The sequence below is a fragment of the Corvus moneduloides genome, chromosome 10 (genome assembly GCF_009650955.1).
Source record: "Corvus moneduloides isolate bCorMon1 chromosome 10, bCorMon1.pri, whole genome shotgun sequence".
Classification (NCBI taxonomy): Eukaryota; Metazoa; Chordata; class Aves; order Passeriformes; family Corvidae; genus Corvus; species Corvus moneduloides.
In genome coordinates this window covers 9,003,678-9,145,477 of record NC_045485.1, presented here as the reverse complement: position 1 = coordinate 9,145,477, position 141,800 = coordinate 9,003,678, and the positions used below count along the sequence as shown (strand labels likewise).

Here is a 141,800-nt window from a genome sequence, read left to right as displayed (position 1 = left end):
GGAGAAAGAGGAGAAAGTCCCTCCTCATACTCTTGCCTTAAGTTTGCCTCCTTGGGAGTGGTGTGAGAGATGGAGGGATGATGAGGCATCCAAAGCCTCCCAGTCCTTCTAACACTGTGTCCCTTGTGCCCTTGTGTCGCTGTGCTGGGAGCTGGGATTGTCCCTGGTGGGTGTGGTGCTGCCTGGTCAGAGGCTGCAGACACAGGAGGGCTGTCATCAGCCTCCAACTGGATCTGCCACACTCATAGGAGTGCCCGGTTTGGGAGCCCGGGCCATAAATGCTCATCCCTGATCCTTTCTCAGCTGCCCCCTCCTCCTAGCAAGGCAGCAGTGACTGTGGGAGCAATTCACTCACAGGTGTTGGGGGGGCACCTGAGCCATCCTGTCCCCTTGTTGCTTTTTGAACCTGAAGCTTTATGAGTGGATATTTGGAGTGGAAGTGTGGTTTGTGGTTTTGCTTTTGCTTTACCAGAATTGGCTTTAAATGCTCCAGGGATTCACAATTAAAACAACAGAAAAAGGAGATTATATTAAAGGAAACTCCCAGGATAACACAAAAGCGGTAATTCTGAGTGTGCAGTGAGTACAAAGGGAACGTGTTTTGGCTATTCCAGTGGCTGGAAGTTTTATTTCCAGTCTGGCAGCAGAACTAAGCAAGCAGATCTTGGTTGTGTTCCTGTCCCTCCCTTATTTGTTGGCTGTGTTAGTTAGAAGCATCCTCTCAGGATGACCACATGTGCTAGGAACAGCACCAAGAGCAGCTTCCTTTGGATGCACTGGTCTGGAAGCTGGAAATGGTCACTGGGGTGGGTGCACATAACTGGGATGAATAAATGGGTGTTATGAAACCTTGTGCTTAGATGAAATGCATCATTTCATGGCACTGATACTCCACTTCCCTAGGAGTTTCCTTGTCCACTGGGCATAGTGGGTGTTGTGTGACCTACGTGGCCTCCTGCCAGTCCAGCCAGCTCTTCGAGCTGCTGCTGCACTCTCCAGAAGCAAGTTGTTGGAAGGTGACTTATCAGGCTGGTTCTGCCACCACCAGAAGTGTCTTGGTGGAGCAGATGTACAGTGACACTCCCTGGGCTTCACTGAGGGTCCTACTGGGTCGCCACTGGCCTTGGTGGGGTGGTTTGGCCACCAGCTGGTTTCACTTGCAGGTTCAGTGGTTTCACACTGAGGAAGGCACTGGGCTCCTGGCTCTGCAGTCCAGCTCCCCAAAATCTACAAACCCAACCTAAGACAGGCTATGAGGGTTTCCAGGCAGTCTGTGTGAGCTGGGTCCCCAGAGGAAGGGGTAGGATGAGAGCAGAGTTTCCCTGAGAATTTAACTGTGGTTTTCTCATCTTGTTTTAATTCAGAGCTACTGGGCTTTGTGGAGAGAACAGCTGATTGCAGAAATGCCTCATGCTGATGTTTACCAGATATTCTTTTTAGATGGGAAAGTCATTCAGTGTCATGAGAAATTTCACAAGTGTTAGCTTTTTTTGCAAGTTGGAGTGAAACCAGATTTCAGGACACTTAGATTTCTCACAAACTTGGAAGTTTGGCCACCCTTAGGTGCAGCTCTCTGACACCCACTTGAGCTGCTCAGCCACCTCATCCTGCAGCACATGGCACAAGGTGTTAAAGCAGTTGAGACCAGACAGGTACCATGGGAATCCAAGCCTTCTGGTAGGGAAGAGCAAATCTTTTACTTCTTATAGCTGCTTTAATTCAGCAATTGCCTCAGTGGAGACTTCTGTTTTCCAGTCTCATTGTTCAGCTCTGGTAATAACCACTGTTGTGTTTACAAGTTCTAAGCGATGACAGGCCAGAAGCCTCCCCAGCATTTAATTCTTCCTGTGTCAGTGTGCTGGCTTTGCTTGCCTTCATCAGCACCAAGAGCTTTCTCTCTCTTGCTCTGCTTGCCATGAAACTCAGCTGTGAACAACCCTGACCTTGTACCATCCCTGTGCCTCCCCACACAGGGGATCCCTCAGTCTGTGCTTCGAGGCATCTCTTGTTCAAAGAGGTTCATTTGATTTGTAGTTTGCTGGCATCAGTAAGGCAGGTGCTGTGACATGGGCATCCTGAAGCACCCTCATGCTCCATCCGTGTTGTGTTTGGTTCCTAGGTTTAGTTTGGAAAAAGGGAATTGCTGCCAAGGCATCAATGGGAGCAGGAGGTAGGACCAGGAGGTGTGTGGGTGTCAGAGGTGCAGTAACTTGGCAGGCAGGCTCAGGTGGACAGGTTGCCAGGAGCAGGGTGGGGGCAGGAGGACATACCAGGGGCTGGAGTTGGTCCCTCTCCATGCAGCAGGGCAGGCTGGCCTTGAGGAACAGCTCCTGCCACTTGTCATTGTCCCCAGGTACTGTTGGCACAGCCTGCCTCTGCTGAATCTGCCGGGGGGAGTGCAGCACACACAAACCCAGCAGCAGCCAGTGTGACCCGAGAGGCAGCACTCACAGCACTGGGAGCTCCTGGGATTCAGGTTTCAGAGTGGGAGCTGCCAGGCCAGGGGCTGAGGTCAGGCCGGCAGCCCCTTGCAGTACCAGCCAGCCTGCCAGCACAAGCTGGGTCACTTCAGCTCACGGGGGATGGAGAAAGCTGTGTCCCGGAGACAACCTTAAGCCTTTAGCCAAAAAACAACAGGGAGGAGAGGAAGGAAGGAAAACCCATAAAACACTTTCTTCTAATGTCTTGCAGATTCACAGCCCTTGCCCCACTTATCTGGCTGCTGGGTTTTATTTTCAGCTGTTTGATTCGTGAGAGCATGTTTTGGAGCCTTTTGAAGCGTGGGGACCACTTCCATCCCCCTGGTGACTCAAGCCATCCATGGTGAGCCGGCAAGGTGGTGCTTCCATGGCTGTGATCCCCAGGGAGGGTGGGGGCTGCTGCATCCCTGGGCTGCCACAGCTCTGGCCTGGCAAGGTGCCCCTGGGACTTGCTGCAGCTGGATTGCACACAATTTAGCAAAAGCAGAGCAGGATGGGATTTTTTTCCAGGTCTAATTGGAGCTTTTCTTGATTCCGGTGTAGCTGTGAGATTTGAGGGACTCCTGTGTTTTCTGTGTTCTGCTGTGCTTTTATGGCAGGAGCAATGACAAGCTTCAGACCAGGCTCGTCATCAGAATCTGTGTTTGAGTTGTTTGTGAGGGAAGCTGTGTTGACAATGAAAATACTTTGCAAGTTGAATGCAAAGGTTGAATGGAGATCTCTTCCCTCCACACCCACCATGGAGATCCTGGGCCTCTGAGAGGTGGGTGAAGATGGCAGTGCTGGCCACCTAGGGACTTGTCTGCATTTCTCAGTTGTTCTTCTGGGTAGGATTGATTTGTTTGCAAGGGAATCTATCATGGTTTTGATTCAACACACGGTTACTGCTTGGAGGGTGATTATTTGAGAGCATTTCTCCTATCTGTGTCTGTTTTGTGCTCTGTCTTGCTTGACCTACACCTAGCAATGCACGTTGGCAGCCTCAGCCAGTCCATCCATTATCATTAATGCTCCAGCATGTGGTTTTACTTTATGGAGGATTGCACAGGGTTGCTGATAGTAATGGGAAAGGAGACGTTTTGGGCATGCAGCAGCCCCTTTTAACATCAATATTTTGGATGCTTTTTGGAAGCAGTTGCCCGTTGTATGTTCTAAAAGCTATTTGCCTGTAATCTTAAATTGTGATAATAATAATAATAACCTTGCTGATGCAAAGATTGTGTGGGAGAAACATTGAAAATTTACTACAAAGCTTTTCCAAGCTTGAAGTGAATTTTTCTTTTCTTTTTTTTCCTTTTCATGATTGAAAGCCATTTCTCACAGCGGTGGCTGGCAGTTCCAGCTGCGCCGTGTCAGAGTGGAGCACAGGATCAGGTTCTGGAGGCAGCATCGCTCAGTGCAGCATCCTTTTCAAAACATGTAGGAGGCAGCACAGCAATTTCCCCAGAAATGTGGGAAATGAAGCCCTGGATGCAATTGCCCTTTGGTCCACCAAGGTGTCAGAGGAGCAACCGCGTCCCCTCTCAGCCCAGGTGTGCCCAGGCCCTGCACACCTGCAGCTCACAGAGCTCGGTTCTGAGCATGGCCTTTCCCCAGCATGGAGACTGCACAGCCACTCCTGTTGCTGGGAAGGATGCAATGCACCAGCCTGCTCCGAAGAGACAGGACGAAAACCGGTGACCTCCGCGGGGCTGCGGAGGGCTCGGGTGCATAGCTGCAGTTTAATGCCGTGGAAGCCATCGGGCCCGTGGGGTGAGGGCAGGAGCTGGGAGCCGGCGGGATGAGGAGCGAGCCCCCGGCTCCAGCCGCCCCTGGGACGCGGAGCCGCCGCACAAAATTAATGAGATTGTCACAGGCGCAGCCGCCCGGTCACGGCTGAGGAGCCGCTCTCGTCCCCAGCCCCTCTCCCGGGGCTTCCAGCCTCTCCAGAAAATTACCCCGTGGAGTGTCATTTCTCATGCTTATTCTTAGCCTAATCGTGTGTAGTTGGTTTGGGTTTTGGAAGTTGGATGAAAGTCAATTCATTTGAGTTTAAAAATTCAGTCAATCAGATGTGGTTGGCTGAGTTGTTTTTTCTTTCACCTCACGCTTCACAGACAGTTTGGTGGTCGGCAATGTGAGCATTAGGGCTGAAGTGATCTAAACCTCTCCACTGGATAGGAAAATACTATTATTCTCGTTTTATTCAGACGGAAATGAAAAAACAGGGATTTTGTACAGCTTGCCTAACATCACAGGGAGACTCCCTTTAATAAAAACCAGATCTCTCATCTCCTAATCGTACAGATTAAATGTAACAACATCCTTCTTCCTTAATCCTTCTTTCATACACTTCAAAACTTTGCACTAACAGTTTGTTTTTGTTGGGCATAGCCTTGATAAGTGACTTCTTTGAATAATAGCCAATTCACAGATATTGTTCAGCAGTAATGAGCTGGCTTAATAGAAATTCAACAGCGTGCCAAGGCTTTACACCTGAACAGGCATCCAGAGGTTGGAACCCTATCTGATATTTAAAAAAAAAAAAAACAACCCAAAACATTATTGTTTAGAAAGAAAGATGAGAACAAGTAGGAAGAGGATGAATGCTGAGGTATGGCATACATACAAACTGCAGTGATCTCAGGTACTCAGGCTGGATTCTCTGTTTTCTTATGCTGCACCATCACTCCCTGTTTCAGTTTTTAGAATTCCTCTTTGTCAGGGATGTGCTGAAATAATGATGATGCCTTTAACTGGAGATGCTGGCTGCTGAGAATGGCTCTGTGGAGGCTGGTCAGTGGTGGGTGGAAGGGAGGGAAGCCTTAGCACCTGTAGGAGGAGAAGGGGCTTTTGGATGACAGTGAAGACATCGTTCTTCTTGCTTGGAGGAGTGATGAGCTATTCAGTGCATCTTCCCTTCCTTCCATCTGAAGTAGGAGTTGAGAGGCCAGCTAGAATAAAGTTAAGGCACTTCTTGGTGAATCTGGGCATTCACAGACAACGGGATATCTTGGAGGGATGTGCATAGTGGGGACAGAAATAATTAATGAGTGTTTATATTAATTGAACTACTATTGTCCTTTTTTCCCTCCCCTGTCTTTGGAGGCGCTTACTACTACAGGGTGCTGGAAGATCCTGGGGATAGGACGGTCCTACTTTGCATTGATTGTGCTTGGAAATGAAGTTCTTAACAGCATTCAGTTTCCACTGCGCTTCACTTCCAGTGAAGGTGCACAGTTCCACTTGTGTGCTGTGCAGTGCCCTGGGTTCCAGGGGGTAGATCCTAAGGTATCTTTGCTGGGCTCATCTCCCGTGGGTTTAGGTCACTCAGCCAGTGGTTGGTGCTACCTTTCAGAAGTCACACACCTGCAGTAGGTTTGCCTCATCCTTCAGGTGCTCTGGTGCTGAGGAAGCCCCACATCCACCTGTCGGTTCCCTTCTCAGTGTGCAGGTGGGGAGTGCTCATTCCCAGGCTCCTGTCAGTGACAGAAAACAGATGCTGGTCTGGCAGTGCTGGGCCTTGGAAATACCAAGGCTGCCCCTGCTCATGTGTTGCCCTGCAGAGTTATGTACTGCTGGTTCTGCAAAGCATGACTGAAATTGATTTTGTTTGTTGCTTGCAATAATTTTCTCCTGGGGTCATAGATTAGGCAGTTTTGGTTTGCTCTTTTCCCAGTTTGGTTTTAATTAGTATTTGACCTCCTCACTGCTGGTTCTCTTCTGCACTTGCTGAATTGTAGTCATTTTGCTCTAGGCTGTTTTCTGAGAAAAACTAGGACATACTCAGTGCCTTTGGTAGATGTTATGCCTGGAAGGTGTCCCAGTGCTGTAAGAAGTGCTCCTGACTGAGTAATGCAAGCCAAGAACTAAAAACTTATGATAGTGTTCCAGTTAAAACATGGGAGTACCTCATACCATTTCAGTGTGGCTTAGCCTGTGTCATCACGGTACCAAAAGAAAGGTGAGTCCAGAGTACTGCTGCTCTCAGGAGATCGTGGGTTGTGTAAACAATCACTCAAATTAGGAGCTGTCAGTGATAGCCTGAAGCCACGCTTTCTCTCTTACCCACGCCCACTGCTGGTCTAGCTGGTAGTCAGGCCATCCCTCCTCCGTAGGACTTAGGAGCCAAGGACATCGCTGCAGGTTGTGTTTAGTCAGAGACGAGGCATTGCTGTGTTTTTCTAACGGGTGCAGTTTTAGCTCTAATGTTCTGCTCGGCTTTGTGTGTCCGTGTTTGCTTAAATCTCTTCCCAGAGTGTTTCCCAGGGTGATAAGATCTCAGTGGCACAATCTCAGCAACAACAACCGAATTTAGCCCGTCACCTTTCAGAAGCCTCTGCTGTCAGCAGCAGCAGCCAGCAGCTGCTGCCGGCGGGGCGGAGGAGCTCCCGGGAGAGCAGTGGGATCTGCCCCGGAATGGGCCATCCGTGTAGGCAGGCAGCTCACAGCGAGTCATGGAAATGTGAAATGAGATATCAGTGTAAATCCTCTGGGATATAATCTGCGTTATGCAGAAGGTAAACAAATACTGTTTCTCTTAGCCCATGTTCAGAGAGTGTGAGGTCAATACCGCTAAATCAAATTTTATGGGATATTCAGCAACTTGGGCCAAAGGGAAACGTGTAGAGAACCTTGGGTGGAGATACCTGGTTTAACTGGGATTTGGTATAGGTGACTTCTTTGCCTAAATCAGCCAAGCCCCAATGTTCTTTTGTCAGTGTGACTTCTCTTGGCAAAAACTGAGTCTTTTCCTATGTTTGTGATGTTCTGCATTTCAAGGGGCTGTGACTTGCTGGTGACGTTGCTCTGGGATGGGTGAATACTGGAATTTTAGTGTCTAGTGCTGAACAGTGATAAACTTGGTATTTTGTCAGCATGACTTCCTTTTTATTGTATTTGTGCATTAAATCTAACCTACAAACAATGGAGAGCCTCACACTGTGCTGTGGAAATGCTTCTATTCTCTGTCTTGTGCTCTTTTAAACACTTGGTAGATTGCTTTTATAGGCATAAAACCCCCCCCTATAAATTGATGCATATCCCAACTTTATAACACTTGCATATGAATTAGCTTTATTTTCCAACTGAAGAAAGGATTTCAGAGCCCACAAACATGGTCAGAATCATCTTGATCCAGTTTACTCCTTAGTTTTGCTTGGCCAGGCAGATGTTTTCTGTGTGTTCAGCAGAAGAGGGGTCAAACCCTGTATCTGAGCCTCCTATTTCTGGCAAAACCCTGATGTTTTTAATCCTTTTTGAAAAAGACTCTTCTGAGAACTTATTTTGATTTATTAACCTGGTTGTTTGAACACAGAGAAACAATCTGGAGCTGTGACCTTGATTCAGGAAAGTGTGTGCTCAAGTATTTCTGCTCTGAATCCCTTCAGGCTCAGTACAAAGTGTGGGAAGGACCCTGATGGGCACAGCAAGGCTCTTCAGAGACACAGGGGAGCCAGTGCCTCTCCTCTGAGGGGTTTCAGTATGGTTGGCTCTTCTGGTCTGTGTGAGGTAGTGGGACCTGCACCATGCAGTCCCTCAGAGAGGTCTGATGGAGGGCTCTGCTGGGATCTACAGCCTCTCCACAGCTGAGGAATCCAGTGCCACATGGGGCTCTCTGCTCTGGAGCAATGTTGACACAGGCTGAGCTGGCCTGGAGACCATGACAGGACACATAAGCACTGCCCACTGGCAGGGCTGCTGTCTTATTGAGAACAGCTGGGTTTTGGGGATGTCACCCCATGCAGCTGCAATAAATAATCTCTCTCTCTCTCTCTCCAAGGAAGAGAAATCTCCGCTTCCTACGTGCATTGGGAATGTGTGGTGACACAGCATGAGTACAGCTCCTGTTCCCCATTTGGCCCATGGCAGTATTCACAGTGTCCCCAGCATGGGCACTGCCCAGACACATCCCAGAGGTGGACACCATCCCCCCCAGCCTTGCAGGGAGCATGTGCACCCCTGGTGAGTGCCAGGATGAATAATGCTTTTCCCATTTTCCATGGAGCCCCACAGCCCAAGTGACGAGGCAGCACTCATCTGGTTGTGAGACCTCCCTTCCTGTTACTCACAGAGTTCCTGATTAATTCACACATTTCTGGCCAACGATTTTCCAGCGTGACTGCCTCAAAGAAGGCACCTCTGACAAAAATGGCTGCGTTTCAAGGGGTGAGAGGGAGTCCCTGCTGCCAGAGTCAAACATGCAATTGCTGGCCTACATTTTCTTTATAATTGCAAACTCCATAAGCCTATCACTGTGATTGGAGCTAGGTATTCTTTTTAATCCCATGGAGCTCATCTGAGAGTGCTGCAAACAGCCTGGACTGGCCCAGGATCAGCAGCAGAGGATTCCCAGCCTGAGGTGGAGCTGTTCCTACGGGGTGCATGGCAGTGCCACTGCTGCTGACAGAGCCAGGTCTGTACTGGGTGTCTGGGGAGGTGTCTGCTGGATGTGATCACTGCTTCTCCTGCAGCATGGGCGTTGGGAAAGGGAACTGATGGAAACAGCAACAGAATCCAGCAAACAGCCTTGCACAGGACAAGCTTGTCCATTTTGTAAGAGATGGCAGCAGTTCAGGGCCAGCACCACCAACGCCCACCTCGGAGCGCTGCTCTCCATGCTGACGATGACCAGATGTTCAGTCACATCTGACTCACCTCTGCTTCACCAGTGCAGGCTTTTCCTGTGCTGCGGGCCAAACCCAGAGCTCACGCCTGTGATGGAGGGCCTCTGTGGGACACGGGGGCTTTGAGATGTTTTCAAAGCCCCGAGGTTGCTTGTATAAATACTGGAAAGCTGTTATCAAGCAGCTTGCACTGTGTTTTGAATGCTGTTCACTTCTGGGCTTTGAAAATGTGTCAGAGGTAGACGTTGGTAAAAACCCAGCAATGTGAGTGACACTGGAGTGAAACCTGGGGGTGGGGAAGGAGAGAATTCAAACAACTTAGCTCACACTACTTGTCTTACATCTTGAATACATTCTTCTCCCTCTCTTTTCCAGAGAAGTCTCAGTGGGCATCACTGTGTTTCACTCAGTAGCCAATGGTTTTATATGCTGACTTAAGGAAAATTAAATTTTGGCCCTTTGTGCTCTTTCCCAAAGCACACGCTTTAACTGTATTTTTAATTTTGGGATCATTTGCCATAGTTTTTAATTATCAGTATTGGCCAATCCTCATGTGGCTTTGTTAGCTTAAGAAAGCCCTCTTCTTCAGGAAAACTGTCTCCTAGACAAGTTCCATGGGTCTGTGGTTGAAGTCCTGAGAGGCAGCAGGTCTTGTGGGCTGTCCATATCATTACTAACTGAGAATAGCAGGGCTGCCTGTCAGTGGCACAGGGACATTTGCCACCTTTGGCTCCCAGTGACAATGAGTTATTACTCAGGTGAGTGTTTTTGAAAATGCTTTTCTACCCAGCAATGCTCTGGCAGGTGAAGTGGCTCTGAAGTGGGGGTCACACCCAGGTTTGGATCCATCCCTGTTACAGTCTGGTCTGTCTAATGGCCAGGACAGAGAGAACCTCAGCTGGATGGAGGCTCAAAAGGTCTGGGATGGACACTGCATTTCATGCCTCGGTTGCCCTGTAGTCAGCATACAGCAGCACAGCACAATTGACTTGGGCTCAGAGCTTGTCAGGGAAATTTCTCTTTTAATCTATAAATGTAGGGCATCTGTCATATTTATTCTGTTTTCACAAATCCCGTGGTGCCTATTGTGGCCTCTTTGGAGATGGCTTGGTGTCCCTCTGACAATTGCTCAATGTGCAGGTGTCTCTTGGACATCTGCACTGAAAACCCAGGATGTTTTAGTACAAAATTTCAATGCCTAAATTTCCCCTAAATCACATACTCATCCAGAAAATCCTTATATATTTCAACTTTATTCTACTTCCTCCCCTGGCCACTCCATTTTCTTCTTTTGTCCCTATCTTAACAAGGCTCAATGGAGTCAGGGAAGGCTTGTCTGTAAGTGTGCCTGAATTATTTTTCACCCCTCTTTTAGATACTGCATATGCACTCCACAACATTACCATAAATTACTTCCTTTCCTATTAAGATCCAACTGAGACAACTTTGGGGGGCTTTTTTGAACCTCCATCTGTTTTCTAGAATTGCAGCCTGCATAGCTACAGCTCATTTCCAACATGGGACAGCCACATCCAGGAGCTTGAACTGTGAAGTGATGAGCAGAACCCTCAGGTGCTCCAGCTGTTTCTCCTTGTAGATGAAGATCGGCACAATGAAGCTGGCTGGTGTCTCCAGGTAAGCTAAGGAATAGGTTTTAGCAGGTCAATAAGTAACTGTCTGTTAGACAAACTTGGGGTGGAGATCTTCGTGGTGAAGAATGAATCATGAACGTGTGGACTACCTGGTGTTCTTGTTTAAGAAAACAAACAATTTGTTGCCAATCTGGACAAACAGTGACTTTTTGATCAGGACTTGTTCTAAGCCAATGATGACAGCATGTGTCATCTGGGGTTGTTATAGGAGGTTCTACATTCAACTGATCTCTGTTAATAGTCTGCCTACTCATCTGCTAGGAACAGACATGATAGTAAATGCTTTGTGCCATTTCCCCCAGTGTTTCACACAGCAGTGCCTGCACTGATGGCTTGCATGGTGTGTCCCCAGTTCAAACCATAGAAGCAATGTGTTGCTATTGACAGAGGTGCCAGCAAGATTAAAAGGCTGGCTGTTGCTCTCCTGGCAAGCTCCTTTGGGTCCCTTGGTCTCTGTACAGCCCCACCACGACAGGCCAGTGATGCCTCTCAGACACAAAGGGCTGTGCAGGACAGGGGGACCCAAGGGGACCAGAACTGTGGCCTCTGCCACCTTCATTGGCAACACCCAGCCTGTGCCCTGAGTCACACAGGGCAGAGCAAAGCCAACCTCACTAGCACTGGGGGCCACTCCTATTCTCAGGCAGCGATTCCGTGTGGACCAAGACACCCACATTGGGCAAGACCAAAGCTTGCAGACAGCACAAGGAACATGAGTTTCCATGCACTTTTTCTGTAGATTGACCACTGTTCTTTTGGGATGGATAAAGCTGTGTTGTAGGTCTGGCCCAGCCTTGTACCTGCTCCTAGCAGAGTGGAGTGGAGCCATCAGTACCTGTTTGGTTTCCACTGACTTCTGAATTTACCTGTGTCCTATGGAGAAGGAGCCCTTCGTGCACCTCCAAAGCTGATCATGGTAGGGTGAGGCACTGGTTTTGCTCTTTACTCCCAGGCAAAGTTTCTGCATGTGGGCAGAAGGAAGGCAGGTTTGGGGAGTGCCCAGCCCTCCTCTGGCCCGTGTGTTAGGATGCACTGCTCCTGCAGCCCTGTTACAGGGTGGTGTCACACACAGCTCTCCATCTCTGTCTGCCTGTCTATCCTAAGAAGGTTCCCTCTCTTAGTACTAACTGCAAAACTAGGAAACATTGGGGTTTTACAGCTTGGCAGGCATGGAAGCTGGGGCTTGACTGCTGTGCCATGAGGGGACAGCATGTCCTCCCTTTCACTGTTTAAAATAGGTGGATTTGAACACTGTAATAGATTAGGCACTGTGGGTGTTTAAACTTTCAGGATGATTGATCACCTCTCAGAGAGAGGCAGATGGTATGGTGATGAGTTCCAGATCCTTTCAATTGAGCATCTCCAGGGAAAGTGTTGTGGACCAGGCTGGGGGAAGGCTGCTCTCAATTTAATTAAAAAAACCCCCAAAAAACAAAAAAAACAACTATGTAGGATTTCAAATTAAATCCTCTTGGCTCATAAACAATAACTCTAAAAATTGACTCGGTTTAAAATTAACTCCCTGAGCCACTCTAGTATGTAAGCCAGGTGAAAGGGCCTTGGTACACAGCCCCATAAAGGCTTTGGGAAGGAAGCCTTGGTGTGGGCTGGACTTTGTGCTGTGGTCTCACCCCAGGGCTGCTGCATGGCCCCTGAAGGGAGCCCAGGTCTCCTCCCAGCCACAGGGCCTTGCTCTGGGCTATAGAGTGATGTAAAGTTTCTCTGTAAGCCAGCTGGCAGCAGTGCCTGGGTAAAAGCCCATGCTGTGTCACTCTTCGTTGAAGTGCTCTCCCAGCTCTGTGCCTGTTTGGGCTGTCTGGCTTGACTTCTGCAATTAGTGAAAGGTTATTGTAGGTTTAAAATGTTGCCTGCTTTGGCAGTATCTCCAGTCCCTTAAGGCAAGGATGCCTGTTTATCGTTATAACACTGTCTAAGCACAACACAGAGAAGTCCCTGTAGGAAAGAGTATTTCAGTGAAGTAGATTTTTTTTGTAAAAAAAGAAAAGACATTTTGGCTGGCCTCTCAAACTTAAATGCCATTGGAAACTAATACTAAGTTTATTTTTTTTCTCCATAAATCACGTCTCAGGGCTTTTGTTATTCTGCTCTCATCCTGCTGTATCTTCCCAGCACTGATAAGGAGCACTTAGCTGCTGCCCCAGATGCCCAGGGGATGAGCAGAGCTCCTGGGGCTGCTGGCAGGATTCCCAGGGCCTGAGTGAGCTCCTGCTGCCAGGTGATCCATGGCCATCCCTGCTGTGCCAGCAGCCCGGGGTGTGGGACTGCTTTGCCAGGTGCTGGTGGCTCCACCTCTGCCAGCACCTTCCGTAGCTGTGCTGCCCAGGCCTGCTTGCAAACCCAGTGTGCCAGCACCGTGTGGGGCTGGGAAAAGGGATGGGAAGTCACCAAATGGCATTCCAGCAGCTCCTGTGGCTGGCCACCCAGCCTGCTCATGGCACCTGGGGCGCCTGCCTCTGCTGGGTGGTCTGCCGGGAGCCACTGCATCCCAGACCTTTGGGAACAGCTCCTCTGGGACTCAGTGCTTTTAAGACTAAACACCCAGCCACCAGATAAGTATCTCCAAAAGGAAGAATTTCCATTGTGAGATGGCCTTGCATATGAAATAAAATAAGCAAATGCCCTGAAATCTATTTTGGGCTGGTCTTCAGAGGAACTGGATTATCCAGCTCGGTAAGACAATCTCTGCAGCCCTCAGCATGAAGCTAGGGGTGGCTGGGAAGCGAGAGCCTGTCTGTCAGGCTGTTTCAAGGGTTTGAGTCCTTATGCATTTTTATAAGTCAGAGCAACACCATATATATGTATAAAATATATGTGGTTTTTGTGTTTTTCCCTCCAGCACACATCTTTGAAGCTTTCCTGACACTCCACTATGGCTGTGCAGAGGAGGAGCCAGCCCAGCCTTCCTGTGTGCCTTTTCTTCACACACTTTGATGTGAAGATGCTAAATGACAGGAGAATTCAGTCCTCCTCCCACTTGTGCCCAGCTGGGTGCAGGCAGCAATCCTGCTGCTTGGAGAGAGGAATCCTGCTGTGGTGGGCCCCAAAGCATTTGCTCATTTCTGATCAAGCCAGGCAACTCTGGATCACTGTGATAATGTGGGATTAATACAGAGGACTTTCTCCAGCTTGCTAGTGGTTCTGATCCATCCCTACTGTTAGCAGCAGGGCAATCGCAGGTGAAAGGGAAATATCTGTGCAAGGGAACGCCTGCCTGCACAGTCTGTGCACTGCTTGCTGCCAGCAGGAGCTACTGAAGCTTTCCCAGTGATCTGGCACACGATGAACTGGAAGAATTTCTGACTTCACTCCTGACCCCCCCAGCCCTCCCCCTCCCCAATCCAGCATGCATAATTTAGCAAGAATAATGAGCCAGCTCATCATATCTGCTATGATACAGCAGCTGATGAAGTGGCCCATCTCTGCTAACGGCGCATCCTGCGCAAGCCGTGTGTTGAATGTCTTGGCTTTTACTGAGAGCTCAGAAACTTCTGAGTACATTTATTTCAGTTTTCTCCTTGCATTTGATGTGAATTTCATGCTAATGAATTTCAACTCTCTTGATGTTCCTGTAAATATTCCAATTTTCACATTTTTGTCAGTAAAGGAGCAGATCGGGTCCCTAAAATTTCACAGGAGTTATGGTTTCAAAGCAATTGTTTGTAAGCACATTACTCAAGGAAGACTATTAACAGAATATTCATGGTACAGGTTTATCCTTCAGAAGGAAATAAATAAATAAATAATATTTATTTTATAATAATAAAATAAATATCTCTGTGTGCTTTATCTGCTGTAGTTTCCCTTTTGGGCTCTGTAACTACTATATGAGGTTATAGTATTATATAAAATTCATCTTTTTCAGAGGAAGAGATTAAATAGCTGCCTAAATTCTGAACTGCACTTGTTTCTTTTTCCTGCCTTGTTAAATGGCAACTGTGGGAATGATCTTTTTTGAGGATGAGGTTTTAATAGGAGTGTTTATTACACCAATGTTTTTCTAAATGCATGAAGTGGAACTTACACTTAAATTATCATTTGATTAAAAGTGGGATTATGTGAGCTCACAGAAATGACCTTTCTGTGAGGATAATTTCTTTCTCAGCTCTCTGAAGGGAAGCTGGGAGGAACCCTCCTGCAGTTAGCAGAGTCACAGTGTTATTGTAAACCTCCTATCATTTTGAAAGGGTCTTGGGGCAATATTTATTGGAAATACAGTGCTGATACGTGCTTGTGAAGTTACAGTGCACCCATTGCCCTTCCTTTGGCTGGGATGCAAAAATACCTTTAGACTTTTTTTTTTTTTTTTTTTTTTTGGGTAAAGGTGAGTCTGAATATTGTGATTTTTAAAGACTTTTTATAGGAGTTTAAAGAATTTTAAACGCCTCCACCAGCACTCTGCTGGGTGGGAGTTCCCTGTAGCCTTCTTCTTGACAAAGTCCCACCACTCCACTGCTTTCCCTGTGCTGTTTTAGGAACCTGCACTCCTTTTGCCCCTTCAGGCATGTGGTTTACCAATGCTGTGCTGCAGTGGGACAGGATGCTGTGGAGCCTGCTGAGCCACTTGAACAAGAAACAGCTGCTCTGCCTTCTTTGGCCTCTCTGGTCTCAGAGGTAAGTTGTTTGTCTCCAGGCTCTGTTTAGATGCCATCTTCAGAGCTTCTTCCCTCCCTGAGAAGACCCTGTAGATAGATGCAGGTCTCTGGCATTTCCCCATCCAGCAATACACAGGTGCCTCATGTGCCCCAGGTTACCGAAGCAGAGCTTCATTGCTTCGTGCTGGGAGTTGTGGGGTCCTTTGCCACTGTGCACACTGTGCCTGAAACCCCATCAGGTACCTGTGTCCTGCACATGGTTAATCATCCAGGGGACCAGCTGGCATTTCACAGGCAGCTGGGAGTGTGTACCCTTGCAGCTTGTCATCCACAGCTTGCTGGCTTGTGCTAGGGATGGAGCTCGTGGCAAGCACAGACAGCTCTCTGGAAAGATATTGGCAGGTTATACCCTTTGAGAACTGTGATTATGCCATGGGCTTTGTAATAAGTCAAATTTGATAAAAATATTATTTTTTATTATGGTTATGATTGGAGAACTAAACAAAATATTTTTGGAGTAGTTATGTCAGTGTTAAGCTGCTTTCCCATGTTAATACCCCATAAAACCCCCCCCACAACATATTCTTTGTTCAGAACCATACATAGGCTGTTGCACAACATCCTTGCTTACTACAGATGAGCTGTATTTTCTATGATTTTTTACTCTCTGTGGCTGAAGCATGAGCATGCATGAGCTGGGGCTGAGCAGGAACCAGCCTGGTGACTGCAGGAGGCTGGAACAGCAGCAGGGTGGCTGGGGAGGGGTGTGCTGGCTCTGCTCGTGGTCACTCCTCTGGGCACACGTCAGGAGCTGTGCCTGGCAAAAGGAGCTGGTCTTGGCAAAGGTGCTCCTGCACACCCACAGCAGTTGATGGTTGCAGTGGGAATCACTGGCAAGCACATGATTTCCAATGTCAAAATGACAGCTGGTGGCTTAGGGCATCAGGGAGAGCACAGCAGGGAGGGGATGTCTCTGTGCCCTTGCCAGCTGACCGCCAGTTCTTTGTGATGCCCTTTGGTGTGTCCTGGGGCTCTCAGGGTTAGCTGGCAGGAGCTGCCGTTCTCTCCCTGCTGCAGTGGTTGTTCTGGGGGCTTGCTGTGTCATGCTTTCCCCCTCCTCCTCCCTGTAGGACACAGCCCCCTTCCAGTCCTGAGCAGCAGCACTCAGGGAAATGAGAGACTGGCAAGCTGCCATTCAGTGGGGTTATGATGCTGATGTCAACCTAATTGTCCTGATGCTTCAGGGCCAATGATTTCCAGATTTACACCGGAGTATCCCTTGAATTCAATCATGTGCATGGAGCTGCTTTTGCAGGCAGGCAGCAGGCTGTGCTCAGAGTAAGTCTGTGTGGAGCTCCCTAAGTCTGTTATTGAAATTATTTCCCCATTCAGCATAAAAGCACTGAAGTGCTGTGAGCACACTCGGGCATCAAAGGCAGCCCTAGGACCTCACGCAGGCTGTGACCTTGGATGCCACTGGCAGTTTTGCTCCCCTATAAATGCCATAAAGATTGAGGGGCACGGACAGAGTGCAGGAGGATACCAAAATGACCTGCCGTCCCCTTCATGGTGAAGCCTGACACAGGCAGCAGGGCCTTGCTGTGCTTGCAGGAGAACACAGCCATGACACAGGGCTGGGTCTCTCCCTGGGTCCCTCCCCTTGCTCGCTGCTGGGCTGCTTGCCTGCAGGTTTTGAGCACCCTTCAAGCTGGACAAAGCTGCTCTCCCTGCTCCAGAGCTCCCGGTTTGTCTTTGCCGGCTGCTGCTGGCCATGCCAAGCACGGGCAGAGCCCAGGCAGTGCAGATGGAAAGTCCGACAGGGAGTGAACACGTGCTCTGTGCTTCCCTTCCCATTCCCGAGCCACTGCGGTGCAGCTGCCAGCGCAGGACAGCAGCCAGAGAGAGCCTGTGGCTCGGGAGAGGCTGAGCCGAGTTTCCACGGGAGGGTCCAGCAGGCTCTCCTCCAGCTCCAGGCTCCACAGAGGCTCCTCAGCTCTCACTTCCCTTCCCAGGGTGTTGCTCAGGCACAGTCTCAACCCCACAGCCAGAAATGCAGTTCATGTGCTCTGCATATCTTGTTTCTTCCCACCGACCTTCCGAGGACTGGAATCGGCAGCAGCAGAAGGCTCCCAGTGTTTCTCCTGCACGGAGGGCTGTGTGCTCCTCCCCCGGGTGCCATGGGCAGCTGCAAGACAGCCACTTCCAAAACTATCTCCGGGGAGATTTGCAGTGGTGATGGCTCCTCTCAACCCCCTCATCCAGCTGTCGTCCCTGTGATGTGCTGCTTTCCTTCTCATCTCTGTATCCCTAACTTCTCTTCCCAAGCCCCATCTCTCTCCATGCCCCACCAGGGTGGCTCTCTGCAGTGGCACAGGACACGCTGGAACTGAAGCAGATACAGAGACACTGAAGGCTGCTGAGACCACCCTTCCATCATGTCAAAGCATTGCTCCACATCTGGATAAATTTCTGCCAGGTTTTCACTGAGTCAAAATGAGGATTTTCCCTTTTCCTTCCTATTCCTGACACAAACATTTCCACTAAAATCTTCTGGAAAAACTCAGCCTCAGTGAAACACCTAACTTGAGGGGAAAAAAAATCTCAAGATTATTGATTTCAATTGTGCAGCTTCTATAGACACCTGGAAAGGGAAGGTTTGGAGGCAGAAAGCAGGAGGCAGCTGTGGCTGCAGCTACCTGGGAGGCCTGAGAGCAGGGAGGGAGTAGCTGGCCAGGGCCACCAACCAGAGCATGCTGCCTGCATGCCAGCTTGGCTGCAGCTTCATCAGGAATTAAAGTAGAACACTATTGAGTTTCCCTTTCCAACTCCTGCTTTTCAGGGGCACGCACAAGTAAGTGTTTCGCATATAGCATAGAGCTTGTAGTGCCTTTTGAACGATTTCTTTAATACCAGGCCTGACTTGAAGTAGGTCAACTGAAAAATGAGTAAACTACACTTGCAAAAATGCATTAGGAGCTGCAGTGTGCATAAATCTAACTGCCAGTTAGCAGAGGTCATAACAAATTAGAACTTAAAGTTTTAGATAGAAAAGTTTTCCGGGCTGTGGTCGGTGAAGCAGCCTCTGCCTATGGGCTCTTTGCCTGCCCCAGAGCTGCTCCTCCACCTCACTTGGACAGCTCTGAGAGCAGCTCACAACAAAGCTTTGTGTGTCAGACCTCCCCATCCTTTCTGCTTTTAAGGTTAGATTATTCCATAAAACCTCATTTCTTGGTGCGCTCCTTATAAAAAGGATTAATGTAGCTACCTCTAGCAAGGGACGGGGAGTGCAGACACTCTTGTGAAAGCCAGAACCTGCAGCTTACGTCAATATGGTATTTGGGCACCACCAGATTTTTGAAGTTGGAAGCCTTTGAAATCCTTCCAGCCTTGGTCACTGAAAAGCCAAACTCTCAAGCTTTCAAATCTTGCTCTTTTTCTTTATAATGGGGGTGGGAAGGTATTCGGAGGAAATACAGTTTCAGCAATGAAAATATAAGCAATTCCTTACTTTCCTTTTAGAGGAAAAAGACAAAACACCCCAAGACCCCAACCTTTCAAATCTATAATCTGAATATACCCAGCCAGAAATGCCAGCAAATCTGTTTCCTTAAGGGTGTTCTTTAGTCTCCAATTAACATTTTAAATACCAAGTCTCCAAGAAAAGAAAAGTAGTTTAATATAAATATGTTGGGTGAGTTGAAATGACAAAGACTTTGAAATATGCATTTAAAAAAATAATTAGTGTTTTCTTGTTCTCAGGCTTGTAGTTTCTGGCCAAGCACCTTCAGACTGAAGAAAATCAATTCTTTTTCCTCCTCTCCCTCTCCTCCCACTTAATTTGAACATTATTCTCTTTCCCCAGTGTGGTTCTTGTTCTGCTGTCTGCCAGGCATGCCTCCTCCTCCAAACACAGACAAAACCTGCAATGGATTTAAAAATAAATGCTTGTTATGCCCTGGCGCCCATGCTCATCCTGTTCTCAGATTCCTCTGGAGGGCAAGAAGCACTTGATTTTCTTTAAAAGTTATTCAAGAAAATGCCTTTACTAAGTGCCTGCCTCTAAACTCCTTTCCAGGTGCTTCTTTTCCTGACAGTATGCACTCTGGGATTCCTAGGCAGGGAAGGTCCTGCAGCATGTGCTGCTGACACCCGTGAGATAAGCAAGTTTAAAAGCACGGCGTGTCAGGGCTTGTCTGTGTTGTGCCTGTGCCACTAAGCACAGTCACTGGGAAGTCCTGAGTGTGGCCAAGGGCAGTTGGGGAGGAAGGTTTTTAATTGCTGCCCAAGTCCATGTTATATTACTTTCACCAGAGGTAAGGGTATGTAAGCCTGGAAAACTTCTGTTTAACTCTGTTGCTGCTGGAGCTTCTTCATGCTTTCACGGTGGCAAAATTCACCCTGGTACCCCAGCCGGGAATGTGAAACACCCACCTTGCTTTGTAACATCCTCTTGTACAGCAGATCCTGCACAATTGCGTGGTACTGACCTATATCTTTAATTCTCCACAAAATCATTGAAGAGAAAGCTGTAATAATTCTGCTTCAGGTTAAATTTTAAATTCGGGGAGGGAATTACAGTTGTAGAGAGCCAGCAGTGTAATTTTAAATCTTTATAAAAGAATATTTTGATATCTGCTCATGTTCTCATGCCAAAACTTGTATTTTGGGGCATAATTGTATGAACTACTGAGGCAAAGAAGGAAGAGGTAAGACTGTGTCATGAGGCGGAAGTACCTCTGCATCCTCAACAACTCAAGTAGAAGCCAAGGCCTGACTGGCACTCCATTTCTCAAACTCCACAAATTTCCAGTGGGACTGGAGCAGATGCACACAAAGATGGGCATGAGCCTAGGGCTGCATTCCAAATCGTGCTGCCACTGGGTTTTCATCCTTGCTTGCTTTTGGGGTTTTCAACCTTGTTAATGGAAAGAGTACTGAGGGTTATGGGTGTGTAGGATCCTGGGAAGAAATAATCCCCCTGCCCAGGAGCTCTGCTGAGGCCTGAGCTGCAGGAGGTGGCTTTGGCCAATTTATGGAGAGAGGAAAATGAATGGGAATATTCTCTGACTTGCCAAGGCTTTGCCACAGGAATCCTTCGCGGGTCTGGAGCTGTTTGGCAGAGCACAGAGAGCCTTCAATCCGTGCACATATCGCAGCAGATGGCTGTGTCTGTGCATTCAAGGCATCTTTCAAAATCATTGCTGTGATGTGACTTTAAACTGATGCTTTTCCTGCTCCCGTTTTTTGGCAGGGTGGGTCCTGCCTGTGTAACAGGAGAGGATTGTCCTGGGAAAGAGCAAGATAATGGGAATGGAAAAGCATCTTTGTTTGAACACAGCAAAATACCTGTCTGGAAAGATAAGAGATTCTGCTGCAATCAGCATGGTCAGGCCTGTGTATAACTAACCTGTCAAGCACAGGACTACAGTCTTCGGGTTTAATTTTGGTTTTAGCATTTCGGAGCCTGTCCCCTGTCTCACTGCCTGGCCCTGCTCCGGGCAGCATGGGCTGGCCTGGATAGCTCGCTTGGGAAAATAATGAATCTTTCCTCTAAACAGGCACAAGGCAGGGTGGTGCAATGCTGATCACAGTTTGGGTAAGTACTAGTCTCTGTTTGCCTATTTTTCTTAGCAACCACCACTTGTAACTCATTCACCACTTCAAAGAGAGAGCAGAGATAGGCATAAAACCCTTGGGAACACCTTTCTTTTTTGCTGTGTGCAAGTTGCTAATTGCTATTATATGTTTAGTCACTTGGACTGTACATAATCAGTAATCAGAGCCATGCAAAATCAGGTTGATAAATACATTATTAGAAGCAAAATACATCCAATATTTGAGTACGTGTTCTTTGGGTATGTGTTCTTTATTTGCACAGGTTATTTCAACAGCAATTTATCCTCTTCTGTTACTCAGCATAACCGTAGCAGCAGAGGATGAAGTAATGATTGTTAATGATGGGTATATTACTGTCCAAGCTGGTGAATCCCACAGTTTTTGTTGCCTATTAAAATTTATCTGTTGAATATTCCTCCACGGGGGACTGACAGAGAACTGGCCCTTCAAATCCAGGTTACCAACAATCTTGTGCCTGAGCAGAGAGTAAGCTCTACTTAAGATCTAACTTCTTCCATATGTCACTTCCAGATGATCTAAAGAGAAGTGCTTATAGATGCCTGAGCTGAGGAGAACAGCAAGGGAAAGGGCATTACATGCGTCCCTCTCGTCAGGAAGTTTTGTCACACTGCCAAACCCCCAGAACACTGGAGTTTCGAAGCCCAGTTTCTTTTGCCCTCTAAATCAGCCCAGTGTGCCGTGCAGAAAAGCAGTCTGAGGGGCAGTGTCCTTGACAGAGCGACTACAGCTCACTTATTTTTAATTGAAAATAATGAACCAAATGTTCTGCATATGAGAGGAAACCCAAAACGCTGCTGCTGCTGCAGGGCCAGACCTGCCACTGGTGGAGTGGGACCCCATGTTGCTTGGGACACTGTTCTCCCCTGGAGCTGCTTGCTGTCCCCCTCCCTCCCGGCACATTTTCCTTGGGCTGCAGTAGGGCTGGGCATTTATGTTCCAAACCTTTGCCAACCCCATCCTGCACTGCTTCACTGCTGACCCTAATCCCAGCAGCGGGTGACTCAGCCCTTCTGTGGGGCTGCTCCTTCTGCCCCCTTCCCTCTTCCTGCCTGACCTCCTGGGCACTCACATGTGCTTCACTGGTGCATTTTGGTTTGTGTGCTTCTTTGGAGTCAGAAGAAGAGTAAGCAGAAAAATAGCTGCTGTAAGAAGTTACCTGACTTGTTCTTTTCTGTGTGGCTTGGCTGCTGTCCCAGCTCGCCAGAGCAGGCTCAGCAGTGCCCCAGCCTCCCAAGCTCTGGCATCTGGTTGGAGAGAGGTTTGCCTGTGGTAATGTGCTCAATGGCTCTCAGTCTAAGGGCTGAAAAATGCAAAACACCCTGGAAAAACTGCAGGCCTTGGGTACTTAACTCTTTGGTGGTCATGTAACAAGCAGCTAATAACTGTGGAAACTTGAATGTTTCTTTTTTTATTGCTGATTTGAGAGAGAAGTCAAATCTGACTTCCCAGCCTAGAAAATCAGTGTCGATGACTTTTCTTCTCTGCATAAGATACTACCATTTACTTCCCTCTTTTTGCTCCATTTCAGGTTTAATATCCTAGAATTTATTGATTTACAATTTGATACATTAGAGAGTTACCAGTTTTCAGATCCTAGCAAGGATTAATCTGTGAAGACACTGCCCCACAGACACACTTTCAGGGAGAATTGCTGTGTTAACTTGCAGAGTCACGTGTTGTATATCAGCACCATTTGCAGTGAGACTTACCTCAGGTGACAGCATCTCCTGCCTGCAATATGAAAGACATCCACAGACTTGTGTCACTAAGTAAAGGAGACAGAAAAGCTGAAAAGTGCCCTAACCTCTCTACTGCTAATGTCTGGCAACAAGCTAGGGGATGGGCTGGGGGGAACAGGCTGCCCAGGCTTGAGGCAGCATTCCTACCCTGTGCATCCCTGGGCAGAGGTAGAGGGGGCACCTGGTGCAGGGAGGTTGTGCCAGGACTACAAACCTTGGGAGAACTTCCAGGTCCAGTTAGCAATATGAATTCTGGTGCATAATTTTTATGCCCCTGAAGGTATAGGGGGCATAATAACATGTGTTAGAAAAGCACGTTAGAAGTTCCAACAAATGTACAGGGTGTGCATTCCATGAACACCTTAGCTGTTGTCTGTGTGGAAATGCACAAGCTCCTCTGTGAACTTCAGCTGATCTTTGGTCCTTCCTCTAGCAATCCAGTACATTGTTTAATTTTTTTGGACAGTACCCACATCACTGACAGACACTTCATAAATACAACTAAATCCATCCTGGCAGGCTTCATCTCTAATTTTACAATGTGGTTTTCTGTGTCAGATGACTACACTTTATCCTAACTGTTTTAAAAACAGCACCAAGCATGGTTTATTCTCCTATCAGTCATACATTGTGCATTCAAAATAACCAACTCTGCTGTACAGTGCACCTGAAGCAGCAGGTGAGGTGCTTTAATCCAAGATTCCCATTATGAAGATGGTGCAATCAATCCATCTGACTTCTTAGTACCTCTGTGTGGGTTTTTTCCCCTCTGTGACTGGAAGTGACTCATTGCAACTTCCCTGAATGGCTCTGGAGAAGCAGCCTGCTTATCTATGATGCTTGTCCCGCTTCTGTTCCCCTCAGAGGGTGAGTGATGGGCCTGTACCTGCATAGCTTATCCTAAATCTGGCTGTAGGGACAGGCAATGGTGTGGACCTGCTGTGCCCTCCCAGGAGATTGGCCTGGGCCAGCCTTGGCACTGAGGAGCTGTTGGAAGAGATGCTGCATTTGTGGTTGGTCTCTTGGTGCTCAGAGAGTCAAAGGTTTTACTGGGTCTTTTTTACTGTGTTCTCCTTTGCTCCCCAGGAATGCTCTCCTTTGGCAAGCAGAATTGTTCAGAAACAGCTGGAGCTGCTGGTTGAGAAGAAAACCCTATCAGCAATTGATTTGAATGGGAATAACAGACAGTTGTTGATGGGAGGTCAAGGCTGTGGTACGTCATGTCTAACAGTTGTTTATCTTCTATAGTTCTTTCAGAATGTTTCCTCACTGTTGTTTTGGGTTTTTTTAATGGAAAATCTGGGGGTGGTTCTTTCCTTTCTGCTTGTAATCTCACAGTTTAGTTAAACCCACAAAAATGCTGAGAGAAATTGCTTAATCCCACAGAAGTCTGTCATCATCTCTCAGCTTGATATAAATTTTTGTTTGATTTTTGAGGAAACGGTTGTTTAGAGTGTTTCTCAGGCCGTGACAGAAGATGGTATCTGTATGTGTTATGGAAAGTTATTTAATAAGTACAACTGACATATTGCGAAACTGATGCTCTGCACGTTCAGCTTTTAGGCACAGGTTAAGGAAATGTCCTAGAGAGTCTGGCTCAGCAGGCTCCATGTGCTGTCTTGGGCTAGCACAGGTTTCAGCACACATCACTCCTAGGAGTCCATGTCTGTGAGGCTCTTGCTTTCTGCTCTGTTATGCCTTTATATATCAAAGGTCCTGCTCTCAGTGCAAAGATCAGCTTCCAGACTTTATGGCATTGGTGCAGCCTGCTCCACAGGGGATACTCACTCTGTTCTGCCTTTTTACTTCTCCTAAAATCACCTTTTTCAAAGTGCAGATTGTGTTCTGAGTGGTTGCAGGTTTAGCAATTACCTGTCTATGCACTTGGCAGGACAATATCCGTAGCAGAACAAAACAGGTTTATAGGTGTATAAAGGCCCTGACTTACCAGAGGAGTTGTTGGTAAGAATGCTTTTTTTTTGGCCAAAATGTCCATGATTCAGCATCCATCACTGATCTCTGGAAGTCATCATCATACCTGTCAAACAAATTTTTTTCCAACTCACAAGCAAAAGTTTTTTCCCAAAGTTTTTTTCCATTCAGGTTTTTTTCCTAAACTGCTGTTGTGTACAGAGCCTTTTAATTAGATCTTTCTTACAAGTATGCTAATTTATTAAAAGGACATTATCCTTTTAATATGGAATAAGCACCATATCCCTTTGCCTGAGCCTTCCATCCTTCCAAAAGACCTGCTTTTAACTGTGGCAGGTATTTGAGTTCAAGTCATCACCTAATCTAGAAAAATGAGGTGATCTTGTCCATAGCACTTACATCCTTATGCTTGTACTTCAGACTCACAGCTGACACTGAACTGAACTTGCTATTGAGTTCTCTATCTAGCAGCCTGAAAACATCTGGTCTCTTGTGACCAAACTGAATAAGAAGCAAAACTCAGGGTTTCGTGTTTTTGTTTTGGGGCTTTTTGTTGGTTGGTTGGGAGGGTGGGGTTTTTTTGTTTACAAGTTTTAGTAGAAATTCTGAGAAACTTCTGTAACTTTCATGTTCTGAATGTGGTCATGGACCCTCCTTGGTATAGCAAAACACCCCTGTGCTTGTGTAACAGGTTTCCCGTGCTTTTTCCCAGCTGAAGCTCTGATGACAGTAAGGCAGTGTGGTGTGGAGTACTAGGCTGGAAAGCCACCTCCTGACTGGAAAGCCTGTGTGTCTTGGTGGCAGAGGCTGTACAGAACATTGATCTGGCTGGGAGGTTGCCCTCACTATTTCCTGAGATAAATATGTGGTTTTAGTAAAACACAGTGTTTCTTTTTTTTTAAGAAAGAAAGATCCAACACTTGATTTGGAGGAGCAGGGCAATTCAATTCTCTGTCAAGGAAATCAGGAGGAGACACTTCCTCTGGGAAATGTTGATGAAATGCTGATACTTGTCTGCTTTTACAACAGTGGCTGCGGGCCAGCGCTGTGGCTAAACCTCAGTGGCTGAGCAGTGTCCTATGAGGGATTCACTGCCACTGGGGCAGTGAATCCCTCATAGGACACTGCAGGGAGGAGCAGGGGGCCTCTGAACAAATTCTACAGCTGCTCATCTCAGCAGGTACATGTGGCTGATTCCCCACAAAGGGAGGTTTAAGCCAAGAATGTTCTGAGCTCCCACACTTCAAGGGAGGTTGCAAAACCATGACCTTTTATGTTCTGCTTTAGGACAAAGCCAACCAGAGTTTCAAATGGGAAAACCCAGGGATTCTCGAACCATCACCCGTGGCCCACCTTAAGGTGTTGTAAGTCAGGCTTAATAGCACAGATACACAGTGGCCCTAGAGACAGCCAAAATATTTTACAAGGATTGCAACAGAAATGGCCAGGGCAGATTGTTCTTCTGTCATCAGCTCTGCCTCAAACAAAGCACTGCGATTTTAAATGAAGAGAAAACACGTGGGTTTGGAAGATAGGACATTTCAATATGTTGGCTAGGGACAGCAGCACAGCTCTGACTCCTCCTCTGCAGAGTGTTCCCACCTTGCAGAGCATTGCAGCAATAAGCTGTATTTAATCACCACCTCTGCCCCCATGAACATGGCCTTGCCTGGGGCTGCCAGCTCGCTGCAGTCCCTGGCCGAGGTGGAAGGGATTTCCCCTGCACTGTGGGGCTACATGGCTGGGCAATAGGGGCATGGGACAAGTGACAAGCCAATGCTAAACCATGGGTTGGAAGAGTGTAAGAACCAGAATATCACTGACTTGCTTGGAAAGGTGTGGGATCAAGCAATGGCATCCCAGCTTGTTCTCTGTGTGACAGGGCTGCTGCTGGACAGTAGGTAAAGACTGAGCTTTTCTGCCCAGTGCTAAAAGCAGAAAATGACTCTTCATTGTTTCCCTGTAGTTGTTCTGAGCTGTTGTTGTGTTGGCTGTGAGTGTTGTGAGGTTTCACTGGGGACTTTGCAGCACTGATGTATTCCAAAACAACCTCAAAGGTGTTTGCAACAGCTCAGAGGAGCTGCGTTACAGTATACTGTTGGGTTATTTTGCCTTAGTAGTAATTCTACACCTGGGTCATAAAAGACAAGAAACTTGATCCAGTGGGTGAAAAGAAGACCCCCACCATCACCCCACTCATATTCCACTTGGAGGGATGAATAGAAATGGAGTTTTGCACAGCAAATGAAGTAAGTTCCCACATGGAGGGTTAACATCAAGTTGAAGCCCTACTGATTTCTCTTGAAAATTCCTTAGGAAGACCAGTTGCAGACAGCTCTTAAAATTAACTTCACTTACAGCATCTTATAAAATCATGTGATAGATGAGGAACGTGTCCCTTTTGCCTGTATCATTCTGCCCTACTTCAGCTCCTTTCTCTTGCAAAGTCTGTCTTTTGCAGTATGTCTTAGCTTTATCTAAGGGCTCCTTCTCAAATCTCCATTGTTTCCACCTAGTTATGTGTGGAGAAAATATTATTCAACACAGCCTGAAAAATGAGAATAACAAATGACTCATCTGAATGGTTTCTGACCATTTGGGTTTTGGTTTTGGTTTGGGTTTCTTGAATTGAGTTAAAGTAGTCCCAGCTTGTGCAAACTCTTGTGAAAAAAATGCAGTCAGCATTAAATGTCACAGTCAGCAAACATCACTACAAGGCTGGTGGTGGTGATGGTAAAATCCTGGCAGAAGCCAACCCCGACTTACCATTGGTGTTTGTTCAGCAGGTGCTGCTGCCTGCCCTGTGCAGTTAGAATTAACTCCCCTGTGCCTTCCCAGTGGTGTCTGTCTCATGCCAGGTGTAAAGCCAGGAAGCTGTGGAGCAAAAGCTAAGGCAATAGGTTCTTCTGGGGACTCTGGTGTCAGGGGCTGAGAGGCTGAGAATGAAACACAAGATGAATCCACTGAATCATCTGCCCTGGGAACTCTGTGCACAGTCACTGGCTTCTGGAAATTGTTACAGCTGTTAATTTCCCAGGACAATCCCTTGGCGCATTTCCTGTGCCATGACAGGAAGCATTTGCAGTAAATTTAGGCAGGAGATTAATTGCCTGTACTTCAAATCAGCAGGACCAGAGGTGTGACCAGGATGACCAGTGCATGGGCACCAGGGTCTGGGCACATGGGCAGCACGGCAGGGATGGGGATCATTCCCGATGGACACTGGTCCCTGTGGCACCCTCGCAGCTTCCTGGCAAGCTGCGTTTACCTGGTGTTGAGAAGGGAGCAACTCTACCCCACACTCCCCTCCTGACACTAGATAAAGAACTGAAACTTCTGGCAGCAGTTTTTGATGGGCTCCAGCTGCACCTCTGAGGGTGAGTGTTTGTCTTCAGGGCCCGAGCAACGGACTTCAGACTGGGCTCACCCAAAGCTGTGCTCCTGGTAAGAGAACATGGATAAACTCCAAGGCTTTGTGCACCAAGGAGGTTGTTAGCAGCAAGGAAATGAAGGGAAAACTAAACCTCATGTTTTCAGAACAGATGAAAAATCCCTCTGTGATCCCAGATCCAGGGTTGGCTGTACCCTCACACTGAATAGGAGGAAGGAGGAATAATTTCCTCAGGTCTCTTTTTGTGCCTGTTAAATAATTAATATCACCCTAGCTTAAGTTTGAGCACTGGAAAACCCTGGGTTGCATTTAGGCCAAAGAAAACATACTTTTGCTATTAAAAGCATGCTCTCATTTTATCTCATCAGCCTATGAATTTCTTGCAGACCACACTAACATTTACAAAAGGGAGTTTCTCTCTTCTCTCTTTTCCTTACATGCAACTATTTACTTGGCCAAAGATAAGGGAAAGTTTCTGGAGAACACCTGATCTCACTGGAGAGTGATGTCCCTTTCTGGGTATGGAGTGTAAAAAACTTCTTTTTGCTTATTGCAGCTTGTGACATCCTCTGGAACAGCAACACCCCCGAGACAGCACCAAGGGATCACCTGGGGGGCTGCAGGTTCCTCCACCAGACTGGCTGGGGGTTATCTGGACCTGGTGCTGGGCATCCCCAGCAAAGTGTTTGAGCTGACAATAGGCAAGACAGATGCCACTGTGGGGAGGAGAGAACCACCCTGTTATGAGGGGACAGGAAGGAAATCTACAGCTACCACCAATAACACAAGGGCAGCAATAAGGAAATGACTTGGTGAATCAAGCCTTTCAAACTGAGGTGCTCTGAATTAGATACATAGTGCAGCAACTTGATTTGGAATGAGTGACAGTCCTGGTTCTCATTAGACTTTCTGTGTGGGACTGGCCCTTGCCATCCAAATCTGAAAGCTGGAGACTGGCCAGAGCAGTGGGGTGAGGCAGGTGGAGGCAGCTGAGCCAGCCCGGCAGCCAGGCAGGAGAAGGAGAGGAAGGGCCTTCAGAGTACAGGACAGAAACCTGAAGCCTCTCCACGAGGAGCAGCACCTTAGCCTGTGCACAAGAGTGATGCTGCCTCTCCACAGGGACCTTGGGGGATGGATGTAGTGGGGAGAGAGGGAAGAGGCTGGAGCAAGAGCTAGTAATGCACTACAAAGGGGATTGGGCTGTGGAAACAAACTGTTATGATTAGATTTTACTTGGTTTGAAGAAAATATTCCCATTCCATTCCCATTTCTGGTAACAGCTGGGCCATCTGCAGGTTCTGCAGCAGGTTGTATTTACCAGCATCCTGTCGCCTGTCTACTCTCACCTGTGTTTATGGCAGAAGAAGAGAGCAATGCTAAGGAGAGACACAACTTTTAAAAGACATGTGTCTCCAGGTCTCTTACTCCCAGACCTCTGATGGGAATATTTTCTATGTTTTTCAGGTGAACAGCTGTTGCAGATAGCCCTTGATACCCTAGCTGCTAATTTAGCAAGCAAAATCGAGCTGCTCACTCCCCTTAGCCCCAGGAAAGTTGTCACAGAAGGCTCTCAGCATGTTGCTGGTGCTGGGAAGAAGCTATCCTTCTTTTGATTGTTGTTTTCTCCTGCAGTATTTCAGCTGGGAACATCCTTGACCTGCTATCCTAAACAAAGAGGTCCTGTGGTTTTCCAGCGCACTGATGAAAAGCAAAATCTGCATGGCATCCCTAGGGGGACTGGGGAAGCTGCAGCAGCAGCCCGAGCAGGTAAACCCAGATTTTCCCACTTACATAGAACACGGAACTAATTACAGGAAAGGGCAAGGCAGGAGTGAGGAGCCTGCTGTGCTGCTGCACCCCAGCAAGGCTCCCCAGGCAGGAGCCCGGTGTCATCTCGGGTCTGCTCCCCACTGGGGTCCTCACAGCTTACTGGTGACCAGCTGGGACAGGCTCAGGGCCCACTGCTGTGGCATCCTGCCCGTGCTGCCCCGGGACTGAGGGCAGATCCAGTGTGGCACAGGGTTATTGCAGGGCTGAAGAGAGCTCTCCATGGCTCGTGCTGCCTGCTGCACCCGCTGCTGTCAAGGACAAATAAAGAGAGGTGGTTCTTGTCCCTCAAACAGCCAACCTTTATAATTTTAGGGGGTTTTACCTGACTAATGGAGCTTTTCCTACCTTTATTCCCACAAGGTCAAACCATTTGTTTTCACAAGGTATGCTAATGTAATCTATTTTTTCTTCTTCCTCAGCCATCTCTTAAAAAAAATTCTTAGATGTTTGTTTGGGAAAGTGTTGTTAGATATATTTTTATGTGACATATTTATGCAAACTGTCACTAATCAGAATTCAGATCAGTGATACTGCACTACAGCAATAACTGATAGGTTGTAATGTTTATAAACGTTGCTTTGAGATTTAAATTTACGAGACAAGCATAGGAAATAGATCTTATCACAATACAGTGTAACCAAATAGAGTCCCAATAAAGAGGAATAAAGAAAACAAATTTTATATCTGGGCATTTGCATTCTCCCAGATGCTGGGTACCATCTGCGAGGATGTTTTAGCTCTAAAGTAAGCTGCAGTTTATAACACTTAGAAACCCAGTGATTTCTTCCCCGCTTCTCTGCCCACACTTTTGCAAGGGAAGGATACACATGGTAGTAACTTGGGGTGAAAGTTTTCTGGGGAGGACTTTGGTGGGAGAGGAGGTTTGTATCTTCTAGAGCATTCATATTTTGGATACTGCTAACTGTAGTTATTGTTTTGAAGAGATCCAGATATGTGTGACATGTATGCATGTGCAGTTCACATGTACTAATTACTCGATGTTTCCGTTCCAACCTTATTGCTCCATGCTTGTTACATCAAAAGGATATCTAGATTTCCTATAATTCAAGATTTTACTGGAAAAAAGGGATGGTATTTACTGAAATATTGAGAAGCCTTATCTAGCTTTGGTTTTGTTCTGAATCCCAGGGATTCCACACAAAGATGAGATTTATTAGAGGCTCGAATGCTCAGTTGTGTGCACTATTTCCATTGGATTGGGAGCAGATTCAAAACTGGAGAACTGGACATTCACATGGCCCAAGAACTGAAAGGTACAACTAGCACTGGGTTATTTTTTTTCCCTTCTGAATTATGCTGACAGCAGCCGTAACATTAAGGCTGAAAAGTTTATTCACTATATAAAGGCGATATTTTCCCTTCTTATCCCAGCTTTCCTTGGCTTTCATTGCTTGGCAGTATCCCCTTAACCACTAACACCCGGAGGCGTGGTATTAAACTGGGATAAGAAATGAACATGCAGAAGAATATTGGAGATTTAAGTGGGTATGGTTCTAAGAAAACCAGTGGAAAATATGTTTACTCCAAGCATCTGTAGCACCTAATTGAAGCAGTGATATTTTCTGTAAGAGCACAGGGAATGCTTTCTGCTTTCTCTTTGGCTTTGAATTTCACTTTGAATTGATGTGACAAATCCGTGGAATTATTTTCTCACAGCTGCAATGGAAACTTTCTGCCAGTAGACAAGGATGTGTTAATTGGGGTGAAAAAGCTTGCATTCAGTTCATCTTTGGTGCTTTCTGGAGTCTTTGTTTAGGAACTGTTGCTTCCTCCTAATTTATTGAAACCCAGTACACAGTAAACACTATTACTTTTGAACTATTAATGTTGCTGTAAATTTGAATGGTAGAAAAGGGTGGCAGATTGTGATCAAAAGGGAGCTGATCTACAGCTGTGTGTGAAATAATTGCCAATACTAAATGTGACAGAGACTGAAACCCATATTAATGTGCCCATAAAGGATGATGTAGTGCTCCTGAGCCCTCAGTATTGGCACTGCCAAATGAATTCCCATGAATCTAATTTAGGAGAACATAAAAGAACCCATATCACCTTTAGGGCATCTGCAAGTGCTGATAGTTGGGACTTTGCTGTTCATTCATATTGCTTTCCTCAGGCAAAGGCTGAGCCCCCTCCAGTGGGCTTGCCAGGACTGGTGAAGGAGGGCAGCCCTGCCAGGATGGGGGACCAGCCACCAGTGGTGGTTCCTGGCTGAGAGAAGGCTCCTGGCATGGTGGTCTCGCCCTGGGAGAGGCAGTGGGGTATGGGAAGGCTGTCGGAGAACTGCACACCACTCCCTGAGCACACCTCCATGGCACTGTGCAGGTACTGGAGTTGTAATTAAATACAGCTACGCCCTGATCAGCGGTTTCAGCTCATTATGGTCTGTCAGTGGTCTCATGGTCCTCTAGTGCCATTCCAAAACAAAGAAAAGGCACAAAGAACACATGGGCAGTGTTTTCTTCCCTGCATCCTGCTTTTTTGAGACAGTGGGGTCCTACAGCAGCCATCTGTTCTAAAAGCTACAGACTTAAGCAGCCAAATCTTTTTGACTGTATCAATCTGTATTTGTACTGGTCGTTACTGTTCCCAGGCACACACCACGAAAGGCAGGCAAGCATTAGGAACAGCAAGCCCCTGATGCACTCACTCTGCCCAGGGAGCCACAGCAGTCCCCAACAGGGCAGGGACTGTTCCAGCCTCGGCCCTTGGGGCAGCTGTGTGGCCAGGAGGGCTCAGCCACTGCTCAGGCATCCCCCAGCATTTCAGCCTTTTGCTCCATTCTCTTGCCCCCTGAGGAAACCTCACCCCTGCCAGGGCTGTCCAGGGCCCTGCTGACAGCCTGGTGCTTCACGTGGACTTGCCGTGGTCACCAGGCAGGCCCAGGCCTGGACAGCTGCCCATGAGCCACTGGTGACTGCCCCAGCCACGTGCCAAAGGAGGGAAAATGCATTCCCACTCCTCACTCATCTGTCCAGCCCTCTGTTTCCTCGCCTTTTATCACATATGCTGAAATAGCAGCTGTTTCAAAAATGTACTTTCAAATTTTTTTCCAAAATATAGATTAACATTTCTCAGAGACCTTTGAAGACATAAATTCAACCAGATATATTTTAAAGTTCTTTTTAATCAGCATCAGAGCCCTCGTCTGAGCCATATCGAGGAGCAGAGGAACAAACTGGAGCTGAGGAAGTGGGATGGGGTGGGTGATGCACCGAACAGCCTCACCAGCAAGTCATACCAGTGGAGGCAAGGCCATACAGGGAGACTCACTGGGCATTGTAGTGCACATGGCCATGGCAAGCACAACAGAGCATGATAGTGCCATCAGGGTGCATGGAAAATATAGGTTTTCTCATTTAACCAACTGCAGAATTTTGCAGTCATGTTTTGGAGATCAACAATGAACAGAAGAGGCTACTGATGCAACTGATTCAGAGGCAGGGACCTCATCTTGCAAAAGGGTTATTGACAGTGCTGACTGAAAACAACAGGACAGTGTTTGGGCTGCACAAGCAGGGCCAGCAAGGGGCTAGGAGTAGAGGTAGTTTCATGAATGTATCTGTGGGGAAAATGGACAGAGTAGAAACGGCCCTTCTGCTGCAGGCAGAGCAGTGCCAGGCAGTGCTTGGCTTTCACAAGCCTCTGCAGAACAGCAGAAATTTAATACCCCCCTCATTACAGGGACCACTGTCCAAATGTTTCCTTGGGGAACAGTTGAAAGGGAAGCTAATGTCCCTTCCTGGACAAAGCTTTGCTCCTCTTGGCCAGCTGTCAGCCTGACTGGTGGACATGATCTTGGATGTGGAGCTCCATGCCCAGGAGGAGGCTGCTCCACCACAGGCTCACAGCACTTAACACAGCAGGAAGAGCTTTAGGGTTTGCTCAGCCTGGCAGAGCTGCACGTTGTGATGAGAGGGGGTGGGCTGGCTCCCCTCACCCTCCCTCCCTGCCAGTGTCACTCCAAAGCCTTTTGTGGTGGGGTAGCTTTTGGCCAAATGAGAGCAGGGTCCGACCCACACTGAGTGGCCAAGTGGTTGCCACAGGGCTGCTTGTGAGGGTGCAGCCCACAGCAGGGTGGGAGCAGGACTTCCTGCTCATCTGAACACTCATTCTCTCACTTTTCATAAAGAAGAGCAGGGCTTTTTTCCAGGATTAGTCTCTGGGCACTGGCATGGCTCCTTAAGACACCAGGAGCAGAGCAGGCTGGGGGAAGACCTGTGGTACCTGACACAAAGCAAAGCCAGAGGTGACAAGGAAGTTCAGTCTTCACCTTCAGCTTCCCATGCATTCAAAACTGAGCTGGATTCCCTTCTCCATCTTAAAGGCTCTTGTAGCCCTGCCTGACTCCAAGAAGAGCCTTGACTGTGCCACTCTTTTCTACCTCTCAACCCTGTTGGTTTTTTTTCTCAGCAAGATTATTCTGAGTGCAAACTGATGGGCTGAAAAGGGCAGAGCTCTTGCCCAGCTCCCACCTACACCTGCAGAGGAGACCTGTGCCTGCCACCTGTGTCACCACACAGCTGGATGCTGGGGAGCTCCTGCTGGGTGACAGCTCTTTTGCGGGACAAGCCGGCCTTTCACAGCTCCACAAATACCCAAACACTGACAGGGATTTCTGAATTTTTACCATTGCAAGTACTGTCAACCTTTGTTGATACCTCTTGCCTGGGCTGTGAGGGAAGTGCACAGTGTTAGGCACTAAAATAGAAAATATTTATTTAAAGAAGTCAAACGTTCTAATTTCTTCTCTCTTCTGGTGAGTGTAAATTAATGGCAGTTCAGCGCTCTGCTGAAATAAGTGGAGTGGGATTGTGGGAGAGCTCTTTTTAGTCAAAAATATAAATATACACCACTTTAATTGTCACCCACTCCTTTGCTTCTTAATGTGAACAAGGCTTCAGCAGGCTCCAAACAGCATTGACACCCACTCTCACTCTGCCCTAGAGCAGCCCCAGCCAGGGACCTCCAGCCTGTCCACAGGCAGGTTTTAAAGCAACTACATGATCACTGTTCAAGGAGTCAAACAGCTCCTCCTGTGCCTATGACTGTAGCCTGGAAAAAGGGCTCCACACTTTCAAAAGTGGCAAATTAGCAAAGGAAATGTAGGAGCCCCCTGCTCTGCTCATTTCCCACAAGATATTACTGGGTGCTAACAACCTCCCCAGCTCCTGCACAGCAGCAGCCGTCACACGCTGTAATGGAAGGTGGTCAGGTTTTCAGTTCTTTTTTCCCCAAATCCATGGTTGTTTGTTTTTAGAAGGGGAAGAAGGGCTGCCCTGTATTTGAGAGTATTTCAGAATCCCCTGCAGTGGCCTAATCCTGCTGCCACTGGTATGTGACGGGGAAGCCATCATAGCTCTGCTTCTTTACATCACTTCACATTGATACGCCGATTTACCTTGAGTTTTTTGCAGTTTACTGTCAGGGAAATAGAATAATACTCCTTTACTTCACCTTTGTATTCGAGTATAACCATCCTTAGCCATGTGTGAAGAGCTGCATCCTGGAGCTGTAATTGCTGGGACACACCACAATGCAGAATAGTAACTCGAAGCTAATGAGCTCTATGCGTTCAGTCAGGATCAGACCTGCCATCCTCCTTCCCAATGAAATTACTGCTGCCCTGCTCATGCTGCTTTTCCAAGTGTATGCTAAGGTTTGCAATCAATTTGAGCAAGTCTCACTTTTGATTCCAGTTGTCTTCTGAGTTATCCAAGAAAGGCAAATCCAGGACAGCAAAGCAGACATGAATCTGCAGGGCTCTCTTTAATTTGCAGTTTATCTGCAATTTAAGGGAGTAAACACAGCCATTCTGAAGATGCATAAATACAGCTTGGAGAGCCATTGAAATATAGGTCAGGGTTTCAGCTTTGCCTGGGGATTTCAATACATGGCTCGGGGAGACTCTGTGCTGCTCCAGGAGCCGGGTGGAGGACACTTCTGAACCAGTGTAGTGAAACCAGGTAGGCTTCTGCATAATCAACAGCAGCTCCACGGCAGACTGGTAAACAGGTCCCGTAGGCCATCGCTGAGCTGGAATTGCTAAGTGCTGAATCTCACTGGTCAGTCCTGGCAAAGGCCTTTGGCTCTCCAGCGGCTTCAGTCTTCAACTGTGCTCCGAGGAGCACCCCCAGCATCTGCCAGCAGTAACCAAATTGCCTTCCAGGTGCTTCGAGGGAGTGATAGAGCTGTCAACCTGATAGTTGTTAACAAAATACATAATTTGGGGGGGAAAAAAAAGGACTTGCATTGATACACATCCATTTGCTTTGCAATCCAAGTATATGACTGCTGCAGAACAGGAATCTATTCCGTATTTGAGACCCAGTCTGTATTTGTGTTTTAAGTTAGCTTTCCAAGCAAAACATGTGAAAAGAGAACATTTAAACAGGAAGGGTTCATGGATTTTTTTTTTTCCCCTCATGAATTTCTGTAAGTCTTGTTGCTGCTAATTACTGGAGATCTCAGCGCAAGAGCTTTTCTTTCTAGCAAACCAGCTTCTCATGTTTCCTGCCCTTCAGTTAATCAGTTATAATCTCCTCTCTGTTTGTTTATTTAACTTCCAAAAAGCTAATTGACTGTTTGTGACATGAGTCTGCCTGAGACTGGGAAAGCAGAGTTTGCCTGTGTGCACCCACAGCGTGGACAGTGGGTGGGCTCTGGCAGTGCCCACCACTTCCACAGCAGCCTCTGGATGTTCCAGGAGCTGGGGACTGGCTCTGTCCTGCTGTGCCTGCCCGTGTGCCTCCCAGGGAGGCTGTTTTCCCGGAGGAGGGTGGCTGGTGGGGCTGGCCAGCAACCTGGCAGCCATGCAGGTCGGGCACGGGCAGCTGCCAGGGCTGGTGCCTTGCAGCCGTGCCCAAGCAAGGCAGAATCCCACCTGGAGAGAGTGCGTTAGCATCAAGTAAGGCATCAAGGGATGTGGATGCGGAGCCACTGCAAGCCTGATCCTCTGGTTCCTCTGGTGGGGCTAGAAAAGCAGATTTGAAAATAAAACGTTGAGAATTTCTATAGCAACCTTTGTGTCTCTGTTAACTGAAGGAAGATGTTTGTGGTGAGAGAGGTGGGCCTGTGTCCTCTCTAATTCCACTGTCCCTACATCCCCTCCCTGGCACAGACATGCCCTTTGGAAAGGCTAGGCACCCACTGCTCACTGTGAACATGTAGCACAGGAGAGCAGCTGCACCCACAGCTCCTTACTCCCCGTGCCCTGGAGTCAGACTTCACAAGATGCAAACCAGCTCTTCTGGGTGTCAGGGCTTCTCTGCAGTGAGTGTTGTTCTCCTCACCCACCCACTCCTGTGCTTTCCGCCCAAGCACCAGGGGTGTGCCGCCGACAGCAGCTGCCCCTGCACGCAGCCTGTCCCGGGGCTTGGTGTTCCCAGTGCTCTGTTGGATCCTCTGAGCAAGATTAGGAGATGGCTCTTCTCAAAATCTGTTGAAATCAAAATAGTTGATTGTAACTGATGGGTTTTTGACCATGTTTTTTTTGCCTTCACCATGATGCAAGAGTAACTAAGCAGTGCTGATTTTAATGTTTTTTTTTCTTTTCATCCTTTAAAATGGGTCCCTAAATCACATCAGACTCTGGCCCCTTCTAGCTCTCTGTGACTTCACATGGCTACAGGCTCAAAGGATATGGCCAGTGGAGAAATCTTCCTGCCTAAGGGGAAGTTCTGAAAGGATGGGTCTGCTATGAGGTGTATTAGTCATGCTCATGTATGCACATTATCACTACAAAAGAGAATTGGTTTTTTGGCAGCTGTGCTCCTGGGATTGTGTTTCAGCATGGGATGAACAGGCTGTAGTGCAAAGACCCTTCAGAAGGTCCCACATGAGTTCCTGGTGTGACAAAACTACCCTTTAACCTCGAGCCATGAGGTGTTGGCGCTCTGTTTCTAAACTGACTTGAGGCATTACGCACAGTTCTATAAAAATGCAAAATGGGGCTGCTGTATTACCTCCTGTAGCTCAAGAGGTTTGGAGCAATTCGTTCATCATTTCCTACCTAAAAAGCACTCCCCTGAAGCTGTGGCTGCTGCATCTCCTTTTGCAGCAGGCTCTTTATTTTTGTGCTTATAACATTGCAGTTTATTTCCGTGGCAACAACTATAATGTGATAATTTGCATCCATAATAACTTCACTGTTACTAGAAAAGGTAAAACGGTGGCAATCTTTTTGAAAAAAATGATCTGGCTCCAACTGAAATTGCAAACTATAAAAAAATACTAAAAATTAAGTTGATTCCTAGGGCATTAAATCATGGCATATTGAGCTGAGCACATGATTTTTCTCGTCTCGCTGCTGTAGTGAGGGGCGAGCCTGCATAAGCCGGCTGGAGAGCTGAGACTGCAGATGAGGGAACACACAAACACTCTCATTTGTGTTTTACTTAAGCTTTGACAATATTGTTCTCTGTTTTCCCTTCCTCAAGGACTGCACTCACTCCTTTTCCCTACTGTTTTTCTTGGCTCTGCTGAGTGATGTACAAATTGTTTCTACTTTCCAGGTTAGTTTGTGACATCCTTCTCTTGTGTGTGCATGTGGGTAATGACAATGCTGCCCTGCTCATCAGGAAATGAGTAGGCTGCCTGACTCCGGCCTCAGAGGAGGTGCATCGAGGCCAGTGGAATTGCTATGGCTCAGCACCAGCCCTGAACCAGGATTTGCCCCAGCGCTGCCAGTTGTTCAGTGGTTTTGCACATGTTTTATCTTTCACCTGTGTCCAAAATCTCAGTGCTGTCCTCCACTGAGAAGCTTAGAATGTAACATGGACTGTTCTGGGATGAACACATTGAGGAACTAAGGCCAAAATGCATTTCTTTTAGTTCAAAACCAGACACAGGGTGTCTTTCCTAGTTCTGTCTCCTGTGGGTTTTGCTTGCTTTAAATTCGCTTAGAACATAGTAATTTTTTTTTAAATTTTCTTGCACATACACATACACACACTCATGTTTAAATAAAAGAGAATCCTGCTTGTATGATGAGACACACCAACTGTCTTGATTCAAACAATCCTCTGTTTTGATGAGTTGATTAAATCTATTTTAGCTGAACACTGGGGTTGGAACTAGATGGTCTTTAGGTCCCTTCCAACCCAGGCCACTCTGGGTTGGAAGGGGCCATAATTCTAGGCTTTCCTGAAAAGCTTTCCTCCATAAATTAGAAGTAAGATAGCTGGCACTAATAAAACAGAGCAGGCTATCAGAGACCTCAGTTTGGCTGGTGTAGAAATGTCAGATAATATGATTTTCCATGAATTACTGACTGTGTAACCAGGTTGAGAAAGTTAAAATTCTCTGAGAAAGGTAAGGTCCATGTGAGCCATTTGAGCCCACACATGGTCATGAGCACTTTATCCTTGCTTGAAGCAGCTGGGTGAGCAAGTATCACTTTTCTTCATTGTGTGTGATGTGGGTTGAGATAGAATTACAAAACTAACCTCCTTGCCTGCTGCTTTGTCTCATCGCGTTTTCATAGGCCAAGAAGAACAAAAACCCCACATCCAATAACGCAAGTGTGGGCTTGCCTCAGCCCTGTGTTCCCTTGCCAAAGGAGGGTGAGAGGGCTCTTCCCAACGCATGAATGGTCCTAGGACATCCATGACCTACGTGTCAGCTGGCCTGGGCCTGCCTTTTCTTCCTGTGTATTGCTCCTGCCCATGGTGCTCACCTACACCAGAACATGGATTTGGCAAGTAAAGCTTGTGGCTATGGATAGATGATCTGCAATCTGATAATGCCTGGTCTTAATTAGAATACAGTTCTGAAGAATTGGCTCTCTTAAATGTCCTGCTTTTCCTGTTGCATGATATTGCAGGTTCTTAACAGCTACTGGAGTCGCCACATGCCATGTGCTCCTTGTTGCTGTGTTTATTTTTTTGCTTAACATTCACAGTATTATCAATATTGATTCTCAAGATGGTTGGTTTGTTGTTTCTAGAGAGACATGCAGATTGAGCCACTTTCCATTTAATATTAACTGAAATTCACTGGAACATTATCATCTGCGTGGCAACCAGAAGACCATCTGTGCCTAACATCAATAGCCTACAGTGAAAGAGCCTGCTTTTGACAGGATAAATACATACTGTGAAAATCCTTATCAGGTCTGAATGAGAGCTAGGTGGGACAAGCCACCCTCTCCCTAAAACCAGGTGCAGGTCACATCCAATTTCAGCTGTGAGTAATGAACAGCATGATTCACTCCACAGCCAGTCTCATAAAACTCCACTCCTTATTCCCAGAGATAAATAGGAGTGATATTTTCATAGACAAGTGTTATTGTTGGTAAGCCCTTTCTAGGTCAGTTCAAACCAACACACATAACCCCTCCTGGCTGACTCCCAGCTTCGTGCAAGCTGGCAGATCCACTGCAGTGGTGATTCGGAGGGGACATGCCAGACAAGCCACACTGACAGAATTGGGAACTGGGTACAAAACTGCACCTAAGCCAAATACCAAAATTCAGGAGTGCTGAACTTTACTCTTTGAGGGAAAGAGTGACAAATATCTGCCAGGGAAGAAGCCTGGTCATCTGCTGAAAGATGACATCAGTGCAAGCTCCCTGTTTGGGGTTTTGCTCCCCCTTAAGGTAATGGTGCTCTTCTGCTTACAAGAAATCAGCACAGTATTAATTTCACTGTGTCTTAATTATTCCTTTTCTGATTTCCTACATGTATGGCTGCTTTACTGCTTTAATGCAGTATTTTCCATTAAGCAGTTCTATGCAGCACAACAAAAATAAACACTCAGAGCAATGTGCGTAAGATTAAACTATTAAACTCACTCAAAGTATACAGTTCATAAATTAAAAGTGCTTATGCTCATACTTTATTATTGATTGTTGAGTTGATACAAGTAGAAGAACTTACCCTTAGGAAACAAAACTCATGGTTCTTTAAGCTTTTCTTTGTCAGGAAGCCAAAAAGACAACATTACATGGAAATGTCACCATTTGTTCTTGTCAAATGTAGTTTATTCAATTAGATATTTCATAACTCTACTGAGTTATACAAAGGAGGTTAATATTTTTTATCGTTTTTCTTCATGCTGTGCCTCTAATACACACAGAGATAAGTTAGCCTAGTAAAATACACAGCGTATTTTGGTAATGTGTTTACTGGATTCCAGTAAAAGACTATGAGAAATTATTCAGGATTTTTGCTTCTTCAACTGAAATTTTCTTTCTTCTCTCTCTTTTTTTTTTTTTCCTTTTTCTTTTTGTTTATTTTTCATTGTTTGGGGAGGGGGCATAATAATCTTGCACATTTTTGTTTCCTGAAAATGCTTCAAAAAAGAAATTCCTAGAAGCAGATTTGGGGTTTTCCCCCCTGAGTTTAGAAAGAAGGAAGCAGATTTGGGATTTTTTTTTTCCCTGAGTTAAGAAAGAAAGACTTTCTGGAGAACAAGGTCTTTAGATACACTCATGTTTTCAAAAATTTATTTGTCTGTGGTTGTGTGTGTATCTGACATCTTGCAGGATGAGAAATACAAGAGGAGTCTAAGTTTACAGTAACTTACCATTTGAGACTGTCTTATAGAGGGTTCAGATCGGTTCTGGTTTTATGGATATGATTTAAACCAGCAAAAATATATTCATTTTTCCTTGTGGAGTTAGTTTTCAGCCCAATTGGTGGCTGGAACTCCACTCAGCTCCAGAGGTCAAATAAATATCACCACTGATGTAAGGAAGAGAGATGGGAGCATGCAGCCAGTGTCAGGGCAAGGAGAGGCCTAGAGTGACATCCATTTTAGGTTCACTTACCCAGTGACAGAACTGCAGCCAAAGCAGTTGGATAAAGCTCTGGGCACAGTCCGAAGTTCTGCTGAAATGGGACAGGGCTACCATGCCTTGCCAGAGATGTAAAGAAAAGGAGAAGCAAGGCTGTTTAGCTGACTTTGGGCTGAGAACTACATGTGTGGCCCATGGCTGCTTCTTAAAAGTACCTGCAAGCACTTTCACTATGTGAATCTACAGGAGATGACTGGATTTCTTGAAAGAACCAACACCCTTCCTGGAAAAATTGCAACAGTTCAGAAAAGGTGAAAGTTGAGTACTGCCACCCTCTTCCTCTTGTGTAATTTGATTAGCTCATCCTCTGAGACAGCAGGAGCTGCCCTCCCCAATGTGCCAGGTTTAGGCCTTTTTCTAAGTCTTGCGTTGTATTGGGAACTGCTATCATATTTGAACTCAATTGAGGACATGAAACCAACTGCAATTTGGCAAGCCACACAGACTGGAGCTAATTTTTGTTCTCTGTTAATTTACCTGCCTGTGGCTCTTTGTGCTGCCCAGGATATAATCACAGCTTGCTCTGGAGATGCTAAACGTGTTTGTCTGGAGCTGGGCTGATGCTGACTGATGGGCAGCAGCAGTGTCATTGGGCTGGTCACTCCTGCTCACAGCAGGCACAGCTGCTGGGCTGTGACATGGACAAACCCCAGGGCCAAGGCTTGCCTTGGCTGCTGCATCCCTGAGTCTGAGAGGAGCCTTGGAGGAGTCTTCACAGCAGGTACAGCCTTGGCTGCCCTGACTGGTAAGGAGCTAGCAGGGCTGACGTGCAGAAACCCTTCCATCAGCTTCCAGGCCAAACAAGGGAGCAGAAGTGCTGGAAATGATGGTGTGCTGTGGCACACACTTTGTGGAGCAGCCTCTGGGAGGGACACTGCAAACTGTGATGACTGAGAGTGGCCTGGAAGCTAAATCCCATGTAACTAAGGGTGTCGATTCATGAAACGCTTAATCCGATTTAAATGCAAGCTGCTTCTAGCAGAGGTGGCCTCCTCACATCCCACATGTGCATTCCCACCCTCTCCCTTCTCTTGCCTCTGGGCATCCCTGAGCTGTAGGTTGACTCGGACCCTGTTTGTTCACCCAGTAAAAAGCAGATGACGTTCACTGTAGGCTCAGTTTGTGTCAGGCCATAACTATGCATACAAGGATCTGACCTAGCAGGCCCCATCTGGTAGGGCTGAAGGAGAAATGCTGCTCTGTTTGGTAGCCTTCACTTAGACTGGATTGAGTAAAAAGAAACTGGAGTGCACAGAAGCCAATTTGGATAATACTCAGGGCTGAACTGGATCCAGCAGCTCAGGAGACTAAAAATCAGAAAACCATTCAAAGCTCCTCTTACCTACTTCATGTAGGAAGCACACACAACCTGGAGCCTTGCACCAAGCTCCAGTAAGCAGAACTGCAAACTGAGGAGCCTTCTTTTGGAAATATCACTTGGAAGAAACCAGCCAGCCAAAGGTGGTTTGATGGGGCTTGCTGATACATTTATACAGGTGAACAGTCTGGAGGCCAGGAAGGAGCTCTAGTTTCCAGATAAACATCCTCTCTCGCATTCACTTTACTACTGATCACAGCTCTCTTCCATTTCTTTTACTATTCCTTGCTCCTGTTTCGGGACAGGGATAGCAACGGTTGGAGAGAGGCTGGGGTTCGGTGCTCGCACAGTGCTGTGAGGGAACACAATCCAAACTAAGCATCCTTTCATCACTGCTCTTCTTATGCCCTCATTTTAAACACAGCTTTTCCATTCCAGGTGTAAACACTTTCCAGGTTTATCACCTCTGGTTTCTGGAAATGGGCATTTGTTTTGGGAAACAAGTGGAAGAGCAGGATTCTGGCAGGGTAAATTCCCAGTTTCCAGCAATCTGTTGCACAGGGCCTCGCTTCCAGAGCACAAGACTGCTTCTCTGTTGTGAGAAGCTTGTGGTGATGGCTTCTTCCAGTCTTGTCTGATGAGTGTGCTTGCAGAGTGGTAACAAAAGGTGTTACAAAACTTCTGGGAGGAGCAGCAGATCAGGGAATTTTGGGAAGACATAGGTGGGAGCTGAAAGTGAGAGACAGGAGAACACATCTCAGTTTAACCTGTGATGCGAAAACCAAAATGAAACAAAAAGCCCCAAACCAACCAATGCCCCCTCCCCCCACCAACCCTCAAAGAAATCAGGACATAAAAGTGTGGATAAAAGCAGGAAAAAACATGGTAGTTCTTCCAGCTTCTGCTTCCCTGTCTTGCTCACTGTGTTCTCCCTGTGTTCGGTGTTGGTCTATTGCTGCTCTGTGCTCTCCCCTGCAGTGCTGCCGTGAGTCCCACGTGCTCCTCCTCAGTGGCTCACAGAGTGGTGCTCCAGGGGATGTTCTCTGAGACACAGCTGCAGATCACCCAGGTGGGTGCCCACCTCAGGCAGGTGGGCTGGGAGCCCCTTGCATTTCCAGAAGCGTCCTGCCTACCAGCCCAGCACCAGGCACCCGAAGTGATGTGGACATGGCTTGTGTGTGACATTAGAGGGGCTTCCCCATGCCAGGATGTTGTGGGTGAAAGTCAGATGATGAAGAGAGGTTTGGGACTCTCTCACTGACCTGATAACACACCTCCCCACAAAAGCCTGTGGGCTCTACAAGAGCTCCTCTGTTGCAGCTCAGGACACGCATCCTGGCTCTGCCCCTGCCCACAGTGGCACAGCTCCATCCCGGGCTGCAAATGAGGCAGTTCCCAGCCTCCCAGGGGGACAGTGAGGGGAACAAGTAACTGGCACAGAGCACAAGTCCTGGCAGACCTGGAGAGAGATGAACAGGTACTGAGCAGTGCTGGACTCCAGACTCGGCAAACTTAACAGTCGAAGCCATTATCACACCAAGTAAATACATAAAAATAGATTACTGTAGGTGGCTTTACACAGTAATGTCCTGCATGTACCATCTCTGAAGTCTTTAGTGAGTTCCTTCTCCAGTAAAATCTGATCTTTTTTATTATTATTTTTAATTCTGTACCATTCCAGAAATGTCATCCTATTTCCCGCTGTCATACAAAGTGCCCGAGGCTGTGATTGAAAAATCTTATGAAAAGACTCATATTCTGTTTCTAATCTGATGTGTTTCTCTCTTTAGAGTGCCTGCTAGTTTCTTTTTGCCTGCATGACATTTCTATTTTGATCTAACCTCTTCTTTCCCTCTGCCTGTTGCAGTGCCTCTGTCTCCATGGCCCATTTCTCCTTCACAAGTTGTTAATGTGAAAAAACTACACTGCCCCATACCTGGGCAGGTCAGCTTCGAGCACTCCTGAATCACAGCTTCAGCTCATGTTTACGGTGGCTAACAATGAAAAGTGTTTTTTACACTGAGGATAATGGTGTATTTGCACTGTAAGATAAACCTTAGATGTAAAAATCATTATTTATTTAACAAGCACATCAAAGAATACCACTGGAGAAGGGAATTTCAAAGTTTCCCAGAATAATCAGATTTCTGCTATTATGTGAGGTATTTTTTTTCTCCTGACTCAATAATAATGAGTAATAAAAGTGTAGTTCTCAGAAGTCATTTAAAGCATTACCAGACTGAGAAGAAAAAAAAAAGGAATCATTTCCTTAGAAGCTAGAAATCTAGTAAACGACAGGACTGCAGAGCTAATGAGAGAAAGAAAGGTCTGACTTGGAGCAGACTGCAGCACTTCTGAAACCTGAGAAAGATTTTCTCCTAGGAAGGAGGAGAAATACCATTGGGAAAGCTCGCTGCTTAATTTCCTACAGTACTTTCCTTAATTAAATGCATATTTAAATAAGCAGGAGCTCAGCAGTGGAAGTATCCTATAGCATCATTGTGCATTGTGCTCCATGGCACAGAAGCACCACTGAGGGCACCCTGTCCCCAGCATTGCATATTCTAGGTAGAGAGTGCCACAGAAAAGACATCCTTTGTGGATCTCCCCTTACAGATTTGTCTGAACAACTTTCTAAAGCCTCTGATGACTGACTGTGAAACAAGGCCCCAGTTGATTAAGAAACCGAATGGCTTGGCGGAAGAATGAGGTCCTCAGTTTAAATTCAGGCTAGTTTCCGTTTTCTTAGTCCTTTCCATGGCTCACAGGGAAATTCCTCACAGATTTTTAACCCTTTGCTCTGCCTGGCTGAGCCCTGGGAAGATGTGGGTCACCATGAGCTTTCTTTGTTGGCAGCACCTTGATGCTGGGCTGACCCTGCGCACCTGGAGCCCCAGAGTGGCAGGAAAAGGGTTACCAGGCAGGGCTCGTGGGAGAGCTGGGTCCCCATGACCAGGAAGGAGGAACTAAGGGAAAAAGGAGGCACCCAGCAGGTGAAGAAAGGCTCACACAAGAGATACTTTTTTCCATTTTTCTCATAGTACTTTAAAGTACTATCAAATGCAAAGGTCTATATTCCTTTGTCCTAAATACTGTATTAAAAAAAAAAAAAAATCTGTTTCAAGTGGTTCAAAGTATACAACTGAAAGCTTTTCAGAAATAATAATCTGCACGTGTGTTCCAGCCCTGGACAGTGATGGATCTGCTGCAGAGAGTCCTTCCGACAAAGAAAGGGGCTCCTTCTTGTGAAATGTGCAACACAGCAGGAATGAAAAGCTTGAAAGAATATTTATCTATGTATGTGACAGACCGTGTCAGTTTAGTTTTAAAATCAATATAGGCATTGTGATGATTTCTAATAGCAGGAAGCAAGACTCTTACATCCCTTGTCATGAGAGCTGGTGAAGCCAGGACAGGGAACATAAGGGGGAGATTAGTTCAGGACAGGAGAGAAAGGCCAATTTCAGAGTATAGATCCCACTGGATGGATTTTTACTGTGTCAGGAGAAGTAAAAAGGAGGCTTATCCTCAATGAAATACAGTACTTTTGAGAGAATAATATTAACAACAATAGTATATAGAGCTGATCATAAGGAAATTTTTTCTGGACCAGCTCCAAGAAACAAAGTCTGGACCAAAAAAAAGCCCTGCAATAACATGTGTAATAAATATAATACCTTCTTGAACCTAGAAAGAGAAGTAGGAAGGCTGTAAAGAGCAGTATTGTGCATGACTTTTGTGGTATTTTTGTGGAAAACTGACTAACAAGCACATGATGTGCAGCTTGGTAGAGTGGGGGGAAAGTGCTGGGACAGAAACCTGAGTTTTCAGAGAAATTATTCTCACTGACATTAAAGCAAACTCAGTTCACATATTTGTAGGAGAAAAACTCATCTGCCAAATTTCTAATGAAGAGGTAGCCATGATCAAGCCATGAAAAAAAAGAGGCATGGCAAACGTTTTAAAAAATGGCAACATACTGAGGAAAGTCTATATGGAATATGCTGGCTCCAACTGCAATATTGAAACAGCTGTTGAATTTCAGTCAGAAAAAGCATAAAATATTGAGCACTGGTAACACAAGCTCCAATGCTGAAACACTTGTGTGACAAGCAGAAGAGAAACTCATTAGGCAGCTGAAAATGTCACAGAACTAATTGTTTCATTTTGCTAGCTACCCTCTGTTGCATGCACATCAAAAACTACTCGTAAAGATGAGGAATATTCAACTTTTTTAGGAGCAGAAGTAGACTTTGTGACATCTGAGCACCTCCATGCTCCAAATTCTTTCGGTCTGGCACCACAGTAAAGAAATGTCACTTATCCTATTTTACAGACAGGGAGGTAGATGAAAGCAAATGAAGTGATTTTCTAAAGGTTGCCCTGAGAGTTTGTTCACTGGTCAGGGACTGAACCCCAGCCCCCAAAGAAATAGCTAAATCTTTGACCACTGGATTTTTTTTTTTCCTGAGTTGTGAAATGGGTCATTGTTAATAATCCAGAATGGTTTGTTTTCTCCTTTGACAGATTTAAGGGTTTTCAGTGCCACCTCCTTGTTCTCTTGTACTTTATACAGAGCATGCTCTGCATATTTGGTTGAAAGCCAAGTGTGCCTCAGTTCCCCACCTGCTCATTTTATGTTGCAACTTATCTCCCATCCCACCTCTGCATTGTCTCTTATAAGTGTATCTCTAATCTCAAGCAGTGTTTAGCAAACCCAGATACCAGTGTCACAAGGGGTGACTGCAACAGTAGTGCCCCTCATGGTCTCCATAGTGCATCTCTGGAAAACTTGAGCAGCCCTCGGAACAGATCACTGGGTGTTTGAGATTATTTTCAAGAACCTTTGCTAAGTATTCACCAGGAATAGGGAGACAGTTGTTAACACTCCAGAAATACCAAGTGAAGGTTTGAATGCCAATCCAGAAAAGGAGTTGAAAATATAGTAGATGATTTATCAAGAGCATATTGGAGAAGTGTGAATAGAGATGATGCTGTCATGATGTATCTTAAAGTACCTGATATTCAAATGGCTGCTTAGAGATTTCCAGCTAGACACAGCAGAATTCATGATAATTGCCAGCATTAAGGGGGTCTATGTTAAATGGGCACCAAAAGGAAAAATGTGAAGAGCCTGAGGACAAGGAGATTTGTTGAGGACAATGGAATTTGGCTGATTTGGTTTGTGGAGTTTTTTGGTTTGTATTGTTGTTTTTGTTTTGTTGGAGTTGTTTTGTTTTGTTTTTTTAGTTTTGATTTTGGATTTTTAAAAACATTCTGACAGAGATTATTATAAAATATTAAGAAGAAAATGGCATTTATCACCATCCCACTTGCTAGCAGTGGCAGTTCTCCCACTCTCTAGATCCAGAAAGGATGGAGAGAGGACTGAGGTCTGGGGATGGAGCACTGAGAGCAGGGCAGTGAGTGTGGTGGGGACTGAAGGAAGAGCATCTGCTGCTTTTGTTTCCGCCGCTTCATCTCTGTTGGTGTCAGAGGCAGCTGAGACGTAGCCAGACATACCAAGGGAATGACTTGGTCCAAATAATAGGAATTGGTAATAAAATATAAGGGATACTTGGCAAGAGGGTTGTACAAGAGAAGAAATGTTTTAGCCTGAGGTGTGAGGTGTGAATTGCTGAATGCAGCATGTTTAGGAAAGATGGATGCAAAATCAAAGCAGCTGCTGGCACTGCTTGAGTGATCCATGAGCTCGGTTTTGTCTACGTTGCTCAGAATTGGCTTTTGGCTTCTGCTGCTCTATTACTGCACTGTTTTGACAGTAACTTAATATAAGTAGGAGTCAGCTGCTCTGAGAGATGTGTGTGTCCCACCTGGGAGTGCAGTCCAAGTCCAGCTGGTAAGTAGCTGGCCATGTGTGTGCACAGATGCCACTTTTGTGCACACAATTGCCATGCCATTGCCAAGAGACGTGTGTGCAAACAGGAAACTTGAAAATCAAGTCTTGAAGGTATGAGGGTTATTACCGGAGATGTAATGTACCTTGACTCTGTTTAATAATAGCATCTTAGAATGAGGCAATCCTAATGATCACAAAAAGAGACCAGCAAGGTTTCGTGCATCTTGAATACAGTGTATGGATACCTGAGGCTCTGACTCTCCGCCTTTGATGCTTGGTAATTATTTCTTTCTATGCAAACTGGGTTCTAAATGCTGCTGAACTGGAATTCAGTCGTCCTGTGTTGCTCTGCAAGTGTGAACAGACCACTCCCCTGAAAGATGAGGGAGCACTCTGGTGTTTGGTGGCTGCCTGACACTGGTTCTACACATGTGTGAAAGACTGAGGTCAGACTTGCTGTATTTGACTGGAACACTCAGGTTTAGTAAAAATGTCTTTGTTTTGCTTCTGAAAGGAAATAATATCCAGTAGGCAGTTCTCTGCTCTTGATGACAGTGAACACGCAGTACAAATGATGTAATATTAGATTGCTCAACACTCAACATGGAAAAAAAGCTCATAAAAATTGGGTATGTGAAGATTTATTGAGAGAAACCATGGCAAGCTACCAGGAACTCTTCTGTGACAGAAATAGCCACCCTAAGAAAGCAAAGTCCAGAGCACCTCTGAGGTCAGGGCTGGCCAGACATGACCCTGAGAAATGGTTTCTCCAGAAGCACAGGGAATCTGAAGTGACTTAGAAGAAATGGATGGATGTGAGAGGCTGGTGCTCTGAGCTCTCTCAGAGCTACTTTAGGCCTAATACCCAGCCTTTCTCTTACAAGGGACTAAACCCAGCAGTTTGATAGGTGCCATTTATTTAACACAAATGATTGTTCAGCCTGAACAAACACCAGTCACAAGGGGCAGTCATAAAGGCACCAGGTAAGAACACTACCTTTAGTCCAGTGTATGAAACAAGTGGGAAATTCCTTAGAAAAGCTGAATTTGCTTTATGCAGCTCATTGCCATCTGGATTACCTTCCTGGACCTTCCTGATTGCCAAAAATAGCTTCCTCTGATGCCACAGGGCATGAGAATGATAATGTAAGGCCAGTGCAACATAAGGTGTCTGACTCCTGTTGCTTCTCACACCATGTGCCTCTCACCCCTCCAGGCACAGTTAGAAGAATCCTCTATGAGGGGACTTACCTGCAGTTATTCAAACCTGGGCAGATGTTTTACATGGCCCTCCATGACCTCTGAACCACAGAGTGCACCAAATGAACTGTAGATATTGGCTGCTTCATGGCATTGTTACTCAGAGGAGGCACATCCACATTCTACTGCAAAAATACAGCTCTCAGTGTCAACTATCCAGGAACTCCTGAAGGTAGAAACCCTAATCCATGTATTTATGATCTTTGAGTAAGTGACTCTGGAGATAAGCTGGAACGAGACATCATTTCGGCGGTGACCCTTTCTCCTCGAGCACTGACATCTTTCCTGAGTGCCGTCATCTCAAGGGAGGGCACTGGGGCTACCACATCAATCATTTCTCAAGTGTTGTCAAGCCTGATGGGGCAAGAGCAAGCCTGAGCCAAGGATGCTGCTGCCTGTGTGGGACCTTTCTGACTGAACAGCTTATCCACTGGGCCCAAATGGTGCAACTGGGAAACAAAGCAGCAAAATCCTAGTTGACAAAAGTGGATGGAGGCAAGCCAGGACTAGAACAAAACAAAAGCTGCAAGTAAAATATAGATCATCTCAGCCCAGTTAAAAAAAAAAAAAAAGAATTCTTGTGTGGCCAGGGTAGTCCATGCAGTGATGAGCACAGAGAAGGCTTGAGGACTTGGACCTTGATTTATGCCCCTCTTATGACACTGAAACACAGTGGGGAAGGCAGAGCTATCTATCCAGCACAACAACAAAAATAGAAAAAGTCATGTTTGTTTTTCTTTTAGAAGGAGATTATATGGGACAGCTTCTGGTTCACCGTGTCCTGTCTTGGTTAAGGGATAGCTTTAATCTCTGGTCTGCTGGGCTATGTGTGTTTGAGGTGAAAAGGTGCTGACCCAGGGAAGACCCTGAGAGAGAGACTTCGGTGCAGAGCTGAGGTTTTCTAAGACTGGTCCATGACCCCACCAACTTACATGTGGTTTCAGAATGCAGACAGCACACACAGCTTGGAGACTGGAACACACCCCAGAACTGTTATGATTGCTGTGGAAATGACAGTTGCTCTCTGTGGAGCCACAGCAAGATGGATCACTGTGGCAACATCCTCTGTTCAGGAAGGGACACTCCTGGTACTTGGGCACCAGCCAGAGGTTCAGATGTGGGAGGGAAATGTGCTCCACCGGAGCTGTTCAGCCCCACACAATGTCTTCACGGTGCCTAATTACTTCCAGAGGGAACCACTGGCTGGTGCAACTGTCCAGCCTCCCAATTTCTGGCTTGGTGAAAGGTGACCAGCCTGGGACAGACTGAACATCTTCCCTCGCTTTCCTCATGGTGTTAGGATTCATGGATGGGACCGTCTGCTGAAGCCTCAGAAAGAGAAGAAGATTGTGCTGGTGCAGCCAGGAAGGGGACCAGCAGAGACAACCTTGTGTGTGGCAGGAGCTGGCCTTGGTCATCTGGCCAGAGTTGGACCTGGCACCAAAAGGGACATAAATGAAGTGGGTGGGAAGTTGTGGAGGATAACCACAGGACAAGAGCATGGGCTGCATCTGTCCACAACGCCCACACACCATGGGAATGGCACTGCTGAGGCCTGGGAAACACTTCAGCATCCTGTGTGTCCCCCGCTTCCTTTGTTTTTCCCTTGTGGTATCATTCCCTGCAAGCACTGACCTGAGCAGATGTAATGTATTTAAGCTTCAGTCTAACTGTTTGTACTAAAAAAATGTCTTTTATGATTAAAGGTGCTTGTTCTGTTATTGGTAGTTACAAAAAATTTTCCTGAACCCTACTGTTTCTCTATTTTTTAAGAGTGTCTGTCTCCCATAGTGCTGCTGAGTTTTACCTTTTAATTACAAACAAACAAAAAACCCAATCCCCAAACAAAATTGATGTCATATGTTTTTATATATTCACCATGTATTGTAATATATTAAACCTTTCTTATAGACTGACTGATAGTGGATAGTGGTACTTTAGTCCTAAACACAGTCCTAAAGAGTTAGATTTGACCTCATCTTTTTTTTTTGTTACACACATACCATTCTTCCGAAGCAGACTGCTCTTGTTCCTCAGAAAATTGAGACATTAATTCACAAATTAGTGTGGCACTATTAAAATAAACCCCACCCTCTTCTGAAAGAATGAGTTTGAATTGTGAACCATTCAGTCTACTTCTGCCTTCAGAAAATGAAATGTCACTTAAGAAATTATTAGCCTGAACTCCAGCTTGGAGAAGGGGACAGGGGAAAGGACCTTTCCCATCATGTCTCAAATTAATTCTTTAAGCTTCGAACCAGTTAATCCTGTCTTTACTGTTGTTGCAGCACAAACTGACTCAATGGGATGTCTGGACTGAACCATAGGCAAGAATCTCTCCTCTCAAACATCCTCTCGGATTCCTGGAAGAAGCTCATGCTGGAATTCAGAAGGGAGTGGGCAAACCCAAGACACTGAGGCATCAAACACACCAGAGCTGGTGAGTGGAGAAATAAATTGGTGAAAATAGAAAAAGAGTGCTTATCAATATGATGGTAGGTGCTTTATACATATAAAACTTATATACATATATATATCTAAAAATATATTAAAAACCTTGCTTTAACCAGAGTTGAGTTTTTAATTGCCAAGGCCTAGAGAGCTAGAGAGGTCACAAAAAACATGACAGAAGGCACAGAAGATGAAGATCATTAGCATGATCAGAATTTAAGAGCAGGCAGGAAAATAAAGAGACCAGAAATATCTTGCTAATAAATAACAGGGTATTCAAAGTAAGACCTGAAGTATGTTAATTAGTGGAAAGGCAAAACACCTTTACTTTTAGCCAAAGACTGCCTGATCTGCCATTTCACACATTATTTTAGCAAAACTACCAAAGCAAGATTTCCTGTGTGTCATGTCAGCCTGCAAATTCAAGCTGCCTTTGTTTTGGGAAGAAGGCAGGCTGTGAGATGCTGAGGTTTGGCTGAGGTGTCAGGTCTGGCTGCCCTGTGAGGAGGGAGGATTGTGGGAACAGAAAGCTGGAAGTCCTGTGCTTGGGGCAAGCCCTGGTGCACAAAGCGCAGCCCGGTTGGGTCAGGCAGGAGCAAGGGACATTTGCATTGTGCCCCGGCTGCTGCTGGGTTTCCTTCCTGCCTGAGGGGCCAGTGATTACAGGCTGCAGCTGCTAATTATTTCAGAGGGTGGTTTGAACCTTTGGGGAATCAAAGCCATAGCACTTCTCTTCTGGACTCTTTGTCCTTTAGGGGTTTACTGCTGGCTGAGCAGGCCCATAGCTTGCTTTCTCCAACAGGCTCAGCAGCAGCCTGCTTCATCCAAGCAGGTTGAAATCAAAACCCTGAACCTTGTTCATCTCTACAGGCCTCTGAGAGAGAATAGTAATCAAAATTGATTTAATATTCTTGGGCTGAGTACTGAATTTCTCTTCAGAACTAATCCTCAGAGGATCCAATACACTTGCTAGCCCCAAAAGTCACTTGAGTGGGTGGATAAAACACAACAAAACCACCCCAAACCAAAAACCTGAATTCTTAATCTGTAAATCTCTGGAGAGAATTTTAGCTTTTTATTGTTTCCCTATCAATAAAATGCAGGAAATAGTACTAAATGCTTCACCTGTACAACTTCCCATTATTTATCATATCAAATGTCCCTTCTTCCAAGCCTTTTGGTTTACTCTTGCAAATAGATTATGCAAGCATGTCCTACAGTTCAGCATATGGAACAGAACAGATCCAAACTCTGTTCAATCAAATGCAAAGTGCCTTCATGTGCTGCTGCTTCAGAGTGTGAGCTCTCGGAGAAGGCAATGCTCTGAATTGTATTATGAGCTGAGAGTATGAAAACACCCAGGTAGTCTTGGAAAAATGGATAATCAGTAAGTATTCACTGGAGTTGGCAGGCAAGCACATTTTGCAAATGCTTGTTTCATAAATATTTATTTTAAAAATTGAATTTTGGGAGTTTTCAGACAAAAGAAGCCATAAAGAGTGAATAGAAACTTCAAGATTAAAATTATTGTGCATGTGATTTATTTTTTTTTGCTTTACATTCCTTATAAACTCTTTTATTCTTTTTCAGTTTGAAAGAACTGAAGAAACTAACATCTACAAAAACCTGTCTCAGGCAAAACGTGGAGTCAGCGCCAGGTATGCAGAAGAATGAGTCAGTAATAAAGAAACCTACAGCTTATGACCAAAATGCCTCGAGCTGTTTGCATTAAGTTCTCTTGAATAAACTATGTGCTGCATATTTCCTGAAGAGCATGACCAAAAACGCACTGAGACCGTGGATCTCCAAGTAGGTTATGGCTAAAAGCCTGACTAATGTTTGATGTGTCTTTTTGGTTCATATCCGAAAGGATATTTGTTTGTTTTTACTCATTTCTTACTCATGAAAAAAACCAACAACAACCCATTGAACTTAAGTGGGGTTTACAATACAGGATTCATTTTTCATTTGTTAGAGAGCATTTCCTCTAGGCTGTAGACAAATTGTTTCCCGGCACAGAAAAATCTGTATTGATGTGGTCAAGATTTAAAATTTAGTAATGTACTTCCTCTACTGGGGATGTTCTGAATTTTTTCAGTGCTGTGATTCATTCTGGTTCTGGAACTAAACTCAACTTACTTATGTTGAATGGCAAAAGAACAACAAAAACTTTCCAAAATTTGAAAATACCACTGAAAAAGAATAAAAGTACAATTGTCTTCAGCCATTATGGGCTGCCCTAATTTGAATCACATGGGAAAATGCTTTGTAATGGCTTTCTTCTTTCACTCTTCATTGGCACCAAACCATACCAAACCAAACCAAACCCTTTTCTTTGTTCTTTTCCTTTATGCATTGCTTTTCCATCTGGTTTTAGAAGAAGCTGGTCCTTTGGGTTAGCAAAGATTTTGAAGTACTAGAGATCTTGGGTCATTTCCACAGATTTCCTGAACAGCCATGGACTGACCACTTTACCTCCATTACTGTTCTGTAAAATGGGAATATTCCACTTTACCTTAGAAGGTTTTTGCTAGAAAATCTATTTATTGCTGTAAGATGTCCAGCTACCACAGGAGTATTCAAGGCATATATACAGTTTGTATTTTCCCTTACAAGTGTGTGCTGTGTAGAGTTTAAGCTAATAAGTCCCAATGATGATTCATGATGAGGAATTCACTCTTAAGAAGAACAAATTTGAATAGATTTAAATACATACATGTGAAAGAAATATGTGCAGCCTCCCAGCACTCTTTGAAATATAAATGTGAGAATTCCTTTAGGTATAGTGCTGGAAGCCTTCACGTCAGACGATATGGGCAGGTGCCAGGCAGAAGGAGCCAGACTGATATGTGCAGCTTTCTGCTGGAAGACCCCAAAGACTGCAACCCCCTATCACTCCCAGCCGTGGGGCAGGTAGTGGGATGAGCTCCATTAATGCCTCCTTCATTACTTACTTAAATTAGTTACTACTTAAACCCAAGTAGAAGGTTTATTCCTGTGCGTTCTGGACATACAGTCTTTTGTCTGCTTTTCTATACCAGCTTCTTCGTGTTTGATATTCATTTTATTCCCCTCCTTAGAGTATTATTTACAACTGAATAGCAGAATGTTATAGGCTGAGCTGACAGGGCACTAAATATAGCAATAGCAGGGCACTTCCCCACTCTAATCATCTGCTTCTGCTTTTATGTAGATAGTAAATGATGGGCCACAGAGGGAATTGCCATTTGTCTCTAGGAGATACATGTCAAAGGAGTTTAAGCGCTACATCCTGCCCACATGAGGGAAATTAATTTAGGCTTGATGCAGCAGTGCTGGCTTTTCCTAGCACTGAGGAGTTGCAGATGAGATCTTTAGTCCTTCAGCTGAGTGCCATAGAGACCATGTTTTTGAATAGGGTATTTACAATGGCAAATGGCACCATTTCTAGCCTGAAGTAACAGGCAAATTCAGCCAAAAAACGGTGCCATTCATTCAGATCATCCCCCTCGTTGACCCCGTTGCCCACATACGTCTGTCTGGGCCTTGGGAAGCAGCCATTCCTTGGCCGGGGCTCAGCTCTGCCCCACCAGGACCCGGGCCAGCCTCAGGGCTGCCATTTGCTTTGTTTGTGCGTTGGGCTCATTCCTCTGACTTGCCTTCCCTGAGCCAGCTGACTTGCCTGTGCTTTTTCCCCTCTGCCAAGTCTGCTTTGCTGCCTTCTTTCAGGTCTGGAGCTGTTCTGCTGCCTGCTCTTTTAACAGCTGTCCAAGTGCGCAGGAATAGTCAAACCAACGCTAAAGCTTCGCCAGCTCTGCTCACTTGGGTCCTACAACTTAAACGCAGTGTGTGAAAGTTTAAGCAGCAGCTTCGTTGATGGGACTTAGCCCTAAATCCACACAAATCCAAGGTAATCTGGAAGCAGCTCACTGCTGCTTTAATATCAGGCTGAGACGGCTTCAGCTGAGATGGGGGCTGAAAGAGCTGGGAGCTGTGTGCGTGCCTTGACAGAGAAAGTTTGTGATCTAAAGGTTTAAAAATCTGCATAATGAAAACTTCCAGAAAGTTTAGTGCAGCAGTTCTGCTTTTTCCCATGCAGAGCTACAGGGCACAGGTTAAGGCTCAGCTCCAAGAAGAGTGAGGTATTGCAATGCAAAGGAGGAGAGGAGATGCTGAGTACAAGGACATCAGTTAAACTTTCTGCCCAGCCTAAGGGTTCTTCATGTATTTTATCCACTGGCTGACTAATGTAAAATACAAAAGTATTCTGCCTGGCAAGCTAGGAGCAGAACTGCAGTCTCCACCCTCCCAAAGGATGACTTAAATATGAAGCTATGATGCCATGTTCTTCCTTTCCTTCTGCCTGCTCAAATGCATTTTTAATTCTTTAATGCAAAGTAGGAAGGCACCAAAATGAAGATCTCTCTCTTGCTCCAGAAAAGCCTCAGATAGGGTGGACAGAGACTTCTCCTGGGAACACCAGCAACTCTTCTCCTGCCTTCAGTGGAATTAAAATCACTCTTCCTGTGTTCTGAGTGACCACCTAACCCTGAGGTAGGGGAAGAATGGGGTGCTACCTCCTCCTGAGCTGTGTGTTGGAGCACAGCACCAGCTATGCTGGTGTTTTGTATTTAGGCGGTCTCAGCAGTGACCAGTCATCCAGTGAGCTAAACCACCAGCCTGATTGTACAGGAGTGTGGGCAAGAGCAAAAGCACAGACTTAGTCACCCAAGGGATATGAGCTCTTCATGGTCCACTCCTGGATTTAAACATTCTTTGTGAAGTCACCATTCAGTAAGAATTGTTGTATATACTCATGAATGTACAAAATACAGATGATTATAGTAGTCTATAAAACCCAAAACCACACTGTTTACTTCAGTAATTATTTACTTATTACAGGCCAAGCATTTCAGAGTTGCTCCTCCTGAGGTGCTAAGGTCACCTGCTGTGGTGATTCTGTTCTAAGCCTGCTGTGTCCCAAGTCACCAATACTTCCCAGTGAAAACACTTCAGATGAACACAATAAAAGCCAATAAAAAATGGAAGAATTGTTGATTGGAAATGTTTCCTATTTCTGCCACCAATGAAGGCAGTCTGCTTGCTTGCAGGGTGAAACAGAGTACAAACTTTTTAATCCTCAGTCCCAAATTCACCTAAAAGATTTAGGGCCAAATATTCCTCTTACTTGCACCAGTGTAAATTTAGGGAAATTTCATCCAATTTAATGCACTGCCAGGTGGTGGATTTTGCCTCAGATCTCATTATTTTTGGGTTTTTATTTATATTCAGCCACTGTGTGTATACACAGACACAAAGCAGTAATTTTTGCCAGCAATAAGAGAGTGGAGTTTGCTATATAAATCGGTATTTCTCAGTCAATATGTTGCAACCCCTGAAGGGGTTATAAAAACCATCTGGGGGCTTGTAAAGAACTGAAAATTTTATAACAATCTAAAGCAAAGAAAATGTCATTTCTTCTACTCTCCATAGCACAGCACCATTCTCTTGGCAACCCGTCAAAACCATACATGAAACAATAAATTCTTTAGGCTTATCACTTTTACCATATTTTTTTTTACTTTAGCTTTATAAAACATGGATGAGAACTGGGAAGTTTCTTTTTTGTATTTTGTTTTTTGTTTTGTTTTTTGGTTTTTTTCCCCTTTTATATAGGATTTCCTATCTGAACTGCTTGAGATATGTTACTTTCAAATTTTTGGCCTCAAGAGGCAGTACATTTCTTTAAGGGCCTCTGCCTTGGTCTTCTCCTAACCTGCTTGTTAAAACTACAGCCTATTTTGTCAAGCTTAGGCTTGTTTGTGTTGGAGCCAGTTTTTCTATTTCACTGTGACTTTTTGCCTGTCAGCTTCCTCTTTCAGCCTAAATCATACAGGGAAACATCAACATTTCCCTTTGTGGGAAGAGATGTTTTGCATCAAGTGGAAAAAATGGATGAGATTTCCTGTATCCTCACTAGCAATGTGGTGTACGGTTTGAAATCTGCCCTTTCTAAGGTGAGATACCATCTGAAGAACCTCTCTGCTTTTAAATATAGCCTCACAGCACATGCAACTTGTCAGTGAATTTTGCTTTCATGAACGCATCTTTCATCTCTGTGCATAGGTACTTATCTATGAAATTAATTCTAGTAGCAACCGTGTCCCACTAAAGGAATCAGAGAATAAATTCAGAAAAAAAGGCTCATTGCTTTTTTTGTTTTTCCCCTGCCAGGGTGAGATGTCTCACACCAGCACTGGGCAAGCAGCAGAGCTGGTGAGGCTCTGAGACCCTGAGCAGGGTAGGGAGAAAAGGAGAGGATGGTAGTGCTCCCCTTTTGGCAGCTGTTTGGTTGGGCGGGCAAATCTCAGGCAGCTTCACCTCAAACTCCTCTTGACTTCAGCTATTTCTGCCTGATTTCCACAAATTTTTGTTGATGCAAAGTACTTAGTAGGTGTGGTACCTCAATCTTTCCAAAAACCCTGACTAGTTAACTGTTTAGTGGGCACAAATTTGATCACATAAACCATTTGCTAAGGAGAAGGAACAATGACTTCTTGCCTGGGTGGGAGGTGGTTGCCCACAACCAGGAACTGAATGGGCCATGGGCTCTGTGGCAATAAATAAGGGGAGGAACTGCACTTTTGGCTTTTACTCTTTAGCTCCAGTTTCACTGGACTGGAACTGTGCTGTCCAAACTGGGTGGAATCAAAACTTGGACAATTTCGTGTAATTTGCTTGGAGCACAGCTTCTTTATCCCTGTCCCATTTCTACTGGAGACAGACTACAAAGTCTGCACGTGCAGAGGCTGGATTCAGATCCAAGCTGAGGGTATTTGGGGGCTTGGCTGTTGGCTTAGGTCTTCAGGCTGTCAGACTACAACCAGGATTCCTGCTCCAAGATTTGAGTTCAGCTAGCTACTCAGGGTCTAGCTCTTCTGCTGCCTTTCCATAAGCCAGATTGTACCAAAATGCTCCCTAAAAATCATTCAATGGTATTTTCCTATGTGGTTTTCATGATACTAAGCAGTTGGGCAGATGTGACATGGTCTACCCAGCTTTCTGCCTTCATCCCTGAGAGAAAATGGATACCCAAGGGTTGTCTCTGCTAATATGAAACATGCAAAAGGTGGCTGTTAGGTTTTTTGTGGTTTTTTTTTGGTTTCTTAATTAATCTCTATTCTCAATTCAGAAATGGATCTGTGTAGAAATGATGTTATGAAGCATTTTGTGAAAAGAAGCTAAATTTTAATTAAAATTTAAAAATCGAACTAGCTAGTAAATAGCCTAAGAAATGTCCACCTCAGCTGGCACTGCCCATGAAGAAACCATTCCTGGACAGCCCAGCCTCCTGGCACCAGCACTTTATCTTGGCATAATTCCCCCTGCCCTGGCTGAGGCTGAGCTCCTTGCCTCCATGCACTGCCTTGCTGTGCCACCTCTCTCATCCTTCTTTCCATCATTTTGGTTTTGTCCAGGCACAGTGCCCCTGTACTGAGAGAGCCATCTTGATGGTGACACAAGGCTCTCCACCCTAAAGACCAACAGCAGCTGCCACCACTGCTGCTCTGGCTCATGCCAGGAGATGGGTTGTTTTGATTTTTTATCCAGAGAAGTCCAAACTCCTGAGGGAAGAAATGTGGTTTATTGCATACTCATCCTGTTTCTTCAAAGCTGAACTGTGCCATGCATGAAAAATTTTTTGGAGACCGGGAGCAGAAATGATGACTTAACAAGGCAGTGCTGTCCACTGCCGCACCAACACACTGCCGGTTTTTCTGAAGTCGTCAGCACTACTGTTTTTGTATGAAGAGTGGAAATTCCTTCTTGTGCTTTGTCAGTCAAAGATTCCAGGGCTGTCAGTCAGTGTTAAGGTTAACGCGTGTTTTCCCAGTCTACACTTCTGTCCTTGCCACACCGCTGTGCCTGTGCTGTTATGCTGCAGCAGCAATAACTTCCCTCCCTCAGATCCCTCCCGTTGTTTGTGCAGATTAAAACTCCAGTCCCATACAAGGGACGGAGGTCCTGGGTTGAGGCATTTCCTCATCCCTTAGTGCGGACATGGGTGCAGTGGGGAGCACACGGGGAGGCCTGGATGCTGCGGGGACGTGTCCCTTAGCCGAAATCCCCCAACCTCCCACCACGCCACTGCCAGGAAGGGACCGCATGGCATTGGCCTCGGGGGTCTCTGTCCCCTCACCACCCCCTGGGTCTCCTGCCGTCCTGCCGGGCCGAGCGTCGCCCCGTGGGCACCTCCACCGCTGCCTCGCCTTCTCCTTCTCCCCGACACGGCTGGTGAGCCTCCCGCTGAGCCAGTGGGGCTGGGGAGGATGCCCGGGGCATCCCCGGGTCTGGGCGATGGGGGTCCGGGGTCACGGCCCGCCCAACACTCGGAGCTCAGGCCGAGCCCGTCCCCGGGGCTCGCCCCCCGCCCGGCTCCCAGCCACGGGCAGCGCTGCCCTGGGCGGGCCCGCGGCGCTCGGCGAGGGGCGGGCGGGCGGGCGGGGCGGCCGCGGGCCCTATAAAGGCCGGGCGGCGCCACCGCGCTCCGGCCGAGCGGCGTGGGGCGGAGGCGGCCGTGCGGTGCCGGCGGAGAGCGGCGGGGGAGGTGAGCGGGGCCGCGCTGGCGCCCGGCGGGAGGGAGGGGACCGGGGCACCGGGCGGGGGAACCGGGGGCCCCAAAGTTTGGCTGCTGACAAGCCGGAGGCCGCGGGGGTCTCTCGGGCGGCTCCTCGCCGTGCGCTGCCTGTTACCTGCTCTCACAAGTTTCCCGGTGCCGGGTGCGTGGGCGCTGTGCCGGGAGCGGGGCTTCTGGCGCGCTGAGTTCCTTCTGCGTGTTGGCTTTTTGAAAGCAGGGAGGGTTTTTCCCCCAAAAGAAACGGGTTTTAAGGCTGGCAGCCCGCGGGTCGCAGCATCGGCGGTGCGTCCCGGGCGGCGCGGGAGACGCTTCGCTCCCGGGTGCGGAAGAGGTGGCACTTCCCGAGCATCGGCTGCGCCGGGAGAGCTTGGAAACTGGAAGTTGCTCGCTTCATTCGTGTCTCTTGTGTGCTTTAAGAGAGAGCTTGCTGGTTTCGTGCTAAATAAAAGTAATAAATCATGATTCAGTTAGTAACTGAAATTTTCTTGGCATGTTGAATGATAGAGTAACGGGGGAGAAACAATTACAATCATTGCCGGTTGGGGAGGAAGGGGTGATATTCTGATACTGTAACAGCGTTTGGATAGTGCTGGTGGTATCATGTTGTGTGCTGAAGCAGAGAACTGGTTCGCCAAAACTCTGACCTCGGCTCACTTTGGAATGATATGGGAGCTGCTTCATGTATCGAGTTCTGGGAATATTCGGAAATGCAGAGTATGCCTCAGGAGAGAATCTTTTGTCTCTTGGTGAAAATGGTGTTCGATATTTTGGCTCAGTGCCGTGCAGTGTAGGAGGATCTTAACAGAAAAATACCTTTGGAGAAACCATTGTACTAACAAATAGGTGTTAAAATGTCAAATTTCCCATAAAACTAGGGAATATCTATTTGTGGATTAGAGGCCTCAGTGTGATTTATTTCTCTCCTCCTTTCTCATGCCTACATATGATTCTGAACATGGTTTGGCTTTTGTGGTTGTAATCGCATTCTTGGGCAACTTCCTGAAAGAGAAACCTGGTAGACAGATTTTTTTTTTTTTTCTCACCACACTGAAAAATGACCTCTTCCTTCACTTTCTCTTGTGTGAGCATTTAGTAGTGTCTTGTCCCCAGCTTGCCACAGGAATTCATTAGAAACCTGATTTTTTAGGGACTATTCACAAAATAGTACATAGGTGTAAGCAGCTGTGCTGCCGTGTAGCTTCGGAAAACAGGAGAAGCTGCAGACATCCTTGAGGAAAGTGAAAAGCAGCTGCATGCCTGCTGAGTGCTCAGATGAGTCTTTGAAGCGTGAGGTGAAGACCAATGCAAATAAAAAAGCAGAATGATTAAGTAAATTAATTCAACTGCATGTAAGATGTACTAGGTTGGAGTTCTAGCGTTTTGTGGGGTGTGATTAAACTCATGAGAATAGCAGCTGTTTGGCACAGGAGCAAACTTCAAGTGATGAATGCTAGTCCACAGCTTTTTACAATTACAGATAAGTTGTATGTCAGGCAACCTATAAGCAAATTTTGTCAGTGCTCTTGAGATGCTGAAAAGCAGCTTCTCTGGTCATTGCTGTTTTATGTGCTCCCCAGCTATGAGGATGACAGAAGAACTCAGCTTTGATTGGTGAAATGGCCATCACTATAGACACACATATATTTATATCTATATATAGCTCTATGTATCTCATGTGGGAGGCAATAGAAACTCATGTCAGAACAAAAAAGGGAAAACAGAAACCTGCAATGCATTTTGTCTCAAGGTGTATACAGAAGTGTTGAAGCTTCTGTTTGGTGTTGTCATTGACAACCAGGAGAATAGCATGTCTTAGTGGCATGTGGAGACTTTTAGTCTGGGTCTCTAAATCACACAGGCAGAAATGTGTTCCTGTCCTAGAGCTTGCCAGCATACTGTTAGGCAGAAAACTGTCAAGCAGGAGCACCAGGTATTTTTAGACTAGACTGAAGTGTGTGTATGTGTGTGTGTAAAAATATGAAAAATAACCACCTCACCTTACTGCTAGGATTTACAATGGAGGTGCACAGATATTGCATGCATCCACAGCAAGGGATCTGTTCAGAGGGAGCTCTGGCTAGAGATTTGTGTTGCTGCTCTGGTAGTGGGCACAGCATCTACCTGGTTCATGCACCTGGTTGTGGCTTTTAATTCTTGATAGGCAGCCACTGTGCTCATTCTTGAAAAAGCTGAGGCTCGGTGGAAGGTTTTTCTTGGAAGCTGGGGTTAGGGTTGTCTGGGCTGCTTGAATTGCTTAATCACAAGCATGCATGAAAGAGCATGCTTTTGTAATACTAATTAGGGGGGAATTCATTCTAATCATCAAAACATTTCCAGTAACTTGGTATGTTAACTGAATTCTGCAATTCTCTAGGGTCAAAGGTTTTATACATGAGAAGACAGGGAAAAGATGGAGTAATCATCGCTAATCTGTAAAGTGTTGCTAGATACAGTCATCTTTACGTGCCTCTGGGCATCTACCTGTGACATAGCTAACAAATTACGTTTTACAGCAAAGTGCTGGCCTGTAAGAACCATGTAATTCAGTGGACCTATACTAGCCATAAAACTCTTTTGAATAAGCAGAGTGATATAAAGAATTGCCTCTTCTTGGCTTTGAAGAGCAGGTAGTGGGAGCATGGGAGTAGTCAATCACCTACATGTGAATTTAAAGATTTAGTGTAAATTTAAAGATTCAGTGTAAGTTGGGGAACTATGAAAATATAAGAATGTTTTTATTATTATTAAAGTAGATAGCTTCTTTGTGTAAAAATGAGAAAGCTGAATATGTGCAACTATGTACATGTTCAAGTGTGTCTCCTCTGTGATGATTAAAGTGGCGGGAGGAGAGCAAAAAGAGGTCGTAGCATTCTACAGCTGTAGCTACACAAATGTTTAAGGTGGCATGCTATAGGGAAAAAAAGCTGTCCTGTGTTCTGCTTGTTCCTGTCTCCCTTTAGGGATAGGCTTTAGTTCGTACTTATGTGAATACTTCTTCAAGCAGAGCTGAGGTCTCTGCTGAAGTGAGAGCCAGTAATCGTGGACAGGAAAAGGATGGGGCAATTTTAGTGGCAATGCTAGCCATAGGTTCTTGAGCTGTTTGTCATGGCCTTGAGATACACTTAAGTGCTAACTGAAATGCTTTCTAAATCTGTTAGCACCTCTCCTCAAGCAGTGTCTATGGAAAAACATGCATTTTGGCAGCTGCTGTATCTTTTCTGTAGTCTGGTGTTCACCTTTAATGGCCAGAAGGATGTTTTTTCCCTTATTTTTGGGCTGAAATCAGAAGGTGCCTTGTGCTGGGGTCCAATAATTATGCCACAAAGCAGTTTAAGTATGAAAGCATATTCATCTTGTGGAATTATCTCCCTTGGTGAAAATGTCAGTTTTGCTGACCATGCTCAGCCGTGTGACATAAAGTGTGGGCTTCAGGCAGTCTCCTGTTGTCATCCTGGGCTTTAGAAATTTCAGCAGCCTGAAATTCTCTTTAGTATTATGGGACCATGAAAGCAATTATGGAAGGCATCAAGACTGATTGCCAGTGAGTTCTGAATGGAAGAAGCCTGTTTAAGGCCGTGTATATGTAGTGGCCTTCGCATGCAGGTAGGTTGGTTTGTGAGAAACATGAGTTGCCAAGAGACTGTAAGCTACAGTCTTCAATACCACTGGAGTCTCCAGAAGCACTAGTGAGAAATGCTGCTACATTCTAGCTCTTAGTTTGGCTGATGTACAGGCGATACGAATTTATGTTCATCAGCTATGTGGCTTTGACCAAGCCTTGATTTTTACTTAAATGCTTTCTGTATTATTTAACAACTTGCACTTTAAGCTTCTGTTCCTGTAGAAGGGCATGTTGTGGTATTTAGTGATGTTTCTCACTGCTTCTGAGATGGCTCTATCATCTGGTGTGAACTGTAAGCTTCTGCTGGCCAAAGGCTGAGCAGCATTTGAGGTTTTTTGTTTTAATAGGAGAGAGGCAGTTTCCCATTAGCTCTGACAGGTTACAGGTACAAAACCAAGAGGAGAACTGAACATAACTAACTTTTCCTCTTCCATTCTGTTATCCTATAACTTTATATCCCTAAGCAATCTGAGAAATGCTACGTAGAAGTTGGTGTATTATCTGTTAGCTATATGTCTCCATCTTGCTATACACCCTCCTCTTCCAGAAAGAGTAGTTCATGTGGCTGTCTCAGCAGTTAAACAAGCTGAGGCCTCCAGCTGCTCTGGCAGCTCAGTTGAAGAGGCTGCTTTCCCAGCTAATTGCCTACTTCCTCTGCAGAGGTTCGTCATCTGCATTACAGAAATAGTGATGGACTCTGTGGAGGCTTCTCAGCCAACACGGCTCACAACTCAGCCTACAAACTCTCAAGCTGAACTGAATCAGACAGTTTAATATATCAGGTCATGACCTGCTCTTGGAGAATTCTTGTGCGTAGTTCATACTCAGTTGTCCCATTTTTTACTATGGAAATTTAAGTCTTGTCTTCCCAGAAACCTGTAGTAAAGCCAGTGGGATCAGTCACAGTGAGGTCAGTTTAACAAAAAGTGTGTTTTCTTAAGTACAGGTCTTTAAATAGCTGGTTAATAGCTCTTATTAACTGGTTAATGTAAGGTTCTTGCAGATGACTGAGGAGGTGTCTGCCTGAGCATATGGACGGGGTTCCCAGCACAAGACTTCATTTCTGCATCCTTACAGAATCTGTGACTTCTGATGCTTTTGTGGTTGGCTACTTCTGCTTCTGGAGCTTTGAGGGGAAAAGATGAATATAAGTGTATGCTTGCTGTATGAGTGTTCTTATCCTTTTTGGGTAACCTTCAAGCTAGGGCTGGAATGGCTGAGAAAAGGCCACTGAAAACTAGTATCTCATGTTCCTATGAGTTTAGGTCTGTTTCAGAAATGCTGTCCTGTATACAGAAAATCAATATACTTTTTTCATCTTAAATGTTAATAACTTGGCTACATTACACTTTAAGGGTTATAGATTTGTTATCTGGTTTTTCGGATAAGAAGGTTTCTAAATTAGCTTGCAAATAGGAAGTGGTTGATTGCTAATGTTGTACAGTGTGATTAATAAATAAATAAATGGCTTGTCACCTAATATTCTGCATATCTCTAACCACAAGTACAGTAAATGGTTAGAACAGTGTTCCTGATCTCTCCAAGTATTTTGTCACTTGGTAGCATTCCCTACTTATAAATGCTTAAAGTATCAGGTCTTGGCTATCAATGAGTTTGTGTAAGTACATGTTTTTTATGAAAGTTCTCGTTACAAACAGAGAATACTGGAATTCCAGTTTATTTTTATGGTGAAATGACTGTATTGACTGTATCCATGTAACTTTAGAGAACTGCCTATACTGTTACTGCCACAATCTTTCCTCTTGTAGGAGGAGGGTTAAGTAAAAACTTAGTAATATATTGAATTACTTGAATTATTTTAAGTGAGGTTTCTTAAAGTCCTCTTGGGAGACTGTCTCCCCATCTTCTGTTACCAGTTGGGCATCTCTAAACCCAGCATGCATTGGCTTTGGTTAGATGTTGTGTGTCTGATAGATCCTGCCACCTCTCTTAGCTTCCCAGGAGTAATAAAAATGTAAATAATGTAAAAATATTATGGCTCCATAGAAAACCTAATTTTGGGGCTGTAAGCCCCAACTGAACCATAGAGTGTGGAGTGATGGGCATTGGGCTTTGGAGCATTGTTTAGTAGGAAATACAAGTACCCCTTTTGTAGAGTAACCTAAACCTAAAAGGTGTAGAATCTGAAGGCAGTCATCTCTTTTCTACTTTGCAGCAACAGTGGCTGTCAAAGCACTGCTGAAATTTTCACTATTGACTTGAGGACTCCATTCTATACCTTTAGTTTTCTTTATTTCTTATACAGATATTTTTTTCTTTGCTTGACAGTTCTTTAAGTCCAAGTGTTACAGATATTGGTCTCTTAACCTTTCTGAAGAAGGATGTATACTGGAAAGTTCTTGGCATTCAATCTTCTGCAAGTACAGCTTTCCACACAGTTCCCAAGTGGCCATGGAGCCATCTCCACAAGTCTGTTTCTACTCTCCCAGCCTAATAGGTGCAAGAAGCAGCGCATGGGTCACTGGCCAGCAGATTAAAATTTACTGGAAAAGGAGATCCAGATTTGTTTGCGCTGCAGGGATGTAGTGGTGTGAGAGTCTTGCTGTCAGATGGCACCAAGATACCTGCAACAAGTGAAAATGAGTAAGGGTACTGGGTTTCCCTTTAGTATTTTTTAAGGAAGAAAAGATGGTAAAATCCTAAAGCACAGGGGAACTTAGGGTGAAGGTGGTAGTGAGGTGCCTGATAAGACACAAGCCATTGTTAGTCCAGCACCTTTTGGACTATTTACTTCATAAATCTGTACTTACACAGCCCATTCCAAGGAGTTAATACCCTGTACCTTATTAATGGGAGCTTGCAGTGCTGTAGGCTTGCGTTTGGCTCCTAATGAGCCTGTGGTTGCATAGTGAGCATTGTTAATATGCAGTAAATGTGGGAGCTGTGGTTCCGTGAGGCCTTTCTTCCACAAAAAAAACTGTAAGTGGGAGCTTGAGTTTAGGTAAATGCTATGATTGTTGAAGCCCTGTTCCCTCTACTGGGGTGAATCCAGACAAGGAGCCTCCCCACCATGTTGTGAAACACTGCTGTGCTCCCTCTTTTGGGGAAACTGGTTCTGCAGCATTAGTCTTGGTGAGCTGATTGTCCCATGCGTGTTTCTTCATTATGTTAAAATAACCACATTGCATAAAGAGCTTAAGATCAACCAAAGCACTTCTTTAATAAAGGGATACCAGTAAATTAAAAACATAGTTCTCTTTAATCTTCCTGATACTGTAAGACTTGATAATAAATCTTGGAGAATTCTGTGGAAACTCTACTTTAAATACAGGAATAAATAATACCTAGAAACTTAAGCAATAGTAGTTGAGCTTACAGTAACAAGAGAACACATAAAATTTGAAAATGGTGATAGAATTGTGCAGTACCAGAATAGTCTCCACAAGCCCCCTGCCCTGTCAGCTCTATTTGCTTCATGAAGCAGAGCTAAAGTTGGCTTTTTAAATCACGTAGAGGGATGGAAGTAAAAGCAAATGATACATAAATGCCTATCTTATGTTCTTGAAACTCTGAATAGTGCCTGTGTAGTTGTTGTACGGTCACAGCTCAGTGGTGAAGTAAAAAACTCTGGTCAGCTTTGCATGATGTGAAATTGATCTTTGAACTACCATGAGTCACCACCAATGCTGTAGAAGACAGATACTGGTGAGAAAAATCAGTCTGGTTTGTGAACTGCAGACCCTGGTCATGAGACTGCAGACAGTTTGAAATGGAGCTTGTCTCTCTGCACTTCATGCTTACCAGAAACTCCCAAAAAGAGGTGGTGGTCAGGACTCTGCTTAAAGAAGCACTAAACTCTAACTTCTGGCTCATGTGGGAGCAGTGCTTGGACAAAGGGATGTGTGTGGGACCAGCTGGTTTTACAAGCTGGTGCTCTGCAGGGAAATTCCCACTTGGCAGGGGAGGCTTGTTGGACACAGCTGAACAGGCTTTCCAGAATGCACAAAAAACCTGAGAGAAATATGAATAGCAGAGAAAGGATTAAGGTTGGGAGAGGAAATCTCCAGAACCAGTACCATGCTTTTTGGACTCATGTGCAATGGTGACTGTAGTACCTGAAGCCAGACTGATATCTTAACGTACAAAATTATTTCTTTAAAAAACCCATTACTTCCAGCTTATCTCTGTGTACAAGTTATGTTTATATCTTGTTGACAGTAACTTACTCCTCTTCAGAGCAATGTGAGTACTGAGCTGTTTAAAAGCTAGCAATCATCCTTTCTTGGTAATGCTCTGCATATACTAAACTTTCCAGGTATTGAGTAATAATGGAGTTGTTAGGTTAAAAGGGAGAGCCAACATTCAGGACATACCAGGAAATGTGGAGGAAGATGAAACATTTCACAGATCTGTCATTTCAGAAAACTCAGAACTTCAGCAGGCTGAACTCGCGTTCAGGATGAGGAATGGATACTGACGCTGAAGGCTTTGGTATGGAAGAGGCTTAGGCAAAAGGGGAGTTGGAACACCTGTGAGGTGGGGAGAAGCCTACCAAGAGGCTGGAGTGTTTTACCATGCTTCCAAGTGGGCATCAGCTGAAAAACAAGACCCACCATATGACCTTCCCACTGTAACCAGAGTGGTCTCATGTCTTGGGAGAAACAATTGCTGTGTGTTCATCCAGCTCCTTTAATGACTGTTAACAAGTTTGGTTGAGTATTTATTCAGTCCTGCTGGAGAGAGTTGGTTAAATGCCTGAAGTGAAGCTGCTTTCTTTCAGCTCATATGTCAATTGAAATAAGACTTTTAAATTAGTCCCCCAGATGACAGTGGCTGGAAATGTCAACATCTCAAACTTGGAGATCTCCCTGAATGTTTGTTCCAGGCTGACTTTCTCTGGGCACATGGGCTGCCCAGTGCCTTCCCGTGGGCTCAGGGGATCTGAGGTTTTTGGGCTTAATACAATGACACCAGCAATGCTGTGAGACTGCTCTTCAGTTTTGGTCCCTTTAGCTGTGCTTGCTGCTGGTTATGGCTATTCACAGAAGTGCGGTCTGGTGTCTAAACTTCCTTATGCTTGATATGTCTTTAAAGAAACTACAGAATCAATCTTGCAACTGCAAGAAGGAGCCTTTTGGACTATACATTATTGCTGTTGAAGTCAGGCTTCAAAATAAACATTTGGAGGTGTCTCATAGGGAGTGCTGTCATTACAGATATCTAAAAATCTATGGACAGTTCATTATTTCACCCTCAATCCACTGGAAAGTGTTCTTCAGCCTCTCTGGGAAAGGCCTTTTCTCCAACTTAGATATTAAATATGCATATTTTTTCAGATCATGTTTTTGCCTCTGATCTTGAACCAAACTAATTTCTCTTCTTCTTGGGAAGACTGCAGCAGCTTCGTGTGGCTCTCTGAAAGTGAGGTCCTTCCTAAGCTGTTTTTTTCCTGTAGGAAGATCTTCATTATTAGCAGTTTTTTGTGCCTGGAGCTGAAGATGTAACTTCTCCCTGCTCTGCAAATGCTTTTCTAGACATAGATTAAACAGTCCATATTAATACAGCTTTGCTTTTGTAATAGGCATTCTATAAATGCAGACTGAAAGCATTCATGTCCTCTTTGTTAATATAACTACTTCCATAATAATTTCATCCAAAAAATTTAAACTAGGTACTATGGGGATGATCTGAATAGCTGAGCCTAGTGAGAGTTGAATATGCTGCCCAGTATGTCTGAGAGTTAGTGTTTGCAACACCAGCTTGAAGCTGAGGTCATCCCAAGATTGGTAGCCTGAAGACTTTTCATCATCTGTCATGAAACAACACAGAACCATTGGTGTAGATAGGACATGCTGCTGTTTTCTTCCTCTGCCTTCCCCAGAGCTCTGTGCCTGACTGGAATAGTTGTCTAAAAATTCTCTTGTGGCTCAGGCTAGGCTCTGCAATTAGATAGAGGTATAACTGGTACTTCAGTGTGATGTACAGGAATTGGTGTGCTGCTGTTCAGTGAGGCAGGGGGAGTTGAGTTCTCGGTGTGCTTGCTGTGGAAATGGCATCTCTCATACAGCTGAATGTGTGACACTGATCTGTTTTGCCCAGAAATTCTAGCATTAGGGTTAAGAACTGGGTTTGCATAAGAAATTGCAATGCATGATAACACTGGCTACATTTCTTTGACTTACTGACAGTATTTCCATTGCGTGTTAAGAAGTTTAAATTGTGGATGTTGTCCTTCCTGTAACTGCTCAGTCTAAGAAGTGGGCAGCCTACCCTTGAAGAGGGACATTTTTATTTGCTCCAACATCTTTCAAAAGCCCACATTTATGTAAATGAATTTGCCTATACACCTTCCTTCTTCTCAGTGAACTTTGTAAAAAATATAATGGTCATAGGCAAAGAATTGCCTGGCTTGTATTTTTGTTTCGTTTTCTGAAGCATTAGATTCAGATTTAACTATCACTAAGGTTTTAGCTTCAGTGTTATGAAAGCTTGTTGAAAGCTTGTTGATATTCTGTATAGCAGGTCAGCTGTTTTCCATCCTACACATCATATATCCTTTGGATTTCTTCCCTCAGCACTGTATTTAAGCTGTTTCTTTCAGGATATGCAAATACACTTCTTGTTACTGAACCAAAGTTGAATATAGTGAAATCCATGATGGAAATGTTAATTATAGGGATGCTACTTCTGCTCAAAGATCCCGTTATCTCCTCAGTTACCTGGTTAAATTACGCAGTGGCCATAGCAGGACCAGGCCAAGAAGTGACTGCTCTGTAATTTGTGATAAAAAGTGCTTTTACTCTTTTTCCGTGCTCAGAGCACTGTACGACTTTGTTTCACTTATTGAATAGGTATCTGCTAGAGATTGTGCTCCAAAACAGAGAACAACCCACCTTAATGGTGTGTCAGGAGGGAGAGGTTAGGCAAATGTGGAGAATTCTGGGGAGACAAGATGTGGGATGTAATTGGTTGAAACAAAAAAAGAAAACCCACCAAAATTCTGCAGCAGTGGCCTTGGGAGCATAATTGGGTTGTTTTGACAAGGCTTCACATGTCATGGGGAAAATGCCAGGCTGTCACCCTGAGTCTGGCAGGGACTGTCACCAGTGAAGTAGAAAACTTGGAGGCTTGCAATATATTCTGGGAAAGGCAAGAAGAGAAGTGTCTGACTTCCTTTAGGCTTGTGCAGATGAAGTGCATAAATGACAATGAAACATTGTTTTAGTTGATTTCAAAGTCTCCTGTCTCTGCCCTCATAGTCTTGCCATGCTTCTTGCTGTATAATGTGTCAAGGGTAGATTGCACTCAAAATACCAGAGTTTCCTTTGGTTTACTGTCAGGATCAGGTGGAGCTGCCTTGGTCAAGAGCAGGGTTTTCAAATTGCAGCTCAAACTGTGCTCTGTGATTGTTATCTGGCATGGTCCCTGTCCCTCACTGCATGAGACAGGCTGTATTGCACTAACATGAACCGTTGCTTGGTTCTAAGTGCAAATAGTAAGACTCCGTAATAGTTTTACGGCCTTGAAGTTTCTTTTTGCTGAGATACTAGGTCAAGGTATAAGTCTGCTTAATATCAGGATTAAGAATTTGTTTAAATTACCCCTTAGGTTTCCAGGTTAGGGAGAAGAGATGGTCACCAAACCAAAGAAAACCCTTAGCCCTAAATCTAGCTTTTCTTGGAGTGGTAAGCCACATTTGCCTCCTGCAAGGCAGCATTGCTATCAGTGTGGAGCTGCTGCCTGTGAGAGAGGGAATCCTTGCCCTTAAAAACAAAACTAGATGGTTCAGGTGGTTTGTGTTAGTATCGAAGAACACTGAAGAATATTCCGTAACAATTTAAATTTTTTTTTTTAAATGCAAGTTTACTTTTCCTGTCAGGCTGTTGGCTCTCCCCCATAACATCTTCCTGCTGTAGCTGGTGGTGAGGGGTGCAAGACAAACCTAGGAGTGACTTGTGTGACCTGCCTCAGGGGGTCGGGTGGTGCTTGGGTTTTCTTCCTGCAAGGCTCAGCTGCAGCTAGCTCAATCCGTTTTAAATTTTGGGCTAAGCTTGAGTAGTTGCAGTTGATGGCTGGTATGAAGCTCCTTTGGAAGGAATTGTACTTAAGTGACTTCAGAATTGCTTGGGGGATTAGTAGGTTGATGGAAAAGACTTAATTATTGGGTGGGCTGTTACCCCGCTTTGTAGGACAGCGTTTTCACTTTTTCTTGCCTAACTTAAATCAGTCCAGCAAGTTCCTCTGGTCAGAAGTATACTAAAGTTGGGTTCTGGGGAGAAAGATGTCTAAACTCCTGCATTATTGCATGTTTAGCATTTGGTTTATTCTGTGCTGCAGTGACAAACTTTGACAAAGCCAATTCTGTCCCCTCAAATGATGTAGAAGAAAGTGGAAATGCTGTATTTGTCGCTTTCAAGTGTTTTAGCACAGTTAAAGTACATGCTATTAAAAGATGATTAAACAAATCTGTACAAACACCAGCTGGTTTTCTGATAGTCAAGTGCTCCAGCATGGTTTGAACTCACAGTGTAGGTAGGCTGGCGATGGCACAGCTCCTTGGGCTGTGTGGGAGGAGGGTGGGAATGACAAGGCTGTGGCTCTGCTGGGCCCCAGCACCCTGGGGTGCTGCACCTAGAAGAGCAGTGTGCCATGCTGCACAGGGGGCTCCGGGGGAGCAGAGACCTGTTTTTGTATTTGTTATGCAAATAACACTTCATTCAGTTGCACACCTTCTGCAGTCTTTCTTCTGAAGTCAGCTCGGTGAGGAAACAGGCTCCTGGCTGGTCTGGAAGTGGAAGTCAGTTCTGTTAACTGTGCAAATGAAATGTCTTTAAAATATTGTGAACAGGGAATGTAATTTAATGAAATTGGAGATTATTGCATGTTTCTCTAAGTGTCTCTTCGCCCTAACAAAAAAAGGGGTTGAGTGCAGTTTCCTGAGGAGGAAATACAGCCTAGTAGTTACAGTGCTCAGTTGTTGACATTTGGGCTTGGTTCTCTATGATCAGTTGCTGGGAGGTCCTGAACAAAATGTTGCTGCTTCTGCTTCTTGTGCTTCAGTTCTTAGGAGCTCATGGGTAATGATACTGAACTCTGTCAGGTGTTAGACCTGCAGATGAAGATAGGCCCATTTTGAATGTTAACTTCATTGTGTATTCATTAGGTGCTCTATTTTCTTAAATGGAAAAGTACAGGTTGAAATCCGAATTTAACGTTTGCATTTTAAAATCTAAAATTTTCCTCTACATTCCTGTTATTGAGAATGTCAATTATGCAGCTAACTCTTTATTGTTCTAGGCAGGTGTAAATTCCCACAACAGAAGGTCTGTTTGCATTATGTATATATGCTTCTGTTCGCTGCAGAAAATTATCTATGAGGTGTACTGTGCATCACATTGTAGTGGGTGAGGACCATACCACAACACTTCTCAGCACTCAATTCTTCTAAAGGGCAATCTAAATAGAATGCCAAGGCTCCTTCAAACTGAAACATAAAACTGTCTGAACTTGGGTGTGGTGGGAGGTAGTCTCCTAACTTGGTGGCTTTTGTCCTTTATCTAGGCACTGATATGTAGCTATGTCATGATTATCACTGCATCTGGAAATCCCTAGACTTAAAATCCTGGTAGTGGTAAGTAAAATGAGGTGTGAATCCCATTGCCAGAGCTCTGTGAATGGTGTGTGGCATGTGTGCAAGACTTGCCTGCTCTTCAGGTAAATAAGAATTTAGGTTAAAAATGCTGTACTTGTGACAGCTGACTTAACTTTCCTCTCTGTTTTCTTACAGGTATCTCCAACCAGGAATCATGAATTGGCACTTTTCACTCCTCTTTGTTCTTGGGACTTTAATGTCTGTATGTTCCCAGTTCAGTTTTTACCCTCTGGAGGAGCTAAGCTCTGATGTTGGAATCCAGGTCTTCAATCAAATAGTGAAAGCTAAGCCTCAGGACAATGTTGTTGTTTCTCCTCATGGGATTTCGTCTGTCCTGGGGGTGTTGCAGCTGGGAGCTGATGGCAAGACAAAGAAGCAGCTGACTACTATGATGAGATACAGTGTAAATGGTCAGTGATCCTAAGGTGGTTTTGGGTGTGTTTTGTCAGACTCTTCATGATGTATGAGATGGCTTTCAAAGTGTGGTAGATTGCATCATGCACCAATTAGCTCTGTTTACCAAAGCACAAAATGGATGTGCTTCAAGTTAAATGGCAATTTGAGCATGGACATGTATATATACCTAAACTGGCTTGTAAGCAGCTTGGTTAATGACCTCAGGGCCCTGTCTAGAACTGCCAAATTGGTATTCCAGAACGGGGTGGATGATGGTCCACTGCTAGCTTTGAGCAGGAAGGTGGCGGTATCTATTTCAGGCTGTACTGAACAACCTTTAATGTGCTGTTCCTTAGATAAGAGTGAGAGGATATTTCTTGGCACCTCACTGAAAGCAGTGCAAACTAACCATACAGTCGATACTTTCACTTTACTCTTCAGTTTTGTTTGTGTTTCTGCTGTCAAAATCCATGTATGTGTAGTTCTTGTAGTGCCCTCTTCTAGAAACAGCCATTTCTGCTTTCCTGTGCCTGACACTGCATGCATCTGTGTTCATATTCTTCTGCCAGTGTCTGCCCCTTGAGAGGGAGTAGGCTGAAGATTCTTCCTGCTTTAATTTGCATGCTATTTTTGTGAGTGTTTGCCAGCAAGACTTAACATCTTAGTGCCAGCATTCTGCCTTACTTCCAAGAATAGAAAACCCTCCAGGAGGTAAGTGCACATTTAAATCTTCAGCAGTAGTGTCATATAACATGTTGTCCTGTCTTCATTTGCTTTGCTGTTTTGGTCCTGAGTTTAAAGTACAACAAAATGATTTGACACCTTAACATCTAAATGATGTAGATTGGAATCTCTTCATGGGATAATCAGCTCTAGGAGCATTTGAATGCTCAAAATCTAAGTACTTGCAAAAATGTTAAAGCATTGTATCAACTGGTTTTATTTGGCCTGCAGACTTCCTAATCCTAACTGTGAGACACAGAGGTTCTCAAACACTTTAAAAAGTAGCCACTACCTGGTTAGAGACTTTTTATGGGATGCTACCTATGTCCTTGCACAGGTTTCCCCTGCTCTTGTTCATGACTGTGTTACAGTCCTTTGGCAACTGCAGCAACTGCTTCTTCGGGAAGGTAATAGTTGAAAAGTATTTAATTTGTCTTTAGCTGTCTTTTAATGCAATTTAGCAGCTGGAAGCAAAGAGGAGAGCCAGCATCATGAGACCAGCCAGCTCTCCCCGGACCACCAGAAAGTGCTCCGTGGACCACCAGTGGTCCACAGAATACAGTTTGAGAACCTCTGTTATGGTATGTTCTCCAAAAGAATTTGCCCGTAATATTGGAGAGTGAACATGTAGAAATTCATACTAATGGTGCTGTTAAAGCATTCATGATACATGAAACAGCAAAGCCATCTGAGGCTTTTTCTTACCTGCAGCTAAGAGAGTAACACTGAACTAATTTATTCCCTTCATATCTCTTGTTTGTCTACATAAGAAAGTAGTCAGGAAATGTTTCTCCCTAAATTGAATTGGGAAACAGAGGGAACCCATTAATAACAGCAGTAAAAACAGCCACCCAAGGATGCTGTTCAATACAGTGGTTGAACATGAAGTTGCCTGCCTGGCATTAACTTCCTTGTGTAGACAAGCACTCCCTGATAAGCCATAACATGGGAGAACTGGGTATGGTGAGCATAGCAGTTCTTCTGTGCTGCCATATGCTTTCCCTCACACACAGTGAAGGAGCTAGCAAGCACTTTGTACAATCTGCTTTCAGGTCCTAAGGATCTTGACTAAGCGCTGGAACCAACTACTTTCCCTTTTCTTTTTTAGAGGCAAGCTCATGTGTTAAGGGATTAAGTCCTGCTTGTAACTGTTTTAGGCCAGGACTTAGTCTTTGAGAAAACTAAGACTCAACTTGAAGTTTATTATAGAAATCTTGACAGCTTCCTTTATTCTCCAGTAAATGGAAAGGAAGTAAAGAAAACAATTTTTGCCTTACATTCTGAGGCTCAAGACCATTTGGTATGCAAATCCTGCTGAGCTCTCTGGGTGAGCAGGCTGACCCTTTGACTTTCTTTGTCACTGTCACAGAACTGACAAGTGACCTGGCTTACATGATATGAAATATTTTTGGAACAGTTTGTTCTGTGGAAGAGCATGATTTGTAGCTCTACACTAATATTTGAACCTCAGTGTAATCCCAAGCACTGTCTGTAACATTCTGAGCAGACAGCTAGAGGTGCAGTGGGCATCACAGTGGAAGTTCATGTTTTTGCTGGGAATCAGTAGCGTTCTGCAAATGAGACGTCAGAAATGGGTATTTTGGAAGTCCTTTCAGAATGCTTGCTTTGGTCTTTCTTTCCTAGTCCAGACTTGATGTCTGACCTTTCATGTCATTAATAGTTGCATATAAAGTTACTGTTGATTTATCATGTTATTCTAAATTAAACTTGCTGTTTTTTCCAACTAGGAGTTGGTAAAGCCTTAAAGAAGATAAACAGGCTCATAGTCTCAAAAAAGAATAAAGACATTGTAACAATTGCTAATGCAGTGTTTGCAAAGAGTGGCTTTAAAATGGAAGTGCCTTTTGTTACAAGGAACAAAGAGGTGTTTCAGTGCAGTGTCAAGAGTGTGGACTTCGAGGACCCAAATGCAGCATGTGATTCCATCAACCAGTGGGTGAAAAATGAAACAAGGGGTGAGTATTGGTGAGTGCCGTTGTGGTGTCTGAGACCTCCAATTCAGATGGAAATACTGGAGAAAGATGGGGAGGTAGAGAAAGCTCTGTCCTATGGCTTAGAACTGTCTTTTAGCTGGCATTAGTGTGATGTTTTAGAGCTGGTGTGTCAGGAACCAGCAGTCTTGTTGCCCCAGAAGATATGCCTGTCTGGTAGCCTGGAGGGATGTGTGTCCATCTGTCCATGGGATCAGGGGAGCTTTTACTCTTCTTTGCATTCATATAATTGGTGAGAAATCCAAGCAGAGTTCTCTTAGGTCCATGCTTTATCAAGTACAGAAGATGCTTTCAGGCAAATCAGATGTTCCACTCAGCAAATCAGACTTATGAGAAGCTGTAGGGCAGTTTAGCTTTTGCTCTGACTGCCCTAAACTGTCCTAAGATATGACCCTGTTCTTAGGACTCGCAGTTGGTGGAGGATTCTTAACTAACCCTGCCTTGACAGAACTCCTCATGCTTCAAGCCTCTTGAACCAGTTGTCAAGCTTACATACGCTAAAGCCAGAGATCGTGTTTTGCAGCATGTTCCCAGTCCAGGTGAACTACCTGTTTGGTACCTTTTGGAGCTAAAGCAAGTCCCTCCTGGATGTGAGGAGTGTGTTAATGATGTTGGATGTGGTATTTGTGAAATGAGGCTGTCAAATTCTTTCTCTATCACATCACCAGTTTTGCATAGTAATGTTGCAAGCAGTGTGTGAATGGGGAGGTGTTTCAGCTGAAACTATTCCAAGTAGTCTTGGATCTGCTGACATGCTGGAAAGGGTAGAGCCTTGTTAGTTGTTAAAACATCAGACTGTCAGCAAGATATGTTTGATTTCTAGTTATCCCAAACAAAGGATACCATTGACTTTATGAATTTTAAATATACTGCCCCATGAGGAGCTGGCACACTCACAGATCAAAGGGTCTAAAGTAATACGTGTGTCAGGTTGTTCAAGAACAGTTGTCCAGTGTTATGACAGCAAATGCTCAAGAATTCCTTTATTTCTTCTAGGTATGATTGATCAGATTGTAGCTCCAGATGATATTGAAGGCAGTTTGACCAGACTGGTTCTAGTGAATGCTGTGTATTTCAAGGGCTTATGGAAATCACGATTTCGACCTGAAAATACAAAGAAACGCCCATTTTATGGAGCTGATGGGAAGACCTACCAAGTTCCTATGCTGTCTCAGTTGTCCATCTTCCGCTGTGGTAAGCTCAGTGACTCCCACTACCACCAACAATGGGTGTAGAATTTGCTCTTTTCTTCAAAGTGAAACAAGAGCTTGCTGTCTGTGTGGTGTTTAATGGTGTTGCTTCTTGTAGCTGGTATAGAGGGATTGTGTTAGAGAAGTGTCTCCTGCTGCTGAGGCATGGGCAAGGTACTTAATAGTTGCCTTAAGGTTGAACACTGTCAAGTATTGCCTTATCCTTTGCCTTCAAAAAGGAAAGTCTGAAGTACCCAAATTGAGAAGTTTGCATGTTAGTTAAGCTTTGGTGTAAGAAAGAAAAGTACATGTTTATAAGGGGTGAGAATAAAGGAAAGCTGCTAACAGGCAGAGTGGTGGAGGTTTACCTGATGGTGAGCTGTATATAAAAGAGATTGGAGTAGAATCAATTTATATTTCGCTGCAGATAGAGAAATGGGACTTGCACAGTCCCCAGTCCTGTGGGAGCCAGAGGAATGCAAGGTTAGAATGTTGGCTGTATCTCCCGAGGTGTGAAACTGCTCTTCAGATTGAGTCACAAGTGAAAAGAAGTTCAGCAGGTTCTGCCAGACTTCCATCAGAGACTCTCAGAGCTGACACCAGCAGCTTGATGTGACTGACAATGTACTTCAGAGCTCCAGTTTGCAGCCTTATGGGGATTTGAGTGGTCAAAGTAAGATGGATGCTCTGATAAAAACTTGTCTTGCATCCTTCTAAGAAGTGCTGCCTGGAACTTACTTCCATGTGTACTAAATACAGTCTGAGACATAGGCCTGAGAATACAGCTTGCTATAAATCAAAAAAAAAGACCCATTGTACCTTTAAATGCTTAGTTTTACTGTCAGCAGTGCTCAACTAATATTAGTAGATTTATGTTAAAGTAAACAGCTGTGACTCTGTCCCAAAGCTGTATATTAGAGCAGATGTAATGTAATACTTCAAGTAACTGCTGAAAGTGTGAGCAGGGGGAGGTAGGGAAGCCTACTGCTGTATATACTAATAGTGGAGTTTCAAAGAAGTTCATAACTTAAGGTGGGATTTAGCAAGAGTATTATATTGAAGGCTTTTGACTTCTGATGCTGGTTAAAATATCCATTCTGTTGGCCTATGTTTAAGCTAGAAAAGCTATAAAGGCTAGAAAGGAAAAAAAGAAATATTGCTGAGTTAGGTCTCATCTGAGTTTGTGTATCTCTGGATTTCCTAACACAGGGCTTCTATTTTATTCATGCTTGCAAAGGGATCTTTAAAAGTTTAAATTTCTTAAGTATCTTCCATCCCGTCAGCTGACTGAAGCTGAACTCCCCTCCTGTTTAGTTTGCCTCAGTAATGACAGCAGCATGTAGCAAATCAGGAAAGCAGCACGTACCTGTTGGACAGTTGGCCTTGTGTGACTGTCCTGAAGCTGACTTACACAACCAGTGTTAGGTCTGTGGGCTCTAGCCTGAGAACCAGTGCCATAATAAAAGGAATAGTGAAACTGCCAGCTTTGACATGATCCCTGCACAATAGAGGTGCAATACTGCCAGTTTTGTAGCAATATGAGTTTAGGGCAGGTTTCATGACCCTGGCAACAAGATTAAATTTGTAATGAAGCTGTTGATTTTCAGCTTGGGCTGACAAGTACAGATTTAGATGAGAAAAGGGGAGAGACAATAAGATCTTGCTGCTATCCTAAAACTTTGCCTGAAATCCTGTCTGTAGCCAAACTGACAAATTTTAACTTGAAACTACTATAAAAAGCCTTTGCTTCCCAGGCACATGCCAGAAATCCCACATTAAGCAAAGGGAACTTGGAGGAGAGGGCTGCTCAAAGACAATCTTGCTGTAACTTGGATGCATTGCTATCTCCCTCTAGCTCATCTAATTGGCCTCTTGCACTGCCTCGAAGTGGCTGCTTTCCACTATCTTGAAAGACATCAGATTACTTCCTAATCAGATCCTTATTAAGCAAGAAAATTGAGCAAATGCAACAGACTACTTCGGAAAGGAACCAGGAGCTCTTGCAATAACTCTTGGAGGAAAAAGCTTGTCTGCAAGATCTCTTCAGTTTGGAAAGAGTCTGCTGCTATTCCTTGCTTTTTTAATTCTCAGTTCACAGTTGGTTCTGGTACAGCTGAGATCTGAAGCAGAGATCCAGCTAATTCACAGACCTGATCACTTCTAATGTAGCTGGCTTGCAGCTCTGGGCTGCTGAGATTTATCTGGGAAAACAAGTATGTATGTCAAATGAGTATTTGCTCCATGGTGTCTGTGCTTTATGTCAGACTAGCATCTGTACAAAACCCATGCCTTTCAAAGAGCTGCCCGGAAGGAAGTCTGGGACTTTAGAGTCAGTTTTGAGATGTGGGCAAAGCTTTTCTAACAGACTCTTCTAGCAGTAGTTGTGTAAAGGTAGAGATTTAAGGCTGTAAGGGCTACAGCTCATTAGTTTGTTTGGGTTTGTTTGTTTCTATTTTTTTTAGGCACTACAAGTACCCCGAATGAGCTGTGGTACAACATCATTGAGCTGCCATACCATGGGGAAATGATCAGCATGTTGATTGCACTACCCACTGAAAGCACAACACCACTCTCTGCTATCATCCCCCACATCAGCACAAAAACAATAGGAAGCTGGATGACAACCATGGTAGCAAAAAGAGTGCAGGTTATTTTACCAAAGTAAGTACTTATATAATTAATTTCTCCTTCAGGTAGTGTTTGGGGAGTTATTTATATGTCTCTCATCTGCTACAGGAGAAGGAATACTTCTGGTGACTTTCCTGCATAATACTGATGGATTTTTTGTTGTTCCAACCAGATTCACAGCAGAAGCAGAAACAGACTTAAAGGAACCTCTGCAAGCACTTGGTATTACAGATATGTTTGACCAGTCAAAGGCAAACTTTGCAAAAATAACAAGTAAGGGGCTTTTTTGTTTCAATTCATGGTGGTCCTTCATAGTTTCTAGCTCTGAATAAAGTGCCGCTTTACCAATGCAGTTGTCTGCTTTCTCTTGGCTAAGTGTTGCCATGACACTGGAGCTGGTTTTATGTTGTAGCCAGTGAGGCATGACTGCTTGCTTCTGTTCAACATTGCAGTGGCTTTTTTTCTCCCTTATCGTACATTACAGCGGTAAATCATGCTGGTCAGCTTCTTAAGATTTGATATTGCAACCTGAGGGTCTTGAGCATTGCTAAAATCTTTGGTGGGACTTAAACAGTACCATACCTTAGTCTGTAGCAAATACTGCAACTACAGTGTGTAACCTTTCCTGAAGTATGTGTTTAGTGACTTTTTCTTGAGCTGTAGGAAAGCATGTATGAAAAACATTCACACTTTAAGGGACTGAACCAACTCACAGCTGTGAATATTAGTATCTGAAAATGGGGTGTAAACACTTTTGAACTCACAGCTGTAAAATGTCATCTTACTTCTCTGCTTTCGTTAAGATCCTGATTAGCTTCTATAGAATTGTCTAACAAAAAAGCCTACCTCATTCTGTCTTAATTTGAAAACAAATTCCTGTGTTTCACTGAAAGCAAGGTGTGTTGCTAAGTGCTTTTTTTTTTTCCCTGACATTGAGACAAATGGGAGTGTAACTTAAATTCAGATGGCGTATTTTCTCAGGTTTTTTTAATTAAAACTAAAAATGCATGTGAACACTTCTAGCTTAAGCCATTGATAAAAAAAACTTAGTAAATGGGGAGGAACGAGGAGTAAGATATGTTATTCCCTATTTTTGTAATTACTCACCGACTATTCAAAGGTACTGCAGTAGTGTTCTGCACTGCAGCTTTGGGATTCCAGCAGGATTGTAGCAGCTTTCAGTATTCTGAGCCATGCTAACAGAGCCACTTAGCTACAAAGTACTTCAGGACTCTCTCAGTGAGTTTTACTGAAGGTGCTGTTCTCCTTGCGTCCTTCAGGAACAGAAGGTCTTCATGTATCTAATGTTCTCCAAAAGACAAAAATTGAAGTTAGTGAAGATGGAACCAAAGCTTCTGCAGCAACAAGTAAGCAACTGTACTGATAACTGTCAGACTTGGGAAAACTCTGTTAGAAGGCTATTGCACTAAGCAAAGATAGCCCACTTGGAGATCATTGCAGGAACATACATGGACTCCAGATCAGTTAATGGGTTTTATGTAATATCTCAAGGAAATCTCAATTTGTCAGTGTTGATCATTGTAAGAAATATTAACAGGCTTACTTCTAGAGAAGTGCCTTCTCATATCTCAGACTTTGTGTCAGGCCACTGACAGCATGTTCTGGCTATCCAGGTTACAAAGAGGAGTAAGCTACTACAGCCTTTGGGTGACAACCCAAGACTTCCAGCTTTCTGTTGGTCTTGTGTTGTGTCTTTTTAATATGCTTCCTGTAAGAGTATCATGTGACCTGTGTGGCTTGAAATGTCCAAGTTGGTAGGTTTTAGGCATTTGTCTGCACCTGTTCAAGCCTGTATAAATATATATACACACACATACCTGTATATCTACAAGGAAACTTTACTTTGATAGAGTATGTAATGTGTTGTGGTGCTTGATTTGTCTCACTCTAAACCTTATTTTTTTTGCAAGCTGCAATTTTAATAGCCAGGTCATCCCCTCCTTGGTTCATAGTAGACAGACCATTTGTATTTTTCATCCGGCACAACCCTACAGGTAAGCAGCATTTGTAAGTACTTTTTGGCTTAGAAGTTGAGTGTCAGCTATGTAATAGTGACAAAATAAGCCTGGAGCTACTGAATAACTATTAAAAAAATCCTGCAAGTGCATTTTTATGCCTTTAATTTTAGATTATTTTATTGGGAATACAACTTGGAACAGGGGAAAAAATACATATTGGCTGCCCAGTTAACAGAAACAAGCATGGTAGGTTTGTGGGTATAAAAGAAGTCTTTAATTGTCATAGTTCCCCTGAGTGCAGAGGAAACAACTCTTTACTGATAGTGAATTGCTGAATTGCCCAGTTTTCTGGGCAGTCAGGTAGTGAGGGCCAAGGCGGAATAGGGCTTTGGGGATCCAGGGTGCTGCTCGAGCCTGCTCTGACCAGAAGGGAGTGTTGCAATAGAGTGCTCACTGCTTCTTTGCAGTATGGGCTGGCTCTCCTAGAGCAGAATTGCCCTTCTTGCAGTGACATGCATGTGATCACTATGTCAGTTAGAAGGGGACAAGGTGCAGCTGCCAGCACTGGGGGAAGAGCAGGCTGCTGGCAGTAGTCCCAATCCTGAGGCTCTGCAGAGCATCAACAGAGCTGTGTGTCTCTAGGAATAGGAGGTGGCCACCTATGCAAACATGCTCTTCCCTGGGCTCACAGACCTGGGGTAGGCTGGACAAGACTGATGACATGGCTTGGCTGTGCTCTGTGGACTTCATGCTTTCATGGGTAAGTTTATTTACAGATGATGGTAATCCTTGTTTTTGTTTCATCCCTCAGGTACAATCTTGTTTATGGGACAAATAAACAAACCTTGAATGTGGAAAATACTTCCTTCAAGAAGTAAACAGGCACACCCCTGTTCTGTTAAATATTTTGTACACTACACTTTGACTTCACTCAAGAGCTAGTTTTAACCACTGACTAGGTTTTGAAACAGGAGTCAACATAGTTCTGGCGTTGTGGGGAAAATACAGATTGAAAACTACAGTATCTCTTCAAAATGTCTAAAAGATTCTCTAAACTACTGAATGGTTACCTATGCTAACAGCTTTTGAGCTTTTTCTGTATCTACTAAGAATTTTATGTATGGATTTTTGTGAGAGGATTTTAACAAAGAATGTTAAACGTTTCTATTAATGTTGGTTTCTTCTTGTGTGTGGAAAAGGTCTAATTTTGTAGATACCACCTATCAAGATTACTTTTGGTTCTTGAGTATCTTGGTACCTGGACATTCTTGGTAGAAATAGAATAAAAGTTCTAGCAGTTTTTATATAGTGCATGTATCACTGAGAGTTTTAAAACTAATGTGGTGTTCAATACACATCGCATTGTCCTGTCTCATTGTAATGTAAACTTGTCATTGCTAGTATACACTTTCTATTGGATTTAAATTTTATATTTGTTTTTGTACAAAGGAAAAAATAAAACTGCATTATGAACAGTCAATGTTGTGGATTGTGGATGTGCTGATGGATATTGGGGTCCAGAGCCCCATGTACTTGTTTGAGATTTACTTCTAAGAAGGGTGAAGAAGAGTGGTTCTCTGAGACTTTATTTTTTTTTTTTTTTTGGGGGGGGGGGGGGTGTTGTTTGGGTTTTTTGTGGTGGGTTTTGTTTGTTTGGATTTTGCTTGTTTGTTTTAGTCCCTCCTTGTGATGACCTTTTTCGCTGAAGTCATTCTGCTGTGGATGAATTATCCATAGGTTTGGTACCTGAAGAGAACTCTATTTTGCTGTGCCCAAGTTACTGCTGAAAACTGCCCTGTGAGGACATCTTGGTGCACCTTTGGGGCCTTTCCTCCTGTTCACCGTGGTGCAGTTTATATGCACATGGGCATCTCTTCATGCCCTTTGCAGGACTCCCCTGAGTGCAAAACCCTTTTCAGAAGATATGCAGTAAATCCCTTTGGCTTGTCTCAGATGGTTCTTTGTTGTACTGCTTCTGTGGCAACTGAGGGATTTGGGTGGGTGAGGTAAATCTTTGGCTGCTCTGAGGGGCACACAGGGAAAGGAGGCTGCTGGTCTGGGGGGAGAAATTCCTGCAGCCTCAGCCCTGGTGGAAGTAGGTGACTGTAGCATGTATCCATAAAGTGGAGGGTGAATGAGTGTTGAGTCTCTTGGTCAGGTAAGAAAACAAGATGAAGAGAAAATGCTTCCAGCTGAAAATACCTGAATGTGTTATGCATGGCCAGTCCTAACCCAGTACAAACCCCAGGCTGAGAGCTCATAATATGCTGCCAGATATTGAGTCAATCTGCTTGCCTCTCTTTTCCTGCTTGAGTTAAACATTGCAATCATCAAGAAGAATAAATCTGTAGGTGTTTTATGGAATGTATTAGCTGCCTACCACCCAATTCTCATAAACTGGGAAAGGGGTGCTCCTGCTGCATGCTAAGGACTAGGTCTGCTGCAATAGGTGAATGGAGAAACTAGCATGGCCTCATTATCTTCCTATCTTGTTGAAGAGAAAGTGAGCCCTGCAGGTGGAGAAGGCAAAAAAAAAAAGACAAACGCCAAAGCAACAACCAAAAATAAGTATGTGGGTGGTGTAACTAAAGAGTCTGGTGCTGAGCAGGAGAGCTCTCCTGGCTAACCCAGACATACCTGCCTTCAGTTCCTTGTGTCTCATGGAGGGAAGGAGCACAAGTAACAACGGAATAGTTACTGGGTTGTAAAGTTACAGTGACGCTTGCATTGGTTTGTCTTGTATCTATCTTGGATATGGTTTATCCTGCAAGAGTAGAGAAATGTTGCCTCACAGAAACTACAGAGCCAGGACCTGAGCTGGGCTTACCTCACACATGCATTGTGTTTTTTTGACTACTGGGGTGCAAGACATCATCTTTGGGCTCTGAAGCAATTTGGGATTGTATTTTAGACTAACAGCTGCTGTTTTGATACCAAATTAAAATTGCAATATGAGAATTAATTTTACAGTTACTTCTATTTAATGTTTGTGTTAAGAATTCAAATATTACAGGGTTGGCATTCAAACTGAACTCCCACAGGACTTATACACAGCAGCAGTGTCTGCTTTGGGGCAGCAAGCAGGCTTGGGATTAGGTTTGGGCAAGGAAAAAAGTGCAGTGACATAAGCTTTCAGGTTTGCATTAGCACAGTTTCTATGTAAACAACTGTCAGTCCCTTCTGTTAGTCCTGAAATAATTGGCAAAATAAGATGATTGCTTTAGAGCAAGAACAGTGAGTAACTGGGTATTTTTTTTTTTTTTTTCCAGAAGTGAACAGTGAAGAGGGTGGCTTGGCAAAGGTGAACGCAATTATTTAGTCTGCTGGAGCCAGGACTACCTGCCCAAGCTGAGCTCTGAGCAAACTGATGAGGAATGTCACATGTAGCAGCTACTCCTGGTGAGCTTCAGTGTCCTGCAGTACAAGGGTGAAATAATGTCACCACTCAGAAAATGGGGGGTTTCAGCTCCGCTGCTCCTAGGCAGCACTTTTTTTCACTGCTGGAAAAGAAAAGTTAAAGTGCAGGTTTGAGCTAAAATGCTGGTGGTATTTGCCTATAAACTGAGTAGAGGAGCTCAGTGTGAAGGGAAATGAATTAAAAGCCTTGGAAGGTGGGAGGTCAGGTTAGCTGGTAAAAACTTCCTCTTTAGTAGTGCTGTAAAAACACTGTCTGTTCTCTTCTATCCTGGGAGTTGATTAATATCAAATTTCCAGTACTGCTTGACAGAGTAATGAGTTCAGTGTGAGGTTTTAGCATTAAGGCAGTTCTTACTATAGTCTATTAACCCTTAGTGTAGCAGTCTGTCAGCTGCTCTTGAAAGGCTTTGGGGAATCTGATTGCAATCAGCAGAGGTTGCATGTTAATTTTTTCAAAGTCATCTTTGTCTCTAGGACTGTCAAGTGTAAGGTGCTCATGCTGCTTGGTCCAGCCTATCCCTCCTTTACTCCCAACTGCTTCACAGTCAAACTTTGTCTTCCTAGCAAAGCTGAGGTTGTTTTGAACCCCTGAGTCCTCCAATGCTTGAGGGTAGGAGGGCTGGGAAGGGACCGTTCTCAAGGAAGAACAGAGACCATGAATGTGCAAAGCTTAACTTATTATAATAATGGATTGGTAACGTCAAGCAGGAGTTGTAGAATTGCTGCTCAGATGGTCTCATTATCTGCTGTTCCTGGCTGCTCTCTACTGCCTCATTTTCTGTCTTCAAAAGAGATAACACATCCTTTGTAAACTTTCCTGAGGTGGAAAGCCCTGAGAAACTGATGGCTCTTCAGCACTGAGACTGAAACCCTGGGCAGGGAATGACTGTGGAAAATGCTTATGATTACAGTTGCTTTAGCCTAGAGATTAAATAGGGAGAAAGAGTTTGGTAAACCTTGCCATACACTTCCTGAGCCAGATCTGTAATAAAGAAAGTGGTTAGTCATGAAGTAATTAACAGGTGAAATAGCAGGCTATTAATCTGCCAAACCATGTCTTAACTTTGTTTTCATAACTTCAGAGAGCTCTAAAAAGGCTGTTCTTCTTTTACAACTTCCACATTTTCATTAACACTGTTGTTCTCAAATCCTTTTTGCTGGACAGAGTGGAGAGTGTAGGGAAGGGCCAGTTTCTCAGCCTGTGTAAAGGGATAACTGCTGTTCACCCTTTGGCATCGCAGCACATTTCCTGCTGGCAGCCTTCTGACAGCAACCTCTCCCTTAAAAACATGGCTGCATTGCCTCCCAGCAGCAACGAGGCTTAATAAGAAAATGAGCAAGAAATGAAAAAGATGAAAAAGAGCAAGAAATTCAAATATCTCTTTTGTAAGCAATATTTTAAAAACTCTCCCTTGTGCTTCAAAGAAAGTAAAAGCCCTTTAGCTTAGCCCCACCAGTTTAAACTGTGTGCATTTATTAGTAATGCCAATACCTGCAGTGGTTGAAACTTGTCTAACACTAGCAATTTCCATTATTGCTGTGGTACCAGGAGGCTGTGACAGTCTTGTGTTGGATGTGATACCCAGGGGATCAGCCCCTATCAAACGCTGTAGGGGAACCTAAAGGTAGAAGCTGCGGGTGCCCTCCTCCCCAAGAGGGTGGTGGTGGTGACAGAGTGCAGCTCTCCTTGATCTAGGACTTCTGGGCTTGCTGCTATAGCCCGGTGGGCACTGTTCACTTACTAGATGACACTTCTCTGTGCTGCTACTGGAGCAGTGATGGGTGTGTATTGCCAGCTCACAGCAGGATGGCCATCTCAGTGCTGTGCTGTCCTCTCTTTCCTTCACATCATGCTCAAGTTCCCAGGGATGCTAATTTTTGCTTTCAAGGCTGTGGTGAGGATAACTGCTACAGACTGGAAGAAAGATTGGGCCCTGTGGGATGCATGTGCCATGCACTGTGCATTACCCCAGTGTCATTTCCATTCCAACATGCTGCCAACACACAGTCAACCCTGATCCAAGGATTATCTTCCCAAACTTTTTGGGTTGCTAAGTCTATGGCATCTCCCTTGAATATTGGGCTCCTAATGCACCTTGGTCCCTGTAATTAAGTGTATAAGCTCCTGAAGGGCGCTTGTGCAATAGAGGGAGTGAATCAGATGATTTTTCTTTGGGGCACTGAGCACCTGGAGCCTGTGGCCATCAGTTAATTACACTGGCTGTGAGCCACCCTGTCCTAGACAGAAGGGCTGGGTTTGTCTGCTTGGATCCCAGGCAGTATTTGTTTCACTTCCACACTAAAGCGTCTCGGGTGGTTTGGGATCAGAACAGATGGTGGAGAAGGGGGAAGGCAGGGCTGTATCTTTTACTGTATCTGACCAAGCTGGGCTCTTCTCCCTTCCTGAAATGGTTCAGGTGAGGACACTGCAATTGGCCTGTTCAAGGTTTTGCTAGCAGCTGTGTGCCCGTGGGAAGCACAGCCCTGTGTCACCTCTGGCCCTTCTTGCCCCTGGACCGGGCTGGCTGCTAGCTGTCCCCAGCAGCAATTGGACTTCAGGGGGATGGGGCACTGTGAGTGCCTCTGAGAAGCAGTCCCATCCTCGATGCTCCACCTTGGGCTTAAAAAAGTTCCCAAACCAAAACAATGACAAAAAAACGCAATCAAAGAAAATCCCCCCAAACCCCTCTAAATCTATTCTGAGGCGAAATTATGGCATTTGAACAGTTTTATTCTGGCTTTTGGCGTTTTTTTTCTGTTGGTAGCTCTTACCAGTGTCCTCTAAGCACTAGGGTCAAGCAGAGGGGGCTGAACGGGTAACTTTCCTGCCCAGCTGGCCTCTGCACAAGACAGTGATTCATCAGGAGGTTCTCCATGCCCTCCTGTCCCCATAGCCTCCTACCCCCCGTCCCCATCTCCCCATATCTTCTTCTCCCTCTCTCCCTCTCTCCCCCTGCTCCATATCTTCCTGTCTCTGTTCCCATATCCTGCTGTCCCACTCTCCCCACATCCCACTGTCCCCCTCTCGCCACCTCCCGCTGTCCCCCTTCACCGGCTCCCCATCTCCTGCTGTCCCTATCTCCCCGCCCATACCGTGCTGTTCCTGTCCCCATCTCCCTGTATCTTCTTGTGTCTCTTCCCCTCTCCCCCTGCCCCATATCTTCCTGTCCCCATCCCCATTTCCCCTGCACCCCTTTCCCCACATTCTCCTGTCTCTATATCCCCCTGTCCCCATCTCTTGCTGTCCCCACATCCCTCTGTCCCAGTGTCCGGCGGATCCGTCCCTCAGCCGCGGGCGCGGCCGCAGCGCCCCCTGGCGGCCCTGAGCGCACGGCGCAGCCCGGTGCCGGTCCCTCAGCCGGGGGCGCGACGGGGCCCCGGTGCGGGAGCAGGAAAACACCGGGCATCTGCACACCCCCGCAGCCTGCGGGACGAGCGTCCCCAGCCAGGAGACGAAGGAGCGGGTAGAAGGATGTACCTCCAAGCCGAAATACCACCACGCGTCTCTAGCCAAAGTCAGCAGGGTGATGAGTAGCAGACGATGAGGCCAGAGGGAATGTGTCATGTGATAAGAAAGGAAGGTTTAAAAAAAGCTCATAACCACTAGTCATCAAATAAAGTTTTTGGATAGTAGTTCTTGAAAACGTTTCCCTGTGGATATGCCATCCTAGAGCTGCACGTTCGTTCAGAATCCCTGCTGCGAAGCCTCTGTATGGGGAGAACACTGTGTTCCCCTCCTTGGGCAGAGAGCCAGACTCACTCTGACAACTGGCAGGAGCTAAGCAGGTCAGGCTTAAAAAGCAGAGGACTAGGTGTGTACAAGTCTGAATAATAACCAGAGCATTGGGCAACAACGTGCTTTTTGGTGTCTGCTTGGATCACAAATTATCATTCTGACTATAGGTATGTCTTGGGCCAAGCACTGCATTGCTATTCGCAAGCACAGTGAAACCTTGCACAGCAAACGGGGTCAAGGCCTGAAATATCGTGTCTGAAGAATTTTAGATCCAGCTGTGCCAGGTATTTTGCTTAAGTGGTCATTGCCTGTTGTCTTGACTATGATGATTTGTTAGGTCAGACCTGAAGTAATATTCTTGTCCTCAGTGACCAAGTCACTCTGGAAATACAGAGGAAAAATAAGGAAGCAGGGAAAAACTGAGGCAAAACAAAGTGTATTTAACCACATGTATCTTTAAAGCTTCAAGATGGACCCATTCTTCCTATGTCTCTTTTCTTTGCTGCGTAGCCAATCTCCCTTACTGGCTTTCTGAGCTACAAAATTCCTCTCTTGGGAGAGCTCACGGGAAAGATAATTGCTGTCTGCTGCCCTCCCCCAGGATCCTGGGGAAGCCTCGTTCACCCTCCCTGGCTGCAGGTGTGTGACATGGTCTGTGACAGCTTATCAAATGGTACAATCCCCAGCCCCCTGCTCCAGGAGGTTTGTCTGCAGCTCCTCTTGGAGCTCAGCTCCGTCTAGGACATCCGGAGCACAAATAGCTTCACCCAGTTCCCAGTTAGAGTTTTCAGTTAAGCACAGTGTGTGTTGGCTATATCCAAACGCTGGTGTTCAGATATAAGACCAAAACCCGAGCACCGAGGGGAGGAATGCCGCTGTTGGTTACCCAGCTACGTGGCCAACATTCCCATGCAGTGTTCACAGAGAAAATAACAGCACACTCCAGCTGCTTAAGAACTTATAAAATGAAGGATTACAGCTGCTGTAACAGACAGAAAGGAGCTAATGTATTTCCTGTGACTACACATCCTTCCTCAGCCCCTATCCCTCCGTTAGTTAGTGCAGGGGGAACAGCCTTTCCTTTGCTGCCTTGTGGTGGCCCCATGCCAGCGGGGATGGGCAGCGAGCTGGGCTCCAAGAGCCAGGGTCACGGCAACGACTTTTCCTGGACAGAACCCACGGGGAGCACAGCCAGCCCCCCGGCCCACGCCACAGAAACCCGTGGTTGAGCCCAGGGACAGCGGAGGGGACACGTCCCACCCCGGGTAGGCGGCCGGAGCCCCCCCACCGCCAGATGGATTTCTCCGCTCTTCTATGAAATACGGCCTCGCGGCCGTTCTATTCCAGCGAATACGGCTGGCGGCGGCCCGCCCATGCCCGTGACGACATCGGCGCGCGGTGGGGCTGCGCCGCTACTCGGGACACCTCGGCGCGGCGGGGCGGCGCCGCTACACGCAGCGTTACGGGCCATGGCTGCCGAGATTCACTCGCGGCCGCAGAGCCGCCGGCCCGTCCTGCTCAGCAAGGTCGAGGGCCACCAGGACGCCGTGAGTGCCGCGCTCCTCATCCCCAAAGAGGACGGCGTCATCACGGCCGGCGAGGACAGGTGACCCAGCGCCCGTTCCCCGCCGGGCAGGGCCGGGCCGCGGGGCTGGGGCGGGAGCCGGGGCAGCGGGGGCTGTTGAGGGAAATCCGTGTGTGCGTTGTCCCTTTGCCGGGAGGCGCCAGGGACTCCGTGCCTGCAGCCGTAAGGAAATCCGCGGAGCCGCGGTTCCGGGGGGAGGAAGATGCCATCAGCTGTGAGGGAGGACTGGCTCGGCCCGCCCGTGCGGGACGCGGGGCTGACACTTTCCCACCGGCGGGGAGAAGCTGCTGTGCTCCATGGGCGCTGTCCTGCGGAGCAGCTGGGAAAGCACAGCTTGTATTATGTGTAAATGGGTTTTGCAGAGGTTATGAGCAGAACAAGGAGTGAGGGAGTATGTTTCCCTCGGCCTTCCGCTCTGCTGGCTGAAACACTTGCAGTGTGTTACTGCTTCCCCTGCCCGTCGGAAGAGCTGGAGCTTCCCGAGCTGCTCCAGTCGGAACGAGCCCATTCTGATGGCTCGGTGTGCAGGTCTCAAACCTGCTTCCCTCTGCCTGAAGCCGCTCAGGGAGTGAGGTGGCAGACTTGAGGTGAGAGCGGGTGATGAGCTCCTGAGCACGGTGCTTTCTGCTTCGAAAGGAACGTGTCTTCAGAGTCTGATCCCGATCCTCGTCACTGGCTCGCATAGCATGTGAAACGTCTGCCACAAGAGCTGGTAATGTCATTAAGCAGTGAGATGAAAGGAAAGTGGAAATGAGGAAGCAGATAGCACAGAGGGTTGTGGCCAGGAGAGTGCTGAGGGGTCTGCAGTGTATAGCGAGAGATGGAATTTCACCCATGCTATGTGGAAAGTGACTCTTAAATGTGAAGAGGGGTAGGAGACGCTTCTTAAGAAACTGGGGCATGGTTTGGAAGGAGGATGGTAAAAGTATGAAAGTGCATTCTTTGAGGTGTAGCTTGATGCAGGGATAATTTTACTATTATACTATAAAACTTTTAATATTAAATTTGCATGAATTTTTGTTTGAAAAGCTTGACCTTGTGAGAAACAGGAGGGTATGAGTGCTGAACTGGGTGTTACCTGAACTGGGTTTTCTGGCATTTATTTTTAGGTCAAAAAGTGCAAACAGATCAGCTGTCTAGTTGGTTCGTATCATCCCTTCCCATGGAGATGGCTTCGTGCAGTACATGTTGGACAACAGCTTTTGGATGGGACTGGGCAGCTTCCTTTTTGTTCCACACTTAGGTGTGATTGTTTGTGCTTGTGTTCAGTTTGCTTTGGTGGGCTTCCTGAAGGAGAGAAGAGGAAATAGTAAATTTTAAGAGTCCACATCAGAGCTTACCCTGCACAGAGTTTCATGGTACAGGCTTGCAGAGGCTTGCCTGTGGCAGACAGTGCCAGCTTTTAAACTCAAGGTCTAATGCCAAAGGTTAAACAGTCTGCATGCTTAGACTGCTGATAAGAGGCAAGGATGGAGCTGCATCTTTATCTGGGCAAGTTTCGATGTCAGATACAGACCTGTGCAAGGAGTACAGAGGCCACCGCCCACCTTTGGTGTGTGTAATTTCCAAGTGAGTCTGTGGACTTGTGGCTGAATTTGTGTCACCTGCCTTACTGTGAGAAATTACTTTAATCTTTAAACTTTCAGAAACCGTTGTACTGTATTACCTCTAATCTGGGATACCTCCTACAGTACATCAAAGCTTTCACCTGCAGTTTAACATGTTGTCAAACAGTGCTCCCCTGTTTGTTCACTACAAGTGGGGTGTAGGTGTTAATACTGTGTAGCTGATTATGCTACTGGCAGCTAAGTACAGAGTAGAGTACAAGGAGCAAAAGAGCTGCTGTATGCACTAAGAGCAGGGCTAAAGTATTTTTTATTACATCTTAATGCAGCTAAGGCTGTCAAGTATTTCATAATAACCAGTCAAAGGAATGTGTTTACAAGTTGGGTAGTGAGGAAAACATTGGTGCAAAAACATTCTTTGAGAATGTTGTAGATTATTCTCTTGTTAGAACTACTTGTTGTAGTTCTATTTTAAATTATATTTCCTAGAATGAAAAGTAATGGTTTTATTTTTTCAGAGGATACAAAAAATTTCATAGTAGATCTGTGAATGCCAACAAAATTCTAGGATTTTCTTTTAGAGTTTTCAAGATGAAGAACGAAGCAAGAGTACCTGCAGGAGACAAAGAGTTAATTTTCCCAATTGGATTTTTCAGCAGGACACTTGCCATCTGTGAAGCTTTCTCAGAACTTATCTAGAAAGGATGATTAACTCTGTGTTCCTGTTGGCATCTTGTCTGACCCTGGCTCGAGGACAATGTTGGGAATTGTTGCAGTGTGTCCCTCAGCAGACAAATAGCTACGCCAAGATGAGTGTTTCCCAGCTGCAGTTGGGAGTGCTGAGGGATGATAAGCTGTATACAAGACCCTAAATGCAAGATGAAAGTAATGTATTTACTACAGGCTAACAGGAGCTCTGGAATCACTGGCACATTTCAGTGCTGGTGTTTGGTGACCATCAGTAGCTGCTTAAAGTACAGTATTAGCTTTTGTTGGTTTTTGCTTATGAAACTTAAATATTGGTCAAAACATGTTTTAGTTTTAGCAGAAATTTGATAAAAACTATCAGCTGTGTCCTTGAGCTTCCATTGTACTGTGATTAAACCAGATTCCTAATGCTGTTTTGGGAACAAGGTCATTAACAGTATAAATATGTTTTATTTAGTTTAACTACCAGAAAGAGACAGTGTTCTGTTCTTGCTAGGAAAACAACTGTCGGTGATTGATTTTGGGTAGGAAAGCAGTTGGTGGTGGTTTGAAGGAGTTAGGAAGATGCACTGCTGGGAACAGGGCTGGTGTAGCTGTGTAGTAACCTGCAGAAATGCTGGTATTGTAACAGATTGGGATTTGCCTGCTGGTCTTTCATCACTTCTCCGTCCCTGAAACCTGTGTTGTTGGCTTTCAGAGGGCAGCTTTGTAGCAGGAGCACAAACACTGTTGGAACACAGCATTGTCTCTGCTCTCAAACCCCAATTTTTTTCTCCAGCTCTCTTGGGTGCTTACTCACTCTGTAAATGAAACAGTGATTGAGAACAATAAAAACTCTTAGAAATTGGTAAGGCCATGGTCAATGTTGCTTGAAGATGGCTTTTGTGTGTCTTTCTTTATGCAAAAACCCCTTTGAATTGCTCTTCTATAAATGTGCATGCTGCCCAGCTGAAAGCAGCTTCTGGCTCAATACTGAATGTTAAGGAAGTCTGGAGGTAATTTTTAATCTTTTTTTAAAAAGTTTTGCTTCCTCCTGCCACTCTCAGAGATCCGAGTCTAAAATTTTAAAAGTCTGTATCTATCTCTGGGTGCTCCTTAAAGAGTTTTAGCATTTTTATATTCTTACTGAGACTGCTGTCAAACAACCCTGTGTCTTTCTAGACCCTTAGGAGGGAATGCTTAGGGAGAAGTGAGCGGTAGCCAGCTCTTCTCAGGTACTGAGCACAGGATTCTCCATTAAATAAACACCAAGTTTTGAGGAAAGTGCTAAAGACTCTAGGACAGTTGAGTGGTAGATGGAGATTGTGGGAGCAGCATTACTGGAGGACTTCTCTAGTTCTTTAGGAACTAGTATTTCACGAATTAGTTTGTCCTAACATAAGGAGATGCATCACAAAAACAGGTCTGTAGGAGAGAGAATCAAGGAGAACTGGCACTTTGGCACAGATTACTTGCTGACTACTGTGAAACGATCTCTTCAAATTTTGCTCAGTCAGCGCTTTATATAATTAGATATAAAGCTGTCTGACAGCTTATCTTTGCAAACATGAGGTGAGCGGAGTCTAAATCTTACTTAAACCAAAATAAGAAGCTTTCAGAAGTTAATTTTGCTAACTCTTGCAGCTATTTGCTTAGGCTCTTGACTTCACTGAGGAACTGTATTGTTGATAATTAATGCAGAAATTATACTCTCATTAAATAATTTCTTTAAAAAACCAAATCTTTGCTTCCTTTAGTTTAGTATAATTAACCACAATACTGAGAGGAAGCTAAGTCTGCTTTTGAAAAATCAGCAATGCATGGTCTTGATCATCATGATAACTTGTTATCATGTAATTTTTTAAAATAAAAAATAATTACATGACTTTGGCTTGAAGTGAAAGAGTCAAATAAGTGAGGGTGGAAGGTACCATCTGAGATGTTCAGAACAGTTTGAATATGATGGATCTGCTTTAAAAAGCAAGTTAAAAAGCTGATAGAAGTCCATAGGTGCTAACCTGTGCTATTAGTGGCATTGGCATCATCAGAATGACTTAGAAACATTGTTTTCCCCATATTCCGTGTTACCAAGAAATAGCAACTGCTCTTCTGAAGTGTTGACTTATTGGCATAAGGCAGGCCTGATTATTGTAAAGGGGAAGTGATACCTTTTAAGAGACAGGCTTAATGTAAAATATGTAGTGGACTACACTAATGTACACATGCCCCTAAACTGGTGAAAAAGTAACTTGATTTAAAAGCTGAAAATCATTGTTTTGGGGCAGTGTATGCTTAGCTGTAGTGATTTCAAGTTTTCTAAAAGTAGTACATTAAGGGTGGGCATTGTCTGCTTTATTTTGGATGGTCTGTTAAAGAAAAGCCCTTAAATGGATTGCAAAATTAGAATGCTACTGTTGTATCTTCAAAAGTAAAAGTTCTGAAAAGTTCTAGTTCTGGTGCAAGACACCAGTCCCCTCCTGTGCTCTTTTAGCTAAACTCCTTACTGTCGATCTTACACGATTAGCAAATCAGTCCCCTAGTATTTTTCTAGAAAATTCTGAACACCAGAACTTCTATTAGGTAACAGTAAATAGAACAGCACATCTCAATGAAGCCTCTTGACAGTGTTTCCAGGTACGTATATTTACAGATCATTTAGGAATGAGGAAGTTGGATTTAAACAGTAACAAAAAGGCAAACAACTGTTTGGAGAGGAAATTTCAAGAGGACTTAAATAAACCTTAATACTGTCTACATGTGTGCTCTTAATTTCTTGATGTAGAATCCCTTCAATGTGTCTGTTGTAGCAATGTTTTTAATTGACAGTAGTTTTCCACTTCCTTACTGATACTCTTATATCCCTCCTCCCAGGATTTGACAGTCATCAGAGTAGTATAATGCTAAATGTTCTCAAGACCATTTATCCCTTCCTTCCAAGAGATTATTCTGGAAGGTCGCAAACTAAAGCCATTTTTATAAAGAATCTTAACATGCTGTCCAACTTACCTTGTCAGCTTTTCAGTTTCCATTTGACTGGCTCATCAATCCTAATCATATTTAGGGCAGAGAAGCAGTGGAAACTAACAGCAATTAATGTTGCTTGCCCTTTGCATTCCTGCATGAGGGATTAGAGGCATGGCTTAGAGGAAATAATACTGAGTTAGATATGTTGTCCTCTATGGATTCTTAATATTTGGGAATGGAGATGTCAGTAATGTGCTGGTCTAGAGGATGAGGTGCTTCTGTTATTAATATTCAGTATCTGGCTTGCTGAAGGGTGAGTTACACAGAGATGCTGTTAAAATTAAAAAGTTTGGACTTCCATAATGAAATTATTTGCAATTCTTTTTTTTTTATGAAATGTATCAGACACATAATCTGCTATAAACACGCAAGCTATAAACAAACTGTGGTTTGCTCTTCCAAAGACAGAACATTTCTGCAATTTGAATTTGACTTATATCAGCCAGAGCCAAGAAGGAAGTAAAGGGATGCAATTTGTAGCAGTTTCTGAAGTTAGCTGAAATAGTATTTCCATTTCATACTTACTGAAACTCATTGTATAAATAGTTTTGAAGAAAACTTCTCCAAATCCAAGGGTGACTATTCTTAGTGCTAATATTCTTGTTATGTTAGAGTAGTATTTGAGTACTGTTATTTCTGGTATGTCATTCCACTATTATATTTGAGTAGCACAAAAACTTAGGGGAATGGAGCTGATACATAAGTAATGAAGTGGTTCAGATGCAAGGGCTGGTGCACTTACAGCTGGCTTCTCCCTGCTCTTCCCATGACACAGAACAATCCGAGTATGGCTGAAGAGAGACAGTGGGCAATACTGGCCCAGCATCTATCACACTATGGCATGTAAGTACAATATAGAGATGGTAAGTGGTGGCCAGGCATAGTGTGGGTTTTGTACCTGTGCTGTGTGTGGGAATACCTCCTTCTCATTTCCTCAAGGGCTGGATTCCCTCAATGATCTTGATTTTGGGAGCTTTGCAGCATCTAGCTCAGACTTTGATTTGAAACTAGCTGCATAGTGGGTGAGATCTGTGGCAGTGTTCTGTCAGAACCACATCCTTTACCAGGTAAATCATTGTGGATCTGCAGCAGGAGGTGCCTCAAATGATGGCAAATAATTTGTCTGCCAATTAAGTGAGCTTTTCTAATCACTAAGTGAAAGTTCAGACATAAGAATACTCTCTGCTTTCCAAGGTGTGCATTTTTATCTTTCAGGGCTCCCTTTGAGATAATTGTAGTGAGCTCAAGTTCTTAAGTGTAACCAGCTGTTACTGTTAGCTCACCTTTCAGCCTGTGTAAAATTCCTCTTGCTGAGCTGTGCCTTGTGGCAGGAAATTGTGTTTGCATATGGTTCCTGTTGGTATGTCTGAGTTACAGTAGTCATGTTCCTGTCCTCAGCTTCGTATGTGGGAATTGAACTGTCTTTCCAAGGGATGTTAGCTATGCAGACTAGTTTCTATCATGTTACTTGAACAGCTTTTGTCCTGAGTGAAAGAATTTACTTTTATTAAAGTCATGTGTATCCTAATACCTCCATTTAAGTAACTGTAATGTACTTGCTTTTTTTTGACAGCACCATGTTCTGCCATGGCTTATCATCATGACAGCAGACGGATATTTGTTGGCCAGGATAATGGAGCTGTCATGGTAAGTTGTTGCGACTTTTCTTCCAAATGTAGGTTAGAATTGCTCTGATTGTCCGTGTGTTGCTGGCAGCTGATAGTCTGTTTTCTTTCCATTCATTTTGGAATGCAGCTACTGCTAAATGGCTGAGCTTCTTGGCAGTTCAGCTGAGATGTACATGAGAGGACTGCAAAGCAAAGGTTCTTCTGACTAGGTGTGAGCCAGGTAGCCTCAAGAAGCCCTTGAGCCATTAGTGCAGCAGTGGGCCCAAACAGTTATGCTTTGCCAAGGAGTTGTTTTGAGGGGAGTACAGTAAGCTGGGCAGAGTGCCATGGTGGTGCTCTGACAGGGGTGGTGAACTGCAGTTGGTTTGCTCCTGGCCAGGAGTATGGATCTGTCTGTATCCTGCCGTGCACACATCTCTGGATTTGCTTGCTGCAGATCTTTTTATGATGTAGAAATTTCAACACTAGCTCTGAAGTTATAAGAGGCTGGGTTCATCTCTTTTCTTGCTGGGAATTCTTTCTTCTCTCTTTCTATACTCTTGCTGTAATGCTGTCCCTGTCTTGGAGAGCATACACTTGGCAGAAGAGAAATTAGGTTTTATTCTTCCCCCCTTGGTAAAGGAGAGGAATCCTATGACTCTCAGATGCTTTAATGGTTTCCTTTCTCTGTGAAGATAAGGTCAAAATAATAAGGAGCCCGGGTACATGAGTGTCATAGTCATATTCTACAGATAACTGCTATGAATAGCCTACAAAGAACTGCATAGAATTCTAGTGATAACTACTGGAAATTTTAAGTTGAGACTTCGAAAATTTCATTAAGTCTAATGGATCACATAGAAAACACTCTCACATAAACCTGTCCATTGTGAAGTCGCAAACATGCAAATCCTAAATACTACAAGATAGTTTTGTTTGCTCCTGCTGGGGACAGATGAGGTCTTATCTCTTCCTATAATCTCCCTTCAGCAAACTCAATTCTGAAAGAATGTTCCCTGTTGAAAATTCAGTCACTTAAAACTTTAATTTACAGTTGGTATTTCAGTGTGCTTTGCTCCAGCCTCAGAAGGTGCTTGTTTTTTGTGAGATATACTGCTGCTATGCAAATATTGGTCTGTGAGGTTGCTGCTCTTTTTTGGGTATCAATGTTGCTTGTGCCACTGTGGTATCTTCTAACAATTTCACTTTGCTTTTAGGAGTTTCATATTTCTGAGGACTTTAATAAGATGAACTTTGTGAAGACCTACCCAGGTAAACTGTTAACCACTATCTACACTAACATTTGTGTGAAGGAAAGGCATCTAAAATGCTTGGGAAACTGGACACAGTCACAGATTAATCAAGACCAGATATGCTTTAACTCTGACTGACCTTATAGTTGTCGCTTAGTTGGGGATAACTGCTGAGTCTAAGTTGTAGTCATTATCATTAAGTTCACTACATCATTAGCCTGCAAGTTTAATGAGCCAGAACTAGTGAGCTCAGATTTTGCTCTTCAGCTGAAGTAGTGCTGTGTGAGTGTTGGTGTAAGAGCTTTCTAAAGGTGCATTTTGGTGTTTGTAATTTCTGTCCTTACTTTTTGTAATCAATGGACTTGGTTGCTTCTAGCTCAAGGTAAGAGTCCTTCCTTTCTCTGTCATCTTAGGAGAGCAACAGGGATGAAAAAGAGCTTATTTTTCCATTATGTGGGAAACAGGGATTGTGGGATTATTCTAATATTTACAGAGATGCTAATTTCAGCATTTGTCTACACATCCTTTAAAGAAATACAAAACTCAATTGTTGGTTAAAATTGGAATATTAATGTGAAAGGCCTGAAGGAAGCTCTTAAAGACTGCAGATTATGTAGCAAAACAAAGTGCAGTTTGTCTTGTGACTCCCTGACACCGATAGAAGCAATGTTCTTGCTTGGGAGAAAAAGACCTTGTTCTTAAAGCAACAAAACCTCCCTTTATCCTGAGGGAGATGATTACAATTCAGTCAAGGGAAGTACTTGCATCTTGGGGGGCAGGGGAGGCTTCTTTCTAAAAGACGTGTAACTTCTTGCTTAGGGGCAGCATTCTCAACAAAGCTGGGCAGGATTTGGTTGCTGTCACAGGAAGCAGTTTGAATGCCATGGACTAGATATCCCTTCAGGTGCTTAAACGTATGAATGTGAGCGTAGCTCTCTGGGGTTAGGAAAAGATACATTTAGTAAAGCAATTCAAGTTTTTAGATGTGTTGCATTACTCCCCAGAAGTCCTGGGCTAACTAGAGGAAGTTGAGGGTTTGTGTATTCCTTAACCTTGGGTGTCTGGGCTGAACTCAGCTTCTCTCTCTTTGGGAGAAAGGCTTACATCAGCTGACTGATGGATTTGGTTCACTTGAGCTATTCAGAAGGCAAATCCTAAACAGAGCTATGGGAACCTTTTCATTCAGCCTAGATGCAAGTATAATATAATGGTAAAAGATCTCCCTGGGGCATTGCCTAGATATCATCTTCAACCTCTGTCTGTCTGAATTAGAATGGAAGTACACAGCACTTGGATTTTTGGGGAAAAAGTGCCAGAATCTTTTTCTTATTGCAGCTCACCAGAATCGAGTGTCTGCTATTACTTTCTGCCTGGCATCAGAGTGGCTTATCAGCACAGGTCATGACAAGTGTATCAGCTGGATGTGCACCAGGAGTGGGAGCATGCTGGGGAGACATTACTTCACCTCTTGGGCTTCATGTCTACAGTATCCTTTGAAAAATGATTGCTACCCTGAAGCTGGAAGAGTACTTTGTTCCTTTACCTCAATTTGTTCCCAACTTTTCATGTATAAAAACTAGAGTGACATCTCTTGCAAGTCTGCTAACCCTTATTCTCGTTATTTTAATACCTTTATTTCTATTAGTGGTTATTAGATAGCAGAAGAGACCTTGTGCTGCAGAAATCCCAATCTGTACTAGTTGCTAATTTTGAGGTGTTTGTCCATAGCATGTTGTGGCAGTGACTGTATCTATAGCCTGGCCTGTAGACTTCCTGGGCAAGTCACTTTGTTCAACAGATGTCAGTGTGCATTTGAGTCCTTCTAGAGCATAAAACATCATGAAAACCCTTTGAACTGCTTTAATTTTTCTATTTTTGCTCAAGTTAATCTTTTCTATCTTTAAGCTACAAGGGTACATTGAAACATTATTCACCACCAGTAGTAATTTGTTTGTGTGCAATTTGCTTTCTGCAAGCTGCATTTAACTGCAGCATTTTCAGCTTAGGCACTCTGGTTGTCTATTCAGCTGTAAGTACTTCAGGGCATTCTTTACCCTATGTAAAAGACTTACAAAGCCAGTAACTTGAAAGGTAGTTCACTTATCAGAGCTTTTGAAAGCAAGTTAAATACTTGAAATTCTAAAACTTTTTTTTAGCACTTGTTAATGGTGGCAATTTAGATGTGGCTGGACGGTAATTGAAGGTGTACTGGTTGCTGTATGAGGTTTAATGGCAGTAATGTTTTAGAAATACAAGATTCAAAAGCTGAAACAAGTCAACTACATCGCTTGAAAACATGAAGAGCTCTCCAGAGTGGCTGTACACCTGTGTCCTGGTAAGAAGCTGGGAGGAAAGCTCAGTTGCCAGCTGCATGTCTGGCCTTCTGAGGTCTCCCATCTGTGCAGACCCTGCCTTACTGACTGAAGAATTGTCAGGTTTGTACTGTTGTACTGCTGCTCTTTTTTAGAGTCCAGGGGAGTTGCGTCCCATAAGACATTCCATGTGCAGCTCACCTCAGCTGAATGCAGCACAGAATAGGTTAAAGCTGGTGTGTGTGTTGGAGACCAGCTCACAGCACAGTCTGGTGAACAGTCTGAGCCTCACTGAATTTAGTGGGTTCTATAGCTAATGCTATTGCAAATAATGGCACAGTTTATTATTAAAATGGAGAAAAGAATATGACCTTTTATATCAATATAAAAATAAATTTCCACTGAAGAACATGACATTTGAAAATCCATTGTAATTGATCGGCCTTTGGACTTGTGTTTGGAAGAACCAGCCTGCACTAGGTGCTTGGCCTCCCTATCAGGAGGTCCCTTAGAAGTTGTTTCTTAATGATCCTATGTGTAAGCTTCTAAAAAACACATCAGAGTGCCTATTCTTTACTGAATTAGTGGGGATAAGGCAAGTCTGAACTTTAAAGATGAAGAAAGGATCACATATTCAGGGACTTAGAGGACTTGTTGAAAGCAAATTGTTTATCTCAAGATCCTGAAGGCTTAAGAGATTTCGGAATGTCATCAGATGGCAAAGGCTCTACATTTTCACTTAGGCTGGTGCGCTTTTTGGTAGGCTGTCTTTTTAAAGTTAGCGTTTTCTGTTGGATACCAGAGACTACTTTTCTAGCTGCTGCTTTTGTTTTTATGTGGTTCCAGGAGGACACCTAAGTTTATACACAGCTCTTGGGTTTTGTGGTGTCAGCTGCATGGGTCTTTCATAGCTCTTGCTTATATTCTGAATAGCAGAAGTTTTCTAAAAGCAGCAAATTATCTAGTTCCATTGGCTTGCTATGCTTTGGTTTCTGGAGTTCATAGTTACATCGTGGCAAAATTTGACTACCAGAACTGTTACGAGGTGTAATGCTTTTGCCCAATGTGCCACCCTGTTTATGGATCTTATGTTAGAATGTGGTGTGGCTTTTGTCTCAGTGTTAACTGAGAGAATCCTTTCTGAAATACAGTTCAGTTTTCAATACCACACTCAAGGACCTGCACTGCTAAACTGGGAAGTCCAGAGAACAGGACAAGAAATGAGACGGTCTTACCTTGGCAGTAGCTAGAACACTGTGCATGTACTTCCACTGTAAGGTGAACTTGCTGTGGAGGGACAGCATCCTTGTGTCTTGGTTTTCCTCTCCTGGGGATATCAACTGCTAACATGCTAGAAAACTAAGGGTTTATTGGAGGAGATAGTAGGTAAGACTGAATGCCATCCAGTGTCCGGTGAGGTGCTCGTAATGGTTGTAGAGAGCTCTGCACTGCAACAAGTAGCCTGATGAGTTTTGGCATCTTGTAGACGAGCATGAGCGTTTTCTGTGAGTATCTGCTAGAAATGGCCTAAAGCTACTTGGCTTGCCTTAAACTAGGGCATGGATTATCTCCTGGCTTCCTCTACTGGCTTTCTAAAACTCTCATCACTTAATTTCTATACAGTTTTACTTGCACATGTAGGGAAGAGTGATGGGAAGGAAGGAATCAAAAAGGTTTATTACACCCTCTAACCACTTTAGAATTAATTATGTAAATATTTGTCTGGCATATTAAAATGTTCTTTTCCAATTTTTTTAGACGCTATAGCTGACTGTTTCACTCATGTAAAATACTCTTTGATCAAATGAAGCTTCTCCTTGACTGGTGTTCAGATATGATCATGAAACTCAGCATGCATTTGTTGGTGATTATTCTGGACAGATCACTCTTCTGAAGCTTGAGCAGAATACCTGCTCAGTTATCACAACTCTCAAAGGGCATGAAGGTAAAGTAACTCCTTGTCCTAAATCCACTTGTCCCAGATACGGTCCCTCTTTGTAAGCTGGGGTGAGATGGTCAGTTGCATATCTGCCTCTTAAGAGTAGATATTGGATGAAAAACCAGTTCAGGGTAGTGGTTATCATAAGCTGTTCAAAGCTGTACATGACTTCCTGTTAAAGAACAAACACATTCTTGCTGAGGGGAAATCTTAGCCTTATAAATACCTACAGGTATTTTTATTATAGATGAAAAATAAAGGTAAACATATCCATTCAGTTAAACACAAGTTACCCACTAGATGGCCACCTTTAAAAGCTTTAGTCTCTTTAACATTGGAGAAGCTGCCTAGTCTAAGGCATATGTCTCATCCTGTATAGTACAGCTGAAGTCCTTATATCAAATGACGAATCAGGTGGTCCATAACATGATATGGAGCCACCATCTGCTGTAATGAGTAAGGGAAGAAGCAAATCACAGAATAATGGGTAACTTAATAGCATGCTGAGAAAAATAAACAAGACAATGTCTTTTCCCATGTGGTCACTTTCAAATCAGCTGACAGTTTGCATGTGGGTAGGGATGGAACTACTGGGTCATGAGTCTCTGACCCACTGGAAAAGGCTGCTTTGTATAACAGCTGTAAGTATAGAGTAGGCTTTGTTAAAGCTGCGTAGACTCCTGATCTACAGATGACTGTAAAATGATACAGCTGGTTTTGAATGCAGGAGGCAAGTTGAGATTTTCAAGTGATAAATGTCTCTTCTGCTTTCAAGGGGAATTTCAGATTGTTTCAGTTTAGAGCAAAATCATTCTCTTGGCCCTAGAGACTCCTTTGCCTCTCTATACTTTTGCACTGGTCTGTGTTCAAATGCAGCTCCCTTGGTAAATGTTACTGTTAGTCTAAAAGCAGTATGTCTGTGTGGCACTTTCTTATAGTGTGTGTTCTATCTCTTGAGTTGTGATGGGCTTCCAAGCACTAACTTCAGCAGTGCTGTCCACACAGCCGCCAACTTCGGCTCATATATTTCCATATGGGGACTGTGATCCTTACAACAAGAATTGAGCTAGCATAAAAGAGGATTTCAGGGGCAGAAGCAGTTTTTTCTTCAACTGGTATAATCCTAGTTATTTCATCTTTTTTCCTTTTTTTTTTTAAAGCAAATCAGATTATGTGTAACCTTTTTTCTTCCATAGTATTTCTGTAATATTCTCAAGATACAGAAACTCTAAACTTAAATGGCATCTAGTTCTTTTTTGAGTGCAGCTGTGTTTGACAGACTTCAAAAGTCTGATTTCATCTTGTTTGCTTTCTAGCTCTTGGTAAATGTGACTTCATAAACAAGCAGTGTTTGCTTTGCAGTTTAAATGGTTTCAGAGTTTGTTCTCAGCTTCCAGAATTCACCATATATAACAGCCTGCTCTGTGTAATGCTGAGATAATACTCAAAGTTAGTGCCTTTTTGGTGCACATGCTATTCCCAAATGGGTCAGTCTGAAAATAGTGTAGCCTTAAAGGAGGCAAAAAAACCGTCTTGCTCCAGAGCACTGGAAAGGACTGATTTGGGTTCTAATTATCATTCATCATCTCAGTTTCAGACTAACAAGGCTTTTGATGACAACTGAGCAATGGGAGGATTCTTTAAAGTTAAGGATCTCTGCAAGGGAACAAAATGTCCCAACTTCACACCTATAGGTGGCATGAGTAACAAAATTACTCCTTTAGTCTCCTGGCTACATTACCATGCATATGGGTTTAGTATAAGGCTGCTACTGTTAGATGACTCATTTCTTTCTATCCACTAATTCACAGTTGCACTGGGCCTTCTGAAATCTAGTTTTGTAATTTAGTGAGTAGTGGCAGATTTGCTAACAGCAGTGAAACTGTCCCTTCGTTTCTTAGTCCAGCTATTTTAAGGTTGTAAATGGTTATGTGACAGTGGCTTTACCTGAGAGCACTGTGAGCTGTCCTGCAACCACTGACCAAGCATCTCATTGTGTTGTAGATAATGGTTTCTGCTTGGCAAGTGTTAGTACTTCCATCTTCCAAAGCTCACATAGCAGCCTGGTAACTCTTAAAATCACCTACCTAAATACACGGGGCAGAACTCAGACTTTCTGGCTTATGCTATATCTGTCTTCTTAGGGACATTCTGTTCTACTGTCCAGTACTCCTTGCCTCTCTGTCAGGACTGCACCTTGCTGTTGGGTGCTTCCTTTGCCTTAAGGCTTTCAATATGTTACTGGAGTAAGGCAGTACCTCAGGTTTTACTTTAATGCTCCAGGAGGGCGTCACTGTGTTGGGGAGCCAGTCCCTTAACATCTAACTGCAGAATGTTCTTTCCTAGGGAGTATTACTTCCCTGTGGTGGGATCCTGTTCAACGGCTGCTCTTCTCAGGTGCCTCTGACCACAGCATTATCATGTGGGATATTGGTGGAAGGAAGGGGCGAACGCTGCTGCTCCAGGGACATCAGTATGTAATGGAGTCTTATTTTTCATACATGTCCTGTAATGAACACACAGTCCCAGGAACACTAAATAGTGTGGCAAGATATTTCAGTCATTTTGAATAATGGAGAAAGTTACTCTTTTCAGAACCCTGAGGACTTTGAGGGGGAAGAAGGATAATCAGTACTAGGAAAGCCTTACTGATGAATCTTTTTTCTTGTTCATGTTTAATATATTCTTATTACCATGGTTTAGAAGTAACACAGAAGTAGTTTAGAGAAAGAGGTGGATAAAACCCCTAAATCATCTGGTTTGGCCTTTATGTAAAAATTGCATGTGTCTGTATTGTAAATACTGCACTGAGTTACCTGTGAGAGGAGGGCTAAAACCTTTATGTATAAACATGTTCATGTACCCATATAAAATAAGCTTCAATATGTTCCTGTTCTCTCTTTCTGTCAGCACGGTGATAAACTGGCTAAATTACAGGGATAGTCTCTCAACTTCAGAAAGTATTATGTCTCCCCTCTTCTGCAGTTGAGGTAGTTGCCTGTATTAATCAACTCTTAATTTTTAGAGACACAATGCTAGCTGCCATTTTTAAATGTAGGGCTCTAATTCAGTCTGATGGGCAGTTCACCACTGAAGATATATTCTACTTAGAAATGCAGTGGTAGTAGAGATATTTTTTATGTTTAAAGATATTTGTATAGTGTATTCTCCTGTTGTCTAATTCCATAGATGCCTCCATGCACCTTTGATCAAGACTGATAGCCTTAGCCCTAGAACTCTTGTTAAATCTTGAGGATTTAGTTTTATGGCTAAAGAATTAATAATAGAGGCCTAGTTAACAAAAAAAACCTGAAGTTAGTGACTGGAGGACTTTATACTGCTATTACTGCTGCCTCATGTGTCCTGGTGAAGACTTGTAACAGTTTCTCTTCGTACTGAATGGGAAAGTAAGTTCTTCTGAGAAGCAGAATGACTTTAAATTCAATTTAGATGTTGCAAAGCAGTGTGATACTATTCAGATTCTTTGTTTACTTTCTTAGGGTAGACTTTTGTTTTGCCATGACTTTCTTTAGGATTAAATTGTTTTACTGGTGCATCTATACTTTGCTTGGCAGCTACAGACTGACTTACTGTGATTTGTTAGCAACAGTGGAACCTGCTTCTTAGCTGCATCTTCAAACAAATATTTCTCTTTATTTTTCCACTTGTCTCTGTTTTGGTAAGTGGCTCTCCTTGCCAATGCAGAAGAGTATTTGCACACACACTCTGAGCCAGCTGACACTCAGTTCACCGTCAGGGCTTACTGCCAGCAAATGTTGACATGGAACTGTACCTCTGGTATTCTGGTCAGGCCTGTAAGAACACTCTCAGCAACATCCTGATGCTAGGGTAGCGCTCAGGTGACAGCATCTGTTCACTCATCCTCAGAGCTCTACTTAGTGGACTTAGCAAACTGGAAATCAGTTTTGGGCTTCCTCACTAGCTTTATTTACAAGGATAAATCAGGGTTTGCTGGGAAACCAAGCTTTGTTTAAATACCTGTGGGTAAATAGTGTGTGCTTTGTTCACAGTGACAAGGTGCAGGCTATCTGCTACATCCAGCTGACACGGCAGCTGGTGTCTTGTTCAGCTGATGGGGGAATTGCTGTTTGGAACATGGATATCAGCCGAGAAGAGGTAAGTTCATGTCCTAGGTCAAAGATTTTTTTTTTTTTTTCCTTTTTCAGAGACTAATGTTACTTTCCTTAGCCAGTTCTGCAGGCTGCTTTCCTCATGTTCTCTGACACTTTAAGGCTGGATGATATTATTGAAACCTGTTCTGTTCTAGTGGCTGTCCATGCTGCATTGTTGTAAATGGGTTCCCAGGACAGGAAAAGTGCGAGACATCTTGGGACTGCTTAGAGTTTTTTCTCAAAGAGACAACAGGTTCACTGGAATGGCTGTGGCCTTTGCTGCTGGAACAATCTAAAGCAGTCACACTCTTGCAGTAAAGAAACTAGTGGACTATGCTTCAATAGTCTTGAAATAAGTTCTCAACTTGTGGCAAAGCAGGTAGAGAAGTGAGAGGCAGGTTTTGAGATGCAGTTCAGAAGGCAGAGGTTCAGTCCCCAGGCAACATTTTTTTTAAAAGATCACAGTACACAGCAATTGACCCAGCTATACACTTTTTTCCTGCATCAGTTCATATCCATGGTGGTGCAACTCAGAATGCTCTTGTTTTCTTACTGTCAGCAGTGTAAGTGAATTGAAAAGAAAAAAAGCTTTGTTGTTCCAGCTTTCCTTCTGCCAAGTCTAAGGGAGACTTCCTCATGAGATGTATAAAGTTGTATAGAATATACATGTTCAAATTCAAGTCTGTGTACTAAAAATATCGTGTCTCTTTTACGTTTGAAATGTGCAAAGGCTCTATTTTCATTTGGCCTAGTCCATTTATGGCAGGAAAAGTGTGTGGGTGGGCAAAGGGTTGCTTAACGAAGATGTGGGCAGGATGGAAAATGCAGATGAGTTCCTAATTATTTCAACTGCAATCCCATGAAAGTAGAAAAGATAGTTACTCACAGAATTTATTTCTGGACACCCCCTTTCTTAGAGGGGATTACTGCCTCATAGTTTCTACAATTTGGACTACACTGGTCCTTAAAAGCCATCCAGGCAAACCAGAGCAGCAGTCTTTGAATGCCTGCAGCAGGTTTAGTAACTTAGATGTTTGAATGAGTTTTCTTATTAAGGCAGTAACATAACATGTTACTGTAGGCTTAAAAAGTGTAGGAGGTGTGTAGGTAACTAATAACTGTATTCTGGGGTTTGGGGTTTTTGTGTTGAACTTACTATGTACTATGTTCTAGGCAATTTACTGTTGAAATGTCCAGAACTGAGCCAGGGCATCTTTCCAAGTAGAATTTTACTTTGAGTTCTTAAAATAAACTTCCTTGATTGTTGTATGAGGGGAAAACAATTCTGATTGCTTGCATCTCCTGCTCTTTTGTAGGCTCCTCAATGGCTAGAAAGTGATTCCTGTCAGAAGTGTGAACAACCTTTCTTCTGGAATATAAAGCAAATGTGGGACACAAAGACGATAGGGTTGAGACAGGTGAGATGCCTGGTTTCAGTCAGCATTTGAGCAAAATGCAAACAGAAAACCACTAAGGCTGGTAGATCTTTTCAACTCTTGGTATTTTTGCTGCTTTGAAGTGAGGGTATATTGAGAAGTTACAGCTTCTAGGCACTGCTAAGACATTTCCAAATTCTATGGAAGTGTTGCATCAAACTTCTGTCACAGGTTGAAGCAGGCTGAGCTAGGAGTGCTCTTTTGGATTTCTCTGAATGTTTCCATGCTTTGGAACCATGGGCAGCTAATCCTCAAGTGTTGTGTAAAATGGCAAACAGTGCCCCATAACTGAGCATATTGATGCTCACTCCAGGAAAGCAGTAATGGCCCTGTTCTTACTGTACCAGAATGTGAAAGCTTTCCAGGTAGTTTTCTTTAAGAAGGGACTGGACAGGCACCAAGACATTCATCTGTTTCTGGCTTCCTTAGACTGTTTTTAACTGGGGTGCTTGTTCAACCCTCTTTTTCCCCTTCTCCCAGAAGGAGCTTGCTGGAGAAGATGATGTATGCAGAGAATATGGAGATAAATCCATTAATGACCCAAACAGCTGTTCAGAACTTCAGAGACAGTCTTTGGTTGAAGTAACAGAGCATTTCCTAACAGGTTGCTTTCTAACAGGTCGCAAAACAGAAGTTTTGTTGTATTGTTGTTTGGTGGACCCTTGGTACGGTGCTCAAGTGACATAGTATAGTGACTTACTTGTTTGTTTTCTTCTTGCTCCATGAAGCATCATTGTAGAAAATGTGGACAAGCAGTGTGTGGCAAGTGCAGTACCAAACGGTCGAGTTACCCAATCATGGGATTTGAGTTCCAGGTCCGTGTCTGTGATTCTTGTTTTGAGTCAATCAAGGATGAAGAGTGAGTATTAAGGAGTAATAAACTGTAGTAACACTGCTGGTGTGCAGAAACCCTTGGGCTTGCTCCACATCCACACACAATGCTACAAAACACACTGAGCTGACTCTCTGCTAATAGGCCTTGGGGACTGAAAGCACTCTGATGGCAGAGATCCCCCATCTGGCTCTGCAAGTGCATTTGGATCAGATGTGGAATTACAACTTTTTATCCTTTTTAGTTGTTCTTTTCCAAGAGCCCAGATCTAAACTTGAAATATATTTGTCTCAACATTTCAGTTTAGTTAAAAGCTATTGATTGCACTTAACATTGCTAAGTGGGTGCCAGACAATGCATATCAGCTGCCAGAATGTATATGCATTAGTTCATGTACACTTTCTAAAAACTATTTCTTTGGGAATATTCTTCAGAGCTCAACATGATTTTCCCCATGCAAGCAACTGGGGTTAAACATCATTTGCTGTCTCATTAAACTTGTCTTAGAAATGAAGGACCCCCTTTTCTCTGGATATGAACAGAGTAATCAGATGTGAAAATGTGGGGGGGGCTTGGGGTTTTTTATTGTGTTGTTGGGTTTTTCATTGTTGAGGCCTTTTGTTTGCTTGGGGTTGGGTTTTCTTGAAAAGTGAGATGTGGTGCCCTAGTTGGTTTCTGCAGCCAGCAGGGGAAAAATGTAGCTGAGCTTGACTTTGTTAACCAGGAGCAGAAGTATTTGCTAATGCAATGTCCCACTTCTGCTCCAGTATTATTAACAGTCAGGCTGCAGAAGGCCAGGAAATGTCACACCTGTGTAACTTCACAAGCAGTGCCTTAGCATGACTTACTAATTTAATTCTGTCCCCTTTAATACGGCACTGCAGCTCTTGGAATTGATCTATTAGTACTTGAGCAACTTAATTTTCTTTTAAGTTTATTTTGCACTACTGTAATGATGCCATGGAGCTTCATCTCATGGCTGGCTTTCATTTCAATTGTTCTTGTGCAGCCGTACTTCCTTGGCAACCTTTCATGAAGGAAAACACAACATTTCACACATGTCCATGGACATCTCCAGAGGGCTAATGGTGACTTGTGGGAGCGACCGGATTGTGAAGGTATTCCTGCATATTTTTCTGTATTTCTTAGAGATATTTAATAGAGAATTCATTTTTGTAAATTTTTTTTCTTTCTGACAACTACTGCTACAAGCTATCTATTGTGGGAAGAAGGAATTGTATTTGCTAGGCTGTTCTTCAGCAGCTGCGTGAGGAAATGACTTGTAACTCCACTGTATGGAGTGCAGCTGTTGGATCTGTTACTGTTGTGTCTCTGAACAAACACAGCAGGCATGGGCAGCAGGAGAATCTGCCATCAGCCTTAAAGACACAGACCTGAGGAAATGTACAGGTTCCTTTGCTCTGAGCTCCATGGCTAGGAGCATGGCCACTGAAAGCCCTGGTTGTGAGACAATGACACGGAGCTCAGACTGATACGGAATCTTGCTGTCCTTGAGCTCTACATTCACCATGCATGCCAGAGCTGAGACTGTGCCAGCCTGTCCTTGTGTTGCTGTAAGCATGTTTGTGACAAACTGCATAGCACTTCTTAAAACAGACCTCTACAGAAGTGCAAGAAGACTCTTGAACCCCAAATTTAGTTTTTGGTTTGTAAGGCTGGTATAACTCTTTATGAAATTTTCCTCAAGCATAAGTTAAAAAGGAATTGTTACCTTGTGTCCAGGGATGTCTTTATGTTTGCTTTTATGCCTCTTGCAGAAAGACCTGTGAGTCTGACACTAAAGCTGTGCAATTCTCCACGATATTCTCTTCCAGATCTGGGACATGACACCAGTAGTTGGTTGCAGCCTTGCCACTGGCTTCTCTTCCCGCTGATCTCCTCCGTGGCAGGTTTATGCACCTTATGTACAGCAATATGCACCGAATGAATGGAATCCTCCTCAAGAATATTACTGCAAACACTGGTTGCTTGATTCTCCTCCTGCTGCTGTTCCAGGATGGACAGTCACCCTTGTAGAGCACAGCTTTTCTGTTGGGCTCCCCGGGAATCTCCGTGGTGCTGAAGTGCGGTTCCGCAGCCTCTCAGACTGACATCAATGGTTTATCTGCAATATGACACCTGGATGAAGGACCTGTTGTCTCTCAGTTTACATATGTAGTGTTAACAATGTGCTATCTCTGCTGATATGTCTTGTACAGATACCTTGAGTACCAGAGTAAAATGAGTGTAGTAAATTCAATTTGTGCAAATAGTAAAATAACTTATTCTCTCTTCCAAAAAGCACTTCTGTTGAAATGGTTTTGAGCAGTCACTGTCTAAATTGCCTCAAAAAGGTGTGTTGGTTATTCCTATGAAAGGAGGAGATAGTTCAAAGTGGAAGGTAGCTTCTTTCAAATGAGATAGTAAGAGAACCTTTGATCACACAAGATCCTTTGTTGGCTTTCTTGTAGTGTTTGTCTTCAAGTTCAGTTGTTAGTGAAATCACTTTTGTGGAACAGCTGTTCTGTGTAGGTAGCTGGTGAGTCTGCAAACAATCCTGGGTTTTTTATGTAGTGTTTTAGCATAGCTGATAAACTTCTGTAGTTATGAAAATGTGCAGCCCACCTGCTCTAAAGACTGGCCACAGGTATGAGCCATGTACTTTGACAACTATAATGTTGTTGGAATGGGAACCTAAACAAATCTGCCTTGTTACAAGTAACAGTTGAGAAAAAATGGCCAGTTAAATTACAGAGATTTTCTTCTGTGGAAAGGCTCATGTTCTTTAATGTTAGGGAACCTGTCTGCTAAAGTACAGCATAAATTCAAATACTGTCTTGATGTTGCTTAAAACAGATAAATACTGAGCAATAATTACTGAGGTACAGAAGAGTTGCTTTCTTCCCTGCACCTAGGTCTGTTAATCCTGAGATATCTATATTGATCCTTTCCTGTTTCAAAGCTGAGAAGTATGAAGAAGAGCTGGGAGGCTTTTATGACTGTGCAGTTGGCACATAAAGGAAATAACTAGTGAGAGATACTGTCAGTAAACTGGTTTGTCAGTTGAGTGAATCTCCCACATCTGAATGCTGTAAAGAGAATTTATTTTGTAACTTTGGAAGCTAAGGTGATACGTCACAGAGTTTAAGCTTGGAGCTGTTCAGATTTATCTGAAAACAGATGCAATGTGTGTGAGGACAAAAAAGGGTAGGTCAGCTGGCCTGGAATAGGTGGTGTTACACAATTATCAAAGGTAATACGCTCTTTCTGGCAGAATAGTTGAGGGTTAGACTGTCTTTACTTACAGCAACAATCAAGTGGTGCTATGAGTGTTAGTGAATTCAAGTCCTAGGTGTGTAATTTGACACTAATAATCTGCACTGGACCATGCTGTAGGCTGAAATAGATTAAGATCATTAATACATCATGATTCATTGCATTTTAAGCCAAAAATCTGGTAGTCTCCAAAGGGCATTAGAATCCAGAATATGATAGTTAGTGTTACTTTGTCTGCTTTTCCATGGGCCTTCTCTGGATGTTTTGTGAAGTCTTTTAATTTGCAAGCCTTATTGGGCCACTGAAGAATAAACAAATCCGTCTCTCGTGAGGATCCCAGAACTTGTCTTGCCTTCAATCCAGGATTTAGCACTTGTCACACTGATTTGATTCAACTCTGGCTACATGCTGTACAGCTTAGGTTTTTTGGGAAGGCATATTTCTAAGCCATTGAGAGAAAATCAGCTTGCACCGGAAAAGCAGTTGCAGCTTTATGCTCTGAAGGCCTTCACTGTTCTAAACTAGGAAGGAAAGTGTTGCAGGGGTCAATAAGCTCTGATAATGCTCTTCATTCACTTTCAGACTTCTTCCTATCTGGTTCTGGAAGAGAACAGAAGCCTTCCTCCTTGCAGCATGTAAGGCAGAACATGCGATACAGTGCTAGAACTGTTTAATATCCCACTGTAATAGGTTAGGAGGATCTAGGGTGTGAGTTAAGCTTGGAGATTGATGTAGATGTGCAATGAGTACCATATTTTTCAACCCAGACATTCTGAATCCTATTCCCATGATTCTGAGGTGTAACTCCTTTGCAATTAGCACTCCAGAACTCAGCATTTTTAGTTCTGATTACTCAATATACCCCTGCTCAGCACACAGCTCCCCCCTCCCTTCCCTGTGAATACTTCCTCTGCTTCTTTACATTATGTTTTTGCCACTAGATAATATATTCTCTACTGCCTAAGGAATCTATTTTCTATAATTGATATACTTAAAGATAGTGTCAGTTCAGATATAATGACAAATATGGCCACTAAATCATTAGTCTTTTAAGTATACTCTTGCTGTTGAATGAGTAATGCTTACAAACCACTAAAGAGAGAGTAGTTTTGTTTATAAACAACTATTTTGAAGGCACATGCTCTCTCATGAAACTGAACATACTTCAACTATGTCAGCTCAAGTGTGCAGTTACTGAGAAGCCTTGATTTAAAGCATTACAGATCTCACTTGTGTAACCTCTTCCGTTGGGGCAGGGAAGGGGAGCAAAGGGTACTAATATGTGCTAATTCTTTCCTAGTTGTAGTTCTGTACCCTGCATAGTTAAGACAACCTAGAAAAATCTGTCCTTCTCTCCTTCTTGTCTGTTTTTTAAACTTTGATTACATGTACAATAAAATATTTCTTGATATTCACTTAGTCTATTTGGATGATCCATCTTTTTTTCCATCTTGTGAAAGCACAATCCACATTTTGTGCTCTGGCTCTTCCTTTACATGCCCCACAGACAAACTGTAGGTTCCTGGGAGAGCTTGTCAGGTGTGCTGTATTGGAACTGAATGAGCTGCAGCAGGTCAAAGGCCCACAATGAACCTGTGAGCTGAGAGAAGAGCAGCTGCTGTGTGGTCCCAGCTCATATAGACCTCTTCTCTGGTTCATCTGGCTCCACTTCAGAGCTCTGCAAAGGTTCTTATCTACAGAGTACCACAGGATCCTTTCCTGAGATGCCTTGGACCTGTCTGAAGTGCCAAAGAAATGCTAATTTTGCTGGATGGGGTAAGCAGAGTCTACAATATAATATATACAGAGGACACAAACTGCAGCCATATAAGGTGGTTGCACTCGTTTCATGATACTTTCTCACAGAGAAAGGATGGAGATAAACTGGGAGGCATCCTTATCCTTTACAGTTGCTCACAGCCTTCACAGGCTCAAATACAGCACTGGCTGGCTTTGTAACACTTGGAATGTCTGAATGTTGGTTGATGAATATGTTGTGTAGCTCACTGCTTCTTTGGTGTATTTGGGAGCCAGAGAGGGAATCTGGAAGAGTTTTACAAACTTGCCACCTTTGAATGATGGCTGAAGAGCCTGTGTGGTATATAATATTTTTTGTTGGGTTTTTTTTTTTTTACATGATATGTCTCATTTTGAACAGCTTAAACTTCTCACCTTTCCCAAGGCAAATTCCCATGTTTTGTAGTTCCAACAAAAACTGACTGGAAAAAATGAAGCTGTTGCTGATCTATAGTCAGAAAAGCCTATTTAGATGTCTGTGTAGACCATCTTATGTTTTGAATAAGGCATATGAATTCTAGTTAAAGTTGAAGATGCTGGAGAATTGCAAATGGTGTCCTTGTAGTGAAAGCACAAAAATAGATGTATTGGTTTTCTAACTGAGACTGCACAGTTGGGAATGCACAGTTGATGACTTCTCAGTTCCTGATGTTGAAAACTTCATTTACATTTCAGATAGCAGTGTGGCAGGTCTTAGTACCTGTAGTGTTGACTTTATTCATTGAGGAGATTTAGAATACACTAGATGCAGGAAAGAGACAGATTGTTATGTTTATCAGGTTCACTACTACAGAGTTCAGAAGGAAACCTCTCTAAGGTTCTCTCTGTTGACCAAGTCCTCAGTGCTGAATGACCTGACTAACTGAAATGCCATGATCAAACTCTACAGAAAATGATTAATTTCTGCCAGCCTAATGTTTAAAAACTTATTTTGTCATGAACTAACCATTTTAGAGGGAGTTTCAGTGTGGCCTTTGAAGGCTTTCTCTGCTTCTCATTCACAAAAGGCAAGGATCAAGGATCTCTTAAGTGACTGCTATCAAGTGATCCTACAAAGCTTTTTGTCCCTTTGGAGCATGTAAGGGCATGGGCTCTAGGTAGCTCTGTAGTCTGCTCAACTCTTAATATGTAAAAGCTAATTGTGGAACAGATTCAAAGACAGTGTTACTTGTTTTCTTACTCTGGCAATAGAAGTATCAAAATAATATCAGTAATAAAATCTGTACAATTTTTTTCATAAAATTAAATATCAAATAATAAACTGAAATAATGGGGTCATTAGAAACTTTGCTTTCTGCTTCTATGCATGACCCTTTTCCCCCTCAACTTAGCAACTCAGAGTTGCTGTAACTACCTGCTGTCTGACTCACATTTGTACCCTGGGTCTCTGACAAGTTTTAGTGTATAATCTGCTCACACAGAGAAGTAGAAGCATATTCTTTGACTTACTCTTGATGTATTATATTAATTTTGGTGGGATTGACTGGCTTGTCTGCAGAAAATTTGGTACATTCATTCCTAAATTGCTTTGTATCACAAAGATATGGGTTGTTGAGGTGCATGTTTTTCTCCTCTTTACCTTGTTTATAGGGAAAGACATATTAGGGTTTAACTTGCTCCTAGCTTTGCTACTCTAGCTGTCTTTCAAGTAAAGAAGATACCATGCCTCTCACTATCTATATTGAGTCTTCTTTCTGAAGCATGTTTTCAGATGCTCTCAAAATCTACACGTGTGTATCCGTCAAAACTCTTAAGTTTTCATGAGCTCAAGTGCACCTGTGCAGCTGATCAAGAGTGGGCACTGCTTGCCAGTACTCCTTGATGGCACTGCTGCTAAGCCATGTTTTCTCTTCTACTGCTGTTCTTTGTCTTTTCTCTGTTCTCATTCATTTCTCTTTGTTTCTTCCATAGTTTATAGCTCCTTCTCCAAGTTTCCTCCACAGCAGCACATCCATGTTGGAGTTTTGGCTCCAGGTGATAGCAGCTCTTGAAGCACAACTGCCCTCGTCACCCGAGCCTCCTGATCTCTCCTGCAGTGGCTGAATGAAGGATGACCAAGGCAGCAGACATGGAAGGTGAGTGTTGTTTAGGAAACAAACCATTTCCTTATCCTCAGTCACAAGACTCCATCCCATTAGGCGCCCATAGGAGCGCAGCCATAACTTGGTGATTGGCAGGGAAGGTGTGGAATAAGCAGAACTGTCAATAGTGCTTATATGGTTTGGAGAATATCAGGGTGATTTCTGTGAGAATTACATGTATCTAAATGGTGCTTGTGGGACACTCAATTTAAAACTTGAACTAGGCATTAACTAAAAGAGGGAAACAAGGCTGTAAATTGTGTTCATTACAGTCCTTTTATGGAGAAGAAATGCTGGGAATATCAGCATGGTCACAGGCAATGAGGGGTGCTTTAGTCCTCCAACTCCAAAGCAGCAGTTCCCTGTTTTATGGTATGAATATACCAACTGAGCACTCTGCTGTTTCAGGAGCATGGCCTGAATGGGATTTGATTTTACAACCAGGATGGAAAGAGGAAAACCATGAAAGAAACTGAGTGAAGGTGTACAGGACAAAGAACTGACTGGCAGTGTGGTTAAGGCATGCAGAGCTGTGATTTTGGGGTGGTAAGGAAGGATGCTGTGAATGTAATAGCTGTTAATCCAACTGAACACAAGAGGGCTACAAGAACACGTTTTCTCCGGATTGAAAAAGTTCTCGATGGAGCTTTGTTAATGCCTGTCTACCTTTTGGCCTGGTTTTAATTTTGTACAGCTGGGAAATGAAATAAAATTCTACTTGACACCCTTTAAGTGCTTGTATACACCTATCATTCAGTACTGGTTATAAGGATTTGAGAATGCTATTTTTAACACTTTTCTAATACTTTAAACTACTTAAATGTTGGGACTACCTACAGAACACATTCCTGCTGATAAAGTACCAACATCTGTGCCACAGATACATAATTTAGGATGTGCTCTAGTGATATGAATGCTTTGTTCTGCACTTAAATTGTGGAGAATCCAGGCTGTGTGAGCAAATAAGGAAAAGGGAACATAGGAAAAGCAGTCTGGAAAAGTACAAGCCCTGCCTAGTAACCAAGAGCAAGTGTTAGGTTGCTTCTCTATTGATCCAAACTGCAATTAAAAGCTACCTCCTGCAGCTGAATTTAGATTGGGCTTTTAAAGTTTTTTTCTTTCCCCCACAGACCTAGTATCAACTGGTAAAAAACCTGCACAGCAGGTCTCCTATAAAATCACCAAGTGAAGTGTTCATCAGCCTCAACTCCTTGGTTTGCACGGGGCTACTTACCTGAAGTAGTCTGTGAGCTCAGTTCAGGTGCTGAAAAACAACACCAAAGCATCTGCTGGCTAGAATCAGAGTAAGTGTTCAGTGTTCTGCCTCATTTGTTGTGGTACTCAGTGTCAGTGAAAAGGCTTCTTTCTGCAATAAAAGGGTGGTTTGGGGTTTTTTCGGAAGGAAAGGTTGTGCGGTTTTGTTTAGAAGGAAGCGAGAATGTTAGATTTTGTTCACTCCCTACTGTTCTTTAGACAGTAGTTTGTGTCTCTTAATTGAAGCTGTCAGGATTTGTTTGTTTCTCTTGAAATACACAGGAATATAACTTCCCAATCGATTGTAAATCATTGCTGAGTATATAGCTTTACTTATATGGTTCAGGATTAGCTTCTGAAGTGCATAAAGCTTGCAGAGATTAGGAGGGCTCAACAAAGCCTGTTGCAGGTTTAGGCATGGCATTGTAGCAATGACTTCTTTTCACATAAATAATGCCCAGACCCACCAAAACTGATACTTAGGAACTTGGGAAGTTTTTACATCAGGTGTAGGCACACAAGGCTCACTGAATCCACTGTAACTCTTGTGGTGAACATTTTGTACTTCTGAATGTGACAGGCTGATACGAGAGTGGAATATAAGCAAAGAGGATATAATATCCTGCAGCAGTAAAAACCTCCTTGCCTCTCTTAAAAGCCTATTTCAAAGAGCCCTTAAGAAAAAAAATGTTCATACTCCTTCCATGCAGACATTGAAGCAAAAAAAGAAGAGTATTAAAACTGCCTTTTGCAGCAGTTTTGAGTTAGAGAAATAAATGTGCATTACTTTGCAAACACTCATTCAAGTTAACTAACTGGGCCTAAGGGAAGCACTGGAAGGAGTTCATGTTATGGCATTTTACTGACATAAATTCACCCCATTGGTTCACCTGGCACAACTGTGTGCCCCAGCTGCCTTCCCCTGCCTCCACCGCTGAACGACACTAATAGCTCAAACTTCCCAGCTAGGAATTACTGATGGTTATCTTCTTTATCAGAAAATTATGCAGGTACACAGTGCTAGTGGCAGAGAGGCAGGGAGGGGAGAATTCCAAGTCCTTACCACGGCTAGTTAGGCAGTCGTTAAGTGCAACCTGGCTTTCTGAGCTGGAAAGTGTCTAATTTAGGCATGACCCTATACCTACAGCCTTGTTTCTGTTTCTCTCTGCCAACTTCCAAGATTGGCTATAATGCGTTGGCTTTGGCCACTGCTGTTAATGTGCACTCTGTGCATGTTGTTTGCTGCTGCTGCTTTTTATCTGATTACTTGCAAAAACACACAAGCAGCAGGCTAGTTCTCTTGAGTTTATGGCCTAATTAGGTAAGGTCTTTGCTTAGAGAAGTAAGATTATTGGGAAATGATTATTAAGCAAAAAAACATTAGTCCATCACCTGAGTAAATTACACAGGTATGGAGCGAGGGGTATGTTCATCCCTTAATTTTAAATTCCTTTTGGAGATGAAGGTATTGATGCCTCACATCTGTAGTACAGCTGCACTGTGGTGTCCACATTCTTGTGTGTTAGGTGCATCTAATTCTGAGTGTTCTCTGAGGCCTGGCTTTCCCAGAGCTGCAGTGCTATCTGTGAACACTCCCCGTTCACCAAGGGTGTGTTTGGGGTTTAAGTGCAGAGTCAGCCCTCTGCTGTTCTGCACAGGCCACAGCAAGTAGAGCTGGGGGCTGCAAGGGACAGGGGTGTCGTGGTATCCCACAGTGGTAGGGAGGAGAAGAGAGATCCAGCAGGCAGGAATTGTGCAGCAAGATTGATTTATTTAATTATTTTACAACTCTTTTATAGACTTTTTTCTTCATAGTCTAATTGGTCAAAGGATCAGCCACCCCTTGCTAAAATTGGCTAAAATTGATTGGCTAAAATCCTAAAACCTCCATTGTCAAAATATTTTTCTACTGTAATATAAACAAAGCTCTGCAAGGTCGCAAGTGTTCATAGTTTATAGAACTCTACTAATATCTTCCGTGAGAGAGAAAAAGATCTCACGGGACTGGAAAGAAGTAAGAGAAGTTCTTGCTAGCAGCATATTTGTATCCACACAGGGGTATGAAAACGGTGGTGCGGAGGGCAGATGTTTATCTCCTGGGAGAGGCAGTGTGGGTCTGTGGCATTTTGTGTGGGTCTTTCAGAGAATCTGGTAAAAGGTTTCAGTCTGCTTTAACAGTTTCTGATTGCACTAAGTGTGTATTTGGCAGTGTGTATCACTGAAGGCAAGATGGTGCCCCAGTAAAACCAGTGAGGCCGGTGCTGTCTGGCAGCACGGCACGGTGTGTGCTGCACCCCACAGCACAAAGGGTGAGGTGTTCCTGCCCTCTGGAGATAGTGCTGCTTTATGGGCCCGGGATGTATACTCGGGAAGGACAGAGGCCAGGGGCAAATGACCAGATGAAGTATCACTGAGATCTGTGGGCAGCTGGGACTTGTAATTTGTGTGTTGTGCGCTGGCAGCATCACAGCACAGTGTGTGAGGTGCTGCTTGGCGGGCTGGGGCTGGAATACGCAGAAACCAGAACTGAGCAAGCAGCAGTGAAGGACTCCAGGAACAGTGTCTGTATAGACCAAAACGAAACTTACGGAGGGCTGAGGGGAGTAGGGTCATGGACATAGGGAAATGTGGAAATTACCTCCACGTTGTTGAATGAGCATAAGGAGCACACACCTGCATTTGCACTCTGCTCTTGCAAATCTGCATTTCTGACTGGGAGCAGATTTCAGCCCAGTCACCCTCTCAGCTGTACATGCACAATTGCTTTTGGCAAGGGATCTCTCTCCCTTCTCTGAAGCCAGAGGCTGACGAGGGGTTGTCATTGACACCACAGTGATCCCTGAAGTCCCCAAGCAGGATTTGGATTTCTTTCCCTTTCTCACTGATGACTCACATGCATCGCTGCACCCAGGAGCAGGGCGTAGCTCTTCCCTGCCTGAGCAGTTGGGATCCATACCCTGAATTGATGCATGCTGTGCTCTGGGAGATCTCTCTCCTTTGAACTACAGACACGGGACTTAGCATGCTAAGTCTTCTCATTTTATGCTCATGTGGTAGTTTGCATCTGAATCAGACTCCTGGTAGAAGCTTGAGAAGCCTTAGGCCTGGATTTAGATCTTTTGATTCAAGTGCTGAGTCTGTAGATGTTGCACATTCTTTTGGCACCAGCTGCTTATCAGCAAATCCCTGCCACAGTTTACCAGGGATTTGCTGATGTCTTGCCCTCTCATCCACCTCCATCACAAAGCACTGGTGAGCAAAGCCCAGTCATTGAAGGTATTCAAACTATCAAGAGTTCCATTTTGATGGAGATGGGCTGCAGAGCAATCACGCCTGTAGATCTACCCGTGTCTTTAGGGCATGAATGCCTGACAGGGGAGTAGCTCGAGCCAGTGGATGACTGCGTTTTATTAATCTCGGGTATGCCGAGGTGAGAAAGGTGCCCTTTGAGCGGTTCACGCACGTACAGGGCAGCAGGTGCGGTCACCCCGTGCGGGCGGGGGCTCGGCACACCCGGCCTGTCAGCACCCTCGCTGCCGGAGTGTCAGTCCCTGGAGCCCTGCCCCTGCCCTTGCCCCTCCGGTGCCGTGCGTGGAGCCCTACCCCTGCCCCGGGCGGCGGGGGGAGCGGCGGAGGAGGCGCCGGGAGTTCCCTTTCGGGGCATTGTGGGAAGGCGCGATGCGGCCCGGCCTCACCTGAGCGGGGCGGGCGGAGCGGAGGCGGCCGGGCCCCGCCGGCTCCCAGCCAGGCGCCGCACCATGGTGAGTGAGCGGGGCCGGGCCGGGCGGGAGTAGCCGCTTCTGCCCCCCGCAGCCGCCGAGCCCCCGGGCCGCCGAGCCCCTCGACGGGCGCGTTGTCAGGGCACGGAGTGAGGCCGGGCGGAGCGGGGCTGCCCCGCGCCCCTCGGCACCGGCTGCGCCGGGACCCTGAAAGCCATTCCCAGGCGGGTTCGAACAAGGTTTGCTTCTGTTTGGGGAAAAAGAAAGTTCTGTTCTTTTGCTTTTTGTTTCCCGACCCTCGGGGTGAGTTCGGGTCACGCCGAAGGCCTGTGATAGACAACCAGGAAAAGAAGGCTGTTACAGACAGGTTTTATAAAGTCTTCCTGTAACTTGAGGAGCTGAGGTGCAAGTCGGCTCCAATGCCTGGAGAAGGATCGAATGAGGTTTCTTATGGATCTGTCTTTAGGCTGAGTGGTGACGAAGTGGGTCAGTGTTGGGCAGTGGGTTTTCTTGTGACAGGATCGTTGGGAAGAGCTTTTCCCCAGGTATATTCCCTGGTGTCAGGTAAGTGGAGGGCTTGGACAGTAGCATCACCTCCAGCTCGGGCACTTCTGCGCCACTGCCGGGTCTCATGGGGGTTGTTGGGATTTGGCTTCATCTTTGCATCAGGTAATGCATCAGCGAGAGAGCAAATGGGTCTGGTTCTGTTCATTGTGTATCGGTTCACCAGTCTTTCTGTGCGACCCGGCTCCAGGGCTGGCAGTGGCTTGTTTGAGCTTGGAAGGGACAGCAGCCCTTCAGGTTAAAGGGCTGATGGGCAGGATCCGGGACGGGAGACCCTTTGCCTCTCCAGTGCTGCGCTTGGTAGTGGTGCTGAGATCAGAAAAGGTTGCTGTGGATGCTCTTTTGTTAAGCACGATGGCCAACATCTTGAAAACAATTGGCTAGATTTTCCCCAGGGGGAACTGCGGGCTCACGAGCAGTGAGATGGTCAATGGTGCCTCTTAATAGAGAAACCATCTCGCTGCTTGTTAATTCAGGCTTGAGGCAGGTTCTAGGGCATGCCCCGAGCTGCTGTCTTGCACAATTTCCCCATTGTGTGCACCTGTAATACCAGTTACTGGCAGTGCAGCTGAACAGAAGTCTCTCAACTCCTTCAGTGGAGGCCAAGTGCTGTTGTTTGTCTCTATCCTCAAAGGCAGAGCTGTGTTGTTTCTCTTCAGTGGTTTAGCCAGAATGCTAAATATGCGTTAGTGTCCTGTATTTAGAAAGGTGTACCTGTCATTGTATTTGCAAATAGAATATGCACAGTAATGAGTTTACAGATGGCAATGCAGTCTCCACACCTTAAGTCCCCATAGAGATGTAATTTTTCTGGTTACACCCTGAGACAGCCCTACATACCGACTTCCCTCTGGTAAAGCTTATGTAAACAACTGGAGTTCCTATTTTGCCCTTGAAGGTCAGTAAATAGGGCAGCTGATTTCAGGGAATCTGATCTCAGAACTCTCCTTGATGCATGTACTTTGCAAATGCCAGTTTTCAAAGCACTCATGATGGTCCCAGGGGAGCACTGCTTACAATAGTGCTGTTTATTGACGATTTGGAGACTGGCTGCTGTTTTGATGGTTAGAATTTTACAAGGTGAGTGTGCATTCTTACAAGTACAAATTTTATTTTTCCTTTTTTGAGGCCATAGTACAAATACTTGCTGGTGTTATTGCATTATGTTAGTGCTGTCAGCCTTACCCTGTTCTTCTCTTGTGGGTCTGGTGCGGATGAAACAGTGCTTTTGTCAGGGAACTCTTGCTTTAAATTCCTCTGTCATCCAGTCTCTGGAAAGGGGTTGTTAACACTGGGTTATGAGTCAAGAAATAAGGGTTTGCTGGGTTACAAACGAAGAATAAGCCTTATCCAGGCTCATGAGTGATGAGCTTTCAACAGGTAATTGAAACTCCATACACTCATTCCTCTGTCTTGGAATGACAGGGTTGTGCTTGCCACCGTTTTCTGTGTTCTGAGATGGAATTAATGGTTCTTGTGCAAATGGTACCATGTCTTAGTAAGAGGGTCGTTCCAGTTGTTTGCTCTCTTTTTCTGCAAATTTCCTGGCAAGTTTCAGGGAAGAGTCTGCTTAGCAAAGGTGACTTCATATCCTGCTGAGAAACACAGCTTTTGTACCCAGCTGCTGCTTTGTGACATGTTTTTTTTAAAAAAAAAGACTTTTTAGAAAGACTAAATTCTGCTTTCTGACATACATGGGTGCAGCAGAGATACATGTCTTTAGGATTGCTGTCTCAACAAAGTCAAAGAGTGAGGAGAGAGCACAGAGGAGAAAAAGCTAAGTCTCCCCAAGGACGTGTTTCTGTAGTCTCTTGTGCCTATAAGTGTTGCAAAACCTCGATCCTACTGCTGCCTCAGTGTTACCAGTATTACTTTTGTGAATAAATACAGGGCTCTGCTTGCATAGCTCTGAATGCAGAATTGGTGCCTGTATAGTAAAGGGTCTGATTCCCTCCTACCTGTGCTACTCATCATTACAGGGAGACAAATTAGTACTTGTGGGCATGATCTGAAACCCTGGAGAAAGATCAAAAGAATCCCATTGAGCACAGTGGCTCTAAAAATGTACTTGGCCTGAATAGAAAAAGGAGTTGGCAGGCACTGTTTCCACTTAGCAAGACATTTGACAACCAGTCACTGATCTTGAAGCTGGGGTGGAAATATTAGTTGCTGTGACTGCAGCTGCTGACACCTGCCTAGTGTTTGGAAATGAGCTCTCAGCTCTTCTGAATATTGATCTAACCAACACTCTCAATGCCCTTAATTGTTAAAATGGACGCGGATCTGCAAAAGATGTTTTCAATGATGCACAGATTTTACTATTTACAGTTCTAAGAATGACTGCTTGTTTTCCACTCATGATACAGCTGTGTATTGGCCTCACAAACACTAAGAACTTTGCCTCTAGACATTTACCTCTGAAAGGCAAGAAGGGCAACAGATTAGAGGAGAGGAGAGAAAATCACAAATAAATTATTCTGTTGTTCAAGGCAGCAGTTCTTATGCTACATGACAAAAAAAGTTCATGTGGTATTTCTTTGTTAATTTATCTTGTAGTGAGGTTTTGCTGTGGTAGTACATAGTGGCAATGGAATGACATCCTGTTTAGAAGATCCTGAGTAGACAGACTTCTGCTTGGAAAGAGGTCACTGTAGGGGAAGTGATAGAAACACATGAAATCATGAACACTATAAAGATTGGTTGCTACACAAAGAGTCAGGGTGCATCCTGTGAAATTTTTGGGCACTAAATGTATAAAAAATAAGTGGGAATACTTTTTCACAGAGTGTAGATAACTGGTTTTGATCCACTGCTGAGGGTGCTGTGGGTGTCCCAGTAGTTAGGCAGTTCATAGAGGGTGGGGCCACAGTTACGTTCTCTGGATGCAGTTTCTCTCCCTGAATCCTTAAACCTGCGATTACTGGAGACAGGACTACCAGAGTGAGTTTACAAATGCCCTGTTCCTTATGCTGTGCTCTTCTGGAAGCTGCTTAGATTAGAGTACAGCTCAGGGGATGATCCATAATCTGGCATTCTGTTATTCCCTGTCATTCAGCTGGATTTTAGAATACCATTTTGTGGGATTTGTGAGGAAAAACGTTTTTTAGGGTTCTTCTTTGGAAGACCCTGACTTGCCAGTTTTGGATGTTCCTTTTCCAAGTGCTCATGACTATTACAGGTTGTCACTGTTTAATGCTGGAGCCCGCTCAGGCCATGCAGGAATTGCAAGGCACACTTTACTGTCTCTGGGTAATAAGATCATTTCTGAAAAGCAGAAGAAATGTTACGAAATGTTTGTGTTTTTTTAATGTCTTCACTCAACAAATAAGGAAACTGCAGGCATGTCTCAGAGCCAGGAGTTACTAGGATGTAGAGTGCCTGGAGGGCTTTAGAGAAGGCCATAGTAGCTGTAGGCAAATGCAGGAAGAAGGCTGGAGTGGTAATGGGCAGCTGGGTCTGTCATGAGGCAAGAAAATGACAGATTTTGCTGCTTTTCTGTGTCTTTAGTTACTTCAAAATCCCATGTTTTATAAACAGTCCCGTGGACCTTCTGAAGCCATCAGTTCCCTGCAAGAAGCAGCAAAAGGACAAAATTATGAAAGTACTGAGGAAACTGGTGGGTCAGGGAGGGCAGATAGAGCTGCCCCTCCTTGAAGTACTTGAAACATTTACTCTTTGGCATCCATATCAGGCATTTCTGTGAGCCAGTCCTGGTCTTGCCAGTGATGCCTAAATTAAAACAATAATTCTCATGTGAAAATAATTCTGTATCTTGTGTATCCAGCTACATCCATCCCTGCCCATTCATTTCCCTACTATCCTATTCCTGCAGGCTGTCATCTGCATTTTCTTGTGTGTGTTGGCTCTGTGCTTTCTTGAGTGGCCACCCCTGGGCCTTTGCATTTCTGCAGATGGTGCAATGTAGAGAGGGAGTTGCAAGATCCGGTCCTGCAAGCATGGCATTTCATTTGGGAGTAGGAATACAGCATGCCGAGGCATTGGGGTAGGATGGGAAGGTGCAATTTACATTTGTGTGTTTGAAGGCAAGCTTGGCATGCCTTTCTGGCCAGACATGCCTTTCTGGCCTGGAATGGCCTAGTGTGTGTTTCTCAGCATTACAGACATAACCCCAGGTACTCTATGCACCAGTGTTTTTTCCTTCTCTAGCTTGCTGAGCTTATGTAGGATGTCCATCTGCTCTCGTCTGTTAGGAAGGGCATGAAAATCCCTCTTCACTAACCAGTAAATGTCTATTGTTGCCTTGCTGCTTGCTGTTGGAGCTTGGGGATGGCTTTGCTCAGACGCTTGCAGTTCTCAGTGCCTTGTTAACCAGCACAGCAGCTCTGTGGTCACCATCCTCTGCTTAGTCCCCTGGGGTAAGTGATGGGCACAAACCACAAAGGAATGAGAAACAGACTCACTGTTGTTGAATAAGATGCAGAAATGTACCATGTTGTGCCTTTGTCATTCAAGGCTGTGTGCTGGAAGGAGAGCAGGTGAAGTGTTGGGTGAGTGGTTTGTGCTCTTGAGTTCTAGAGGAGCCATGGGAAGGGCTGCATGAAGCTCTCAACAGCCTCTTGGCTCAGGAGATGGGATGGGAAAGAGGCAGTACCTCAGGCATTTCCTTACTTTCAAGTCTCATGACAAGACTCGGATAAATAGCAGAATGGATTTGTGGTCCTTTCTCATTCTAGAGGCTAAATATTGGGCCAACATATAAAGCATTTTGTGAGATCCTCTGCTCTGGCCCTTTCTTCTGTAAACAATGGTTGCTTCTTTTATGTTTATGCTTAGGTTAAATCCATGGGTTTTTTACCTTAATGAAAAAGTGCCATTTAAAAGGGAAAATTGAGAATTTCTCTATTGAAAATGCCTAAATTCAATACTTCAGTGTTTCCAAAAGATTATCCCATGCTCTTTCAGAGTAATAAACATGATCTGAACTCGTGTATCTTTGGCCCTTTTGGAGCTCAGGTTTTCTGTGAACATCTTTGTTGGGAGCTGAAGGAATGGGTGTGAGGCTGCTGTCAACCTGCACTGTTCCTGTTCCACCAGACATGGGAATCCCCAGGCTGGAGCAGTGTCTGTCAGCTGCCTGAGGAGCCAGGGAAGCTTGTCACCTTCTGGGAGTGCCTGCCCTGTCCCAGAGCAAAGATTTTTAACTTTGCTCCTAGAGAGGTCAGAGGCAAGGGAAGGGCATTGCTGTGCCTTCATGTAGCAGGGCTTTGCAAATAACTGATAAGGCAAAGTGGAAATGAAACTAAAAGAGCTGCACCTTTTGCTGGAATCCACTGGGTGAGATTTTAGCTCTGTTTCTTCCCTAGGAGTTCAAGGAACAGACTGGAAAAATATCTTCCTGTGACTGTGAAGTACACTGGGGTTGTAGTGAATTAGGTGTAGCTCTTGGCAGCTTGTTCAGCCTCTCCCTGGTCTCTTCCTCCTTGTAGTAACCTAATGAAGGTGTCCTCTGCCTCCCAAAAACAGGTAAGCAAATAAAAACACCTCTAAGAGGCCAGCCTAGGAGGCAGAGGGGATGTGACTACCTAGTTAATAATTGTTTCAAATCTCTTCAAACTGCTGTTTTCTGTGAGCTCAGCCAGCTCGCATGCCTGCTGTGTCTGTCCCGTGGCCGGCATGGAAGGGACAGTGGTGTGGCTGCTTCCCACGGCTGTGCTGCAGTCCCTGGCCTGCTCTCCTATGGCAGAGCCTGAGGCAGCTTTTATGCAAACTCCAGCTAGGATCTGTTCTTGCTTATTACCTGAAAACTGGAGTAATTCCACTTGCAGCAATAAAAACTTAAGAAAATCGAGAGTAATTGTCCTCTGTAAAAACTGGATGCCATTGCCTGCATCTACCCCTGTGGAACTGTTTTGGGAAGCTGTGCTGCCTCTGCTCTCCAGAGCAGTGCAGGAAATGCAGCGTTGATGTTGGTGGGATAGCCGAGCATGTGAGGAGGAGGAGGCACAGGCATGCCTGTGCTGTGGAGGGGACGCTGGGGAAGGAATGCCACCAGTTTATGAGGAATGAGCCAAGGTCGGGAGAACTCGACCTGCTGGATGTAGAGATAAGCGGGAGCAGAGCCGGAGGGAGATTGTGGGGCACTTACAGGGCACTTAGAAAGCTCCTTGAGCCTTGTTTTCTGGTCCTTAGGTAGGGATCGGAAGTGAGAAGCTTGAGCTCAGCTATACTGTTGTGATTGTAGTTTTATTTAATTCAAGTGAGGCTATCAAGAAGGTTGTTGCTGTCTGGATCGATACCATATGTTATAAATACCCTTCAAATGCTGGTGTGCTCGTCCATTTAACATCTTCAGTAATAAGATAAGGGTGACTTCTGCATCATGAAAAGCATAAAATCAATGTGTAACTATGGTCACGTGTGCCTGTAATGATCTGGCACAGCTTTTATTGCAGGGACTTTGGATGTATTGTTTAGGGGAAATTGCTCAGAAATATTCCTAATGGAGATTAAATGAGGAAGAATCATGTGCCAGGTAGGCAGCAATACACTGCTTCGGGATTTCTGTGTTGCTGCGTTTGTGCTTATTTTCTTTTTTCTTGCTTGCTTACATCATGCAGACTAAGTACATGTTTTAAATTTTAAAGCTGAGAGCCAACAGTATTTAACAAATATCTGTCAGCTCCTGTGCTGCTGCGAATTAATGTTTTAGTGACAGAGTAAACAAGTAAGGAAATTAATGTTTTTAATATATTTTTAAGTAGTCTGTTTTGAATTTTACATATTTGCTTTAGAAGTGTCTGAAACCCGAGAGTGTATATTAAAGGTCAGTAGCCAGATGGGATTTCATGTAATAGCAGAATACCAAAATACCTTTACTTGAGTGTGTTAGTATTCTGTCTTGTCCTGATGTGGGTAGATTGTTAGTAGGTCAATTGTTCTCTGTTCAGTACATCTTTTTCATTTCACCCTAAACACCTGGCATTCCCAACCAACTGTGTGTTCACAGTATAGGTGGGTTTTTTTTTTTTTTTAATTTCAGTATTTACTTTCCTCTCCCTGCTCCGAAATAAAACAAAAAACCCCACTAAACAAAGCAAAAACTAAAAGGAATTTTTTATTCTTGAAATGTTTTGGGGATTAAAAAAAAAGCTAATGGCTGGAATAATGTGAATGTTCATATTTTTTTGAAGAAAAAAAATTATTGAAAGTAGGTTTTGTTCATTTTCAGTTGTGATGTGAAAATAAATACTGATAAAAAATCTGGATGCCTATGTTGGGAAATAGATTCTTTCATATCAGAGGAAAGAATGAAAAATAGTAAAAGAGAAGCAGAATATGAACTTAACTAGACTAAAACAGTGGCAGCAGATCAAGCAGACTTCAGGGGAATCAGAATAAGTTTAAAAGGAACTTTATCATAGCAAGTCGCTTCCTCTCCACCAGGTACAGCCAGTCAGTCTGGTTTTCCCCAGGCTCATGCTGGCAGCTAAAGGTCTGGATTTTCATCCCACTTCCCATTTTATGTTGTCTGGGAATTTTCGTTGGTTAGCAGGTCCTGTATTGTCTGTTGCCCTACAGGAAGTTTTTAAGGAAAGATGAAATTTTCCACTCTCTGCCAAGATGTCTGTTTAAGCAATTCCTAATTTGCAAATTTTACTTACATGTGAGTTTCAGCTGTCTGTTTTATAAAGGTGGCTTTGATTTTGGAGGGCTCTTAACCGAATTTGGAGAGGTTACAGGTGAAGCAGAGTGTAAGCCCAGAGCTGCTGGAGTGACAGAGCTGCCTCACTGAGCAAATCCTTGCCCAACCAACCGCTCAGACAGGAAAGAGGATTCTTGCTGGTTTTTTCTGCAGTCTTCCTCTTCTGCCTTCCCTCCCCTGAGGCTCCTCGTAGTGTTCCTTCTCTATCTTCCTCTCCTCCCCCAGGGACATGGAGCAGCCAGATGCCACAGAACAGGTTTGAAACCAGTCAGCAAATGTTACGCAGGTTGAATTACAGGAGGAGGAGAAGCAGTTCTAGTGCACATTCTTCTTTCTCACAGTGGGGTGAATTACAGCCTCTTGCACACCCCTGGAGTTCACCTTGCAGGAATAAATGGGGCATCTTTTATATGTTTGTGTTATTGAACAGTAAACTGGAGAAATTACTCTGGGAAAGGAAAGCCAGGAAAGCCCCTTCCCTGTGTATTCGTTTTTATCTGCTACCCCTGCAGGTGGTTTTTTGTGTGTGTAGTGGAATACAGCCCTGTAGACAGTTGTACTAATTGTCGCTGATCAGGTTAAATTTTAAACCCTCTGTAAAGGCAGAAATGATCCAAGTTTGAAACCAGTGAGCCAGTTGTAATGTGTTTGATCTGTCTGAAGTGTATAATGGCCAAATACTGGGGAAGGCTGCACCAAAGGGGACCTGCAGTCCTGGCAGGGAACAGTCCAGAAGACAAGCTTGAGTGAGCTGCTTATCAGATTATTACAGCCCATTAGTTAAAGAAGGAAAGGTCTTCCAAGGAAGGTGGAAAGAAATCACAGTGTGTGTTAGTTTTACATATCTCTTTTATATTTGCTGTTCATGAATATCCAAACCTTCCGTATTTTGCCTTTTTTAATATCTGGTTCTATTTACTGGTAAATTATTTCATATCAAAATCTAGCATTTGATTTTTTTCATAGCCCTGAAACTAAGTGTGTTGGTTTTTATCCTGGTACAGTTTTGTAGATCTTGACAGAACAGAAAGCCGCATAACTTTCCAACCTGTTATGTAACTTAGTGCTGCAATTGATTCAGAGATGCATGAGAAGGGGATAGAGTTCAAGTTTCGAAATCTGGTTTAAATATTTGGTTTGAAAAATACCCCATCAAACTATTTCCAACAGCCTGCAAATGGTAACCAAATGACTGCATTTTCTTACTGACGTTTATGGAGGTCATTTTGCATGGTGTTGTGGGTGGTTGGGTCTGATTCAGTAAACAAGCTAATAAAGTTACTCTGAGCTCCCAAACCAAAGCTTGTCTCCACAGACTCCACATGTGAAGGAATCCAATGCTCTCCTAGCAGCTGTATTCTTCATCCCGACCCACTCAGTCTCAGACCTAAAAATTCCCTCCGGTATCGCCCCTGAGTCTGGTGATTGTTAGTCACAGCCAGCATACCCTGGGATGGTAGGAAAGGGAACTAAGCACTCTGCTTTTTAAGGTATTCTGCTTGTAGCAAGTCATTTGCCTTTGTTTTCCTCTGGAATTGGAACTTTTAAAGATGAGTAAAGCATTTCAGGATAATCTATTCTATTGAAAGCCAACCAGAAACTTCCAAATCAACATCTGTCTTGTCATCAGTAGTATAGGAAAGCAAATACATTTTCACAGTCAAGGAGCAAGGAACAGATGAGCTGTTAGATTTGTGTTTGTGCAGTACTTCAACATTTCCAGGTTTATTGATGCATCAGAGTCTTTCCGGTGGGATGCGATGAACAGAGCCATGAGAGTGAGGAATGTGTTGTGTTGTGACAACAGTGGGGCTGGGCAGAGCAAAGCTGAACTGAATGGAACAGCATTGGATGTTGAAATTGAAAATGCTGAAAGCCGTTTAACCTTTTAAGAATGTATCATTTACCTCCTGCAGAGTTCTCCAGATTGAAGGGGCTTCAGAAATTAGTAAAAGGAAGAACCAGAAGAGGAGAAACTCCCCACACTATTTTTGCTTCTAAGTACCTGCAGCATTCTAATATGTTGTTTTGTTACAGTAGTTCTGAGCTGGCCAGTGATATGTACCTAAGCTTGAGGGTGCACTATTTTGCTGCAGACTATAAAATTAGAATTGTGCTACAGTAAAGGCTTTACCTATTTTCTAGCTGTAGATATTTCTGTTATGATAAAATTGCCATGTGAGGTATGCAGTTATAGTCCACATATGAAACTGTGGGACAGGAGACCCAAACAAGGAGATTTTTGGAGCTTGTGTATGAATGTTTATGCATTTAGGAGCATTAATGGATATTTTCTGATTGGAAAGAACATTGCCTCGGCTCATTAAAGTGGTGCTGAGACATCAACTGCATGTGTAGAAGAAACAGTGAAGTTCTCAAAGCAGTTTCAAGTGAAGAGCAACTCACTTTCCTATGGGTGAAGCATAACATCCTGAAGTAACTAAGTCAGAAAGTGGTGGTAATATTCACAGTGATTTCCTGGTTTGTTGGTATTTAACCTTTTAGGGGCATACGGTTGCACTTCTGGAAATATATGTGTATTACTTGAAGGCACTCAGGTTTAAGGTCTCTTGTGTTCAACAGCTGACACTAAACCAGAATACCTTTTCATTTTCTTTCCTATTGAAACACTGCAGGCAAAGGATGCCACAAAGCTCAGTCTTACGCTGAACATGCCGTCAGCTTTTGATAGAGATTCGTTGACTCATTCCCTGCATTTCTAGTCAAATCTGATCATCCTCTCCTATCTGATGATTCAATATATTTTTAGAAATTTGTTTTATCAAATAGCTGCTACCTGTATCCAATGACTTTTAGATGGACTCCCGCTGACCTGCTGCTCTTATCTGCTGTGGAACCTATGCTCTGCTTTTCAAAACACCCTCATCTTTACAAGGGCTGTGGAGTTAATGTGCTGTGCATCAAGCAAAATAGCCTTTGATTCAGCCAGCTCCTCTCTGCGGACAAGTGTATGAACAGTGAGTGCTGTCCCTACGTCACCTGGGAAGGGGTAACCCTGGCAGCTGGAAGATTCCCATGTCAAAACCCAGCTGGTAATATGAACAGAGAAAGGAAAAACTGTGGTGCTTTGCTCTTCACTGTAATCAGGCCATGTGTCCTGCCAGCAGCATACTTGTTTTTATTTAGCAAGCTTCTCTGGAGAGTATTACAGGACTCAACACAAGGCAGCTACAAAATCCTTGTAATTTTATCAAGCACATTAGACTAACTATGGCAAGAGCCTTAGTTCCAGCAGTAGATCCTGCCACAGACACATGACTAAAACAGTCCTCCTTTCCCTAAAATGATCCCACATTTGAAGTCTTTCTCAGTATAGTCAGAACTCTTATCTCCAGACTACTCAACAACTATGCAACTCAATAGCTAGAGAATGGTTCTGAATTATGAATGAATGCGTTGTTTAAAATCCAGTAGCTTTTCCTTTTTTTTTTCTTTTATGTAGAAGCTTCTCTGCTCAGAGTTTACCGGAGTGTGGAATGATTTTATCTTCACAGAAATCTGCACTGTAATCTTTATAGTGATTGTGAACATTAATTTATAATCCTCACTGTGGAAATGTAGTGATGGAGTATAGGTACAGCAATAAACTGGAACAGGAAACAAGGAGCAGAAGTGTAGATTGAAAAACTCTAGGGAAGGATAAAGTTAGGCTAATGGTGAGGGATGTGGTAAGAGACCTGCTGTATTGGGGCTTTGCAAGGATTGGGAGCAAGTGAGGAAAGTGAAGCTCCTGTGCTTCTCCCTGGTCCTCCCAGGATCAGGGGAAGCTACCAGTCACTGTATGGACAACTGGCAGTGTACCTGTCATCATCCACATGGATGTGACTACGCTTAGACATCCTTCCTGCAAATCCCTGGGTCCTGGTATTGGTACTGGTGAGAACAGCAATCAGGAAGCCTGGCATGAACAGGGTGGTTCAGATGTCTTTGGCCATTAAAAACGTCTCTATCCCCCCTAGGTGGGGTTGTAGGGTTTTTTTTTCCATTTAGCAGATGTCCTGTTGGAGAAGGATGTTGTCCTCAAACTGATGTCCTGCATTCTTAAAGCCATTTCCATGCTCTGGGTGAATGGGTTACTGTACTGCTAATACACACTATGGTCAGTTATTTTAACCTGCTAATAGTAGTATTTGTATAAATGTGAATTGATACTTTCCTCCCAAAGCCCCACTAGCATTTAAAAGCTGGCTCTTATGTATTTCAGTAATACTGCTTATGTAAGCATGAAAAAATCATAGGTCAAACCTTGTAAAATTACAACTACCTTTAAATTTGAAATTTTAGAACAGTGTAGATATTGTCCTTTATTTAATACAGTATCACTCACTGCAGTCTATCCTTTGTCATTACAGTCATCTGAGTTTCATAATATCCTGATTTCTTCAGTAAAACCAGTCAAGCTTCCTTTCCAAAGTAGGTTTCTTCTGCCCCTTACTGCCTCTTCTGGGAACGTGCTGCTTTGTGATCTGAAACAGTCCAATATCAGAGTTGTTAGTGATTATAATTGCTATCTCAGTATTCGTATTTCTAGTCTTCTGCCGCACTGATCTTGATTTCCCTGCTCCTGTTGTGGATAAGTCTTTATTCCCTTCACTGAGGTATCTGATTTTGCTGGAGGAGGGGGTGGTGCCCTCTTCTCACCACTGCAAAGTGGTGATGCTCCTCCTGTTCCCCAGGGCAGGGGCAGAAAACGAAGCAAAGCTGCTGTTTGCACAAGGTAAGGAGGGTGGGTAGGAGAGGATGTAAAGTGTTTGCCTAGGGAAGAGGTGCCACAGGGAGGGGAGAGCTGCCTGGGAAAGGACTAGGAGAGAGGAGGGATCTTTCCCATGCTGAGCCTCCCCCAGACCTCACTGACACCATGTCCAACCATCATGCCAGGGCTGGAGATGTGTGGCCAGGACTTGGATTTCTGGTGCTAGGCAGAGGAATGCTCTTCCCTGGCCATGGCCCTGGTGTTAACCATGTTGCTTTGTTTACTCTAGATACACTTTATACTGCTGTTCAGTCGGCAGGGGAAGTTAAGGCTTCAGAAATGGTACACGACGCTACCTGATAAAGAGAAGAAAAAGATCATTCGAGAAATTGTTCAGATTATTTTGTCTCGCAATCAAAAAACAAGTAGTTTTGTTGACTGGAAAGACCTCAAGCTTGTTTACAAAAGGTGTGAGTAATTTTGCAAGAACATATAATCACTATTCATATGAATAACATGCTAGAAGAGTCAAGATAAAGGCTCACTTGAAGAAAAGCAGGAAACAACACTCATGGTGCTGGGCTGAGTCAGGAGCATGCCATTGGCAATCTGGGTATAACAAGGCAGTGTCTCCGGACAAACCAGCAGGGTAATTGTGGGGTGCAGAATACTTGTACAGAGTCTGTCAAATGAGAAAAACAGGAGTAACCTAATAAATATTAGTGTTTAGAAGGCTTTAGACTTCCCTGCTCGTTCAGATTCCCCAGGGTAGCCTGGCTGAGATTTATGTGCTGGGTTTTATCAGCTGTGGAGGTTGCAGGAACTTTTCCAGGGCACTTTCATAATTTTGTCAGGTTTTGTTTTTGAGATATTTGTTGCTCTGGAAGGTGTTAATTCCCATTTCCTTTTCCAAAGAAATCATTGGTCCCCAGTTACCTGATGCCTAATGTCAACTGTCTGTTTAGTCTCCTAAAGCTGTAGCAAACAAAAGTAGCCTTAAGGTGTAGCACACTGCGTAAATGAAACATCTCCCATTTAGCAGAAATTGAGTTCCATGCTGCAAAGATAGGGATATAAACATCTGACGAGGAGCTGTAACAAATTGGCCTCCAGCCAACAGCATCAGCAAGCTGAATGGATCTTGGCTTGGTTTAAACATAAAGTTTTGATGCAACTTAGTTACAAAGCTTGTTTGGTCTAAGCAGTTTCATGCATTCTAGCCTTATGTAAAACACTGTCATTTGGCAGCCAGCAGGCTTGTTGAGATGTAACTCCTTTCACCTTTATTTTTGCCTTATTTTTATTTTTTAATTAGAAGGGGTAGCTTGTCTTCCAGTTTAATTAACCTCACTTACTGTAGTGCTATTGCAGCAGGTAGAGGAGACCTGAAAGTACTACTTACTACTGATTTATTGCTTGTTTTATTATGTCCAGTGTTATAGGTGTCCCACTTTACCAAGGGTGGAGTTGGTTCTTCTAATTAAAATAATAATTTGTTTAAAATTACCTGGTCTATTAAAGTGTTTTCTGGAACACAATAAGAATGAAAGAAAATGGTTGTTTTAGAGACTAGATAGGAATTAAATGTCATATGAATGACCTCTAAGAGATGAGCAGAGCAGTGAGGTCCCAGCTGTTCACCCCCATGTTTTTGCCTTTGTTTCCCCAGGTATGCTAGTTTGTATTTCTGCTGTGCAATAGAAGACCAGGATAATGAGCTCCTGACACTAGAGGTCGTACATCGATACGTGGAGCTCCTGGACAGATACTTTGGAAACGTAGGTTTCACTTCCTCCCATGAACTCGTTCCTGTCTGTCTGATAAACAAAATTATGTGCAGCTGATTTGCTTTGTGCTCCATACTTGCCCTGCAGGTGCTCACAATCCAGAATGAAATTAATGATTAAAGTATTTTATAAAATAGTGCTGAAATGATCAAATTGTTTTTCCATCCTTTTTCCACTCACCCGGAATTAATCTTGATGCTTTGTATATCTGTCTTGGGATAGAATTTGAAGGCAAAGCTTCAGGAAAAATTATTTTTAAAAATCCAAAACAGGTTAAAGTACTTTAATTCTCTCTCCTGACATCTTCAGATACACTGTTTTTGTTTGTTTCCTAATACTGTGTAACAATGAAGGACATAGAGGCAAAATATAAAGTCAGTGTGTTTTTAAAGAAAAGACTTTAAGGAGGTCCAAATAAGTCTTTCAGTAAGTCTTTAGAGACTACAAGAGACCCATCTTTTCTATGAATATTTTTGAAATTATCCTGCCTACCTTAATTCATATTTTACTTAAATCAGTGTGCCGTGACTCGCATCTGTACAGCCTCAAAACTGAAAAGCAGTTGGTGGCTGTTGCTGGGCAGGGAATTGTCTTTCTCCGTGAAACTGTGAATGTATGTAACCCATGTTACAAGGGCTATATAGGACCTGTGATAAGGTTAGTGGGCCAGGAGGTCAGCTTTGGTCTCTGAAAACCGGCATGAACTTAATAATAAGTGGAATATCTTTGCTGTAGGTCTGTATATGTGGAGAGAATATGTGCAGAAGCTTCAATATTACATAACATGCAGTTTGTTTCTTCAGCCTGCTACCTGCCACAGGGGTTCATATGCTGAGTATATTTGATCATTGCAACAGCCTTTGGCCCAGTAGTGCTTATGATACTGTAAAATACTGTAAAAGTGATTTAAATGAGGTTGTTGCCTTTTGTTCTGGCAGGTGTGCGAGCTGGATATTATCTTTAATTTTGAAAAAGCTTACTTTATTCTTGATGAGTTTATAATTGGTGGAGAAGTACAAGAGACTTCAAAGAAGACTGCAGTGAAAGCCATAGAAGACTCTGACATGTTGCAGGAGGTAAGGCAGAGGAGGACAAAAGGCAAACACCTCATCTTCCTACATCTTTCTTGTTTGACAGGAGATGAAAACACAGCTAGGCACTTCTGGTGCTTAATTATCCAAGTGTGTCTTACATTCAGTTTCAACAGGTACAACAGTGCAGTTACAAATAAGCTTTAAATTCAACCCTCTGGAATTACCTGGAGGCTCTTTATATAAAGCTGTTGCTCTCTCGCAGTTTAACTGCTAGAGTTTATTAAGAAATAGTTTAAGATGTATCTAAGATATTTCTGTAATATATGAACATAATCTAAGGTTATATTTTATGTATATGTAAATACAGAAAAATCTCTTCTGTTTCACTAATACATTGGAAACGTGACCTACTATTAGCATTTAAAATTGGAAAGAGTATGTGCTGGAAAATTCTGCTTTCATTCAGAAGCACCTGTGTAGTTTTTCTGCAGGGCACAGATACAAAACCCTTATTCAGAACCCTGCAGGAATTCTCTTGTTGTAACTTGGAATGTAACTGGTACTGTTGAGCCAGGAATTGCAAAAGCAGTTGAATATGATGGGTTTAATTCGTTTTTATCTCAATAGTGAAGTATCCATCACAGTCCTGAAGGGAGCAGCAGATTTTAAACCACTCTATTACATGTTTTTAAAGCAGAATTATTTCTGCATTTTAATCAGTGTGATCTAATTTCATGCAAAACTGCAACTGTCCTCAAAGAGGACAAGAAGGTTTCTATGAATATTACTGTACCACTCCATAAGGCAATGCATCGGTTGTTTATTTGTTTTGTTTCCTAGACAGTGGAAGAATACATGAACAAGCCTGCATTTTAACGTTAAACTACCTGGAGAGAAAACTGCTGTATGCACCTCTAAAGTGCACTTCCTGAAATTGCTGTATGCACCTCTAAGTGCACTTCCTGAAATTGCTTCCCAATGTGCCAGATCCTCAGAGAAATACCGAAAACCAATAACTGAAGGGGTGTGTTTGTATGATGGTGAAGATGAAGGTCAGCTAATGTAGCAAAGGGTTTAACAATTCTGTGCATTGCATTACTCTGCATATGAGTTTCTCAGAGTTGTTATTACCCCAATCTAGTTTCTCTTCTGGCTGGACTGAACTTTTGTTTTGCACCAGATCTTATAGCTATGGGTTTTGTCATCACAAAATGCTCCTTTGACAGTACTTTGCAGAGGTATTTTTACTAGTTTTGTTCACTGCTGACTGTATGACTCTACTTTTGTACAAATGTCTGTTATTTTGATGCAATGGTTATTCTGCTGTAATAATAATTTTTTTTCTAAAAGCCAAACTGTTGTGGGCCCTGATTTCGCAAACTTGTTGTGACAACATTAACCCTTGAAGTATGTGAGGAAATATGCATCTCTTTGGGACAGCCTCTTTCTTCCACTGTCTTCCTTCTCTTTTCTGCTCTGGTCTGCTAGTAAGACTGCTCCAACTGCTCCTAGAGTGCACTCCATGCCTCCATGTGATTTGGAAGACTGTTTGACTGAAGGTAGGCTTCTCTTAGGTTTAATGAATCCGTTTTTTGCTGCTGCATGCACATGGTCTATTTCTGTCTTTCTCCTCATTTTCCTATCCCCTTCCTAGTTCCCCTGGACTTCTGCAATGGCTCCAAACTTTGGAATTGTGCAGCATGAGTGCAGGAGAAAACCTGAAGAGAAAAAATCAGCCTTTGGAAGATAATCTCGTATATCTTTTGGTATCCCAAACCCCTATTTCCCAGTAGAGTTTTTCAGTCTCAAATTCACACACCTGTTGGGATGATCAGCTTTCTTGTAGTTGAAGATGGCCTGTTTTTGTCAAGGCTGGACAATTTAATCAGCTTTTTATAACTTTGCAAGCTGCAAAAAGGATAAAACAGTAGAGAGGAGTCAGCTGGGCTGTGTGCCCTCGTGTGTGTTGTGAACCTCTGTAGCCAAATGTGTGTGGAGCCAGGTGTGTTAACTTGCCTTTCAGTGCAGTTTAGACTCTATACACTGATGGAACTGGCTTCCTTACAGAGATTGTCCTCCTTTAACAGAACCCAAAGCTCAGAGAAATTCTGTTTATCTGAGCCCATAACTCTCAGCTAGATGTTTTGTCTCTGTCAAATCATGAAATTACTCTATACAAAAATTAGGAAAGTTATCAGACAAATATGCCAGAATGATCCAACCATTGATTTGCCTTCCTGTCAAGATGTATTTCCCTTGATTTCTGGCATGTACAGTCAGTATTTTCGTTCAGGGGTCTTTCTAATCTTTAAATGTCCTGCATGCTTACTCTTGTCATTGTTCTTTCCTTCCTTGTCTGTTTGTATCTTCCTACAGGAGGGGCACTGAGGGGTTGGTTGGAGGGTGGGGGCACCTTGACACAACACAACTTTGCTGATTGTCAGCCCACTCTTCTGCCTGTGCTTTCCAGTCTGTTAGTAAAACTGTGACAAACTGGTTCAGAGCATCATGTTGCTCTTTTTTATAATTACTTTATCCATCTGTTTTCTCTGTATTGATGTCGAAGGCATACTTTCAGCCTGGGAAAGACAGTGAAATTGCCGAAGGGCTTTTAATAGCTCTGAAGACATCCAATTTAATAGTAAATTAATGAAATTGTATGATTTGTGTTTTATTTTCTCATGGGTTGAAATGAAGTTTTTTAAAGTACAGTGTTTAATTGGTTAAGAAATCATTAACAAATCACTTCAGAATGTGCAAAGAGGCTCCTTCCGCTCTTTGCCTTTGTAAGTGACTTCTGCTAAGTGAAATCATCAGTCGGTTGGTTTTACTCCCTTTTGGAGCCATGCTGTGATTCTCTGACTCTTAGAACTGCCATGTTGGTTGAATTCTGAATTATATCAAAATAGGAGTACCAAAAAGATTTCTTGGTACGAATAAGGGTATCATAAGCCTGTCTTTTCAGTCATTTTGAGAAGAGCTAGAAGCTTCTTTCTATACCATTTCAAGTTGAAGAGAA

General features: G+C 44.1%; 3 protein-coding genes and 1 long non-coding RNA gene across 9 annotated transcripts; all 4 read left to right on the top strand.

Moving 5' to 3' along the window:
- The first annotated feature begins 23,558 nt into the window (after positions 1–23,558).
- Positions 23,559–54,390, top strand: LOC116449100. Its single transcript, XR_004242236.1, has 3 exons — positions 23,559–23,939; positions 52,424–52,575; positions 54,177–54,390. It is a non-coding gene; the product is annotated as an uncharacterized LOC116449100 (long non-coding RNA).
- Positions 54,391–61,082: 6,692 nt separating this feature from the next.
- SERPINE2 (serpin family E member 2) lies at positions 61,083–84,846 on the top strand. 3 transcript variants are annotated; one of them, XM_032119865.1, is made up of 10 exons: positions 61,083–61,173; positions 74,574–74,848; positions 76,022–76,138; positions 77,306–77,533; positions 78,566–78,763; positions 81,222–81,420; positions 81,560–81,660; positions 82,668–82,754; positions 83,319–83,402; positions 84,178–84,846. In XM_032119865.1, the coding sequence occupies exons 2-10, from the start codon at positions 74,593–74,595 to the stop codon at positions 84,213–84,215; spliced, it is 1,308 nt and encodes a 435-aa protein (XP_031975756.1). In that variant the 5' UTR covers positions 61,083–61,173; positions 74,574–74,592; the 3' UTR covers positions 84,216–84,846. The 3 variants fall into 3 exon arrangements, with proteins under 3 accessions (XP_031975756.1, XP_031975755.1, XP_031975757.1); XM_032119864.1 differs by having other exon boundaries at positions 76,019–76,138; XM_032119866.1 differs by lacking the exon at positions 76,022–76,138 and having other exon boundaries at positions 61,084–61,173; positions 84,178–84,330.
- Positions 84,847–91,904: 7,058 nt separating this feature from the next.
- WDFY1 (WD repeat and FYVE domain containing 1) lies at positions 91,905–115,587 on the top strand. 3 transcript variants are annotated; one of them, XM_032118898.1, is made up of 12 exons: positions 91,905–92,125; positions 98,156–98,223; positions 98,954–99,027; positions 100,205–100,259; positions 101,576–101,726; positions 104,385–104,497; positions 106,838–106,964; positions 108,523–108,628; positions 109,941–110,042; positions 110,789–110,919; positions 111,902–112,010; positions 112,728–115,587. In XM_032118898.1, exons 1-12 carry the CDS (start codon positions 91,989–91,991, stop codon positions 112,785–112,787), a joined length of 1,233 nt encoding a protein of 410 aa, XP_031974789.1. In that variant the 5' UTR covers positions 91,905–91,988; the 3' UTR covers positions 112,788–115,587. The 3 variants fall into 3 exon arrangements, with proteins under 3 accessions (XP_031974789.1, XP_031974792.1, XP_031974791.1); XM_032118901.1 differs by lacking the exon at positions 91,905–92,125 and adding an exon at positions 92,699–92,816; XM_032118900.1 differs by lacking the exon at positions 91,905–92,125 and adding an exon at positions 96,950–96,990.
- A 7,391-nt stretch (positions 115,588–122,978) lies between these two features.
- AP1S3 (adaptor related protein complex 1 subunit sigma 3) lies at positions 122,979–140,136 on the top strand. Of its 2 annotated transcripts, none has more exons than XM_032118902.1 (5): positions 122,979–123,061; positions 136,250–136,428; positions 137,630–137,738; positions 138,686–138,823; positions 139,622–140,136. In XM_032118902.1, exons 1-5 carry the CDS (start codon positions 123,059–123,061, stop codon positions 139,655–139,657), a joined length of 465 nt encoding a protein of 154 aa, XP_031974793.1. In that variant the 5' UTR covers positions 122,979–123,058; the 3' UTR covers positions 139,658–140,136. The 2 variants fall into 2 exon arrangements, with proteins under 2 accessions (XP_031974793.1, XP_031974794.1); XM_032118903.1 differs by lacking the exon at positions 122,979–123,061 and adding an exon at positions 136,007–136,151 and having other exon boundaries at positions 136,248–136,428.
- Positions 140,137–141,800: the final 1,664 nt, after the last annotated feature.

Bases quoted from the DNA above. Each gene is read 5' to 3' on its own strand.
- AP1S3 (XM_032118903.1), top strand. From the start codon at position 136,094: ATGCTGAGCCTCCCCCAGACCTCACTGACACCATGTCCAACCATCATG. The intron at 136,429-137,629 runs GTGTGAGTAATT...TTGTTTCCCCAG, and splicing joins CTCAAGCTTGTTTACAAAAG to GTATGCTAGTTTGTATTTCT. The intron at 137,739-138,685 runs GTAGGTTTCACT...TTGTTCTGGCAG, and splicing joins TGGACAGATACTTTGGAAAC to GTGTGCGAGCTGGATATTAT.
- WDFY1 (XM_032118898.1), top strand. From the start codon at position 91,989: ATGGCTGCCGAGATTCACTCGCGGCCGCAGAGCCGCCGGCCCGTCCTG. The intron at 110,043-110,788 runs GTGAGATGCCTG...TGCTCCATGAAG, and splicing joins AGACGATAGGGTTGAGACAG to CATCATTGTAGAAAATGTGG. The intron at 112,011-112,727 runs GTATTCCTGCAT...ATTCTCTTCCAG, and splicing joins GGAGCGACCGGATTGTGAAG to ATCTGGGACATGACACCAGT.
- SERPINE2 (XM_032119864.1), top strand. From the start codon at position 74,593: ATGAATTGGCACTTTTCACTCCTCTTTGTTCTTGGGACTTTAATGTCT. The intron at 74,849-76,018 runs GTCAGTGATCCT...AATGCAATTTAG, and splicing joins GATGAGATACAGTGTAAATG to CAGCTGGAAGCAAAGAGGAG. The intron at 82,755-83,318 runs GTAAGCAACTGT...TTTTTTTGCAAG, and splicing joins CAAAGCTTCTGCAGCAACAA to CTGCAATTTTAATAGCCAGG.